The following is a 144,179-nucleotide window of genomic DNA, read 5'->3' as shown; positions in this document are numbered from 1 at the left end:
ATCTATTGATTTGTCTGGGTGAGTTTACAGTATGATGTGATCGGTCAGTGACAAAGCTCTTGTAAGAAGCACTTGTCACATTGTTTCTCTTCTGATCACTCATGGACAGAAGATCAGAGGAGAAATAGTGTCTTATATGAGGAAAATCTCCAGTGAAAGTTTCTATCTACAACAAACTTTCCTAGGGATTGCTGTCATTGTCTGGCATGAAGGTTTTGTCATCAGAACCTAAACCAATCAGGTCCCAGTGAGGTCAGGGGTCACAGCTACCATTCTGCACAGGAATTCCTGCACTTAAGTGTATTTGGAGTCGCGGTCTTTGCAAGACCGCAGACTGTAGACAAACGTCGTCGCTGAACAAAGTCCAGTAAGCAGCGACTATTATTTACCGTGAGCGATCGTGAAGGGGTTAATATATATAGGGAATATAGATTGTTAACTCCAATAGGAACAGTGCTGATGAGGTCTGTAAAGTACTATGGAAATTAATGGTGGTGTATAACTAAGTAAATAAAATAAACATAGAAATATTCTCCTCATGAAAATTACATAGTGGAATTAAGACTAATGGCTGTAACACAAAGGTATCAGGTAGAGGTCCCTTTGCCTGTTGCCTTGCTGGCAAGCGATTGGCCACAGGTTGGTTAATCAGGAGCAGCTGAGCCAAACATGAAGGCCAGTGTATCGGGAGCTGATTGAGGGCACAAATAGTCAAAAACAAAATCTTTTTGAGTGAAAAAAGAAAAATAAAGAACTAAAATCATCTTCACAGTGTTCCATGGTATATTCAATTCCATGGAAATTTTTTATATCCTGCTCCTGACTGATATATTTCAACACTGAGCTCCCTTTACGGTGTGGTAGGCCAGTTACGGATCATGGCTTATGCTGTAAAATGCAACTAAGAGAGTGTCAAGAAAACAGTACGAGAACATCTAAACTTTTTATGGGGTTTATCAGAATCACTGTAAATGATAGCAGATGTGTACTGGCTATTATTTATGTGACTAGCCAGTTATGAACATGGCTTCATCCCCAATTATAAGAAGGTGTTCATATTTATGCAACCACATTTTTTTCACATTTATTTTCTCCATAAAAATTATTTAAAATTGCTTCTTAAGGAATTCGTATAAATTATGGATAACATTAAAAGTGGATAAAGTTCTGAAATGATACTTCTTGGTATATTTTTTTTTAACATGACAAAACCTGAAAATTTTAAGAGGTGTATGCTTTTATATCCAGGGTGCTGTATATCCACCTTATAACCGCTTACTTCTAGTCATCGGGTGCAGGTTACAGTCACCAACCTCTATGCAAAGAGCATGATGTGATAACTCCCCAGGACACATTGCAGGCCAGGGTGTCGGAATATGTGTACAGGTTGTCACTTAAAGTGCAGGGAGAGATTACAGCATGCTTGCTATATAGTGAGCTGAGACTGTAACCACTCTCTGCACTCCAATGACAGGAAGTGCGTGGCTACAGGGAGGATATAAAACATTTTCTACCTGTGGCTGCTCTTTCAGTAAAGCAAGCAGGCATGATTTTAATTAAATGTATCTGCAGATTAATCCTATAACTGCAGGTAAATAGTATTTTTGGAGGTGACAGGCCCCGTTTTAAATATGCATTGAATTACATAGATAAAAAAATAATCTGCATGATAAATGGGCAAAGACAAAGCACAGTGCTTGTCATATGAATTAATGCACAGTGGTGGCCATGTTACAGTAATCTTGTACATGGAGTGAAGGTACATTTATATTTGATATGTGGATTTAATAACTTTTTCATTTAACAATCAAGCTCAGGGATTCATTCCTGAGAGAGTGACGTCTATTTCTCTCCGAGAATCAGTAGCTAGAAACTTTATAAGGTTTTCTTAACAATCCAGTTATTATATTTGTCCTGTAAGCAGTGAGAGATAAAATTACATTATCTTGCACGGTATACAGTATGTTAGTATATCAAACCTAGGGTGGATTACTGACCCTGTAGTTGAGTGGACTAAGCATCTATTCTGCGGGCTAACAGATCTGACCAGAAGGGTAACGTAAGGGATTGCACTTACAATCGACTCCAATGTGTTGCTGTACCTATACAATTATTTCACTGCATTATCCATCTACTGTATCAACTGTGTGCAATATAATCAGTGGTATAACAAGAATCCTATAGACCCCAGTGCAAAATTTGGACCTTCCCTACCATAATGTTGCTCATTTCCATGCTGATAGGGTAAATCCAAATTGATGCATGGTCGCTCCATCATACCATAACCACATACAGTGGGGCAAAAAAGTATTTAGTCAGTCAGCAATAGTGCAAGTTCCACCACTTAAAAAGATGAGAGACGTCTGTAATTTACATCATAGGTAGACCTCAACTATGGGAGACAAACTGAGAAAAAAAAATCCAGAAAATCACATTGTCTGTTTTTTTAACATTTTATTTGCATATTATGGTGGAAAATAAGTATTTGGTCAGAAACAAACAATCAAGATTTCTGGCTCTCACAGACCTGTAACTTCTTCTTTAAGAGTCTCCTCTTTCCTCCACTCATTACCTGTAGTAATGGCACCTGTTTAAACTTGTTATCAGTATAAAAAGACACCTGTGCACACCCTCAAACAGTCTGACTCCAAACTCCACTATGGTGAAGACCAAAGAGCTGTCAAAGGACACCAGAAACAAAATTGTAGCCCTGCACCAGGCTGGGAAGACTGAATCAGCAATAGCCAACCAGCTTGGAGTGAAGAAATCAACAGTGGGAGCAATAATTAGAAAATGGAAGACATTCAAGACCACTGATAATCTCCCTCGATCTGGGGCTCCATGCAAAATCCCACCCCGTGGGGTCAGAATGATCACAAGAACGGTGAGCAAAAATCCCAGAACCACGCGGTGGGACCTAGTGAATGAACTGCAGAGAGCTGGGACCAATGTAACAAGGCCTACCATAAGTAACACACTACGCCACCATGGACTCAGATCCTGCAGTGCCAGATGTGTCCCACTGCTTAAGCCAGTACATGTCCGGGCCCGTATGAAGTTTGCTAGAGAGCATTTGGATGATCCAGAGGAGTTTTGGGAGAATGTCCTATGGTCTGATGAAACCAAACTGGAACTGTTTGGTAGAAACACAACTTGTCGTGTTTGGAGGAAAAAGAATACTGAGTTGCATCCATCAAACACCATACCTACTGTAAAGCATGGTGGTGGAAACATCATGCTTTGGGGCTGTGTCTCTGCAAAGGGGCCAGGACGACTGATCCGGGTACATGAAAGAATAAATGGGGCCATGTATCGTGAGATTTTGAGTGCAAACCTCCTTCCATCAGCAAGGGCATTGAAGATGAAACGTGGCTGGGTCTTTCAACATGACAATGATCCAAAGCACACCGCCAGGGCAACGAAGGAGTGGCTTCGTAAAAAGCATTTCAAGGTCCTGGAGTGGCCTAGCCAGTCTCCAGATCTCAACCCTATAGAAAACCTTTGGAGGGAGTTGAAAGTCCGTGTTGCCAAGCGAAAAGCCAAAAACATCACTGCTCTAGAGGAGATCTGCATGGAGGAATGGGCCAACATACCAACAACAGTGTGTGGCAACCTTGTGAAGACTTACAGAAAACATTTGACCTCTGTCATTGCCAACAAAGGATATATTACAAAGTATTGAGATGAAATTTTGTTTCTGACCAAATACTTATTTTCCACCATAATATGCAAATAAAATGTTAAAAAAACAGACAATGTGATTTTCTGGATTTTTTTTTCTCAGTTTGTCTCCCATAGTTGAGGTCTACCTATGATGTAAATTACAGACGCCTCTCATCTTTTTAAGTGGTGGAACTTGCACTATTGCTGACTGACTAAATACTTTTTTGCCCCACTGTATTACCAGCATACACAGTGGAGACTGAATAATACCACTGTATAAGGGCAAAATAATGCCACCACACCATGACTGTAAGGAACATATATTTCAAAACCCACTGTAGCAAGACCAATGCACCAATAATGCAATATAGAAGGGATAAATAATTCCACACCTTTAACGTATATTACCAGCAGAGTGACTGAATAATACCACTATATTGATCCTTAAGAGTGAATACAATACTAAGGGGAAATTACATTTATATCATGATAGAGAAATATTAGAAAGCAGTTATACACACTCTGTAGACTGGAAGTGTATACAGTACAGGTAAATCCAGTAACATCTCCAACAGGTATTCATTTTCTCTATTCTTACATGACTTCTTCCAGGAAGGTATCCTTTCTAAACAATGCAACATAAAAACATTTATTTCAGGCCATTTCTAGAGCTTCCTCCCAACTTCTACACAAACTACAAAGTGCCACAGTGTCCCCTCCCCATGCGTTGTCCCACACAATAATACCCACCTTCATGGCCCCATACATTAATAATGTCCCCTTTGTGCCTCCACACGCTATTAATGTCACCTTTGTGACTCCATACATTAATAGCACTTCTCCTTTATGCCCCAAAACATCAATAATTCTCCACTTTGTGCTCCCCTACATTAAAGGGAACCTGACAGGAGATTCATGCTACTTTCGAATCTTAGCAATGATAGTGAACAAGCCATATAACCCTAACAGGCTAATTAAAGTCTGAAACTTTGGACAAAGATATCTGAGCACAAAAATTTCCGAGGGTGCCTAAACCTTTCCATCAGCCCATTTTCCTTTTTGTAAAGTCAATAAAGGGTGTTTAGCCTTATTTATCCTATTAAATAAATAATTAATTTTAAAAAACATGACGTGGAGTGCCCCTATTTTTGATAACCAGCCAAGATAATGAAGACAGCTGGGGACTTCTATTATCAGGCTGGGAAGATCCATGATTATTGAGCACTTTCAAGTCTAAAAAAATACGTGCCCGCAACCACCCCAGAATTGGAACATCCGTTAGATTCGTCAACTATGGTGCTTGGCCTGGCTCTTCCTGATTGCCCTGGTGCCTTGGCAATTGGGATAATGGTTTATGGGGTTGATGTCAGCTTTATAATGTCAGCTGGCATCAAGCCCAAGGGTTAGTAATGGAGAGACGTCTATCAGACACCTCCATTACTAACCAAGTAAATTAAAAGAAAAAAAACACAAAAACATTTTATTTCCACCCTCCAGGACACTTTTAAAAAATATACTGTATATACAGGTCCTTCTCAAAAAATTAGCATATAGTGTTAAATTTCATTATTTACCATAATGTAATGATTACAATTAAACTTTCATATATTATAGATTCATTATCCACCAACTGAAATTTGTCAGGTCTTTTATTGTTTTAATACTGATGATTTTGGCATACAACTCCTGAAAACCCAAAAAACCTGTCTCAATAAATTAGCATATTTCACCCGTCCAATCAAATAAAAGTGTTTTTTAATAACAAACAAAAAAACCATCAAATAATAATGTTCAGTTATGCACTCAATACTTGGTCGGGAATCCTTTGGCAGAAATGACTGCTTCAATGCGGCGTGGCATGGAGGCAATCAGCCTGTGACACTGCTGAGATGTTATGGAGGCCCAGGATGCTTCAATAGCGGCCTTAAGCTCATCCAGAGTGTTGGGTCTTGCGTCTCTCAACTTTCTCTTCACAATATCCCACAGATTCTCTATGGGGTTCAGGTCAGGAGAGTTGGCAGGCCAATTGAGCACAGTAATACCATGGTCAGTAAACCATTTACCAGTGGTTTTGGCACTGTGAGCAGGTGCCAGGTCGTGCTGAAAAATGAAATCTTCATCTCCATAAAGCATTTCAGCCGATGGAAGCATGAAGTGCTCCAAAATCTCCTGATAGCTAGCTGCATTGACCCTGCCCTTGATGAAACACAGTGGACCAACACCAGCAGCTGACATGGCACCCCACACCATCACTGACTGTGGGTACTTGACACTGGACTTCAGGCATTTTGGCATTTCCTTCTCCCCAGTCTTCCTCCAGACTCTGGCACCTTGATTTCCGAATGACATGCAAAATTTGCTTTCATCAGAAAAAAGTACTTGGGACCACTTAGCAACAGTCCAGTGCTGCTTCTCTGTAGCCCAGGTCAGGCGCTTCTGCCGCTGTTTATGGTTCAAAAGTGGCTTTACCTGGGGAATGCGGCACCTGTAGCCCATTTCCTGCACACGCCTGTGCACGGTGGCTCTGGATGTTTCCACACCAGACTCAGTCCACTGCTTCCTCAGGGTCCGGTCACCTCTTCTCGTTGTACAGCGTTTTCTGCCACATTGTTTCCTTCCAACAGACTTACCATTGAGGTGCCTTGATGCAGCACTCTGGGAACAGCCTATTTGTTGAGAAATTTCTTTCTGGGTCTTACCCTCTTGCTTGAGGGTGTCAATGATGGCCTTCTTGACATCTGTCAGGTCGCTAGTCTTACCCATGATGGGGGTTTTGAGTAATGAACCAGGCAGGGAGTTTTTAAAAGCCTCAGGTATCTTTTGCATGTGTTTAGAGTTAATTAGTTGATTCAGAAGATTAGGGTAATAGGTCATTAAGGGTACCGTCACACAGTGCCATTTTCATCGCTTCGACGGCACGATTCGTGACGTTGCAGCGTCGTATAAGTATCGCTCCAGCGTCGTATACTGCGGTCACACGTTGCAATACACGGCGCTGGAGCAATAATTTCATGACGTATTTGCGATGTAAAAGCCGTTGGTTACTGTGCGCACATCGTATACAACCTGTGTCACACAATGCAATCATGCCGCCACAGCGGGACACTAGACGACGAAAGAAAGTTTCAAACGATCTGCTACGACGTACGATTCTCAGCGGGGATCCGGATCGCAGTAGCGTGTCAGGCACAGCGATATCGTAAATGCATCGCTGGAACGTCACGAATCGTGCCGTCGTAGCGATCAAAATTGCACTGTGTGACGGTACCCTTAGAGAACCTTTTCTTGATATGCTAATTTATTGAGACAGGTTTTTTGGGTTTTCAGGAGTTATATGCCAAAATCATCAGTATTAAAACAATAAAAGACCTGACAAATTTCAGTTGGTGGATAATGAATCTATAATATATGAAAGTTTAATTGTAATCATTACATTATGGTAAATAATGAAATTTAACACTATATGCTAATTTTTTGAGAAGGACCTGTAGTTCAAGAATTCGGATGTAGACCATAAATGGGAACCTGAAAGACATAAAAAGAGAAAAACAAGTAATACTCCCTCATATAGAACCTTCATTTTTGTAAGTACATCTTACTGAGTAATAACACGCTTTAGATTGAATGTCTTCAGTGTTTATATATATCTTGGCTCATATAGAGTGCTGCTGTGTATTCTTATTCTATATAATGCAGCTATCGCAGCTTGCACCTGTTCACACTTAGGAGATGCTGGTCAGGTATTTTTCCTCTATATCTATCTATCCATCCATCTTTGTCTATAAGATTGCTTTATTAGTTTGAAAACTAGTTTAAAATTACATAATTTCAGTATGTAAAAGATGATGTTAATAACGCATGTCATACGGTTGTCATATGGATGCTAGTTGAGAAAAAAATGTGCATTGGCATAACATAAGTTCAACCATACGGATTCCACTCGTCCAACTTTTCAGGAGCAACGTCAGAGCTATTTTTTTATACGCTAATGTGAGTGTGCTTTAAGTGTTATTATTTTTTTTAAAAATACAAAAAAGAAAATATACAGATTGAGAAGGGGTTGGCCAAGGAGTAGATTACCCCTTTAACCTAATGTTCTAATTGCATTCTCCATTCTTCAGAAAATGTATTTGTATTTTGACAAAACAAGTTAATTAAGTGATGAGTAGGTCCTTGACATAACCAAGTCGTTGGGTTCATTGTTCCTCCCATAGATTTTGCATGCCTCCACTGCTTTATCTACTGATTGACAGGGAAAGAGGAGGCAGAGGCTTGTAAAATCTATGAGACGCACTGTACTCTGACACATGGCAATGTCAAGGGTGCACTGACCACCTAATTATCACATTTGATTAAAATAACCTTTTTTTTAACTGGGGAAGGAGGAAAGAAAACAAAATGTCCGGCTTTATAAGGGCTATATGGGCTACATTTTGTGCTGAAGGTCTTCCTTTAGCATGCTTCTAATAACGCTCTAAGCCTGCAGAAAGAAAGCAGGCGTACTTTATTATTCTGAAGCAGGATTGTATTAGTGCTCTTAATATGGGAAGCGGTATCCATACTGTGACCCACTCAGCTTAAAACGTCAGCACTGTATTATAACGAAGAAAACAACGTTGTTCTCCAGAGGATACACAATGCGAACACGAAGTCATTATTGGCCCCTTTCTGTTTGACAGGAATAAATGCAGAGAGAAAAAGTAACTTTGTTACATACTTGCCTCTGTTGGTGATGCCTTTTTAATGGGCCAAAAGATTTTTACTCTGCGAGGAACTTAACCTCCCGTGTTCAAAGGGTGCAAAATAATGAACAGGTGCCGAGAACATGCTACAATTACAGGAATGAATTTCCGAGATACCGCTGCCTCATCTGGCCTGTTATCACTTGGTATTTCTGTATTATTCATACTCACTTCTAGCTTAGGCGTGGAACAGAATACAAAGATTTTTGCAAAACTAAAAATAAAAATCCTTTTATTACTCTCTTGTACAGGTAAAAAATAACAGTTACACATCAAAATATTCACTTAGCATTTGCTATTCTTATTATGAAAAAAAGAAAAAACATATTACTGTATGTAAATATATTAAATATGTCAACCTGACCTGTCCTTCAGGATTGTATGCTATACGCTCATCTGCCTAATATAACGTAACGTTTCTGTGTTATTCAGATTCACTAAATTTAGGCAGTTTCAGTCTTCAATAAGACGTTTTAGAGAGGTCATTCTGACCAGTTTAACATGTGTAGCCCTTTCCCACTACCAACTACCTTGAATCACTTTTTTTCTCATAGCCTAATGCAAAAATACCTTGATGTAATCTAACAACAATAAATGGCATTGCCTCCTGCATTTCTGCTTCTACCTCCTAGGATACATTTCGTATATTCTTTATGCCTCTAGTTTCCCAGCTGTTAACGTTTTCCTGTACTGGTGGCCACACTGTGTATACAAGTAATAGGAAACATATGTGCTGCCACAGTTCGAGTATTTCCCATACAAACTGCATGGTGGCTCATGACAGCTGTTCAGTTACAATATTGTCACGGGGTGACGATGTAGACAGTAGAAATACATCCCAAGTGGTTCACGACGCTGCCGCACCATTGTTATATCCAGCTGTGGCCTAGTGAAGAACAGAAATGGATCTCCAGAATGACCCCAATTAGGGAAATTAAAATTTTCCAGGCAAGTAATGCTCTATCAGTCTATCCAAAAGCCACACTTTCTTTTCTTTTCTTTTTTTGTTAAGATATGTTACACATTTTTTAACATATTTTTGGAGCAGACCTGCTTCAAATTCCTCCTCCAAAAGCATTTAAAAATGTTTTGGACTCTTTCTATTTTTTGCTATGGAAAATCCACTTGGCTAATCGTATGAGGAGGTTTTTTAGCCTTTTTCTTTCTGAAGATGTTTTTTAAAAAAATGTCTGATGGAAAAAAAATGCATGCTACTTCTTTGAAGCAGAGCCTGATGGAATCCAATCTAAGCTAGGCACTGTCATTTCAAAAAGGGTGCTAAAAAATGCTCCCTGAAAATAACTCTTCCTGAAGCATTTTCTGAAGCAATTTTGAAGAGTTTTGGAAAAGAAAAATGCTCCAAAAACTCCCTAAGGCTGGAGTCACACTCAACATATAAAAAATGCTAGCACAGTCTTCCTGTATCCGTTGTTTCAGATGCTGCACATCTCGTATCTTCACAGCATAGACAATTGCCTTCAGATGCCCCCAGCATCTGAAACAATGGATACTGGAAGTCTGTGCTAGCATTTCTTTTGCGGTGTTGCTATCAGTGTGTCAACAGTGGGAGAAGAGGGTTGCATTGACAATCCAACACATTGGGCAGCACTTTGAACACATTTTATAAGTCATCATAAACTTGTAAATAACTCATGAAAGTATAAAGTTACATTAAACCCAAGCACAACACTGTATTTCTTGTGAAATTTTCAATACGTTTGATGTGTCACATGACCCTCTTCCCATTGGAAAAAATGAAGTTGGATCCAAAATGGCCGACTTCACAATGGCTGCCATGGTCACCACCCATCTTGAAAAGTGTTCCTCCTCCCATACACTAATGTGCCACAAACAGGAAGTTGATATCACCAACCATTCACATTTTATGTAGGTGTATCCAAATCCATATTAAAGATTTTTCTGTATTTTCATGACTATGAAAATTGTACATTCACACTGAAGGCATCAAAACTATGAATTAACACATGTGGAATTATATACTTAACAAAAAGTGTGAAACAACTGAAATTATGTCTTATATTCTAGGTTCTTCAAAGTGGCCACCTTTTGCTTTGATGACTGCTTTGCACACTTTTGGCATTATCTTGATGAGCTTCAAGAGGTAGTCACCGGAATGGTTTTCACTTCACAGGTGTGGCCTGTCAGGTTTAATAAGTGGGATTTCTTGCCTTATAAATGGTGTTGGTTCCATCAGTTGTGTTGTGCAGAAGACTGGTGGATACTCAACTGATAGTCCTACTGAATAGACTGTTAGAATTTGTATTATGGCAAGAAAAAAGCAGCTAAATAAAGAACAACGAGTGGCCATCATTAATTTAAGAAATGAAGGTTAGTCAGTCCGAAAAATTGGGAAAACTCTGAAAGTGTCCCCAAGTGCAGTGGCAAAAACCATCAAGCACTACAAAGAAACTGTCTCACATGAGGACCGCCCCAGGAAAGGAAGACCAAGAGTCACCTGTGCTTCCGAAGATAAGTTTATCCGAGTCACCAGCCTCAGAAATCGCAGGTTAACAGCAGCTCAGATTAGAGACCAGGTCAATGCCACACAGAGTTTGAGCAGCAGACACATCTCTACAACAACTGTTAAGAGGAGACTTTGTGCAGCAGGCCTTCATGGTAAAATAACTGCTAGGAAACCACTGCTAAGGACAGGCAACAAGCAGAAGAGACTTGTTTGGGCTAAAGAACACAGGGAATGGACATTAGACCAGTGGAAGTCTGTGCTTTGGTCTGATGAGTCCAAATTTGAGATCTTTGGTTCCCACCACCGTGTCTTTGTGCAACGCAGAAAAGGTGAACAGATGGACTCTAGATGCCTGGTTCCCACAGAGAAGCATGGAGGAGGAGGAGTGATGGTGTGGGGGTGCTTTGCTGGTGACACTGTTGAGGATTTATTCAAAATTGAAGGCATACTGAACCAGCATGGCTACCACAGCATCTTGCAGCGGCATGCTATTCCATCCGGTTTGCGTTTAGTTAGACCATCATTTATTTTTCAACAGGACAATGACCCCAAACACACCTCCAGGCTATGTAAGGGCTATTTGACCAAGAAGGAGAGTAATGGGGTGCTACGCCAGATGACCTGGCCTCCACAGTCACCAGACCTGAACCCAATCGAGATGGTTTGGGGTGAGCTGGACCGCAGAGTGAAGGCAAAAGGGCCAACAAGTTCTAACCATCTCTGGGAACTCCTTCATGATTGTTGGAAGACCATTCCCAGTGACCACCTCTTGAAGCTCATCAAGAGAATGCCAAGAGTGTGCAAAGCAGTCATCAAAGCAAAAGATGGCTACTTTGAAGAACCTAGAATATAAGACATAATTTCAGTTGTTTCACACTTTATGTTAAGTATATAATTCTACAGGTGTTAATTCATAGTTTTGATGCCTTCAGTGTGAATGTACAATTTTCATAGTCATGAAAATACAGAAAAATCTTTAAATGAGAAGGTGTGTCCAAACTTTTGGTCTGTACTGTATGTATATATATATATATATATATATATATATATATATACACACACCATGTGAAAACAAAGAATAACATTAAAAACATATAATCTAGATTTTTCTACTCAATTTTTTTTTTTTCAAAAGATTTTTTTAAACTTACGGAAATGAATGAAAATGAAGGTTCTTAGTGTATAAACTGGCCAATAAATGTATGCCCATCAACCACGGCAAGGTGACCTCCCTCTGATGGGTCCCTGCTCTACTGTACATGCCTTCTCATGGACTATCAACCTACAATTTTGTACATCCATGTCTACTCTAGGTAGATAAATAGATAGATTAAAAGTCGGCAAATGATCTGCTGTGTACAGTATAGAATAGAATAGGTTATAATAGAAAAGATAGAATAGATATATATACATAGAATAGATGTATATATATTTACACTGCTCAAAAAAATTAAGGGAACACTTAAACAACAGAATATAACTCCAAGTAAATCAATCTTCTGTGAAATAAAACTGTCCACTTAGGAAGCAACAATGTTTGACAATCAATTTCACAAACTGTTGTGCAAATGGAATAGACAACAGATGGAAATTATTGGCAATTATCAAGACACACTCAATAAAGTAGTGGTTCCGCAGGTGGGGACCACAGACCACATCTCAGTACCAATGCTTTCTGGCTGATGTTTTGGTCACTTTTGAATGTTGGATGTGCATTCACACTCGTGGTAGCATGAGACGGACTTTACAACCCACACAAGTGGCTCAGGTAGAGCAGCTCATCCAGGATGGCACATCAATGCGAGATGTGGCAAGAAGGTTTGCTATGCCTGTCAGCGTAGTGTCCAGAGGCTGGAGGCGCTACCAGGAGACAGGCCAGTACACCAGGAGACATGGAGGGGGCCTAGGAAGGCAACAACCCAGCAGCAGGAAAGCTACTCCAGCCTTTATGCAAGGAGGAACAGGATGAGCACTGCCAGAGCCCTGCAAAGTGACCTCCAGTAGGCCACAAATGTGTATGTGTCTGTACAAATGGTTACAAACCAACTCCATGAGGATGGTCTGAGTGCCCGACATCCACAGATGGGGGTTGTGCTCACAGCCCAACACCATGCAGGACACTTGGCATTTGCCACAGATCACCAGGATTGTTAAATTCGCCACTGACGCCCTGCGCTCTTCGCAGATGAAAGCAAGTTCACACTGATCACATGTGACAGACATGACAGAGCCTGGAGACGCTGTGGAGAGCGATCTGCTGCCTGCAGCATCCTTCAGCATGAACGGTTTGGCAGTGGGTCAGTAATGGTGTGGGGGTGGCATTTCTTTAGAGGGCTGCACAGCCCTCCATGTGCTCGCCAGAGGTAGCCTGACTGCCATTAGGTACCGAGATGAAATCCTCAGACGCCTTGTGAGACCATATGCTGGTACGGTTGGCCCTGGGTTCCTCCTAATGCAGGGCAATGCCAGACCTCATGTGGCTGGAGTGTGTCAGCAGTTGCTGCAAGATGAAGGCATTGAAGCTATGGACTGGCCCGCCCGTACCGCAGACCTGAATCCAATTGAACACATCTGGGATATCATGTCTCACACCATCCATCAACGTCACCTTGCACCACAGACTATCCAGGAGTTGGTAGATGTTTTAGTCCAGGTCTGGGAGGAGATCCCTCAGGAGACCATCAGCCGCCTCATCAGGAGCATGCCCAGGCGTTGTAGGGAGGTCATACAGGCACGTGGAGGCCATACAAACAACTGAGCATCATTTCCTTGTCTTGAGGCATTTCCACTGAAGTTGGATCAGCCTGTAACTTCATTTTCCACTTTGCTTTTGAGCATCATTCCAACTCCAGACTGTGGGATATTAGTTGTGATTTATGTTGATCATTTTTAGGTTTTATTGTTCTCCACACTTTCCACTATGTAATGAATAGTGTTGAGCATTCCGATACCGCAAGTATCGGGTATCGGCCGATACTTGCGGGTATCGGAATTCCGATACCGAGATCCGATACTTTTGTGGTATCGGGTATCGGTATCGAAACAACATTAATGTGTAAAAGAAAGAATTAAAATAAAAAATATTGCTATACTCACCTCTCCGACGCAGCCTGGACCTTACCGAGGGAACCGGCAGCGTTCTTTGCTTAAAATGTGCACGTTTACTGCCTTCCGTGATGTCACGGCTTGTGATTGGTCGCGTGCCACCCATGTGGCCGCGACGCGACCAATCACAGCAAACCGTGACGTAATTTTCAGGTCCTGAATGCCTAATTGTAGGCATTCAGGATTTGAAAATTACGTTACGGCTTGCTGTGATTGGTCGCGTTGCGGTCACATGGGCGGCACGCAACCAATCACAAGCCGTGACGTAATTTTAAAATGCGCGCGTTTCCTGCCTCCCGTGACGTCACGGCTTGTGATTGGTCGCGTCGCCCATGTGACCGCGACGCGACCAATCACAAGCCGTAACGTAATTTTCAACTCCTGAATGCCTAGAATTAGGCATTCAGGACCTGAAAATTACGTCACGGCTTGCTGTGATTGGTCGCGTCGCGGCCACATGGGCGGCACGCGACCAATCACAAGCCGTGACATCACGAAAGGCAGTAAACGCGCGCATTTTAAGCAAAGAACGCTGCCGGTTCCCTCGGTAAGGTCCAGGCTGCGTCGGAGAGGTGAGTATAGCAATATTTTTTATTTTAATTCTTTCTTTTACACATTAATATGGATCCCAGGGCCTGAAGGACAGTTTCCTCTCCTTCAGACCCTGGGAACCATCAGGGATACCGTCCGATACTTGAGTCCCATTGACTTGTATTGGTATCGGGTATCGGTATTGGATTAGATCCGATACTTTGCCAGTATCGGCCGATACTTTCCGATACCGATACTTTCAAGTATCGGACGGTATCGCTCAACACTAGTAATGAATAAAGTTTTATAACTGGAATATTTCATTCAGTGATATCTAGGATGTGGGATTTTAGTGCTCTCTTTATTTTTTTGAGCAGTGTATATATGTATACACAAGGATGGGGCCAGGATGAGGGACAAATCTTGCATTGATGCACGCCTGCATGACTTGAGCTATGTGCCCATGTTCAGGATTTTTAGCGTTTGGCGGCTTTCCACTGCAAAAATGCTAAAAGAAGCTTACTTTAAGCATCCCATAATTTTAATGCATTCCCAATTTTTGTGCCCATGCTGCATTTTTTTCCACAAAAAAAACGCATCGCGGAAAAAAACGCCGCATGTTCATTCATTTTGTAGAAATTCTGCAGAATTGCGGCTACATTATTGTATTGGGACGCTCCAGAAAAAAACGCAAAAAATCGGCAAAAAAAATTGTTATTATTGCTCCTACTACATATTGGTATAGGATCTTGGAGATTGGAATACCCCTTTAAGTGCAGCTGCCAAGTAGCTTTACGCTATTAAACTGACATGAAAGGTTTCTTTTAAAAATGCCTGAAAGACTCTTCTTATTCTCTTAACAACTGAATTGAACTTTGTGTTTTAAAAAAATGTTTCACTGGAAAAAAGAAAGTCTGTATGTCACTTCATTGAAGCAACTTCTGAAGGAATCAGCTCCAAACTAGGCACTGTCCAATCGATAGACTGCAAAAAATGCTTAAGTTAAAAAAAACAAACTCTTCCAAAATGCTTTAGAAAAGTCTTCAAAACTGATTCAGAAAACTTTTCAGGAAATGAAAACCCCTGAAGCTGTTTCCAATATTAGTGAAAACCATTCCCGGTGACTACCTCTTGAAGCTCATCAAGAGAATGCCAAGAGTGTGCAAAGCAGTCATCAAAGCAAAAGGTGGCTACTTTGAAGAACCTAGAATATAAGACATAATTTAAGTTGTTTCACCATTTTTTGTTAAGTATATAATTCCACATGTGTTAATTCATAGTTTTGATGCCTTCAGTGTGAATGTACAATTTTTTATAGTTATGAAAATACAGAAAAATCTTTAACCCCTTCACCCCCAAGGGTGGTTTGCACGTTAATGACCAGGCCAATTTTTACAATTCTGACCACTGTCCCTTTATGAGGTTATAACTCTGGAAAGCTTCAACGGATCTTGGCGATTCTGACATTGTTTTCTCGTGACATATTGTACTTCATGATAGTGGTAAAATTTCTTCGATATAACTTGCGTTTATTTGTGAAAAAAACGAATATTTGGCAAAAATTTTGAAAATTTCGCAATTTTCCAACTTTGAATTTTTATGCCCTTAAATCACAGACATATGTCACGCAAAATACTTAATGAGTAACATTTCCCACATGTCTACTTTACATCAGCACAATTTTGGAACCAATATTTTTTTGTTAGGGAGTTATAAGGGTTAAAATTTGACCAGAAATTTCTCATTTTTACAACACCATTTTTTTTTAGGGACCACATCTCATTTGAAGTCATTTTGAGGGGTCTATATGAAAGAAAATACCCAAGTGTGACACCATTCTAAAAACTGCACCCCTCAAGGTACTCAAAACCACTTTCAAGAAGTTTATTAACCCTTCAGGTGTTTCACAGGAATTTTTGGAATGTTTAAATAAAAATGAACATTTAACTTTTTTTCACACAAAATTTATTTCAGCTCCAATTTGTTTTATTTTACCAAGGGTAACAGGAGAAAATGGACCACAAAAGTTGTTGTACAATTTGTCCTGAGTATGCTGATACCCTATATGTGGGGTTAAACCACTGTTTGGGTGCATGGCAGAGCTCGGAAGGAAAGTAGCGCCATTTGACTTTTCAAAGCAAAATTGACTGGAATTGAGATGGGACGCCATGTTGCATTTGGAGAGCCCCTGATGTGCCTAAACATTGAAACCCCCCACAAGTGACACCATTTTGGAAAGTAGACCCCCTAAGGAACTTTTCTAGATGTGTGGTGAGCACTTTGACCCAACAAGTGCTTCACAGAAGTTTATAATGCAGAGCTGTAAAAATAAAAAATCATATTTTTTCACAAAAATAATCTTTTCGCCCCCAATTTTTTATTTTCCCAAGGGTAAGAGAAGAAATTGGACCCCAAAAATTGTTGCGCAATTTGTCCTGAGTACGCTGATACCCCATATGTGGGTGTAAACCATTGTTTGGGCGCAGGGCAGAGCTCGGAAGGGAAGGAGCGCCATTTGACTTTTCAATGCAAAATTGACTGGAATTGAGATGGGACGCCATGTTGCGTTTGGAGAGCCCATGATGTGCCTAAACATTAAAACCCCCCACAAGTGACACCATTTTGGAAAGTAGACCCCTTAAGGAACTTATCTAGATGTGTGTTGAGCACTTTGACCCAACAAGTGCTTCACAGAAGTTTATAATGCAGAGCCGTAATAATAAAAAATCATATTTTTTCACAAAAATGATTTTTTGCCCCCATTTTTTTATTTCCCCAAGGGTAAGAGAAGAAATTAGACCACAACAGTTGTTGCGCAATTTGTCCTGAGTATGATGATACCCCATATGTGGGGGTAAACCACTGTTTGGGCGCATAGCAGAGCTCGGAAGGGAAGGAGCGCTATTTTACTTTTCAATGCAAAATTGACTGGAATTAAGATGGGACGCCATGTTGCGTTTGGAGAGCCCCTGATGTGCCTAAACATTAAAAAAACCCACAAGTGACACCATTTTGGAAAATAGACCCCCTAAGGAACTTATCTAGATGTGTTTTGAGAGCTTTGAACCCCCAAGTGTTTCACTACAGTTTATAATGCAGAGCCGTGAAAATAAAAATTCTTTTTTTTTTCACAAAAATGATATTTTAGCCCCCAGTTTTGTATTTTCACAAGGGTATCAGGATAAATTGGACCCGAAAAGTTGTTGTCCAATTTGTCCTGAGTACACTGATACACTATATGTGGGGGAGAACCACTGTTTGGGAGTATGACAGAGCTCAGAAGGGAAGGAGCGCCATTTGGAATGCAGACTTAAATGGATTGGTCTGCAGGCATCACGTTGCATTTGCAGAGCCCCTGATGTACCCAAACAGTACAAACTCCCCACAAGTGACCCCATTTTGGAAACTAGACCCCCCAAGGAACTTATCTAGATGTGTTGTGAGAACTTTGAACCCCCAAGTGATTCACTACAGTTTACAACGCAGAGCCGTGAAAATAAAAAATCTATTTTTTACCACAAAACTTATATTTTAGCCCCCAGTTTTGTATTTTCCCAAGGGTAACAGGAGAAATTGGACCCCAAAAGATGTTGTCCAATTTGTCCTGAGTACGCCGATACCCCATATGTTGGGGTAAACCCCTGTTTGGACACACGGGAGAGCTCTGAAGGGAAGGAGCACTGTTTTACTTTTTCAACGCAGAATTGGCTGGAATTGAGATCGGATGCCATGTTGCGTTTGGAGAGCCCCTGATGTGCCTAAACAGTGGAAACCCCCCAATAATAACTGATACCCTAATCCAAACACACCCCTTACCCTAATCCCAACAGTAACCCTAACCACACCTCTAACCCAGACACACCCAACCCTATTCCCAACCGTAAATGTAATCCAAACCCTAACCCTAACTTTAGCCCCAACCCTAACTGTAGCCTTAACCCTAGCCCCAACCCTAGCCCTAACCCTAGCCCTAACCCTAGCCCTAACCCTAGCCCTAACCCTAGCCCCAACCCTAGCCCCAACCCTAGCCCTTACCCTAGCAATAACCCTAGCCCTAACCCTAACCCTAGCCCTAACCCTAACCCTAGCCCTAACCCTAGTCCTAACCCTAATGGGAAAATGGAAATAAATACATTTTTTAAATTTTTAAATTTTTCCCTAACTAAGGGGGTGATGAAGGGGGGTTTGATTTACTTTTATAGCGGGTTATTTAGCGGATTTTTATGATTGGCAGCCGTCACACACTGAAAGACGCTATTTATTGCAAAAAATATTTTTTGCATTACCACATTTTGAGAGCTATAATTTTTCCATATTTGAGTCCACAGAGTCATGTGAGGTCTTGTTTTTTGCGGGACGAGTTGACGTTTTTATTTGTAACATTTTCGGTTAAGTGACATTTTTTGATCGCTTTTTATTCCGATTTTTGTGAGGCAGAATGATCAAAAACCAGCTATTCATGAATTTCTTTTGGGGGAGGCCTTTATACCGTTCCGCGTTTAGTAAAATTGATAAAGCAGTTTTATTCGTCGGGTCAGTACGATTACAGCGATATCTCATTTATATCTTTTTTTATGTTTTGGCGCTTTTATACGATAAAAACTATTTTATAGAAAAAATTATTATTTTGGTATCGCTTTATTCTCAGGACTATAACTTTTTTATTTTTTCGCTGATAATGCTGTATGGCAGCTTGTTTTTTGCGGGACAAGATGACGTTTTCAGTGGTACCATGGTTATTTATATCTGTCTTTTTGATCGCGTGTCATTCCACTTTTTGTTCCGCGGTATGGTAATAAAGCGTTGTTTTTTGCCTCGTTTTTTTTTTTTTTTCTTACGGTGTTTACTGAAGGGGTTAACTAGTGGAGCAGTTTTATAGGTTGGGTCGTTACGGACGCGGCGATACTAAACATGTGTACTTTTATTGTTTTTTTATTTTATTTAGATAAAGAAATGTATTTATAGGAATAATATTTTTATTTTTTTTCTTTATTTAGGATTTTTTTTTTTTTTTTTTACACAAGTGGAACATTTTTTTTTTTACTTTTTTACTTTGTCCCAGGGGGGGACATTACAGATCAGTGATCTGACAGTGTGCACAGCACTCTGTCAAATCACCGATCTGCCTCACAGCATTGCAGGCTTACCAGCGCCTGCTCTGAGCAGGCACTCGGTAAGCCACCTCCCTCCCTGCAGGACCCGGATGCCGTGGCCATCTTGGATCTGGGACCTGCAGCGAGGAAGGAGGTAGGAGACCCTCGGAGCAACGCAATCACATCGCGTTGCTGCTGGGGTCTCAGGGAAGCACGCAGGGAGCCCCCTCCCTGCGCGATGCTTCCCTATACCGCCGGCACACCGCGATCATGTTTGATCGCGGTGTGCCGGGGGTTAATGTGCCGGGGGCGGTCCGTGACTGCTCCTGGCACATAGTGCCGGATGTCAGCTGCGATATGCAGCTGACACCCGGCCGCGATCGGCCGCGCTCCCCCCGTGAGCGCGGCCGATCGCGTATGACGTACTATCCCGTCGGTGGTCATACGGGCCCACCCCACCTCGACGGGATAGTACGTCAGATGTCAGAAAGGGGTTAAATGAGGTGTGTCCAAACTTTTGGTCTGTACTGTGTATATAGATAGATAGATAGATAGATAGATAGATAGATAGATAGATAGATAAAAAAGAACACAGCAGCAAATGTACATGAATCGGCCATGTGAAAACACAGGCAAATATACATTTCTCAAAAATATTTTTTCATAAAAAATGTTTCAAAATTTTTTTTTTCATAAAACTTACAGTTAAAGATGAAATGGAGATTCTTAGCCCATAAATTGGCCAATTCATGTGTGCCCATCAACCACGGCAAGGTGATCTCCCCCTGATGGGTCCTACTCTACCATAGATGCCACTCTTGGGCCACCAGCCTACAACTCTGGACAAAACATGTCACTCTGGGCTAAACCTTCAACTTATGGGCAGGTAGAGTTGATTACCGCCACCTGCAAGGTCAATGGGAGGAGTGCAAGATAAGTCTGGATGCTGCCACATCCATATAAATAGAGGAAAAAAAACAATCAGCACTCCCAATGTGAACACGTGCAAGCTGCAAACTGCATCACATAGATAAAAAAGAACACAGCAGCACATGTACATGAATCGGCCGTGTGAAAACACAGACAAATATACATTTCTCAAAAATATTTTTTCATAAAAATTTTTCAAATTAATTTTTTTCATAAAACTTACAGTTAAAGATGAAATTGAGATTCTTAGCCCATAAATTGGCCAATTCATGTGTGCCCATCAACCACGGCAAGGTGATCTTTCCCTGATGGGTCCTACGCTACCATAGATGCCACTCTTCGGCTACCAGCCTACAACTCTGGACAAAACATGTCACTCTGGGCTAAACCTACAACTTATGGGCAGGTAGAGTTGATTACCGCCACCTGCAAGGTCAATGGGTGGTAATCAACTCTACCTGCCCATAAGTTGTAGGTTTAGCCCAGAGTGACATGTTTTGTCCAGAGTTGTAGGCTGGTGGCCCAAGAGTGGCATGTATGGTAGAGTAGAATCCATCAGGGGGGATCACCTTGCCGTGGTTGATGGGCACACATGAATTGGCCAATTTATGCGCTAAGAATCTCCATTTCATCTTTAACTGTAAGTTTTATGAAAAAAAAATTTTTGAAAATTTTTTTATGAAAAAATATTTTTGAGAAATGTATATTTGTCTGTGTTTTCACATGGCCGATTCATGTACATGTGCTGCTGTGTTCTTTTTTATCTATGTGATGCAGTTTGCAGCTTGCACGTGTTCACATTGGGAGTGCTGATTGTTTTTTTTTCATATATATATATATATATATATATATATATATATATATATATATATATATATACACTCACCGGCCACTTTATTAGGTACACCATGCTAGTAACGGGTTGGACCCCCTTTTGCCTTCAGAACTGCCTCAATTCTTCGTGGCATAGATTCAACAAGGTGCTGGAAGCATTCCTCAGAGATTTTGGTCCATATTGACATGATGGCATCACACAGTTGCCGCAGATTTGTCGGCTGCACATCCCAAAGATGCTCCATACAAGGCAGGATGGATCCATGCTTTCATGTTGTTTACGCCAAATTCTGACCCTACCATCCGAATGTCGCAGCAGAAATCGAGACTCATCAGACCAAGCAACGTTTTTCCAATCTTCTACTACCAAATTTCGATGAGCTTGTACAAATTGTAGCCTCAGTTTCCTGTTCTTAGCTGAAAGGAGTGGTACCCGGTGTGGTCTTCTGCTGCTGTAGCCCATCTGCCTCAAAGTTCGACGCACTGTGCGTTCAGAGATGCTCTTAGGCCTACCTTGGTTGTAACGGGTGGCGATTTGAGTCACTGTTGCCTTTCTATCAGCTCGAACCAGTCTGCCCATTCTCCTCTGACCTCTGGCATCAACAAGGCATTTCCGCCCACAGAACTGCCGCTCACTGGATTTTTTTTCTTTTTCGGACCATTCTCTGTAAACCCTAGAGATGGTTGTGCGTGAAAATCCCAGTAGATCAGCAGTTTCTGAAATACTCAGACCAGCCCTTCTGGCACCAACAACCATGCCACGTTCAAAGGCACTCAAATCACCTTTCTTCCCCATACTGATGCTCGGTTTGAACTGCAGGAGATTGTCTTGACCATGTCTACATGCCTAAATGCACTGAGTTGCCGCCATGTGATTGGCTGATTAGAAATTAAGTGTTAACAAGAAGTTGGACAGGTGTACCTAATAAAGTGGCCGGTGAGTGTATATATATAATTATTATTATTATTATTATTATTCATTTTTATAGCGCCATTTATTCCATGGCACTTTACATGTGAAATACGGGGCAAATATAGACAAATACATTAAACATGAGCAAAAACAAGGCACACGGGTACATAAGGAGGGAGGACCCTGCCCGCGAGGGCTCACAGTCTGCAGGTAATATACATATATATATATATATATATATATATATATATATATATATATATATATGTATATATATATAATACACTAGCTGTTTCCAGCCAGCTAATGCTCGGCATGCTCATTGCTATCTAATTAAGGACGGTTTCACATGTCAGTGGCTCCGGTACGTGAGGTGTCAGTTTCCTCACATACCGGAGCCAATGACACACGTAGACACATTGAAATCAATGCATCTGTGAAGATGTCATTGATTTTTTGCGGACCGTGTCTCCGTGTGCCAAACACGGAGACATGTCAGTGTTCGTGGGAGCGCACGTATTACACGGACCCATTAAAGTCAATGGGTCCGTGTAAAACACGTAACGCACACGGATGTTTCCGTGTGCAGTCCGTGTGCCGTGCAGGAGTCAGCGCTCCAGTAAGCGCTGTCCCCCCCACATGATGCTGAAGCTGCGATTCATATCTTCTGTGCAGCAGTGTTTGCTGTAAAGAAGATATGAATAATCCATTTTTTTAGTGATATTTCGTGTTTAAAATAAAGCTCCATGTCCCCACCCCCTGTGCGTCCCCCCGCTGTTCTGAAAATACTCACCCGGCTCCCTCGTTGGCTGTCGCTGCTTCCTGTCCTGGCCGCACCTTCTACTGTATGCGGTCACGTGGGGCCGCCGATTACAGTCATGAATATGCGGCTCCACCTCCCATAGGGGTGGAGCCGCATATTCATTACTGTAAATGAGCGGCCCCACGTGACCGCATACAGGAGAAGCTGCGGCCAGGACAGGACACTGTGAGGGAGGCAGGTGAGTATTTTCAGAACAGCGGGGGGGGGCGCACAGGGGGTGGGGACATGGAGCTTTATTTTAAACACGAAATACCTCTAAAAAAATGGATTATTCATATCTTCTTTACAGCAAACGCTGCTGCACAGAAGATATGAATCGCGGCTTCAGCACGATGCAGGGGACAGCGCTAAACTTTAGCGCTGTCTCTCCTGCACGGTCCGTGTGGTACCCAGGCGGCACACGGCTGCCGCACGTGTGCCACACGGATGGCCTACGTGAGCTCACGGACACATGGACACGGATAACTCTGGTACCGATTTTTTCCGATACCGGAATTATCTGGACGTGTGAGACTGGCCTAACGCTGCTAGTGATTAACCTTCATGACCCAGCCTATTTTGACCTTAATGACCTAGCCATTTTTTGCAATTCTGACCAGTGTCCCTTTATGAGGTAATAACTCAGGAACGCTTCAACGGATCCTAGCGATTCTGAGATTCTTTTTCGTGACATATTGGGCTTCATGATGGTGGTAAATTTAGGTCGATAATTTTTTGCGTTTATTTGTGAAAAAAATCGGACATTTGGAGAAAATTTTGAAAATTTTACAATTTTCAAATTTTGAATTTTTATTCTGTTAAACCAGAGAGTTATGTGACACAAAATAGTGACACCATTCTAAAAACTGCACCCCTCAAGGTGCTCAAAACCACATTCAAGAAGTTTAGTAACCCTTCAGGTGTTTCACAGCAGCAGAAGCAACATGGAAGGAAAAAATGAACATTTACATTTTTAGTCACAAAAATTATCTTTTAGCAACGATTTTTTTATTTTCCCAAGGGTAAAAGGAGAAACTGGACCCTGAAAGTAGTTGTCCGATTTGTCCTGAGTACGCTTATACCACATATGTGGGGGGAACCACTGTTTGGGTGCCCGACAGGGCTCAGAAGGAAAGGAGCGCCATTTGACTTTTTGAATAAAAAATTGGCTCCAATCTTTAGCGGACACCATGTCGCGTTTGGAGAGCCCCTGTGTGCCTAAACATTGGAGCTCCCCCACAAGTGACCCCATTTTGGAAACTAGACCCCCCAAGGAACTTATACATCCAAAAAAAGCAGCAAGAAGAGCTATAGCTTAAAAAGTGTAAATACTTTATTTAAATCAACATGAGAGATAAAAACATGTATAAAAAATGCAAAAGGAAAAAAGGGAGGAATTTTATACTGTGGAGACAATGCGCACAATAAACGGACCAGCCTATAAAAGGTAAGGTGCTAAGAGAAGGGTCCTATAATTAGGATTAAATGCAGCAATGAAGCTTACAAAGGTGCATTAGTTAAGGTGCAAGTACAATTTAAGATGTAGGTAGTATAAGGGATTGAATACCCTAAATGTGAAGGACCCCCGGAAAGGATGAGTATATTTGCTCAGTAGCATGGACACATTACCTCTACAGACGTGGACCCCAAGGAACTTACCTAGTTGCATAGTGAGCACTTTAAACCCTCATGTGCTTCACAAATTGATTCGTAAAAATGAAAAAGTACTTTTTTTCACAAAAACTTTCTTTCAGCCTCAATTTTTTCATTTTCACATGGGCAACAGGATAAAATGGATCCTAAAATTTGTTGGGCAATTTCTCCTGAGTATGCTGATACCTCATATGTGGGGGTAAACCACTGTTTGGGCGCATGGCAAGGCTCGGAAGGAAAGGCACGCCATTTGACTTTTTGAATGGAAAATTAGCTCCAATCGTTAGCGGACACCATGTTGTGTTTGGAGAGCCCCTGTGTGCCTAAACATTAGAGCATACCCAAAAGTGATCCAATTTTGGAAACTAGTCCCCCCAAGAAACTAATCTAGATGTGTGGTGAGCACTTTGAACCCCCAAGTGCTTCACCGAAGTTTATAACGCAGAGCCGTGAAAATAAAAAATATTTTTTATTTTCTCAAAAAAGATTTTTAGCCCGCAATTTTTTATTTTCTCAAGGGTTACAGGAGAAATTGGACCCCAAAAGTTGTTGTCCAGTTTGTCCTGAGTACGCTGATACCCCATATGTGGGGGTAAACCACTGTTTGGGCACACGTCGCGGCTCGGAAGGGAAGTAGTGACGTTTTGAAATGCAGACTTTGGAATGCTCTGCGGGCGTCACGTTGCGTTTGCCGAGCCCCTGATGTGCCTAAACAGTAGAAACCCCCCACAAGTGACCCCATTTTGGAAACTAGACCCCCAAAGGAACTTATCTAGATGAGTGGTGAGCACTTTGAACCCCCAAGTGCTTCACAATTGTGAAGAGCGGAACAAAAATGGTTACCTCAATGAACCAAAAAGAATTTGTGATCAATATTGACGTATCCATTCAAGGACATTTTAGCTATAGTATGAAATCCTATTTCATGTTTGTGAAACTGCCACATAGGCGAAACTGTACTGTATTGTTTGTTGTGAAACTATCACATAGCCGAAACTGTTTTTTTTTTTGTCTTCTCTTTTCTCTCTTTGTTTAAACAAGCAAAACTTGTATAACCACTGAAACTACCTGTCCAACTATATAAAGAGGGGATAGCACCTTGAAGGCAGGCGTGCTTTCAAAGGCTTCCCAGTGATATACTATACGAGACGTGTCTTGTGTATTATTTCTGGTGATTCCCCACTTCCAAAGGCTGCTCCGACTGAGTGTGGTCCCGACATTTCCTGGCGCCCGAACAGGGACCCGAGGTCTGTGTACTCCTTCAAGAACACCGGCAGAATATGAACAAAAAGAGAATCTGGGATAATGGACGGCAGATGAATAAAAACCTGGCCAGGTAAGAGACACTGTTAGATCTCTTATATCTGCCCTGCACTGTCCGTAAGATTTTCTGTGTCGTGTCCTTTAGCGGGTAGTTCTAGTAGAGGAGGATACCTATAGCTCGGGTTCTTGAACTACTTAGGAATTGACCACCTCACGGAGTACGGCATTGAATGAGAGTGAATGTGAATAGAAGGTGTGTGGAAGTTGGGAATAGCCCTATAAGCCGCCCAGGGTGTTGAAACAGAAGAAGTGACTGTCCCACTGGGCAACGTGGTTGCGTCCTTTCGGGGAGACCTCCGAGCCTATGTTCAATCTCTGATCCTGTCTTTGACGAAAACCTGGTGACGGATAAGTGTATGATAGTATGAGCCCAGGACAGATAAATTAGCCTGGGACAAGATACGTTGTATTTTGATCCTCTGTCTGGTTGCATTTGTGTTGTTTGCTATAGGTGTAGGAATCAGGATTTTCTTACATCAACATGGTACGCAGAAGCCGTTAAACATCCTAGCTCCTTAGGAAGAAGGTAACGAGGTATTCTCATACCCAAACGCCACCTAGGGCAAGAAAGCTCAGGATAAGAAAATGGGGAATAAGCAAACAAAGTCGGAACCAGAAGAATTAGATATCTATACTATCATAAAGGAGAGAAGTGGTGAAGATGCCACTAAGGGGCTGAGAAAGATTTTTAGTAAGTTTGGAGTTACTAAGGCAGAAGCCTTTAGTAGAAAAAAAAATGGGAAGGAATTCAGGAGGAAAAAAAAAGGGCATAATCAGAGACAAGAAATGGATAGATCAGATCCAAGCGTTGATTGATGTCTCTAGGGTAGCAGAAATGCTGTGGTCTGCCCTATTGGAACGAGCATGTGGGCATGACAGCATGTGCATACAGAAACGGTCGGTCTTGAATAAATCAAGCAAACGACTACAAATGTTAGCTAAACTGATCTGTGTGTATGAGGAATCCCTGTGTAATGCAGATTCCCCAAATTTCCACTGCCAGTGTTGTGTGACTAATGTGCAGAGAGTGTGTGCCTTACAGACACAACTGGCAGAGAATGAACAGTATAATGTAGACAGAGAAAAGCAGATTGCTAGTCTTGAATCACAACTGCTGAAAATGAAAAATCATTGTGTTGATATGGAAGCCCAGCTGATTCAGTCTGGGGCTGAGGTCAGAGCTGTGAAGGAAATGGCAGCAGCCAGTGATGCCATTGTTAATCAGTGCAGTGTGGAGCTGGATACTAGTTCCCAACTGATTACTAGTCTGAAAAATATCATCAATGATTTTACAAATGTGGTGCCGGCCTTCTCTTTGTCTCTGAACACAAGGTCAGATCCCCGACCAATTGTGCCCTGTGCAGGGCAAAAAGGGGGGAGTGATGGAAAAGGTGATATATCAAATATTTTATCAAATTTTGATCCAATAATAAAAAGTAATGACAGATATGGGCTGTCTAAATTACAAAGAAAGTTCAAACGTGACATTGTTAAGAGTGCATCCTTAGTAATGGAAGAGTTTAAAAGTTCCAGACAGAGGGAGGTATGTTCTGTCCGGGCCCATAAATCAGGCTTGGCATGTGTTACATGTTATGCCTGTGCTGGCTCCGGCCATATTGCCAGGTACTGCAAATGGCCGGGTACGATGAAGGAGAGGAAATATTATTCTGTGAAATGTTTTAAATGTGGTCACTTTGGACATATTGCAAGGAACTGTTACTGCACAAGTAATTGTGAGGGGCCTAGCAATATTGTCAGGGAGCACAGGCATTTTCACAGACATAATGGCATTTTCTCTCAGTCTGTCCCAAGCCACAGGCAAACTCCTCAAAATGGCCAATTACAACCAGGGAGGATAGTGAGGTCTTGATGTAAACTCAGATTATAGAGTTTCTATCTGGTCTCTGGTCTTTCATTGTTTCTTTTGTTTTAGCTCCTTTTATTCTTCTTCTATTTGCTAAGTTTGCTCTTTTGTTATTGAAATGAATTGTTAAGGTACCGTCACACTAAACGATATCGCTAGCGATCCGTGACGTTGCAGCGTCCTCGCTAGCGATATCGTTTAGTTTGACACGCAGCAGCGATCAGGATCCTGCTGTGATGTCGCTGGTCGCTGAATAAAGTCCAGAACTTTATTTGGTCGTCCGATCGCTGTGTATCGTTGTGTTTGACACCAAAAGCAACGATACCAGCGATGTTTTACACTGGTAACCAGGGTAAACATCGGGTTACCAAGCGCAGGGCCACGCTTAGTAACCCGATATTTACCCTGGTTACCAGCATAAAAGTAAAAAAAACAAACAGTACATACTCACCCAGCGTCATACCTCCCCCAGCGTCTGCTTCCTGAGACTGACTGAGCGCCGGCCCTAAAGTGAAAGTGAAAGCCGCTGTGCTGTTAGGGCCGGAGCTCAGTCAGTGTCAGGAAGCAGACGCTGGCGGACGCTGGGTGAGTATGTACTGTTTGTTTTTTTTACTTTTACGCTGGTAACCAGGGTAAACATCGGGTTACTAAGCGCGGCCCTGCGCTTAGCAACCCGATGTTTACCCTGGTTACCCGGGGACCTCGGCATCGTTGGTCGCTGGAGAGCGGTCTGTATGACAGCTCTCCAGCGATCAAACAGCAACGCTGCAGCGATCGGCATCGTTGTCGCTATCGCTGCAGCGTCGCTTAATGTGACGGTACCTTTAGACCAGTGTGGTTTAGACAGGAGGCAGAAGGGCCTTATCTGAGGTGCAATGTGATTGCAATGATAATAGGATTTGTTAGTTGTTGTTTTTTTTTTTTTTTTGCTGTTTTCTATCAGACCCCCTGTGGTTTTTAACTCCAGGTTTCCATAGAATTCATAATGATAAGAGTAACACAGATCACAGGATAATAGAGTCACATCCATGGATGCTCTGATTTGTTGCTTGAACTAAGATAGGTAGGGAGGTGTGTGTTCACCTAAGCTTTGAAGTTCAGCTGTAAAACTGACTTTGTTTGTTTGTTTTCCTTTGCATCTTAGATTAGATAAAGGGTGTTGTTACGTGAGCTAAGATAGGCGAGTAAGCATGGACAGATAACGGATGTACACGATGGAGTGTCATGTTATACAGTGTGCTGACCTTGAAGTTTGGACGGACAACATGGTTTCGTTCACCTGATGCAGGATACAACTAGAGTCAGTGTACCTTAGCTAAAAGTTTAGTTTTCCTAGGGTGTTAAGTAGCCGCAATTTCACTGTTATTAGATAAAGCTTCTGAGATTGTTCTTGATCACCCACTTCTAGTTCAGACCACTCATGATGTACATGGCATTCTTAACCAGGTCCAACCTAAACATATTTCAATGGCCAGACACCTCCGTCTCCAATGTTCCCTACTACTGCCGCCCAACATTTCCTTTGCCAGGGTTCAGACTCTTAATCTCGCGTCTTTGCTCCCTTTAGAGTCTGAGGGGGGTACCATACCTGAGGAAACTGCACTCTCCAACTCCTTTGACCCATCAGAGTCAATGCATGATTGTGTACAATTAATGGAACAAGAGACTCAGGGCTTACGTAATGTACGTGACAAGCCACTCTGTAATGCTACATTTGAACTTTTCATAGATGGCAGTAGATATGCAGATATGAATGGACAATTTCATACAGGTTATGCGGTAGTAACTCAGCATGAAGTGCTGAAAGCAGAACCTCTCCCGGCTAATCAGTCTGCACAAGAAGCAGAACTTACGGCATTAGTTGAAGCTCTAAAAATAGCCAAAGATCAGACAGCAAACATATACACTGATTCTAGATATGCACATGGCATTATTTTCGATTTTGGCGTAATATGGAGAGCCAGAGGTTATATGACTGCTTCAGGCCAACCTGTTAAACATGCCTCCCTCATTAGACAGATTCTGGAGGCAGCACAAGAAACTAAAGAAATAGCGGTGATAAAGGTAGCTGCACATGTGAGACTCGACACCGAGGAAGCCAGGGGTAACGATAAAGCCGACAAAGCAGCAAAACAGGCAGCACGTAAACCCTTACATCATGCCCACACACTAGATAGCTCTGAAGATGATGAGGAGAGATTGAAGGAAGCTCAGAAACAGGTAGACGACGAAGAACGAGGGCAGTGGCAGAAAAAAGGGGCAGAAGATCAGCAAGGATTATGGAAAAAAGGAACTTTGTTGTGTTTACCCAGAGCCTGGTACCCCGCAGTGGCGAGTGACCTCCACCTACCTACGCATGTATCGGCAAACGGTATGACGCTCAAGGTAAAAGAAAGGTGGTTGGCTCCAGGCTTTGGTAATTTCGCTCGGAACATGTGTGCTGCATGCGCTATATGCCTGGCACACAATCCAGGTCAGACCATTAAAACCCCAACCAAGCATCATGTAAGACCACTGTATCCCTTTCAAAGACTCCAGGTCGACTACATCCAGCTTCCTAGGTACAATGGATACGAATATGTGCTTGTGTGTGTGGACATGTTCTCAGGGTGGCCAGAGGCTTATCCAGTTCGTAAAGCCTCAGCAAAAACTACTGCCATTAAAATAGCACATGAACTGATACCCCGTTACGGCATGCCTGAGGTGATCGAGTCAGATAGGGGTACCCATTTTACTGGAGAAATATTCCAGAATGTTATGAAAATGTTGGGAGTAGAAAATCAGTTTCACACTCCGTATCACCCACAGAGTTCAGGTAAAGTGGAAAGATTAAATGGAACAATAAAATTAAAAATCCAGAAGGCCATGGCAGAAACAGGAAAGCCTTGGACCGAGTGTCTACCACTTGCCCTGTATTCCATCCGAAACGCCCCAAGGGGGAAGGCTAAGCTGTCACCACATGAGATTCTTTTTGGTAGAGCAGCAAATTTGGGTTGTTATTTTCCACAACAACTGATGTTGAATACTGAGACTTTAACTGCTTATGTACAAGAATTACAAAAACGTTTAACTAAAGTGCATTCGCAAGTTTTTGCTTCCCTTCCAGATCCAGAAAATCTCGAAGGAGGCCACAAGTTGGAACCTGGTGATCAAATCTACGTGAAAAGACACACCAGAAAGACTCTGGAACCGAGATTTGACGGACCTTTCCAAGTCCTGTTAACAACTCCAACAGCAGTCAAGCTTGAAGGAAAGGCATCATGGATACATGCAAGCCATTGCAAAAAAGCAGTATAAGACTCATGATATTGATGTTAATAATGTTAACCTCAACGGAATGCATGTATGTGGGAATCCCGCAGCCGGGTACTGTAGCCCCTTGGGACAAAAACCCTCTTGGTGTATGCTTCAGAATGTATCTAGTTTTGTGGATTTGGCTCACAGATTGGTATTGCAGCACTAAGCTTTGTGGGATCTGCCTGAGGGTACATTTTGGATATGCGGAGAAGGAGCATATAAATGGCTTCCCGTAGGTATAAAGGGTACTTGTACATTAGGACGCCTAACCCCGGCTACTTTCATAATTTCGAACAAACAAGTGAATATGCAAGCCGTGCCCAAGCACACACTGTATAAAAGAGCTGCAGATAACTCATCACGTCCCTCGGGGAGGCCACATATAGTACAAATGGGAATTCCCAACAAAATTGCTAGTACCATTTTTATTTATCCTATGTTAACACAGATGTGGGATAAATTAGTTAGAGCCACGGATTATCTAGATGACCAGATTTGGGATATATTGGACATATTAAATACTAGTATAGCTGTACAGAATCAGCTTATAATAGTCACTAACCAACATACCCTGGTATTGGATTACCTAACTGCCTCACAAGGGGGTATGTGTCAAATCATCGGACCCACCTGCTGTCATTATATAGACCCGAATAGTACTATGAGTATGAGATTTAAATTAGAAGACGTACAACGACTCAGGGATCAGTATGACAAAGACAATGACCAAAATAAGGATAGCTGGTGGTCAGATACCTTTTCCTTTCTTAACCTGGCCAATTGGTTCAGGGGAATCGGTGGGTGGGTTACCGGGATTATGCAAAGCCTAATACATACAGTTATAGTTATTGTAATTATATATGTATTATTCAAGGTTGTACTCAAGGGTATCTCGGTATGCACAAATAAATTTTGTGTAATGGATGCGAGAATATAAAGTTTTTTTTTTGCAATATCACAAAAAGAATGACTAAAATAATCATCTATATGACAAGGTTTGAATGGAATATGTCAAAGGGGGGATTGTGAAGAGCGGAACAAAAATGGTTACCTCAATGAACCAAAAAGAATTTGTGATCAATATTGACCTATCCATTCAAGGACATTTTAGCTATAGTATGAAATCCTATTTCATGTTTGTGAAACTGCCACATAGGCGAAACTGTACTGTATTGTTTGTTGTGAAACTATCACATAGCCGAAACTGTTTTTTTTTTGTCTTCTCTTTTCTCTCTTTGTTTAAACAAGCAAAACTTGTATAACCACTGAAACTACCTGTCCAACTATATAAAGAGGGGATAGCACCTTGAAGGCAGGCGTGCTTTCAAAGGCTTCCCAGTGATATACTATACGAGACGTGTCTTGTGTATTATTTCTGGTGATTCCCCACTTCCAAAGGCTGCTCCGACTGAGTGTGGTCCCGACACAGTTTATAATGCAGAGCCGTGAAAATAAAAAATAATTTTTCTTTTTTCTCAAAAATAATTTTTCAGCCCGCAATTTTTTATTTTTTCAAGGCTTACAGGAGAAATTGGACCACAAAAGTTGTTGTCCAGTTTGTCCTGAGTATGCTGGTACCCCATATGTGGGTGTAAACCACTGTTTGGGCACACGTCGGGGCTCGGAAGGGAGAGAGCACCATTTTACTTTTTCAATGCAAGATTGGCTGGAATCAATGGTGGTGTCTTGACGCGTTTGGAGACCCCTGATGTGCCTAAACAGTGGAAACCCCTCAATTTTAACTCCAACACTAACCCCAACACCCCCCTAACCCTAATCCAAACTATAACCATGACCCTAATCACAACCCTAACCCCAACACACCCCTAACCCTAATCCCAACCCTAACCATAAACCTAAAAACAAGCCTAACCCTAATCTTAACCCTAATTCCAACCCTATTCCCAACACACCCCTAACCCTAATCCCAACCCTAACCACAACACACCCCTAACCCTAATCCCAACCCTAACCATAACCCTAACCACATGCCTAACCCTAACCCCAACACACTCCTAACCCTAATCTTAACCCTAATTCCAACCCTATCTCTAATTCCAACCCTAACCCTAAGGCTATGTGCCCACGTTGCGGATTTGTGTGCGGATTTTCCCGCACCAATTTTGAAAAATCCACAGGTAAAATGCACTGCACTTAACCTGCAGATTTACCACGGATTTCCAGTGTTTTTTGTGCGGATTTCACCTGCGGATTCCTATTATGGAGCAGGTGTAAAACGCTGTGAAATCCACACAAAGAATTGTTATGCTGCGGAAAATACAACGCAGTGTTTCCACGCGGTATTTTCCGCACCATGGGCATTGCGGATTTGGTTTTCCATAGGTTTACGTGGTACTGTAAATGTGATGGAAAACTGCTACGAATCCGCAGTGACCAATCCGCTGCGGATCCCCAGCCAAATCCGCACCGTGTGCACATAGCCTAATTCTAACCCTAACCCTAATTGTAACCCTAACCCTAATTGTGACCCTAACCCTAATTCTAACCCTAACCCTAATTGCAACCCTAACCCTAAGTGCAACCCTAACCCTAATTCTAACCCTAATTGCAACCCCAACCCTAATTGCAACCCTAACCCTAATTGCAACCCCAAACCTAATTGCAACCCTAACCCTAATTCTAACCCTAACCCTAAGTGCAACCCTAACCCTAAGTGCAACCCTAACCCTAAGTGCAACCCTAAGTGCAACCCTAACCCTAAGTGCAACCCTAAGTGCAACCCTAACCCTAAGTGCAACCCTAACCCAAAGTGCAACCCTAACCCTAAGTGCAACCCTAACCCTAAGTGCAACCCTAACCCTAAGTGCAACCCTAAGTGCAACACTAACCCTAAGTGCAACCCTAACCCTAAGTGCAACCCGAAGTGCAACCCTAACCCTAAGTGCAACCCTAGCCCCAAGTGCAACCCTAAGTGCAACCCTAAGTGCAATCCTAACCCTAAGTGCAACCCTAAGTGCAACCCTAACCCTAAGTGCAACCCTAACCCTAAGTGCAACCCTAGCCTTAACCCTAACCCTAGTGGAAAAATAAAAACAAATCTATTTTCTTTATTTTTTTATGTTCCCTACCTATGGGGGTGATAAAGGGGGGGTTTATTTGCTATTTTTTTATTTTGATCGCTGTGATCACAGCGATCAAAATGTACCTGGAAAGAATCTGCCAGCCGGCAGATTCAGCGGGTGCACTGCGCATGCGCCCGCCATTTTGGAAGATGGCGGCGCCCATGGAGAAGACAGACGGACACCGGGAGGGACATCGGAGCTCGGTAAGTATGGGGGGTGGGATCGGAGCATGGGGGGAGCGGACAGGAGGACGGAGGGGAGCAGGGGACATGACAGGACGGAGAGCAGGAGATCGGTGGCAGTGGGGGGGGGGCAGATCGGGGTCTCCAGCCATGGCAGATGCTATTGCAGCATCAGCCATGGCTGGATTGTGATATTTCACCAATTTTCATAGGTGAAATATTACAGATTGCTCTGATTGGCTGTATCACTTTCAACAGCCAATCAGAGCAATCGTAGCCACGGGGGGGTGAAGCCACCCCCCCTGGGCTGAAGCACCACTCCCCCTGTCCCTGCAGATCGGGTGAAATTTGAGTTAACCCTTTCACCCGATCTGCAGGGACGCGATCCCTCCATGACGTCACAGGTCGGATTGGCACTGACTTTCATGACGCCTACATGGCGTCAAAGGTCGGGAAGGGGTTAAACTAAAGTAAATAATGACAACATTCAATAGCACTTACGCAGGTGGTAAATTAACTTAAAATGAAGTTAATAACAATAATAATAATTAAAAATCAGAATAATACTAATACATTTTATTCACAGTGTAAAATCAAAAGCAAACTGGATTCGTGTGGTAATGTGTGGGGACAGAGCCTCGTGTGGTAAAGTGTGGGGATGGAGCCTCGTGTGGTAATGTGTGGGGACAGAGCCTCATGTGGTAATGTGTGGGGACGGAGCCTCATGTGGTAATGTGTGGGGACAGAGCCTTGTGTGGTAATGTGGGGGGGCGGGATTATGTGTGTTAATATGGTGGGGGGGCGGAATTATGTGTGGTAATGTGGGGTGGTGGGATTGTGTGGTAATGTGGTGGGGGGCGGGATTATGTGTGGTAATGTGGTGGGGGGCGGAATTATGTGTGGTAATGTGGTGAGGGGGCGGGATTATGTGTGGCAATGTGGTGAGGGGATGGGATTATGTGTGGTAAGGTGGTGGGGAGGCGGGATAATGTGTGGTAATGTGGTGGGGAGGCGGGATAATGTGTGGTTATGTGGTGGGGGGCGGGATTGTGTGGGGTGATGGGGTGGGGGCGGAGCTACTGTGCAAGGGGCGGGATTATGTGTGGTGATGTGGTGGGGGGCAGGATTATGTGTGGTAATGTGGTGGGGGCGGGATTGTGTGGTAATGTGGTGGGGGTGGGGTTATGTGTGGTAATGTGGTGGGGGGCAGGATTATGTGTGGTAATGTGGTGGGGGGCGGGATTATGTGTGGTGATGGGGTGGGGTGCGGAGCTACTGTGCAGGGGGAGGGATTATGTGTGGTAATGTGGTGGGGGGCAGGATTATGCGTGGTAATGTGGTAGGGGGCGGGATTATGTGTGGTAATGTGGTGGGGGTGGGATTATGTGTAATGATGGGGTGGGGGCAGAGCTACTGTACAGGAGGCGGGATTATATGTGGTGGGGGGCGGGATTATGTGTGGTGATGGGGTGGGGGTGGAGCTACTGTGCAGGGGGCTGGATTATGTGTGGTAATGTGGTGGGGGCGGGATTATGTGTGGTATTGTGGGGGGCAGGATTATGCGTGGTAATGTGGTAGGGGGCGGGGTTATGTGTGGTAGTGTTGTAGGGGGGCCGGATTATGTGTGGTAATGTGGTGGGGGGCGGGGTTATGTGTGGTGATGGGGTGGGGGGGTGGAGCTACTGTACAGAAAGTGGGATTATGTGTGGTGATTTGGTGGGGGGTGGGATTATGTGTGGTAATGTGGTGGGGGGGCGGGATTATGTGTGGTAATGTGGTGGGGGGCGGGATTATGTGTTGTGATGGGGTGTGGGGTGGAGCTACTGTGCAGGGGGCGGGATTATGTGTGGTGATAGGGTGGGGGGCGGAGCTACTGTGCAGGGGGCAGGATTATGTGTGGTGATGTGGTGGGGGGGCAGGATTATGTGTGGTGGTGGGGGGCCGGATTATGTGTGGTAATGTGGTGGGGGGCGGGATTATGTGTGGTAATGTTGTGGGGGATGGGATTATGTGTGGTGATGTGGTGGGGGCGGGATTATATGTGGTGATGTGGTGGGGGGGCGGGATTATGTGTGGTAATGTGGTGGGGGGCGGGATTATGTGCGGTAATTTTGTGGGGGGCGGGATTATGTGTGGCAATGTGGTGCGGCGGGATTGTGTGTGGTAATGTGGTGGGGGGTGGGATTGTGTGTGGTAATGTGGTGGGGGGGCGGGATTATGTGTGGTAATGGGGTGGGGGGGCGGGATTGTGTGTGGTAATGTGGTGGGGGCGGGATTGTGTGTGGTAATGTGGTGGGGGCGGGATTGTGTGTGGTAATGTGGTGGGGGCGGGATTGTGTGTAATAATGGGGTGAAGGGCAGGATTATGTATGGTGATGTGTGGGGGCGGAGCTAATGTGCAGGGGGTGGGATTAGCAAGTAATTGCGATGCCTCTTATATATATAGATGTGGTGGGGGGGCGGGATTATGTGTGGTGACGTGGTGGGGGGTGGGATTATGTGTGGTAATGTGGGGGCGGGACTGTGTGGTAATGTGGTGGTGGGGCGGGATTATGTGTGGTAATGTGGTGGGGGGCAGGATTATGTGTGGTAATGTGGTGGGGGGCGGGATTATGTGTGGAGATGGGGTGGGAGCGGATCTACTGTTCAGGGGGCGGGATTATGTTTGGTAATGTGGTGGGGGGCGGGATTATTTGTGGTAATGTGGGGGGCAGGATTATGTGTGGCAATGTGGTAGGGGCGAGATTATGTGTGGTAATGTGGTGGGGGGCGGGATTATGTGTGGTGATGGGGTGGGGGGTGGAGCTACTGTTCAGGGGGCAAGATTATGTGTGGTAATGTGGTGGGGGGGCGGGATTATGTGTGGTGATGTGGGGGGGCAGAGCTACTGTGCAGGGGGCAGGATTAGCGAGTACTTACGATGCCTCTTATATATATAGATATATATATATATATATGTATATATGTATATATATATTGTAGTGTGGCTAATGATCACATAGTCGATGGGAGGTATGTGTCATAGAGATGGCTTGCCTCTGTGATGTAACACCGAGTATTTTTCTGTAGTGCATGAAAGCACCAAGACTTTCGTTTGTTGCACCTGGGTCTGGCAGCTATGAGAGATGGGCGGGTCTGGCAACCCACATACCGCACCTCTGGGTGTGGTTACAGCCTATTTAATGGAGGCTGTTGTTTGTCACAGGTTTTGTGACTTGAGACATGGAGGCTTCCAGTGTGTGTTTTGTTGTGACACTGATTTGAGCAGATGGACCCACTGTGCTATATGAACTCTTTGTTTTTCTGTTAGTTTCCCTTTTGTGCCAAAGAAGGCCATCTTTTGTTTGCTTAAACTTAAGCAGGCTTATGGAGCAAACAAACCTGACGGACATTTTTATGAAAATCGCTTCCTGGGCTTACCTCAACCCGCAGCCGAGTGAGTAAAACCTTACATTATATATATAGTAGTGTTGAGCGATACCGTCCGATACTTGAAAGTATCGGTATCGGAAAGTATCGGCCGATACCGGCAAAGTATCGGATCTGATCCGATACCGATACCCGATACCAATACAAGTCAATGGGACTCAAATATCGGAAGGTATCCCTGATGGTTCCCAGGGTCTGAAGGAGAGGAAACTCTCCTTCAGGCCCTGGGATCCATATTAATGTGTAAAATAAAGAATTAAAATAAAAAATATTGATATACTCACCTCTCCGACGCAGCCTGGACCTTACCGCTGGTAACCGGCAGCCTTCTTTGCTTAAAATGAGCCTTCCATGACGTCACGGCTTCTGATTGGTCGCAGCCGCCCATGTGACCGCCACGCGACCAATCACAAGCCGTGACGTAATTCTCAGGTCCTAAATTCCTAATTCTAGGAATTTAGGACCTGAGAATTACGTCACGGCTTGTGATTGGTCGCGTGGCGGTCACATGGGCGGCCGCGACCAATCACAAGCCGTGATGTCATCTAAGGCCCTGAACGCTCTCATTCTTAGGAAGTAAGGCTGCCGGAAAGAAGCCGAGGGTGAGTATATTCCTATTAGGTATATACTCACCCTCGAACGCACCCTGCTTCTTTCTGGCAGCCTTCCTTCTAAAGAATGAGCGCGTTCAGGGCCTTAGATGACGTCACGGCTTGTGATTGGTCGCGGCCGCCCATGTGACCGCTCACGCGACCAATCACAAGCCGTGACGTCATCCCTCAGGTCCTAAATTCCTAGAAGGGAATTTAGGACCTGAGGGATGACGTCGCGGCTTGTGATTGGTCGCGTGGCAGTCACATGAGCGGCACGCGACCAATCAGAAGCCGTGACGTCATGGAAGGTGCTGAACGCACTCATTTTAAACAAAGAAGGCTGCCGGTTACCAGCGGTGATGTCCAGGAGCCTCCGGACAGGTGAGTATATCAATATTTTTTATTTTAATTCTTTATTTTACACATTCATATGGATCCCAGGGCCTGAAGGAGAGTTTCCTCTCCTTCAGACCCTGGGAACCATACACTGGAAACTTCCGATTCCGATTCCCGATACCACAAAAGTATCGGATCTCGGTATCGGAATTCCAATACCGCAAGTATCGGTCGATACCCGATACTTGCGGTATCGGAATGCTCAACTCTAATATAAAGAGAGAGTGAGAGAGATAGAGATATAGATATACATATATATATCTGTATATACATACATATATAATGTAAGGAGGCTAATGGCTGCGTAATCAGAGGGAGGCATGTGTCACAGAAATGATTGCTCTCTGTGATGTAACCCGGAGTATTTTCTTTAGTGCACATAAGCACCAAGATGTTGTTTGGTGCACCTGGGTCCAGGTTGAGGGTAGCTATGAGAGATGGGCGGGTCTGGCTACACACATACCTCACCTCTGGGTGTGGTTACAGCCTATATAATGGAGGCTGTTGTTTGGCACATGGTCTGTGTGTTGGGAGGGAGAAGGCCTTCTGTGTGTGTGGCTCCTGACCGAGCTGGAGTACTGGATATTACCCAAGCCTGTGTGCCCACAGGTCTGGCAGAGCAGAGCCCTGCTATGGACATTCATGCTGTTTTTTTTGCCTGATCTAAAGGTTGTTTACCTTTTGTTTGTGCCTCTGGGTTTATGGAGCAATACACCCACATGAACTTTTAAAGGACGTGCCTCCTGTTTTCCTCCTGTCGCACCCGAGTGAGTACAACCCCTACAGTACATATAGCTCTGGCAAAAATTAAGAGACCACTGCAAATTGTTCAGTTTGTCTGATTTTTCTCTTCATAGGTATATTTTTTGAGAAAAATGTAAATTGTTCTTTTATTCTATAAACTTCTGACGTCTCCGAATTTCCAAGCAATAAATTTTGTATTTTTTTCTGAAAAGGAGAAATGGTCAATTAAATAACCAGTGCTTTCAGACCTCAAATAATGCAAAGAAAACAAGTTCATAATCATTTATAAACAACAATACTAATGTTTTAACCCAGGAAGAGTTCAGAAATCAATATTTTGTGGAAAAACCATGGTTTCTAATCAAAGTTTTCATGCGTCTTGGCATGCTTTCCACCAGTCTTTCATACTGCTTCTAGTGCAAAAATGTAAGCAGTTCTTTGTTTGATGGCTTGTGACTATCCATCATCTTCTTGATTACATTCCAGAGGTTTTCAATGGGGTTCAGGTCTGAAGATTGGGCTGCCCATAACAGGGTTTTGATGTGGTGGTCTCTTAATTTTTGCCAGAGCTGTTTATAGGTATCTATCTATCTATATATTTATTAGACAAAATATATGTATAATAATATATGTCTATATTATGCAGTTTTCGCAGCTTGCACATGTTCACATTAGGAGGTGCTGATCATCTTTTTTTTTTGCTTATATATATTTATTAGTGATGAGCAAATAGTGAAATATTTGGATTTGGGAAAATAGGCATGAATAATTTCTAATATCCATGTATTCGTACCGAATAACGAATCCAATGCAAGTCAATGGGAAAGCCGAATATTCTTCTGCTGGCCCCAACAAACAGTCCTGGGCGCCTGAGAAAAAAGCTGAAATGAACGGGAGAGAGTTAAAACTAAATACGAACAGCATGGAGAAGAATCCTCCATGCCTTTCTGACTCACATATGGTATCTGGGAATAATGTTGTCAGACTATTGTGCCGATTTTAAGATTTATAAAAAGACCTAAAAAACCTAATTTTTTTTTAAAGGGAAAAACATTATTTCTTACATAATTACATATATAATGCAAACTAAAAATAAAAAAATAAATGAAAACTTATACCTTCCCTTTAGCATATGTTCACATGGATCATTTTGGCTTTAGATTTTCCTTTAACCCCTTAAGCCCCGAGGGTGGTTTGCACATTAATGACCGGGACAATTTTTACAATTCTGACCACTGTCCCTTTATGAGGTTATAACTCTGGAATGCTTCAATGGATCTTGGCGATTCTGACACTGTTTTCTCATGACATATTGTACTTCATGATAGTGGTAAAATGTCTTCAATACAACTTGCGTTTATTTGTGAAAAAAACGGAAATTTGGCAAAAATTTTGAAAATTTCACAATTTTCCAACTTTGAATTTTTATGCCCTTAAATCACAGAGATTTGTCACACAAAATACTTAATAGGTAACATTTCCCACATGTCTACTTTACATCAGCACAATTTTGGAATCAACATTTTTTTTGTTAGGGAGTTATAAGGGTTAAAAGTTGACCAGCAATTTCTCATTTTTACAACACCATTTTTTTTTAGGGACCACATCTCATTTGAAGTCATTTTGAGGGGTCTATATGATAGAAAATACCCAAGTGTGACACCATTCTAAAAACTGCACCCCTCAAGGTGTTCAAAACCATATTCAAGAAGTTTATTAACCCTTCAGGTGTTTCACAGGAATTTTTGGAATGTTTACATAAAAATGAACATTTAACTTTTTTTTATACATAATTTATCTCAGCTCCAATTTGTTTTATTTTGCCAAGGGTAACAGGAGAAAACGGACCTCAAAAGTTGTTGTACAATTTGTGCTGAGTACACTGATACCCCATATGTGGGGGTACACCACTGTTTGGGTGCATGGCAGAGCTCAGAAGGGAAGGAGCGCCATTTGACTTTTCAATGCAAAATTGACTGGAATTGAGATGGGACGCCATGTTGGGTTTGGAGAGCCCCTGATGTGCCTAAACATTGAAACCCCCCACAAGTGACACCATTTTGGAAAGTAGACCCCCAAAGGAACTTATCTAGATGTGTGGTGAGCACTTTGACCCACCAAGTGCTTCACAGAAGTTTATAATGCAGAGCCGTAAAAATAAAAAATCATATTTTTTCACAAAAATTATCTTTTCACCCCCAATTTTTTATTTTCCCAAGGGTAAGAGAAGAAACTAGACCCAAAAAGTTGTTGTGCAATTTGTTCTGAGTATGCCGATACCCCATATGTGGGGGTAAACCACTGTTTGGGCACATAGCAGAGCTCGGAAGGGAAGGAGCGCCATTTGACTTTTCAATGCAAAATTGACTGGAATTAAGATGGGACACCATGTTGAGTTTGGAGAGCCCCTGATGTGCCTAAACATTGAAACCCCCCACAAGTGACACCATTTTGGAAAGTAGACCCCTTAAGGAACTTATCTAGATGTGTTTTGAGAGCTTTGAACCCCCAAGTTTTTCACTACAGTTTATAACGCAGAGCCGAGAAAATAAAAATTCTTTTTTTTTTCACAAAAATTATTTTTTAGCCCCCAGTTTTGTATTTTCCCAAGGGTAACAGGAGAAATTGGACCCCAAAAGTTGTTGTCCAATTTGTCCTGAGTATGCTGATACCCAACATGTGGGGGGGAACCACTGTTTGGGCGCATGGCAGAGCTTGGAAGGGAAGGAGCACCATTTGGAATGCAGACTTAAATGGATTTGTCTGCAGGCGTCACGTTGCATTTGCAGGGCCCCTGATGTACCCAAACAGTAGAAACCCCTAAAAGTGACCCCATATTGGAAACTAGACCTCCCAAGGAACTTATCTAGATGTGTTGTGAGTAGTGTTGAGCGATACCGTCCGATACTTGAAAGTATCAGTATCGGAAAGTATCGGCCGATACCGGCAAAGTATCGGATCCAATCCGATACCGATACCCGATACCAATACAAAGTCAATGGGACTCAAGTATCGGACGGTATTCCTGATGGTTCTCAGGGTCTGAAGGAGAGGAAACTCTCCTTCAGGCCCTGGGATCCATATTAATGTGTAAAATAAAGAATTAAAATAAAAAATATTGCTATACTCACCTCTCCGACGCAGCCTGCACCTTACCGAGGGAAGCGGCAGCGTTCTTTGTTTAAAATTCGCGCTTTTCTTTCCTTACGTGAAGTCCCGGCTTGTGATTGGTCGCATGCCGCCCATGTGGCCGGGACGCAACCAATCACAGCAAGCCGTGACGTAATTTCAGGTCATTCAGTATTTTAAAATTACGCTCCGGCTTTGTGATTGGTTGCGTCGCAGTCACATGGGCCACGCAACCAATCACAGCAAGCCGTGACGTAATTTCAGGTCCTTAAGGATTTTAAAATTACGTCCCGGCTTTGTGATTGGTTGCGTCGCAGTCACATGGGCGCCGCAACCAATCACAAGCCGTGACGTCACGGGAGGCTGGACACGCGCGCATTTTAAAATGGGCGCGTGTCCAGCCTCCCGTGACGTCCCGGCTTGTGATTGGTTGCGGCGCGGTCAACCAATCACAAGCCGGGAGGCTGGACACGCGCGCATTTTAAAATGGGCGCGTGTCCAGCCTCCCGTGACGTCCCGGCTTGTGATTGGTTGCGGCGCGGTCAACCAATCACAAGCCGGGAGGCTGGACACGCGCGCATTTTAAAATGCTTTTTAAAATGCGCGCGTGTCCAGCCTCCCGGCTTGTGATTGGTTGACCGCGCCGCAACCAATCACAAGCCGGGACGTCACGGGAGGCTGGACACGCGCCCATTTTAAAATGCGCGCGTGTCCAGCCTCCTGTGAAGTCACGGCTTGTGATTGGTTGCGGCGCCCATGTGACTGCGACGCAACCAATCACAAAGCCGGGACGTAATTTTAAAATCCTTAAGGACCTGAAATTACGTCACGGCTTGCTGTGATTGGTTGCGTGGCCCATGTGACTGCGACGCAACCAATCACAAAGCCGGAGCGTAATTTTAAAATACTGAATGACCTGAAATTACGTCACGGCTTGCTGTGATTGGTTGCGTCCCGGCCACATGGGCGGCATGCGACCAATCACAAGCCGGGACTTCACGTAAGGAAAGAAAAGCGCGAATTTTAAACAAAGAACGCTGCCGCTTCCCTCGGTAAGGTGCAGGCTGCGTCGGAGAGGTGAGTATAGCAATATTTTTTATTTTAATTCTCTCTTTTACACATTTTTACATTAATGTTGTTTCGATACCGATACCCGATACCACAAAAGTATCGGATCTCGGTATCGGAATTCCGATACCCGCAAGTATCGGCCGATACCCGATACTTGCGGTATCGGAATGCTCAACACTAGTTGTGAGAACTTTGAACCCCCAAGTGTTTCACTACAGTTTACAACGCAGATGTTATGACCCCAATGGCAGAGGGTCTCAGGAATCAATACCAAGTCTGCAAACACAAAAAACCAGCTCATAGGGCAGTGGCAACTGGGCTGACCATATATCTAATCCTAGCACCACAAATAGAAGTAGCCGGGGAATGTGCCTACGTTGGTTCTAGACGTCTCGCGCCAGCCGGAGAACTAACTAACCCTAGAAGGGAAAAGAAAGACCTTTCTTGCCTCCAGAGAAAAGACCCCAAAAGTTGCATACAAGCCCCCAACAAATAATAACGGTGAGGTAAGAGGAAAAGACAAACATAAGAATGAGCTAGGTATTTAGCAAAGAGAGGCCCACTAGCTAATAGCAGAATATAGTAAGATGACTTATATGGTCAGCAAAAACCCTATTAAAATATCCACGCTGGATATTCAAGAACCCCCGAACCGTCTAACGGCCGGGGGGAGAACACCAGCCCCCTAGAGCTTCCAGCAAGGTCAGAAATCACATTTAGTACAAGCTGGACAAAAATTGTAGCAAAGCAAGTAACTCAAAAAGCAAAGAAGCAAGACTTAGCTTAATTTTGCAAGAGCCAGGACCAGCAGACAGGAGCAACAGAAGGATCTGATTACAACGATGCCAGGCACTGGACTAAGGATCCAGGAAGTTAATATAGCGACACCCCTGGACTAACGACCCAGGTGAGTGCCAAACAGAAAAAAGACAATCCCAGAGTCATACCACTAGTGACCACAAGAGGGAGCCAAAAAGTCTAATTCACAACAGCAGAGCCATGAAAATAAAAAATCCTTTTTTTTTCCCACAAAATGATTTTTAGCCCCCCAAATTTATATTTTTCCAAAGGTAACAAGAGAACTTGGACCCCAAAAGTTGTTGTCCAATTTGTCCCGAGTACGCTGATGCCCCATATGTTGGGGTAAACCCCTATTTGGGTGAACGGGAAAGCTCGGAAGGGAAGGAGCACTGTTTTACTTTTTTCAATGCAGAATTGGCTGGAATTGAGATCGGACGCCATGTCGCGTTTGGAGAGCCCCTGATGTGCCTAAACAGTGGAAACTTCCCAATTCTAACTGAAACCCTAATCCAAACCACCCCTAACCCTAATCCCAACGGTAACCCTAACCACACCCCTAACCCTGACACACCCTAACTCTAATCCCAACCGTAAATGTAATCCAAACCCTAACCCTAACTTTAGCCCCAACCCTAACCCTAACTTTAGCCCCAACCCTAACCCTAGCCCTAACCCTAACCCTAACCCTAGCCCTAGCCCTAGCCCTAGCCCTAACCCTAGCCCTAACCCTAACCCTAGCCCTAACCCTAATGGGAAAATGGAAATAAATAAAATAAATTTATTTTTATTATTTTTCCCTAACTAAAGGGGTGATGAAGGGGGGTTTGATTTACTTTTATAGCATTTTTTTATAGCGGATTTTTATGATTGGCAGCCGTCACACACTAAAAGACGCTTTTTATAGCAAAAAATTTTTTGCGTCTCCACATTTTGAGACTTATCATTTTTCCATATTTTGGTCCACAGAGTCATGTGAGATCTTGTTTTTTGCGGGACCAGTTGACGTTTTTATTGGTAACATTTCCGGGCATGAGACATTTTTTGATCGCTTTTTATTCTGATTTTTGTGAGGCAGAATGACAAAAAAACAGCTATTCATGAATTTCTTTTGAGGGGGGCGTTTATACCGTTCCAAAATTGATAAAGCAGTTTTATTCTTCGGGTCAGTACGATTACAGCGATACCTCATTTATATCATTTTTTTATGTTTTGGCACTTTTATACGATAAAAACTATTTTATAGAATAAATAATTATTTTGGCATCGCTTTATTCTGAGGACTATAACTTTTTTATTTTTTCCTTGATGATGCTGTATGGTGGCTCATATTTTTTGCTGGACAAGATGATGTTTTCAGCAGTACCATGGTTATTTATATCCATCTTTTTGATCGCGTGTTATTCCACTTTTTGTTCGGCGGTATGATAATAAAGCGTTGTTTTTTGCCTCGGTTTTTTTTTTCCTACGGTGTTCACTGAAGGGGTTAACTAGTGGGACAGTTTTATAGGTTGGGTCGTTACGGATGCGGCGATACTAAATATGTGTACTTTTTTTATTATTATTTAGATAAAGAAATGTTTTTATGGGAATAATATTTTTTCTTTATTTAGGATTTTTTTTTTTTTTTTACACATGTGGAAATTTTTTTTTTTTACTTTGTCCCAGGGGAGGATATCACAGATCGCTGATCTGACAGTTTGCACAGCACTCTGTCAGATCGGCGATCTGACTTACAGTGCTGCAGGTTTACCAAGCGCCTGTTCTGAGCACGCACTTGGTAAGCCACCTCCCTCCCTGCAGGACCCGGATGCCGCGGCCATTTTGGATCCGGGCCTGCTGCAGGGCGGAGAGGTAAGAGACCCTCGCAGCAACGCGATCGCATCGCGTTGCTCCGGGGGTCTCAGGGAAGCCCGCAGGGAGCCCCCTCCCTGTGCGATACTTCCCTATACCGCCGGCACACCGCGATCATGTTTGATCGCGGTGTGCTGGGGGTTAATGTGCCGGGGGTGGTCCGTGACCGCTCCTGGCACATAGTGCCGGATGTCAGCTGTGATAGGCAGCTGACACCCAGCCACGATCTGCCGCGCTCCCCCCGTGAGCGCGGCCGATCGCATATGACGTACTATCCCATCACTGGGAATGAAGTCCCAGGTCACCTTAACGGGATAGTACGTCATATGGGATTAAGGGGTTAAAATTTTGAGGGCTCTCACTCCTACATTTGAGAGCTCCCTCCCTCATTCCAAATTGTCAGCTAGATAGTGGAATACATATTCGCCATCACTGTACAATGCCAGCTAAAACATGCCCATTTGAATTTTGGGCTTTGCCTTCTAACACCACCACGTCCACCACCATGTCATTATGCGGCCTTCATTTCACATTTTCAGAGGACCAGCAGGTGCCGTGAAACCTGAGTTTTGTGAGCTCCACAGTTCATTTTGCCCACCAGATCCCAATGAAGCCACTGTCATAGGAGTGAAGCTACTGTATGGTGAATATAATGAACACAAAATAAGAAACAAAAAGCCAGCTCACCAGGCCGCCTCAGCAGGTGCACGGAACTTCCACGTTGATGCACGTAGTGTTGAATAAACAAATGGAAAAAAGGTTCGTTCCAGCTCCAAAAATTTTTTAAAATTCCTAAGCTTTGACAAAGATCTGTAAAGATCGAAACGCGTAGCTCGTTTCCTATTGTGCTATGGAGAGTCCCTCAGCCTATGTTTTTATCATGGATTAATAAAGATTTGGAATTTTAAAAATTTTTTGGAGCTGGAACGAACCTTTTTTCCATGGTGAATATAATACAGGAGTTGGGGGAGCTGTATGCTCAGTGTCAGTAAATTGGATTCTACCGGACACTAAAAGCATTAGAATTAAATTCTTAATACAGTGCATCCAAGAAAGGGCCTGTATTTTGGTCAGTCTGTCAGGCCTGAAACACATGGTAGGAACATGTACAAGCCTCATTTTACTTGGAAGCAACCTCCTCAAGGAAAACAGACAGGAGTGCCATTGACCAATCTGCCCAAACCTATACACTTCCTCTGGAAGCTACCCAACAAGGCAGAATTTCTCTTTTTCATGGTTTTGAGCAACAATGAAGTAATTACAGGATATGTCCCAGTGAGTGACGAGGTTTGTGGAGTGTATTACTCAGGTGACAGGCAGTGCTACAGAGCTCAGGTAAAGGCCTTAGCGTGGCAATGACCATGTTCCAATATGTGTAAGGCTGTGGCCTGTATAGGTCTGTGGAGCATATTAACCAAGTCTTTTAGATGTGCTTAAAATGTACAGACACGGCACCAACATTTTTCTTTTAACCCAAATTTAGAAAATGTAAGGGAAGCTACAGTTTAATAAAGAGACACAAGTCTCATTTAGGAGCCTGGAAAAGCCAGCAATGGTCTTTGTCCTGCAGCAGACAAAGTAAACTGCTAACGGATATGTATGCACTATAAAACTAACAATTTAGGAAGAGACATATATGCTGACAGGGGACTACTGAACGCTGGGACAATGAACTGAACATGGTTGCTGACTAGTGTTGAGCGATACCGTCCGATACTTGAAAGTATCGGTATCGGAAAGTATCGGCCGATACCGGCAAAGTATCGGATCCAATCCGATACCGATACCCGATACCAATACAAGTCAATGGGACTCAAGTATCGGACTGTATTCCTGATGGTTCCCAGGGTCTGAAGGAGAGGAAACTCTCCTTCAGGCCCTGGGAACCATATTAATGTGTAAAATAAAGAATTAAAATAAAAAATATCGCTATACTCACCTGTCCGACGCAGCCGGGACCTCAGCGAGGGAACCGGCAGCGTTGTTTGTTTAAAATTCGCGCTTTTACTTGGTTACGTGAAGTCCCGGCTTGTGATTGGTCAGGGCGGCCATGTTGCCGGGACGCGGACCAATCACAGCAAGCCGTGACGAAATTACGTCACGGCTTGCTGTGATTGGTCCGCGTCCCGGCAACATGGCCGCCATTAACCAATCACAAGCCGTGACGTCACGGGAGGCTGGACATGCGCGTATTTTGAAAAGCGCGCGTGTCCAGCCTCCAGTGACGTCCCGGCTTATGATTGGTCACGGCGCCATGTTGCCGGGACGCGGACCAATCACAGCAAGCCGTGACGAAATTACGTCACGGCTTGCTGTGATTGGTCCGCGTCCCGGCAACATGGCCGCCATTAACCAATCACAAGCCGTGACGTCACGGGAGGCTGGACACGCGCGTATTTTAAAAAGCGCGCGTGTCCAGCCTCCAGTGACGTCCCGGCTTGTGATTGGTTAATGGCGGCCATGTTGCCGGGACGTCACTGGAGGCTGGACACGCGCGCTTTTCAAAATACGCGCATGTCCAGCCTCCCGTGACGTCCCGGCTTGTGATTGGTTAATGGCGGCCATGTTGCCGGGACGTCACTGGAGGCTGGACACGCGCGCTTTTCAAAATACGCGCATGTCCAGCCTCCCGTGACGTCCCGGCTTGTGATTGGTTAATGGCGGCCATGTTGCCGGGACGTCACTGGAGGCTGGACACGCGCGCTTTTCAAAATACGCGCATGTCCAGCCTCCCGTGACGTCCCGGCTTGTGATTGGTTAATGGCGGCCATGTTGCCGGGACGTCACTGGAGGCTGGACACGCGCGCTTTTCAAAATACGCGCATGTCCAGCCTCCCGTGACGTCCCGGCTTGTGATTGGTTAATGGCGGCCATGTTGCCGGGACGTCACTGGAGGCTGGACACGCGCGCTTTTCAAAACACGCGCATGTCCAGCCTTCCGTGACGTCCCGGCTTGTGATTGGTTAATGGCGGCCATGTTGCCGGGACGTCACTGGAGGCTGGACACGCGCGCTTTTCAAAATACGCGCATGTCCAGCCTCCCGTGACGTCACGGCTTGTGATTGGTTAATGGCGGCCATGTTGCCGGGACGCGGACCAATCACAGCAAGCCGTGACGTAATTTCGTCACGGCTTGCTGTGATTGGTCCGCGTCCCGGCAACATGGCCGCCCTGACCAATCACAAGCCGGGACTTCACGTAACCAAGTAAAAGCGCGAAATTTAAACAAACAACGCTGCCGGTTCCCTCGCTGAGGTCCCGGCTGCGTCGGACAGGTGAGTATAGCGATATTTTTTATTTTAATTCTCTTTTTTACACATTATTACATTAATGTTGTTGCGATACCCGATACCCGATACCACAAAAGTATCGGATCTCGGTATCGGAAATTCCGATACAGCAAGTATCGGCCGATACCCGATACTTGCAGTATCGGAATGCTCAACACTATTGCTGACTGTTGTGTCTGTGCAACTGTAGGTTGAGGGCAAGAGGCATCAGCGTCTCCTTCCTGGACAGCAAATTGGTAAGGACGTAACACAGGGGAAGGGCCAGTGGCTTCACCCTCAGACAAGTGTTTTGTACATAGGCATTCCGCCCACCTACTGGGGTGCTGCGTATGTGAGCAGTATATGGCATTTGCCAGCAGAGGTATTATGTTGAATTTCCCTTTATAAAGAGATATGTGGGTAAGATTTTTGAACTAGCAGCATATATATAGAGCATGTTTCATTATTCATATTATTATTCTAAACCTGAAGAAGTGTGTGGAGCATATTAATGCATTGATGTTCCACAACGTCCAAGTGCAGACCCAAAAATCAACATCAGTCTCCCAGATACTCACTTAAAGGGACTGTGAGAAGGGCACCACAAAAAAAATGTATATTAATAAAATATATAGAGATTGAGAGTAGAAATTTGTCAATTGCACAATGTACAAAGGTTTCCAAAAGTTACCCAACAAGTCTGCATCATACACGCTGAAAGAGACAGTGATGGGGACCTCACAATACATTTTGCAGTTATTTGTATAGACCGAGATAGTGCAAGTTTCACCATTGCACAATGTGACACATTTTCCAAAAATTACCCAAGGGGTCTGTATCATACACGCTGAAAGAGACAGTGATGGGGACCTCACAATACATTAGAATAGGTAGAGATAGGGAGTACAAGTTTCACCATTGCACAATGTGCAAAGGTTTCCATACATTTTAAAACATTATCCACATGGGGTATGCATATACTGTATGACCACTAAGTACTTGTTACAGAAGCAGGAGGCGTAGGACATGATTTCCTAAACAAAATGGGTTTGGAAGGTAAGGCATGGACATTTAGACAACTTCCAAAAAAGAACATTTTGGCTGCATTTACGTTAGGTTGCTGTCATCCATAGAGCTTACAAAGTCAGAGGAAATCCAGCCCTTGTTCAATTTTAGAAGAGTTAGCTTGACTGCATTTTCCATTGACAGTCTTGTGCGCCTATCCTTGATGATTGCAGCTACCAAAATAAAAACCCAGTCAGACAACACACTTGTGGCAGGGCATGGCAGCGCCTCCAAGGCTTGGTTAGGCCAAGTGTGCAGCTTGGAAACCAATAGTTAAAAGGCACTGAAGAATCAAGAAGGATGCAGGTATAGTCACTTAAGTATCCCTTCACCATCTTAGTCAGCTTCACCCTCCTCGTCATAGTTACTCATAGATAGCCCTTGCTGATGTGACGGTTTCATGGAAATGGCCAAGTTGGTGGCTATTCCCCCCCCCCCCTGAGTTGCACCTGGTGTGCATATCCTTCCCCTGTTGTGGGTGAAGGGCATGCACAACATATACACATACACACACGCACACATCCCTTCTTTTTTACCCATATTTGTTCAGTCGTGGTCTTTTATTTGGAATAGCGGATCAATACAGCATAGTTCCTAGGATACTGACTTCTTTGCTATAACATGATTTGCTGACTCTATTGATGTTCTTGGACAGAGTCAACGGCCTTCAATGAGAGGAAATTATGTGAAATAGAGGGTGTTAACGGTAAGAAGAGATAGAAGACATATCATTTTTACATTGTAGAAACATCTGTTTCATATGATGTTCATGTATTTTCTTATTTTAGTTATTAAACATAATGTGCTACAGATTTGGATTATTTCATCGAGGTTAATTGTATAAAAGGGTGTTTAATCTAAATAGCTAGGTGTAGCAGTATGGAACTGAATCGGCAATGTTGATTTCAAGACTTAAACAGAGAATTTGTCCATTGAAATGGAACTAATTAAATGAACTTACAAAATGCAGAAAGTGATGAGCCAAAAAGTGCTTGGCAGACTTAATGTATATTGGCAGATGAGTGCAGATGGATTGCTGTAACATGGCTAGCTGTAATTGCTTTGATCTTGCAAACTATATTTTTAATTATGTTGTTTGTTCCTGGATGAGAAAATGTGATCCAAGATACACATGATTTTGTTCTTTGTTATCATCCTATTGGTTTTATACCAAAATTAATATTTGTTAGACTGTATATCTGATTTCTTAAAGAGGTTTTTCCATGAACAGTAGAAGTTGGTAAATGTATCAAAATGATAATTGATAATGTTTGAGCTCCATGGCAACTTTGCAAGCTACCCAGGTGACACAGCCAAGCAATGCAGTATGCCACTGCTGCATTGCATCCCGATGGGGTTGCTTTTTGACCTACGGGATACCGCGATTGCAACAAGCAAACAGCAGAAAATCATCATAACGTCTCAAGAGCCAGTATTCGACCACTGGCAAAGGAAATTGGCTCTGCCTTGGTCCAGCTGTGAACTACCAACGTGGATGCCAGACCATGGTTCTCATGAATCTTTTTTACTGTTTCTAATAACCAATGAATACAACTAAATGACAAAAAAATGAAAAATTGCATACAAGCATTCAACTCCAAGTTAGGCTGTTTAAATACAATTATTAGAAGGCAAGGTGACATTTAAGCAAACCAAAGCTGCCAGATAATTAGCAGCAAGCACAGCCAATTAATTGAACATCAGTACATCAAAAATTCCCTTTGTGACAGATAAATCTTATAACTTGTTGCTGGACCCTAGGCAAATTAACCCCTTCATGACCGAAGGTATTTTGGGTTTTGCGGTTTCGTTTTTTGCTCCCTTTCTTCCCAGAACCATCACTTTTTACATTTTCCGTCAATATGGCCACGTGAAGGCTTGTTTCTTGTGGGTAGCATTGTACTTTTAAACGACACCATTGGTATTAACATATCGTGTCCTGGAAAACAGGAAAACAATTCAAAGTATGGTGAAATTGCAAAAAAGTGCAATTACACAGTTGTTTTTTATTTTGAGTTTTTACTAGGTTGACTAAATACTATAACTGATCTGCTATTATGATTCTCCAGGTCATTACTGTATGAATTCATAGACATCAAACATATATAAGTTCTTTTTCATTTGTGGTAAAAAAAAATTCCAAACTTTGTTTAAAAATGCACCATTTTCCGATACCCGTAGCGTCTCCATTTTTTGTGATCTCGGGTAAGGTGGGGCTTATTTTTTTGAGCGCCAAGCTGATGTTTTTAATGATACAATTTTGGTACAGATATGATCTTTTGATCGCCCGTTATTACATTTTAATGCAATTTCGCGGCGATCAAAAAAACGTAATTCTGGCGTTTTGACTTTTTGTTTTGCTATGAATTTAGTGATCAGGTTAATCCTTTTTTTATTGATAAAAATGGGGCAATTCTGAAGGCAGCGATACCAAGTATGTGAATGTTTGATTTTTTATTTTTTTTTTTTTTGAATGGGGCGGAAGGGGATGACTTAAACTTTTATATATTTTTTTTATTTTTTTAAACTTTTTTTTTTTCACTTTTGACATGCTTCAATAGTCTCTGTGGGAGACTGGAAGCTGCGATAACCCGATTGGCTCTGCTACATGCAGGTGATGATCAGATCGCCTGCATGGAGCAGAAATACCTCACTTGCTATGAGCGCCGACCACCAGGTGGTCATAGCCAACCCATCGGTCACCCGCGATCACATGATGGGGATCACCAATGGGTGGATTTCCGGCGCAATTACCAACACTATTTGATGCTATGTCAAATCAGCCTTACAGACATTAAATTTGCCCCATTAAATAACATTAGTCTGCAGTCACTTATCCCAGCAGGCCAAGGGTATCATTAGAAATATTGGCCTTGTAGTAAATCTTGCTTTCTTCAATCCTGGGTAATATTAGTAATATATTAACATCTGGTGCTCGGGGGCGGGGACAGCATGGGCCTGTGTGATTTTAAATGCCAGGGCTGAATTTCAGTCCCAATCCATACCGGCCTAACAGTGAAAGATGAGTGCAGGAGGCAAAGGTTAGGAAAGAAGTGGCTCAAAAGTGGACAAAGAGGCAGAGTTCTCTGATAAAAGTATATTACAAAGTATCTTACATTTTCTTGTACTATTGATTTAAGCAGTTTATTGAAAGGACAGCTATCAGTTAAAAGCAAATAGAAAGAAACAGGAAAAAGCAGAAGTACCAATATTCAGAATCTGCTAAAAACCCACACTGTAAAAAAAATGTGAAACCAATGCCAGAATTGCTATTTTTTGTTCATCCATTTGTTCTTGCCCATAAATAGTATTAATGAAAATTTCTATTCATCTGGCAAAAAATAAGCCCTCAAACACTTCTATTAGGGATTGTGCACACAACAGATTATATTGAACGAGTGCTCTCCATGGTGTTCACAGATAGCACTCATATCCATGATATTCAATGGGGATGTGCACATATCTAATTTTTCAGTTGGATCACATTCAGCCATGCAAGTGTAGCGCCCCCACTGCCGCAGGGCCGAGGGGTACCCGGTACCAGGCCTCTGAGTCTCTGCTCTGGGGTTGTCACGGTGGCTAGACCCGGTCCGTGACCCTGCTGAGGGGCGCACAGTGAAAGGTGGTGGTATGGTGCTGATGTTATGGTGCGGTGTAGTGCTGGTCGCGGTCAATAACGAGGACACCAGGTTGCAGTCTCTTTACCTCTTTACTGAAGGCTTCTGAGTCCTCAATCCGGAATACAGTTAACAGGGCTGCACAAGTCCGGCCGGTCCGATGGCACCTCCAGAGTTCCCTTTACAGGTGGAAATCTGTGCCTACCTTCCTGCGCTTGTGTGTTGTGGTCCTCCCCTGCTGTGCTTATGGGATAGCACCCACAACTGTTGTGTCTGTTTTTTGTGTTCCCTCACAACTCGATCTGATGTTCTCCCTCTACGTCCCCCTGATCTTATGGTTAGGACGCACCCGTATGACGGGGAGGCTCGGAGCTCTTCCGGGACTCCAGCGTCGCCCCACTCCTGTTGTTACCCCCCTGTGTCTTCCTGGGTCTGGGTGAGACAGCCCGCCTGTAACTGACTGTCCTGCCGTAGGTTTGAAGTTTGGCTTGGAGCTCTATACTTCCTCGGCGTTCCGGCCACCGGTTATGCGCCTCAATAGGATGTTGCCTCGTCTTACAGCACGACTCCTACTGGTATTCTCCTTGTTGCGTTGATCTCGTTTCTCACTCAGCACAATAAACCTTGCTTCTTGTCCTTTCTTGGGGTACCGCCGCTATATCGTGCAGGCGCGGTCCCGTAACGTTCTCTCTGGTTGCTAGGCCTCTGTCAGGATCCCACCCCCGACAGGGACCCCTCTGAATCTTCCCCTACAACACCCTCTGCCACAAGGTGTTGCCTGGTTCCAACCCAGTCAGCTTTCTGTCTAACTTCCTATCTAACCCCCAGTTTTACCAGACTGTGAGGAGTGGCCTAATGAATAGTACCCTTAGCTCCCCCTGGAGGCCAGACTGTGAAATGTATTGGTGTCTGTGATACCTGGTCAGATGAACTCCTTCAGTGCCATCAGACGTACCATAGCCCCCCCTTAGCGGCGGAGCCACAGTACTGCAACGACAAGGACTCTGGGGCGCTGCACAAGTACAAAGAAAATGGAACTCCACTCAGATATCATCCTATTGAGGTCCAATTTCCATGTTCTGCCAGAATGGAGAGGGTGAAGATTTTTTTTTTTTCTCTCTACCTCTGAGAAAAACTGATGTCATCAAACTCTGATCAGAGTCTGAACAGAATACTTTAACCATTTTTCTCTAATAGAGCGAAAAAGGTCAAGTGCACCTACTTTTAAAGTAAGTGTACGCTCACATCTGCATATAAAAAGTAGCTGAGATTCTCAGCTAGAAAAGTTGGAGAATGTCAGGTGTCATGTGTTGTTTTTTTTTTTTCTCAACTAATCTCACCTAGTAACCATATGCCATGCGAATGCTATGCGAGTGTGCATTTTTTTTCTCACCTAGCATCCTTATGACATGCATATGCAATCCTTATAAAAGGGTTTTTTAACACAGGTTTTACATATGTTACTTCTGTCATTTCAGCGGTGCTCCAGGTGCGCCGAACGTCTGTGGAGAAAATCTAATCTACCCGAAGATTTCATCCATTATAAGTTCATGCTAGAAACATACAACTCTGCCCTTCACCTCTCCAAACAAACCTATTTCAACACCCTCATCACCTCACTGTCAAATAACCCTAAACGTCTCTTTGACACTTTCCAGTCCCTACTCAACCCAAGAGAGCAGGCCCCAACCACGGATCTCTGGGCTGATGATCTGGCCAATTACTTCAAAGAAAAAATTGACCACATTCGACAAGAAATCATCTCCCAATCTCTTCATACCATGCACTATCCTCCCTCCCCCACTGCATCTAGTTCACTCTCTGACTTTGAGCCAGTTACAGAAGAAGAAGTAGTCGGGCTCCTTGCATCTTCTCGCCCGACCACTTGCACCAGTGACCCCATTCCGTCACCTCTCACCTAACAAAAATATTCAACCTTTCTCTCACTTCCGGTATTTTTCCCTCCTCATTTAAGCATGCCATCATACATCCATTACTTAAAAAACCATCCCTCGACCAAAACTGTGCTGCTAATTATAGACCTGTCTCTAATTTTCCCTTCATCTCTAAACTCCTCGAATGCCTGGTCCACTCCCGTCTTACCCACTATCTCTCAGATAACTCTCTTCTCGACCCTCTTCAATCTGGCTTCCGCTCTTTACACTCTACTGAAACTGCCCTCACTAAAGTCTCTAACGACCTACTAACAGCTAAATCTAATGGTCACTACTCCATGCTAATTCTCTTGGATCTCTCCGCAGCATTCGATACTGTGGATCATCAGCTCATCCTCAATATGCTCTGCTCCATCGGCCTCAAGGACACCGTTCTCTCCTGGTTCTCCTCCTATCTCTCTGACCGATCCTTCACTGTATGTTTTGCTGGTTCCTCCTCCTCTCACCTTCCCCTTACTGTTGGGGTTCCTCAAGGATCAGTCCTAGGCCCCCTCCTCTTTTCTTTGTATACTGCCCCTATTGGACAAACAATCAGTAGATTTGGTTTCCAGTACCATCTCTATGCTGACGACACCCAATTATACACCTCTTCTCCTGTCATCACGCCGACCTTTTTAGAAAACACCAGTGATTGTCTTATCGCTGTCTCTAACATCATGTCCTCCCTCTATCTGAAACTGAACCTGTCAAAAACTGAACTCCTCGTGTTCTCTCCCTCTACTAACCTACTTTTGCCTGACATTGCCATCTCCGTGTGCAGTTCCACCATTACTCCAAAGCAACATGCCCGCTGCCTTGGGGTCATCCTTGATTCCGAGCTTTCATTCACCCCCCACATCCAATCACTGGCTCGCTCTTCTTATCTGCATCTCAAAAACATTTCTAGAATTTGCCCTTTTCTTACTTTCGACTCTGCAAAAACTCTTACGGTTTCACTTATTCATTCCCGTCTGGACTATTGTAACTCTCTACTAATTGGCCTCCCTCTTACCAAACTCTCCCCGCTCCAATCTGTCCTGAATGCTGCAGCCAGCATCATATTCCTCACCAACCATTACACAGATGCCTCTACCTTGTGCCAGTCATTACACTGGCTACCCATCCACTCCAGAATCCAGTACAAAACTACTACCCTCATCCACAAAGCACTCCATGGCTCAGCACCACCCTACATCTCCTCTCTGGTCCCAGTCTACCACCCTACCCGTGCCCTCCACTCCGCTAATGACCCCAGGTTAGCATCCCCAATAGTGTTGAGCATTCCGATACCGCAAGTATCGGGTATCGGCCGATACTTGCGGTATCGGAATTCTGATACCGGTATTCCGATACTTGCCGCGTATCGGATACCGGAATCGGAAGTTCCAAGATTCAAAATTCAGAAATTCAGCCAATGAGAATGATTCCAAGTGTGGGCACATCCTGTTTAGCATGGAGGGCATGAAACTACTGGCAAGGCTGTGATTGGCTGCTGAAATGATGTCATGATGCAGTTTAAAAGTCGCTGGCGCCATTTTCCGATCACTCTGCTGTGAATTCAGTTAGTGACAGGACGCTGTTTGCTGACTGAGGGACAGTTTAGAGATAGCGATTTGCTTCTTTGTGCTTTCCAAAGGCTAATTTAGCAACCGCTGTGTTCACCTACTATTCACCTTGCTTTTGCCTTGTAGCGCTGTTTTCACAGCGATCTGCAAGGTCTGTGTGTGTGTGTGTGTGTGAGTGCAGCCCACTCTCTAGTCTGAGTGCAGCCACATAGGCCATCCATAGCTGGTTGTATTCAGTTCAGGGAGGGTGGTTCATTGCCTCATACTGTTCTTTTTTTTTTTTTTTTTTCAAGTAGTGTAGTCTGCTGCTAATTTATTCAAAAAAATCCTATTAGTGTCTTTCCACCCGTCTCCAGCTAATTTGTGGAAAAACACTACATAGGATAAAGTAGAGGAGGGTTTTTGGGCCTTGCAGCGCCGTTTACGGCTGTCTGCACGGTCTCCGTGTGACTGCAGCTCGCCCTGTAGTCTGTGAGCAGCCGTAGCCTGGTTGTCTGCAGCTCAGGGTTGTTCACTGCGTCATACCGCCAAATCAATTTTAATTTTTTTTCAAGTAGTGTAGTCTGCTGCTAATTAATTTAAAAAAATCCTATTAGTGTCTTTCCACCCGTCTCCAGCTAATTTGTGGAAAAACACTACATAGGATAAAGTAGAGGAGGGTTTTTGGGCCTTGCAGCGCCGTTTACGGCTGTCTGCACGGTCTCCGTGTGACTGCAGCTCGCCCTGTAGTCTGTGAGCAGCCGTAGCCTGGTTGTCTGCAGCTCAGGGTTGTTCACTGCGTCATACCGCCAAATCAATTTTAATTTTTTTTCAAGTAGTGTAGTCTGCTGCTAATTAATTTAAAAAAATCCTATTAGTGTCTTTCCACCCGTCTCCAGCTAATTTGTGGAAAAACACTACATAGGATAAAGTAGAGGAGGGTTTTTGGGCCTTGCAGCGCCGTTTACGGCTGTCTGCACGGTCTCCGTGTGACTGCAGCTCGCCCTGTAGTCTGTGAGCAGCCGTAGCCTGGTTGTCTGCAGCTCAGGGTTGTTCACTGCGTCATACCGCCAAATCAATTTTAATTTTTTTTCAAGTAGTGTAGTCTGCTGCTAATTAATTTAAAAAAATCCTATTAGTGTCTTTCCACCCGTCTCCAGCTAATTTGTGGAAAAACACTACATAGGATAAAGTAGAGGAGGGTTTTTGGGCCTTGCAGCGCCGTTTACGGCTGTCTGCACGGTCTCTGTGTGACTGCAGCTCTATCTGTTGTCAGTTCAGCCCCCAAAAAAGAAATAAATAATAAAGTTCACCAAACACACCAGTTACACCACTTTACATTTGTGTAGGCCACATTAGCTCATATTAAAGTCTAGTCCACACTTTAGAAAATTAGTGTTTCTTATACCTGTTAGGAGGAGTTGCTCAGGAATAAGCACACAAAGCCGTTAGTACTTTTCTGCTTATCTTTATCAGTCAACCAAGATGAAGAAGGCAGTGAGTAAGGCACGTGGGCGTGAGCGCGGAGCAGGGAGGGGACGTGGGGATTCTGTGCCTGCTGCGGGCACCGGTGACTCATCAGCACCCACTTTCACCAGGCAACAGTCGTTCATGCGCAGCTTTGTGTCAGAGCGCCGTACACCGCTGCTGCGTGAAGACCAAATTGAAGCCGTTGTCGGATGGATGGCAGCTAATGCATCAACTTCCATTAGTGCCACATCCTCTCAGACACAGAGCACTGGAGAGCAGCCATCTGTCTCTTCACCACCTGCCAAATTGCCCAGGCAGACAGAGAGCCCAGAACAGGAGCCGTCTCTACTTCTGTTCTCTGAATCTCTTGGCTTGGAAACAGGGGGCCAGCCAAGCAGCATTGGAGAAATGGAAGAAGAGGCAGGGTGCAGTGATGCCCAACAGCTTTTTCTGTCTTCCTCTGAAGAGGCGGGTGGGCCAGTGGCTCCGGTCACCACATCGCAGGCCGCATCAGCTGATGATGACACTCAGGTGCCACTTACTGGTGCGTGCTCTGCTGCTGAGACTACCCAGGAGGAGCAGTTGGGGGCAGAGGGTAGTGTAGATGATGAGGTCCTCGACCCATCTTGGCGTGAGGGACAGGAAGGTGGTGGGAGCAGCTCTGAGGAAGAGATTCCCCGTACGGCCCAAAGAGGGAGAGGGAGGGGGAAGACTGCGGATCCTGCAGCCTCCGCTTTGGCACCCGTTAGGAGCATGTCTCTTCCAAAAGCCAAAAAGGGCGCTCCCAAGACTTGCAGTGCCTGGTCCTTTTTTGACACAGTTGCAGATGACATTTGCTATGTCAGATGCAACGTGTGTCATCAAAAAGTCAAAAGAGGTCGAAATGTCAGCAGCCTCAATACCTCCAACATGTGGAAACATGTGCGCACCAGGCACCCGGCGTTGTTAGAAAAACACACTGAAGAGGTAGGCCAACCAACAGCGGCAGCTACCACCTCTTCAGCTCGTGTTGCCTCTTCCTCTAGCTCACACGCAGCTGGTTCGGCTTCCTCCCAGGATCGCCGTGGAAGAACCTCTGGCCCTGTTGTCCAGAGACCCGCTGTAATTCCACCCACAGCACCACTTTCCCAGTCATCCACACACTCCTAGCCCAGTCTACAGCCATCGGTAGTACAGGCATGGGAGAAAAGGCGGCCTTTCTCGTCAAACCACCCACGAGCACAGGCTCTGACTGCAGGCATTGCCAAACTTCTGTCACTGGAAATGCTGTCATTCAGGCTGGTGGAGACTGACAGCTTCCGTGACTTGATGTCATTGGCAGTCCCACAGTACAATGTGCCCAGCCGCTTTTACTTCAGCAGGCAAGCCGTCCCTGCCCTGCACAAGCATGTGGAGGGACACATAAAACACGCGCTACTGAACGCCGTCAGTAGCAAGGTCCACCTCACCACCGATGCGTGGACCAGTCAACATGGACAGGGGCGATACCTTTCCCTCACTGCCCATTGGGTTAATGTCATTGAGCCGGGTACAGACCGTGCGAGTGGCGCAGGACGTGTCCTGCCCACTCCAAGGATTGCAGGAATCCATTCTGTACGCATTGACTCCTCCTCTTACACCAGTTCCTCAGAATCATCGCTGCAGGAGCCGTCACAGTCCACCTCCACATGGACCCGTGATGAACGTGTACCTGTTACGACCGACATGAGCACAGCCGTGGCCAAACGTCAACAGGCCGTGTTGAAATTAATTTTTTTGGGGAATCGTAGCCACACAGCGCAGGAGCTCTGGAATGCCATCAAGCAGGAGAGCGATGTGTGGTTTGTGCCAGCGAATCTCCAGCCAGGCATGGTAGTGTGTGATAATGGCCGAAATCTGGTGGCAGCTCTGGGCCTCGGCAACCTCACTCACATCCCATGTCTGGCACATGTGCTCAATTTGGTCGTGCAGAGCTTTTTGAGGGACTATCCGGATCTTGATGCACTGCTGCACAAGGTCCGCCTAGAGTGTGCTCACTTGCGGCGTTCCAGCACGGCAAAAGCGCGCATTGCGGCTCTGCAGCGCCGACACCGCCTGCCGGAACATCGCATCATATGTGACCTACCTACCAGGTGGAATTCCACGTTACATATGTTGGAGCGGTTGTGTGAGCAGCAGCAAGCTGCAATGGAGTACCAGCTGCTTCAGGCGCAAAGAAGTCGCACTCAGCGCCGTACAGACTTCACAACCACAGAGTGGGCCACTATGAATGACGTCTGCCAGGTTTTGCGTCCCTTTGATTATTCCACGCGGATGGCGAGTGCAGATGATGCACTAGTCAGCATGACTGTCCCCCTTATCTGCCTGCTTGAAAAATCACTGCAAGCGCTAAGGGATGATGTTGTGGAAGAGGTGGAGGATGAGGATTCACCATTTCCATCATCTTCTGGACAGTCAGCGCCACGTGGTTCCTCACAAACGCTTAGGCAGGGGACAGTTTGTGAGGAGGATGAGGAGGAGTCAATGGAGGAGGAAGACGTCCGTCCAGAGGAGGGAGTTACCGAATTGTCCAGTACTCAGTGTGTACAGCGAGGGTGGGGTGATGACGAGCGGGCAGAGATCACGCCTCCAGCAGGGGACAGCGTTTCTTGGGCAGTTGGCAGTCTGCAGCACATGGTGGATTACATGCTGCAGTGCCTGAGAAACGACCGCCGCATCGCCCACATTCTCAACATGTCTGATTATTGGGTGTTCACCCTCCTCGATCCTCGCTACCGGGACAACGTAGAAAGCCTCATCACACCGTTGAACCGTGAGCAAAAAATGCGGGAGTACCAAGACACACTGGTCAATTCCATCATCTTCTCCATTCCAACTGAGAGAAGTGCTGCTAGTGCATTCCAAAGCAGCTCAGTGCGTCCAGGCAGTGGTGGAGGCTCTGCACAAAGAGGGAGCAGAAGCAGTGCCTCTGCCCAAGGCAAGACCAGTATGGCCCAACTGTGGCACAGTTTTCTGTGCCCCCCACAAAAGTCTACACCATCACAGACGGCTCCAGTCAGCAGGAGGCAACGGTTCCGTCAGATGGTGACAGACTACATGTCTTGCCCTCTTGCTGTACTCCCAGACGGCTCTTCCCCTTTCAAGTTTTGGGTCTCAAAGCTGGATACATGGCCAGAGCTAAGCCAGTATGCATTGGAGGTGCTGTCTTGCCCTGCGGCCAGTGTATTATCGGAACGTGTCTTTAGTGCTGCAGGTGGTGTACTAACTGACCGTCGCATGCAACTATCCTCCGATAACGTTGACCGGCTTACTTTCCTGAAAATGAACAAGGCCTGGATCTCGCAGGAATTTGCCACTCCTCCTCCTGATTAAATAATTAGGTCACTGTATACGTTATCCAGGTCTCCTGTTGTGTTCATCTTTCTACCACCTGAACTTAAATTCCTGTGCTCCAACACCGCCAGTTGAGGCTCAGAAGTGCCGTCTGCACAGTCAAAACATACGACCCAGTGTTATTGGGTTTCAGTAACGTCAGCTGATCCCCAGCTGTGTAGCCGGCAATGTGTCATGCGACCGCCACGCTGACACAACAACTGAAATGTAAGGGAATCTGTCCCCCCCCCCAAGGCGTTTGTTACTGAAAGAGCCACCTTGTGCAGCAGTAATGCTGCACAAGGAAAAGGTAGCTATTTTTGTTTAGCTCCTTGCACACGCAGAACTTAACACTTATAAAATGTGTCCCCTGCAACCGTAAAACCGTCCCGGAGGTGGGACTTTCCTTCGTAATGTGACGCAGCACAGCCGTCATTCCTACCCCCTTGGTGCCGTGCACCGCCTCCTCAGCGTTGTTTTATTCCGTCCCGGAGCCTGCGCTGTTATGTTATCCCGTGGCCAGGCACACTTAGCGCTGCCCGTCTTCTGGCATCATTTGGTGTCAGGATGGCTGCGCCTGTGCGGCCGCGCTGGCAGAGAGCCCGCCTCGCAGTGTCTTCTGATTTAATCCCACTGGGGGCCTGGGATCCATGGACATGCGCAGTGCATATCTGAACCTCCACCTCTCACTCATTTCCCTATGGCTTCTTCAGACTGTTCGGTGTCAGCTGGTCCCTAATAGCATGCCACGGCCGTGACACCGCACAGTCTTAAGAAGCCGTAGGGAGGGGAGTGAGAGGCGAGGATATGCACTGCGCATGGCCATGGATCCCAGGCCCCCAGTGGGATTAAATCAGAAGACACTGCGAGGCGGGCTCTCTGCCAGCGCGGCCGCACAGGCGCAGCCAGCCTGACACCAAATGATGTCAGAAGATGGGCAGCGCTAAGTGTGCCTGGCCACGGGATAACATAACAGCGCAGGCTCCGGGACGGAATAAAACAACGCTGAGGAGCCGGTGCGCGGCGCCGGGGGGGTAGGAATGACGGCTGTGCTGCGTCACATTACGAAGGAAAGTCCCACCTCCGGGACGGTTTTACGGTTGCAGGGGACACATTTTATAAGTGTTTAGTTCTGCGTGTGCAAGGAGCATGATGAAAAGAGCCACCTTTTCCTTTTGCATCTTTTGTGCTGCACAAGCTGGCTCTTTCAGCTACAAACGCCTTGGGGGGGGGTTAAAGGTTCCCTTTCGACTTTCTCAGGCTTCGGCCTACATTGTGTTCCTCTGCTTTTCCACCTGTCCCTGGGCTCCAACACCGCCAGTTGCCGTCCAGAAGTGCTGTACGCACAGTCAACAGTCCCTCCTCTGTTATTGGGGTTCAGTAACGTCAGCTGTTCCCCTGCTGTGTGTGTGGCAATCCCTCCTACCTCCTCCAACCTCCTCCTCCTCCTCCACCTGTCCCTGGGCTCCAACACCGCCAGTTGCCGTCCAGAAGTGCTGTACGCACAGTCAACAGTCCCTCCTCTGTTATTGGGGTTCAGTAACGTCAGCTGTTCCCCTGCTGTGTGTGTGGCAATCCCTCCTACCTCCTCCAACCTCCTCCTCCTCCTCCACCTGTCCCTGGGCTCCAACACCGCCAGTTGCCGTCCAGAAGTGCTGTACGCACAGTCAACAGTCCCTCCTCTGTTATTGGGGTTCAGTAACGTCAGCTGTTCCCCTGCTGTGTGTGTGGCAATCCCTCCTACCTCCTCCAACCTCCTCCTCCTCCTCCACCTGTCCCTGGGCTCCAACACCGCCAGTTGCCGTCCAGAAGTGCTGTACGCACAGTCAACAGTCCCTCCTCTGTTATTGGGGTTCAGTAACGTCAGCTGTTCCCCTGCTGTGTGTGTGGCAATCCCTCCTACCTCCTCCAACCTCCTCCTCCTCCTCCACCTGTCCCTGGGCTCCAACACCGCCAGTTGCCGTCCAGAAGTGCTGTACGCACAGTCAACAGTCCCTCCTCTGTTATTGGGGTTCAGTAACGTCAGCTGTTCCCCTGCTGTGTGTGTGGCAATCCCTCCTACCTCCTCCAACCTCCTCCTCCTCCTCCACCTGTCCCTGGGCTCCAACACCGCCAGTTGCCGTCCAGAAGTGCTGTACGCACAGTCAACAGTCCCTCCTCTGTTATTGGGGTTCAGTAACGTCAGCTGTTCCCCTGCTGTGTGTGTGGCAATCCCTCCTACCTCCTCCAACCTCCTCCTCCTCCTCCACCTGTCCCTGGGCTCCAACGCCGCCAGTTGCCGTCCAGAAGTGCTGTACGCACAGTCAACAGTCCCTCCTCTGTTATTGGGGTTCAGTAACGTCAGCTGTTCCCCTGCTGTGTGTGTGGCAATCCCTCCTACCTCCTCCAACCTCCTCCTCCTCCTCCACCTGTCCCTGGGCTCCAACGCCGCCAGTTGCCGTCCAGAAGTGCTGTACGCACAGTCAACAGTCCCTCCTCTGTTATTGGGGTTCAGTAACGTCAGCTGTTCCCCTGCTGTGTGTGTGGCAATCCCTCCTACCTCCTCCAACCTCCTCCTCCTCCTCCACCTGTCCCTGGGCTCCAACGCCGCCAGTTGCCGTCCAGAAGTGCTGTACGCACAGTCAACAGTCCCTCCTCTGTTATTGGGGTTCAGTAACGTCAGCTGTTCCCCTGCTGTGTGTGTGGCAATCCCTCCTACCTCCTCCAACCTCCTCCTCCTCCTCCACCTGTCCCTGGGCTCCAACACCGCCAGTTGCCGTCCAGAAGTGCTGTACGCACAGTCAACAGTCCCTCCTCTGTTATTGGGGTTCAGTAACGTCAGCTGTTCCCCTGCTGTGTGTGTGGCAATCCCTCCTACCTCCTCCAACCTCCTCCTCCTCCTCCACCTGTCCCTGGGCTCCAACACCGCCAGTTGCCGTCCAGAAGTGCTGTACGCACAGTCAACAGTCCCTCCTCTGTTATTGGGGTTCAGTAACGTCAGCTGTTCCCCTGCTGTGTGTGTGGCAATCCCTCCTACCTCCTCCAACCTCCTCCTCCTCCACCTGTCCCTGGGCTCCAACACCGCCAGTTGCCGTCCAGAAGTGCTGTACGCACAGTCAACAGTCCCTCCTCTGTTATTGGGGTTCAGTAACGTCAGCTGTTCCCCTGCTGTGTGTGTGGCAATCCCTCCTACCTCCTCCTCCTCCACCTGTCCCTGGGCTCCAACACCGCCAGTTGCCGTCCAGAAGTGCTGTACGCACAGTCAACAGTCCCTCCTCTGTTATTGGGGTTCAGTAACGTCAGCTGTTCCCCTGCTGTGTGTGTGGCAATTCCTCCTACCTCCTCCAACCTCCTCCTCCTCCTCCACCTGTCCCTGGGCTCCAACACCGCCAGTTGCCGTCCAGAAGTGCTGTACGCACAGTCAACAGTCCCTCCTCTGTTATTGGGGTTCAGTAACGTCAGCTGTTCCCCTGCTGTGTGTGTGGCAATCCCTCCTACCTCCTCCAACCTCCTCCTCCTCCTCCACCTGTCCCTGGGCTCCAACACCGCCAGTTGCCGTCCAGAAGTGCTGTACGCACAGTCAACAGTCCCTCCTCTGTTATTGGGGTTCAGTAACGTCAGCTGTTCCCCTGCTGTGTGTGTGGCAATCCCTCCTACCTCCTCCAACCTCCTCCAACCTCCTCCTCCTCCACCTGTCCCTGGGCTCCAACACCGCCAGTTGCCGTCCAGAAGTGCTGTACGCACAGTCAACAGTCCCTCCTCTGTTATTGGGGTTCAGTAACGTCAGCTGTTCCCCTGCTGTGTGTGTGGCAATCCCTCCTACCTCCTCCAACCTCCTCCTCCTCCTCCACCTGTCCCTGGGCTCCAACACCGCCAGTTGCCGTCAGAAGTGCTGTACGCACAGTCAACAGTCCCTCCTCTGTTAATGGGGTTCAGTAACGTCAGCTGTTCCCCTGCTGTGTGTGTGGCAATCCCTCCTACCTCCTCCAACCTCCTCCTCCTCCTCCACCTGTCCCTGGGCTCCAACACCGCCAGTTGCCGTCCAGAAGTGCTGTACGCACAGAGCCAAACACCTCGCCAATGTGTTAGTGGGGTTCAGCACCGCCAGCTGTTCCCCTGCTGTGTATACGGCAACGTGTACTGCGACCGCCACGCAGTAACAACAAGTTTACTTTAAGGGAACCTGTCCCCCCCCCCCCCAGGCGTTTGTTACTGAAGGAGCCACCTTGTGCAGCAGTAATGATGCAAAGGGAAAAAGTGCCTCTTTTCGTGGTGCTCCTTGCACATGCGGAACCTAACAGTTATGAAATGTGTCCCCTCACAGCGTAAAACCGTCCGGTAGGTGGAACTTTCCTTTGTCGTGTGATGCAGCACAGCCATCATTTTTACCCCCTTGGCGCCGTGCGCCGCCTCCTCAGCGTTGTTTGAATCTGTCCCGGAGCCTGCGCTGTTAGGTTAGCCCTTGGCCATGCACACATGTTGCGGTGCCCGTCTTCTGACATTATTTGGTGTCAGGCTGGCTGCGCCTGTGCGGGTGCGCTGGCCGAGATCCCGCCTCGCAGTGTCGTCTAATGTAATCCCACCGCGGGCCTGTGATCCGTGCCCGTGCGCAGTGCATATCCTCGCCTCTCACTCCCCTCCCTACGGCTTCTTCAGACTGTGCGATGTCAGCTGGTCCCTAATAGCATGCCACGGCCGTGACACCGCACAGTCTGAAAAAGCCGTAGGGAGGGGAGTGAGAGGCGAGGATATGCACTGCGCACGGGCACGGATCACAGGCCCGCGGTGGGATTACATTAGACGACACTGCGAGGCGGGATCTCGGCCAGCGCACCCGCACAGGCGCAGCCAGCCTGACACCAAATGATGTCAGAAGACGGGCACCGCAACATGTGTGCATGGCCAAGGGCTAACCTAACAGCGCAGGCTCCGGGACAGATTCAAACAACGCTGAGGAGGCGGCGCACGGCGCCAAGGGGGTAAAAATGATGGCTGTGCTGCGTCACACGACAAAGGAAAGTTCCACCTACCGGACGGTTTTACGCTGTGAGGGGACACATTTCATAACTGTTAGGTTCCGCATGTGCAAGGACCATAATTAAAAGAGCTAAGTTTACCTTTTCCAGCATTAGTGCTGTACACAATGGCTCTTTCAGCTACAAACGCCTGGGGGGGGGGGGGGGGGTTAAAGGTTTCCTTTCAACTTGCTCGAGTGCAGGCTTCGGCCTACACTCCGCTCCCCCTGCTCCTCCTGCTGACCCTGGGCTCTAACACCGCCAGTTGGGGCCCGGTACTGCTAGCTGCACAGAGAAAAACACCAGCCAATGTGTCAGTGGGGTTCAGCACCGCCAGCTGTTCCCCTGCTGTGCAGCCGGCATCGTGTCCTGCAACTGCCACGCAGGCACAACAGACCCAAAAGCTGCCGCCAGTGCAGGCTTCGGCCTACACTCTGCTCCATCTCCTCCTCCTGCTGACCCCGGGCTCCAACACCGCCAGTTGGGGCCCGGTACTGCTAGCTGCACAGAGAAAAACACCAGCCAATGTGTCAGTGGGGTTCAGCACCGCCAGCTGTTCCCCTGCTGTGCAGCCGACATCGTGTCCTGCAAAAGCCACGCAGACACAAGAACTGAAATTGAAGGGAACCTGTCCCCCCTCCCCCAGGCGTTTGTACGTTTTAAAGGCCACCTTGTACAGCGGTAATGCTGCATGTGTGCAAGGTGGCTCATAAACGTATTCTCCTCGCACATGTGGAACTGAAAACACGTCTAAAATGTGTCCTCTGTGTGACCATTTAACCGTCCCGGTGGTGTGACTTTCCTTTGTAATGACACGCTGCAACCCCCTTGGTAGCGCTGCCCGTCTTCTGGCATCATGGTTTGGCTGCCTGCGCCTCTGCGGCCGCCCTGACCCACACAACGCCCCTCGTTGTCTTAGTTATTGGGACTGCGAGGGTGTGATTGATGGGCATGATCAGTGCATCAGTTCGCCTGTCCCTCATCTCCTTCCGCCTTCTGCGGACTGTGCGGCTTCATGGCCGTGGCATGCGTTAAGGGACCAGATGACGCCGCACAGTCTGAAGCGGGTGTAAGGACCCGAGTGCGAGAGGCGAACATATGTGCTGCGCCAGGCCCTGAATCCCAGCCCCGCAGTGTTTTAACAATGTTAAGACACTGCGGGGCTGGGATTCATGGTCATCGCGAAACGCACCGGCCGACATTAAATGATGTCAGAAGATGGGCAGCGCTAACAGCGCTAGGCCAGGGGATAACACGACAGCGCAGACTCCTGTACAGCAAATAACAACGCTCAGGAGGCTGCACCCAGCACCAAGGTGGGATTCTTGACATCTGTGCTGCGTCTCATTACAAAGGGAACTCGCGCCTCCAACACAGTTTGACTGTATAAAGGGCTAAATGTTATACGTGTTTCATTCAGCGTGTGCAAGGAGCGAAATTAAAAGAGCAACCTTTGACTTGTGCAGCACTACTGCTGCATAAGCTGTGGCTCTTCTACTTTCTAACCCCTGAGGGGGGGTTAAAGGTTACCTTTGAAATTGGTTCAAGTAGGCTTCGGCCTACACTCTGCTCCCCCTGCAGAGCCCGGGCTCCAACACCGCTAGTTGCTGTCCGGAAGTGCTGGCTGCACAGAGCCAAACACCTCGCCAATGTGTCAGTGGGGTCCAGCACCGCCAGCTGTTCCCCTGCTGTGTAGCCGGCAACGTGTCCTGCGACCGCCACGCAGACACAACAGACCCAAAGCTGCCGCCAGTGCAGGCTTCGGCCTACACTCCCCTCCTCCTGCTCCTGCTCCTCCTCCTCCTGCTGACCCTGGGCTCTAACAAACCGCCAGTTGGGGCCCAGATGTGCTAGCTGCACAGAGAAAAACACCAGCCAATGTGTCAGTGGGGTCCAGCACCGCCAGCTGTTCCCCTGCTGTGCAGCCGGCAACGTGTCCTGCAAAAGCCACGCAGACACAAGAACTGAAATTGAAGGGAACCTGTCCCCCCTCCCCCAGGCGTTTTTACGTTATCCAGCCACCTTGTACAGCGGTAATGCTGCATGTGTGCAAGGTGGCTCAGAAACGTATTCTCCTCGCACATGTGGAACTGAAAACACGTCTGCAATGTGTCCTCTGTGTGACCATTTAACCGTCCCGGTGGTGTGACTTTCCTTTGTAATGACACGCTGCAACCCCCTTGGTAGCGCTGCCCGTCTTCTGGCATCATTGTTTGGCTGGCTGCGCCTCTGCGGCCGCCCTGACCCACACAACGCCCCTCGGTGTCTTATTTATTGGGACTGCGAGGGTGTGATTGATGGGCAGGATCAGTGCATCAGTTCGCCTGTCCCTCCTCTCCTTCCGCCTTCTTCGGACTGTGCGGCTTCATGGCCGTGGCATGCGATAAGGGATCAGATGACGCCGCACAGTCTGAAGCGGGTGTAAGGACCCGAGTGCGAGAGGCCAACATATGTGCTGCGCCAGGCCCTGAATCCCAGCCCCGCAGTGTTTTTACAATGTTAAGACACTGCGGGGCTGGGATTCATGGTCATCGCGAACCGCACCGGCCGACATTAAATGATGTCAGAAGATGGGCAGCGCTAACAGCGCTAGGCCAGGGGATAACACGACAGCGCAGACTCCTGTACAGCAAATAACAACGCTCAGGAGGCTGCACCCAGCACCAAGGTGGGATTCTTGACATCTGTGCTGCGTCTCATTACAAAGGGAACTCGCGCCTCCAACACAGTTTGACTGTATAAAGGGCTAAATGTTATACGTGTTTCATTCAGCGTGTGCAAGGAGCGAAATTAAAAGAGCAACCTTTGACTTGTGCAGCACTACTGCTGCATAAGCTGTGGCTCTTCTACTTTCTAACCCCTGAGGGGGGGTTAAAGGTTACCTTTGAAATTGGTTCAAGTAGGCTTCGGCCTACACTCTGCTCCCCCTGCAGAGCCCGGGCTCCAACACCGCTAGTTGCTGTCCGGAAGTGCTGGCTGCACAGAGCCAAACACCTCGCCAATGTGTCAGTGGGGTCCAGCACCGCCAGCTGTTCCCCTGCTGTGTAGCCGGCAACGTGTCCTGCGACCGCCACGCAGACACAACAGACCCAAAGCTGCCGCCAGTGCAGGCTTCGGCCTACACTCCCCTCCCCCTGCTCCTGCTCCTCCTCCTCCTGCTGACCCTGGGCTCTAACAAACCGCCAGTTGGGGCCCAGATGTGCTAGCTGCACAGAGAAAAACACCAGCCAATGAGTCAGTGGGGTCCAGCACCGCCAGCTGTTCCCCTGCTGTGCAGCCGGCAACGTGTCCTGCAAAAGCCACGCAGACACAAGAACTGAAATTGAAGGGAACCTGTCCCCCCTCCCCCAGGCGTTTTTACGTTATCCAGCCACCTTGTACAGCGGTAATGCTGCATGTGTGCAAGGTGGCTCAGAAACGTATTCTCCTCGCACATGTGGAACTGAAAACACGTCTGCAATGTGTCCTCTGTGTGACCATTTAACCGTCCCGGTGGTGTGACTTTCCTTTGTAATGACACGCTGCAACCCCCTTGGTAGCGCTGCCCGTCTTCTGGCATCATTGTTTGGCTGGCTGCGCCTCTGCGGCCGCCCTGACCCACACAACGCCCCTCGGTGTCTTATTTATTGGGACTGCGAGGGTGTGATTGATGGGCAGGATCAGTGCATCAGTTCGCCTGTCCCTCCTCTCCTTCCGCCTTCTTCGGACTGTGCGGCTTCATGGCCGTGGCATGCGATAAGGGATCAGATGACGCCGCACAGTCTGAAGCGGGTGTAAGGACCCGAGTGCGAGAGGCCAACATATGTGCTGCGCCAGGCCCTGAATCCCAGCCCCGCAGTGTTTTTACAATGTTAAGACACTGCGGGGCTGGGATTCATGGTCATCGCGAACCGCACCGGCCGACATTAAATGATGTCAGAAGATGGGCAGCGCTAACAGCGCTAGGCCAGGGGATAACACGACAGCGCAGACTCCTGTACAGCAAATAACAACGCTCAGGAGGCTGCACCCAGCACCAAGGTGGGATTCTTGACATCTGTGCTGCGTCTCATTACAAAGGGAACTCGCGCCTCCAACACAGTTTGACTGTATAAAGGGCTAAATGTTATACGTGTTTCATTCAGCGTGTGCAAGGAGCGAAATTAAAAGAGCAACCTTTGACTTGTGCAGCACTACTGCTGCATAAGCTGTGGCTCTTCTACTTTCTAACCCCTGAGGGGGGGTTAAAGGTTACCTTTGAAATTGGTTCAAGTAGGCTTCGGCCTACACTCTGCTCCCCCTGCAGAGCCCGGGCTCCAACACCGCTAGTTGCTGTCCGGAAGTGCTGGCTGCACAGAGCCAAACACCTCGCCAATGTGTCAGTGGGGTCCAGCACCGCCAGCTGTTCCCCTGCTGTGTAGCCGGCAACGTGTCCTGCGACCGCCACGCAGACACAACAGACCCAAAGCTGCCGCCAGTGCAGGCTTCGGCCTACACTCCCCTCCCCCTGCTCCTGCTCCTCCTCCTCCTGCTGACCCTGGGCTCTAACAAACCGCCAGTTGGGGCCCAGATGTGCTAGCTGCACAGAGAAAAACACCAGCCAATGAGTCAGTGGGGTCCAGCACCGCCAGCTGTTCCCCTGCTGTGCAGCCGGCAACGTGTCCTGCAAAAGCCACGCAGACACAAGAACTGAAATTGAAGGGAACCTGTCCCCCCTCCCCCAGGCGTTTTTACGTTATCCAGCCACCTTGTACAGCGGTAATGCTGCATGTGTGCAAGGTGGCTCAGAAACGTATTCTCCTCGCACATGTGGAACTGAAAACACGTCTGCAATGTGTCCTCTGTGTGACCATTTAACCGTCCCGGTGGTGTGACTTTCCTTTGTAATGACACGCTGCAACCCCCTTGGTAGCGCTGCCCGTCTTCTGGCATCATTGTTTGGCTGGCTGCGCCTCTGCGGCCGCCCTGACCCACACAACGCCCCTCGGTGTCTTATTTATTGGGACTGCGAGGGTGTGATTGATGGGCAGGATCAGTGCATCAGTTCGCCTGTCCCTCCTCTCCTTCCGCCTTCTTCGGACTGTGCGGCTTCATGGCCGTGGCATGCGATAAGGGATCAGATGACGCCGCACAGTCTGAAGCGGGTGTAAGGACCCGAGTGCGAGAGGCCAACATATGTGCTGCGCCAGGCCCTGAATCCCAGCCCCGCAGTGTTTTTACAATGTTAAGACACTGCGGGGCTGGGATTCATGGTCATCGCGAACCGCACCGGCCGACATTAAATGATGTCAGAAGATGGGCAGCGCTAACAGCGCTAGGCCAGGGGATAACACGACAGCGCAGACTCCTGTACAGCAAATAACAACGCTCAGGAGGCTGCACCCAGCACCAAGGTGGGATTCTTGACATCTGTGCTGCGTCTCATTACAAAGGGAACTCGCGCCTCCAACACAGTTTGACTGTATAAAGGGCTAAATGTTATACGTGTTTCATTCAGCGTGTGCAAGGAGCGAAATTAAAAGAGCAACCTTTGACTTGTGCAGCACTACTGCTGCATAAGCTGTGGCTCTTCTACTTTCTAACCCCTGAGGGGGGGTTAAAGGTTACCTTTGAAATTGGTTCAAGTAGGCTTCGGCCTACACTCTGCTCCCCCTGCAGAGCCCGGGCTCCAACACCGCTAGTTGCTGTCCGGAAGTGCTGGCTGCACAGAGCCAAACACCTCGCCAATGTGTCAGTGGGGTCCAGCACCGCCAGCTGTTCCCCTGCTGTGTAGCCGGCAACGTGTCCTGCGACCGCCACGCAGACACAACAGACCCAAAGCTGCCGCCAGTGCAGGCTTCGGCCTACACTCCCCTCCCCCTGCTCCTGCTCCTCCTCCTCCTGCTGACCCTGGGCTCTAACAAACCGCCAGTTGGGGCCCAGATGTGCTAGCTGCACAGAGAAAAACACCAGCCAATGTGTCAGTGGGGTCCAGCACCGCCAGCTGTTCCCCTGCTGTGCAGCCGGCAACGTGTCCTGCAAAAGCCACGCAGACACAAGAACTGAAATTGAAGGGAACCTGTCCCCCCTCCCCCAGGCGTTTTTACGTTATCCAGCCACCTTGTACAGCGGTAATGCTGCATGTGTGCAAGGTGGCTCAGAAACGTATTCTCCTCGCACATGTGGAACTGAAAACACGTCTGCAATGTGTCCTCTGTGTGACCATTTAACCGTCCCGGTGGTGTGACTTTCCTTTGTAATGACACGCTGCAACCCCCTTGGTAGCGCTGCCCGTCTTCTGGCATCATTGTTTGGCTGGCTGCGCCTCTGCGGCCGCCCTGACCCACACAACGCCCCTCGGTGTCTTATTTATTGGGACTGCGAGGGTGTGATTGATGGGCAGGATCAGTGCATCAGTTCGCCTGTCCCTCCTCTCCTTCCGCCTTCTTCGGACTGTGCGGCTTCATGGCCGTGGCATGCGATAAGGGATCAGATGACGCCGCACAGTCTGAAGCGGGTGTAAGGACCCGAGTGCGAGAGGCCAACATATGTGCTGCGCCAGGCCCTGAATCCCAGCCCCGCAGTGTTTTTACAATGTTAAGACACTGCGGGGCTGGGATTCATGGTCATCGCGAACCGCACCGGCCGACATTAAATGATGTCAGAAGATGGGCAGCGCTAACAGCGCTAGGCCAGGGGATAACACGACAGCGCAGACTCCTGTACAGCAAATAACAACGCTCAGGAGGCTGCACCCAGCACCAAGGTGGGATTCTTGACATCTGTGCTGCGTCTCATTACAAAGGGAACTCGCGCCTCCAACACAGTTTGACTGTATAAAGGGCTAAATGTTATACGTGTTTCATTCAGCGTGTGCAAGGAGCGAAATTAAAAGAGCAACCTTTGACTTGTGCAGCACTACTGCTGCATAAGCTGTGGCTCTTCTACTTTCTAACCCCTGAGGGGGGGTTAAAGGTTACCTTTGAAATTGGTTCAAGTAGGCTTCGGCCTACACTCTGCTCCCCCTGCAGAGCCCGGGCTCCAACACCGCTAGTTGCTGTCCGGAAGTGCTGGCTGCACAGAGCCAAACACCTCGCCAATGTGTCAGTGGGGTCCAGCACCGCCAGCTGTTCCCCTGCTGTGTAGCCGGCAACGTGTCCTGCGACCGCCACGCAGACACAACAGACCCAAAGCTGCCGCCAGTGCAGGCTTCGGCCTACACTCCCCTCCCCCTGCTCCTGCTCCTCCTCCTCCTGCTGACCCTGGGCTCTAACAAACCGCCAGTTGGGGCCCAGATGTGCTAGCTGCACAGAGAAAAACACCAGCCAATGTGTCAGTGGGGTCCAGCACCGCCAGCTGTTCCCCTGCTGTGCAGCCGGCAACGTGTCCTGCAAAAGCCACGCAGACACAAGAACTGAAATTGAAGGGAACCTGTCCCCCCTCCCCCAGGCGTTTTTACGTTATCCAGCCACCTTGTACAGCGGTAATGCTGCATGTGTGCAAGGTGGCTCAGAAACGTATTCTCCTCGCACATGTGGAACTGAAAACACGTCTGCAATGTGTCCTCTGTGTGACCATTTAACCGTCCCGGTGGTGTGACTTTCCTTTGTAATGACACGCTGCAACCCCCTTGGTAGCGCTGCCCGTCTTCTGGCATCATTGTTTGGCTGGCTGCGCCTCTGCGGCCGCCCTGACCCACACAACGCCCCTCGGTGTCTTATTTATTGGGACTGCGAGGGTGTGATTGATGGGCAGGATCAGTGCATCAGTTCGCCTGTCCCTCCTCTCCTTCCGCCTTCTTCGGACTGTGCGGCTTCATGGCCGTGGCATGCGATAAGGGATCAGATGACGCCGCACAGTCTGAAGCGGGTGTAAGGACCCGAGTGCGAGAGGCCAACATATGTGCTGCGCCAGGCCCTGAATCCCAGCCCCGCAGTGTTTTTACAATGTTAAGACACTGCGGGGCTGGGATTCATGGTCATCGCGAACCGCACCGGCCGACATTAAATGATGTCAGAAGATGGGCAGCGCTAACAGCGCTAGGCCAGGGGATAACACGACAGCGCAGACTCCTGTACAGCAAATAACAACGCTCAGGAGGCTGCACCCAGCACCAAGGTGGGATTCTTGACATCTGTGCTGCGTCTCATTACAAAGGGAACTCGCGCCTCCAACACAGTTTGACTGTATAAAGGGCTAAATGTTATACGTGTTTCATTCAGCGTGTGCAAGGAGCGAAATTAAAAGAGCAACCTTTGACTTGTGCAGCACTACTGCTGCATAAGCTGTGGCTCTTCTACTTTCTAACCCCTGAGGGGGGGTTAAAGGTTACCTTTGAAATTGGTTCAAGTAGGCTTCGGCCTACACTCTGCTCCCCCTGCAGAGCCCGGGCTCCAACACCGCTAGTTGCTGTCCGGAAGTGCTGGCTGCACAGAGCCAAACACCTCGCCAATGTGTCAGTGGGGTCCAGCACCGCCAGCTGTTCCCCTGCTGTGTAGCCGGCAACGTGTCCTGCGACCGCCACGCAGACACAACAGACCCAAAGCTGCCGCCAGTGCAGGCTTCGGCCTACACTCCCCTCCCCCTGCTCCTGCTCCTCCTCCTCCTGCTGACCCTGGGCTCTAACAAACCGCCAGTTGGGGCCCAGATGTGCTAGCTGCACAGAGAAAAACACCAGCCAATGTGTCAGTGGGGTCCAGCACCGCCAGCTGTTCCCCTGCTGTGCAGCCGGCAACGTGTCCTGCAAAAGCCACGCAGACACAAGAACTGAAATTGAAGGGAACCTGTCCCCCCTCCCCCAGGCGTTTTTACGTTATCCAGCCACCTTGTACAGCGGTAATGCTGCATGTGTGCAAGGTGGCTCAGAAACGTATTCTCCTCGCACATGTGGAACTGAAAACACGTCTGCAATGTGTCCTCTGTGTGACCATTTAACCGTCCCGGTGGTGTGACTTTCCTTTGTAATGACACGCTGCAACCCCCTTGGTAGCGCTGCCCGTCTTCTGGCATCATTGTTTGGCTGGCTGCGCCTCTGCGGCCGCCCTGACCCACACAACGCCCCTCGGTGTCTTATTTATTGGGACTGCGAGGGTGTGATTGATGGGCAGGATCAGTGCATCAGTTCGCCTGTCCCTCCTCTCCTTCCGCCTTCTTCGGACTGTGCGGCTTCATGGCCGTGGCATGCGATAAGGGATCAGATGACGCCGCACAGTCTGAAGCGGGTGTAAGGACCCGAGTGCGAGAGGCCAACATATGTGCTGCGCCAGGCCCTGAATCCCAGCCCCGCAGTGTTTTTACAATGTTAAGACACTGCGGGGCTGGGATTCATGGTCATCGCGAACCGCACCGGCCGACATTAAATGATGTCAGAAGATGGGCAGCGCTAACAGCGCTAGGCCAGGGGATAACACGACAGCGCAGACTCCTGTACAGCAAATAACAACGCTCAGGAGGCTGCACCCAGCACCAAGGTGGGATTCTTGACATCTGTGCTGCGTCTCATTACAAAGGGAACTCGCGCCTCCAACACAGTTTGACTGTATAAAGGGCTAAATGTTATACGTGTTTCATTCAGCGTGTGCAAGGAGCGAAATTAAAAGAGCAACCTTTGACTTGTGCAGCACTACTGCTGCATAAGCTGTGGCTCTTCTACTTTCTAACCCCTGAGGGGGGGTTAAAGGTTACCTTTGAAATTGGTTCAAGTAGGCTTCGGCCTACACTCTGCTCCCCCTGCAGAGCCCGGGCTCCAACACCGCTAGTTGCTGTCCGGAAGTGCTGGCTGCACAGAGCCAAACACCTCGCCAATGTGTCAGTGGGGTCCAGCACCGCCAGCTGTTCCCCTGCTGTGTAGCCGGCAACGTGTCCTGCGACCGCCACGCAGACACAACAGACCCAAAGCTGCCGCCAGTGCAGGCTTCGGCCTACACTCCCCTCCCCCTGCTCCTGCTCCTCCTCCTCCTGCTGACCCTGGGCTCTAACAAACCGCCAGTTGGGGCCCAGATGTGCTAGCTGCACAGAGAAAAACACCAGCCAATGTGTCAGTGGGGTCCAGCACCGCCAGCTGTTCCCCTGCTGTGCAGCCGGCAACGTGTCCTGCAAAAGCCACGCAGACACTTGCTCTTGGACCTTCTGCTCCCCATCCTGGTTCCAGTACCGTCAGCTGGTTCCGGGCAGAGCCTTTGGCTTAGGTGCCTCTCTTTGGTATCCGAGTTCCACCAACGTCAGGTGGTCCTTGGTAGTGCTTTCAGGCACGGGTACCTCCTGCTTAGTAACCGGGTTCCAGTAACGTCAGCTGGTCCTCGGTAGTTCCATTGGCTCTTGGACCTTCGGCTACCCATCCGGGTTCCAGCACCGTCAGCTGGTTCTCGGCAGTGTCTTTTGCTCTTGTACCTTCTGCTCCCCATCCTGGTTCCAGTACCGTCAGCTGGTTCCGGGCAGAGCCTTTGGCTTAGGTGCCTCCCTCTGGGTATCTGAGTTCCACCAACGTCAGGTGGTCCTTGGTAGTGCTTTCAGCACAGGTACCTCCTGCTTAGTAACCGGGTTCCAGTAACGTCAGCTGGTCCTCGGTCGTTCCATTGGCTCTTGGACCTTCGGGTAGCCATCCGAGTTCCAGTTCCATCAGCTGGTTCTCGGCATTTTCTCAGCCTTCTTGTACCTTCTGCTACATTTCCAAGTTCAAGAGACTAAACACGATGACCCGGAAGACCACCCCTAAGATGACGACGACACCAGAGACGACAACCACCGTGATGACGACGACCCTGGAGAGGATGACCCTGAAGACCACCCCGATGACGACGACCCCGGAGACCACCCCGATGACGACGACCCCGGAGACGACGACCCTGGAGACGACGACGACCTGGAAGACCGAGAAGCAGAAGAACAAGAGGCTGCAGAACAAAGAGCAGAAGGACATTAAGCATAACACAAAATATCAGAGCAAAAAATATTATGTAAATTATAAGCAGAAGAAGACTAAGCAGTGTATGGGGGTGAGTCCGTTCCTCCTCGTGGTGCCCCTGGATAAAGCCTGATGCTGCAGGCCAAACTGAACGCGGACAAATGTAACTGTTTTGTGACAGGCAGAACGGAAGGTGTAATCTTCAAACTTTTATAGATAACAACTACGGGAATGCCTGTCACAAATAAGAATATGATGAAGAAGTAGAATATGATGAAGATAATAGTAAACTAAAAACAATATGAACAATGTAACCCAAAAAATAATAGGTAGAAGATGAAGAAGAAGATGAATAAGGTGAAGAAGTTGATGTCAAAGAAGCTGATGATGAGGATAATTAAGAAGAAAGCGTGGGAGAAGTAAAAAAAAAGGTGAAGGGCGTGGAAGCAGTGAAACATCAATATCTGACATTAAAAAAAAAATTAACATAGTCAAATTCTTTCTAACGCCGAACGTCATAAAAAAAAACGCAAAATCCTGCTATTCTATTACATTGGGCTAAACCTCTGTGCCTTTAATATCTCCGCCACGTCCCCCAATACATCCTACATTATTCTTAGTTGTTTTCCTTCATGTAGAATGAACCTACAAGTGTATAAAGGGTTTATTTTAATTCCGATATTTTCGTCCCATTGACTTGCATTGGGATCGGGTATCGGTATCGGATTAGATCCGATACTTTGACGGTATCGGCCGATACTTTCCGATACCGATACTTTCCGATATCGGAAGGTATCGCTCAACACTAATCCCCAATAATCAGAACCTCCCACTCCCATCTCCAAGACTTTACACGTGCTGCGCCGATTCTTTGGAATGCACTACCTAGGTTAATACGATTAATCCCCACAGTTTTAAGCGTGCCCTAAAAACTCATTTGTTCAGATTAGCCTACCGCCTCAACACATTAACCTAACAATCCCTGTGTGGCCTATCATAAAAAAAAATAAAAAAACAACAACTCATAATCAGGTTCCTCGTATCATTTGCTCATACACTTTATGCAGTTAATAGCCCTCTGTGTCTGTACTGTTACATACTTAGGCAGTTAACTGGTTCATGCAGCTTTACATGAACACCCGAGCCTTACACTATGGGTGGTCCAAATAACTAAAGCAATTGTTACCATCCACCTCTCGTGTCTCCCCTTTTCCTCATAGTTTGTAAGCTTGCGAGCAGGGCCTTCATTCCTCCTGGTATCTATTTTGAACTGTGATTTCTGTTATGCTGTAAAGTCTATTGTCTGTAAAAGTCCCCTCTATAATTTGTAAAGCGCTGCAGAATATGTTGGCGCTATATAAATAAAATTATTATTATTATTATTATTATTATTTCAAGCTAGTTTTCAAACTAATAAAACAATATTATATACAGATATAGATAGATAGAAATATGTCAGTAAGATATATAATTAGTCAGTGTGTGTATAGCTTACTGTACATGTATTTAGCTAGTAATAAAATAAATGAAATACAAAAATGGCTTAGAGTCCCCCTTAAATTTTCTTTACCAGCTGAGGGAAATCCAACAGCTAGGAGTTGATGTTTATTGTCTGGGAAGAGGTTAATAAGCATGGAGCTTCCCAGGCGATTAATATCAGCTCACAGCTGTCTACTTAGCCTTTTCTGGTTATTAACAAGAAGTGACCCTCAAAAAAGGACATGGGGTCCCCCTATTTTTAATAACCAGCAAAGACTAGGCAGAAAGGTCCTGGTTGATATTAATAACCTAGGAAGTGGCCATGGATATTGGCCCCCTACCAGACAAGGAACATCAGCCCTCAGCCGCCCCAGAACTTGCGCATCCATTGGATGCTCCAGTTCTGGCACTTAGCCTCCGCTGTTCCCACTTGCCCTGGTGGGGTAGCAAGTGGGGTAATAGTATTGACATCAAGTCCAGGGGTTAGTAATAGAGAGGCGAATATAAGATACCCCATATTAAAAAGTAAAAGTCAAATGCAAAATATAGTCCTTTAATTGAGATAAACACACAAAATTCGTTATTTGAAATATAAACTCCCCTACCCTCTTTTACCCATTTATTAGTATCCAAAGAAAAATTTTTAAAAAATCCTCACCTGCCAAAAAGCCACCCAAAAGACATCACAAAAACTATTGGAAAATCTTTCAAAAAAACTACCGGTGTACGGTGACCAAAACTGTCACAAAAGTGCTAAGGTTGGTTCGCTTAAGCTTAATCTTTTGCTGGTGGTGTTTTTCCTCAAGTGTCTTTTTTATGGTATTTGCAGAGACTTTGCCGCTGATGTAATCTTATTTTAGATTTGATGTATAAAATAGTGACGTCTTCCAAACTGAAGGCACCTGAAGAATGGTAATGTTATTTTTTTAGCCACCGTCAAGAAGAAATTCCAATTCAATGACTGTCAAATTTGTCCCACTTTGTTGAATTTTCCTAAACAAGGTAATTTGATTTGCAGTGAATTAATTTGTGCTAATCTCATTACCGGAAAGCTTGTAATTGCTTGTAAATTACACATATGGGAGAAGAGGGAGAACCCCACTCACCATAAGAGTTTACAATCTACAGGAGAGAGAGAGCGGAACCTAGTTTTTATAAGAGCTTAGACTGTACAGGAGAGCAAGGACTCTACTGACCATAAGAGCTTACAGTCTACAGGAAATAAAGGATTCAGCTCACCATAAAAGCATACACTTTACAATTGAGAGAGAGGACTCGTCAGACCACAAGAGCTTTCAGTCTACAGATTAGAGAGAGAATCCTGTTGACCATAAGAGCTTACACTCTACAGGAGAAAGATAGAGGATCCTGCTGACCATAAGAGCTTACATTTGACATAAAAGAGATAAAGGACCCCGCTAACCCTAAGAGCTGACACTGTACAGGAAAAAGAGACTTACCAAGTGCCTCTATAGCTGGAAAATGGCACTTCTGTACAAAATGTGCTCCACTGGAAACTGTTGATCTATGATGGCCCAGATGCTGAACACCCCTGTGCTGAGCGGATCCCTTTACATCAGGTATCGGATTAATCAGCACAGTGCCATTATGGCCATGCCTTTAGTTTGTGGGGCTAAATCCTGTTGATGGGTTTTCTTTAAAGGAAAGCCAGCAGCACTGGTAATTTGAAAGTGGTTGTGCACGCCCCTAAGAATTTGATACTACAGTCACTTATAGTCAACAAATATGGAGAGTGAGGCAGCATTTCCAGTGAAATTAACATTTTACTAACCCATTTATGGGTTAATAAAAGGCTCATTTCACTGAAAGTACTACTTCAATCTCCATATTTGTTGACCACCACTGTACAATGTATGATGTAAACTTTAAAATGATTAATTGCAGTCAAAATAACCTGTGACATTTTTTTTCACCTTCAAAACATTCACTTACACCTTAAAACATTTCTACAACAATGTGTCCTATTTTTACAGATTGTCCTGAACTTCTGGTACTAGTGTCTTGCTGTCCTGTTTTCTCATCTGAGGGTACTCTGTAGCTCTCACCTGCCACAATGTAAACAATTTCTCTGCAAAGTGTTCCATTCATGGCACTGTACAAAGTTTCCCTGTAGCCAGGTCACACAGGCTACCTTCAAAACAGCCCTACCTCACTAGCACTAACTAGAATCACTTCACACATCCACTGTCAGTCTTGTCCAAATCTTCTGAAAACGGCCTCTCCAATTATGGTGGCTTCTTTTGTGGGTCATAGGTGATTAGTTATTGTGATAAATTTCAAGGACTGATTAGACAGGAATGGGTTGCCATTAGGGATGAGCGAGCACTAAAATGCTTGTGTGCTCCTTGCTGTAACCGAAGAGTTACTAATACTCACATGCTTGTTTCAAATGAGTATAATGAGAGTCAATGGGAAAGCCAAGCATTTTTCTGGCAGACCCTACAAAGAGGTCTGGGGGACAGTGAAAATATTCTAATGTATGGGAAAAGTGCTGAACGGAAGGAGAACAGCATGAGGAAGTCCTCTGGAAGCATCTCTGACTCCCAGATCGCTGCTGAGAGCAATGGTATCACACGTTTACTCCACTTTAAGGAGTGACAATAAAACATATCAAACCAACAAGAAATTGTATTGTACAGGAAAAAGTAAATTTTTTTTTTCCTGTATAAAGACTTGTATATAATGCTAATTTTAAAAAGGATGTAAAAAAATATACACTTCTCAAAAAATAAAGAGAACACTAAAATACCACATCCTAGATATCACTCAATTAAATATTTCAGTTGCAAATCTTTTTTCATTACATAGTGGAATGTGTTGAAAACAATAAAACATAAAAATGATCAATGTAAATCAAAATTAACATCCCATTGAGGTCTGGATTTGGAATGATACTCAAAATCAAAGTGGAAAAGTCAAATTACAGGCTGGTCTAACTTTTGTGGAAATGCCTCAAGACAAGGAAATGATGTTCTGTTGTGTGTGTGTGGCCTCCACGTGCCTGTATGACCTCCGTGCAATGCCTGGGAATGTTCCTGATGAGGCGGTGGATGGTCTCCTGAGGGTTCTCCTCCCAGATCTGGACTAAAGCTTCCGCCAACTCCTGGACAGTCTGTGGTGCAGTGTGATGTTGGTGGATGGAGCGAAACATGATGTCCCAGATGTGTTCAATCGGATTCAGGTCTGGGGAATGGGCGGGCCAATCCATAGCTTCAATGCCTTCATCTTGCAGGAACTGCTGACACACTCCAGCCACATGAGGTCTGGCATTGTCCTGCATTAGGAGGAACCCAGGGCCAACCGCACCAGCATATGGTCTCACAAGGGGTCTGAGGATCTCATCTCGGTACCTAATGGCAGTCAGGCTACCTCTGGCGAGCACATGGAGGGCTGTGCACCCCTCAAAAAAAATGCCACCCCACACCATTACTGACCCACTGCCAAACTAGTCATGCTGAAGGATGCTGCAGGCAGCAGATCGCTCTCCATGGCGTCTCCAGACTCTGTCACGTCTGTCACATGTGCTCAGTGTGAACCTGTTTCATCTGTTAAGAGCACAGGGTGCCAATAGCAAATTTGGCAATCCTGGTGTTCAGTGGCAAATGCCAAGTGTCCTGCACAGTGTTGGGCTGTGAGCACAACCCCCATCTGTGAGCGTCAAGCACTTAGACCATCCTCATGGAGTCAGCTTCTAACCATTTGTGCAGGCACATGCATATTTGTGGCCTGCTGGAGGTCATTGTGCAGGGCTCTGGCAGTCCTCCTCTTGTTCCTCTTTGCACAAAGGCTGAGGTAGTGGTCCTGCTGCTGGGCTGTTGCCCTCCTACGGCCCCCTCCACATCTCCTGGTGTACTGGCCTGTCTCCTGGTAGTGCCTCCAGCCTCTGAACACTACGCTGACAGACACAGCAAACCTTCTTGCCAAAGGTCGCATTGATGTGCCATCCTGGATGAGCTACACTACCTGAGCCACTTGTGTGGGTTGTAGAGTCCGTCTCCTACTACCACGAGTGTGAAAGCACAACCAACATTCAAAAGTGACCAAAACATCAGCCGAAAGTATTGGTACTGATATGTGGTCTGTGGTCCCCACCTGCAGAACAACTCTTTTATTGAGTGTGTCTTGATAATTGCCAACATTTCCATTTGCACAACAGCATGTGAAATTGATTGTCAAACAGTGTTGCTTCCTAAGTGGACAGTTTGATTTCACAGAAGTTTGATTTACTTGGAGTTATATTCTGTTTTTTTGAGCAGTGTAATTTAAATAAACCAAAATTTATTTTTTATTAAAAATAGGAAATTTCAGTATCATTTTTGAAAGAAGCAAGAAGTGCCAAAAATAAGGGACTCAGATAAATGCTGAGTTAGACATAAAGGATGCCCTCATACACATTCTGTTCAAATTGCCATGTATTGGTACTCCTAGACTCATACATGCTATGCACTTTTGAGAGTTGTATAACAAGGAAATATACTGCAGACCACAAAATAGTCTATGGGTGAGCAATATAATACCGCTAAGGGTATGTTAAATTTGAGTAAATTTCTCAACCATTTCTGCATTTCTTGGCAGGAAAAAACGCAGCTGCAACAATGCGTGTTTTTAGTGCATTATTGCCTGCATATTTGCCTGCATTTTTAACTGATTTGAGTGAAGTGCATGTTGAAAAACGCAGGGCAAAAACACACAGAGAATTGACATGCTGCAGATTATTTCCTGCACCAAATCTGCATGTCAAAAATACTCCACGTGTGAAACTGTTTGTATCTAACAGGTGGAAAGGCAGCATTTCCATGGCCAACAATTTGGAGAAGGTGAAGTTCAAGCTCTTAGCTTTGGCATGTGTAGAAGGAAACAATCTTTTACATGACCACAACTGCGGGACTTAGGGCACACTGCTGTGCTGAGAGACAGTGGAGTAAGGTGAACATGACAAACTGCTGGAATATGACTGAGGTTCAGGCGGAGATGTCATGGTGGATTGAAAAAGATGTGGTGTGCTGGGTGTCTGAGATCAGTCAAAAATAGCAGGCATGTCCACTTCCATAACAGATGATGGGTTCTCACTCACTTCGACTGTAGCGGGTAAACAAGTGGAGGTTCTGCAGCCGAGATCTGTGTGAGAACAATTTCCAAGGTGACAGAGGAGGAATAAGCAGCAGATGAAGTTGATAGGGCAGTGTTGTGAATTCCGTTCTCGGGCTCCCTCCTGTGGTCGTGAGCGGTACTGTGTGAGTTTGTTCTAGGGCTCCCTCTGGTGGCCTTTAGCGATATGGCTGGTCTTGGCTGGGCTCTGCTGATTCATTTCCTGCTATGCTGGGCCTATTTAATTCACCTGGCCCTTCATTTGTTGCCTGCTGTTGGTGTATTCAGTCCTGTTTCTGAGTTCTCCTGAATATTCCTTGTGACCAGTCTCCTGCTGGAGAAGCTAAGTTTGTTTGCTCATTAATGAGTTCAGTCCAGCTTGCTTTTATGTGATTTTTTGCTGGCTGGTTAGTTCTGGGGTGCAGAGTGCGCCCCTCACATCGTGAGTCGGTGTGGGGGTTCTTGCATTCTCTGCGTGGTTTATTTTTGATAGTTTTTGTACTGACCGCACAGACTCCTATCTATTTTCTGTCTATCTAGTATTAGCAGGCCTCATTTGCTTAACCTGTTTCATTTCTACGTTTGTCTTTTCCCCTTAACTCACCGTTATTATTTGTGGGGGCTATCTATAACTTTGGGGTTATTTCTCTGAGGCAAGTGAGGTCTTTGCTTTCTCTCTAGGGGTAGTCAGTTTCTCAGGCTGTGAACGTGGCGTCTAGGATTTTAGGAACGCTCCACGGCTGCCTTTAGTGTGTGTGGATAGGATCAGGATTGCGGTCAGTATAGCTGCCACATCCCCAGAACTTGTCCTATATTCTGGTCATATGTGTCAGGTCAGTTTTGAGGTCCTGCCACCGGACCATAACAGTACAGCAGGCCACAAAGTGTTAATGCAGCAGAACAGGGAGAAGAGAAATCCTGAAGTCGTTTTTTTTTTTTTTTCTGCACTGTGTTTAGCCTCTCCCCTCCCCTTAATCTTTGGGTGGTTCTGAATTTAGTTGCAGATATGGACATTCAGAGTCTGTCTTCTAGTGTGGATCATCTCACTGCAAAGGTGCAGGGCATTCAGGATTATGTAGTCCGCAGTCCTATGTCAGAGCCTAAAATTCCAATTCCTGAACTGTTCTCCGGAGACAGATCTAGGTTTTTGAATTTTAAGAATAATTGTAAGTTATTCCTTTCTCTGAGACCTCGCTCCTCTGGTGATTCTGTTCAGCAAGTTAAAATTATTATCTCTTTGTCACGTGGTGACCCTCAAGATTGGGCATTCTCTCTGGTGCCAGGAGATCCTGCATTGCTAAATGTGGATGTATTTTTTCTGGCGCTTGGAGTACTTTATGAGGAACCAAATCTGGTAGACCAAGCAGATAAGGTTTTGCTGGCTCTCTCTCAGGGTCAAGATGAAGCAGAGGTTTACTGTCAGAAGTTTAGGAAGTGGTCTGTGCTCACTCAATGGAATGAGTGCGCCCTGGCGGCGATTTTCAGAAAGGGTCTGTCTGAAGCCCTTAAAGATGTTATGGTGGGGTTCCCCACGCCTGCGGGTCTGAATGAGTCAATGTCTTTGGCCATTCAGATTGATCGGCGTTTGCGGGAACGCAAACCTGTGCACCATCTGGCGGAATTTTCTGAGCCGAAACCTGAACCTATGCAATGCGACAGGATTCTGACCAGAGTTGAACGGCAAAACCACAGACGTCAGAATGGGTTGTGCTTTTACTGTGGTGATTCTGCTCATGTTATCTCAGAGTGTTCTAAGCGCACAAAAAGGTTCACCAAGTCTGTCACCATTGGTACTGTACAACCTAAATTCATTTTGTCTGTTACTTTGATTTGCTCTCTGTCATCCTACTCAGTTATGGCTTTTGTGGATTCAGGTGCCACCCTGAATTTGATGGATTTGTCATTTGCCAGGCGCTGTGGTTTTATCTTGGAGCCTTTACAATTTCCTATTCCACTGAAGGGAATTGATGCTACGCCATTGGCCAAGAATAAACCTCAGTACTGGACTCAAGTGACCATGTGCATGGCTCCTGCACATCAGGAGGTGATTCGCTTTCTTGTGCTACATAATTTGCATGATGTTGTCGTGTTGGGTCTGCCATGGTTGCAGGCTCATAATCCAGTCCTGGATTGGAAAGCAATGTCTGTGTCAAGTTGGGGTTGCCAGGGAATTCATGGCGATGCCCCTTTGGTGTCAATTGCTTCTTCTACTCCTTCTGAAGTCCCTGAATTTTTGTCGGACTACCAGGATGTATTTGATGAGCCCAAATCCAGTGCCCTACCTCCTCATAGGGATTGTGATTGTGCCATAAATCTGATTCCTGGTAGTAAGTTCCCTAAGGGACGACTTTTTAATTTATCTGTACCTGAACATGCCGCTATGCGGAGTTATATAAAGGAGTCCTTGGAGAAGGGGCACATTCGCCCGTCCTCGTCCCCTTTGGGTACGGGGTTCTTTTTTGTGGCCAGGAAGGATGGTTCTCTGAGACCCTGTATAGATTATCGCCTTCTAAATAACATCACGGTCAAGTTTCAATACCCCTTGCCACTGTTGTCCGATCTGTTTGCCCGGATTAGGGGGGCCAGTTGGTTCACCAAGATAGATCTTCGTGGAGCGTATAATCTTGTGCGCATAAAGCAGGGCGATGAATGGAAAACTGCATTTAATACGCCCGAAGGCCATTTTGAGTACCTGGTGATGCCTTTTGTGCTTTATAATGCCCCCTCTGTGTTTCAGTCCTTCATGCACGACATCTTCCGAAAGTATCTGGATAGATTTGATTGTGTACCTGGATGATATTTTGGTCTTTTCTGATGATTGGGAGTCTCATGTGAAGCAGGTCAGGATGGTATTTCAGGTCCTGCGTGCCAATGCCTTGTTTGTGAAGGGCTCTAAATGTCTCTTCGGAGTCCAGAAGATTTCCTTTTTAGGCTTTATTTTTTCTCCTTCTACTATTGAGATGGATCCAGTCAAGGTCCAGGCTATTCATGACTGGACTCAACCTACATCTGTGAAGAGTCTTCAGAAGTTCTTGGGTTTTGCTAATTTTTACCGTCTCTTCATCACTAATTTTTCTAGCGTGGTTAAGCCTTTGATGGATTTGACCAAGAAGGGGTCCTTTTGTGCTAAGATGGGCATTGAATTGTCTTTTTCGTCGGCCTTCCATCCTCAGACGCATGGCCAAACCGAACGAACTAATCAGACCTTGGAAACTTATTTGAGATGTTTTGTTTCTGCTGATCAGGATGATTGGGTGACTTTTTTGCCATTGGCTGAGTTTGCCCTCAATAATCGAGCTAGTTCTGCTACTTTGGTTTCTCCATTCTTTTGCAATTCTGGTTTTCATCCTCGTTTTTCCTCGGGTCAGGTTGAGCCCTCTGACTGTCCTGGGGTGGATTCTGTGGTGGATAGGTTGCAGCAGATTTGGAACCACGTAATGGACAATTTGACGTTATCACAGGAGAAGGCTCAGCACTTTGCTAACCGCCGTCGCTGTGTGGGTCCCCGACTTCGCGTGGGGGATTTCGTATGGTTGTCTTCTCGTTTTGTTCCGATGAAGGTTTCCTCTCCTAAGTTCAAGCCTCGTTTCATCGGTCCTTATAAGATTTTGGAAATCCTCAACCCTGTGTCATTTCGTTTGGACCTCCCAACATCGTTTGCCATTCATAATGTGTTCCATAGGTCATTGTTGCGGAGATACGTGGTGCCTGTGGTCCCTTCTGTTGATCCTCCTGCTCCGGTCTTGGTTGAGGGGGAGTTGGAGTACGTGGTGGAGAAGATCTTGGATTCTCGTGTTTCGAGACGGAAGCTTCAGTACTTGATTAAATGGAAGGGCTATGGTCAGGAGGATAATTCCTGGGTTGTCGCCTCCGATGTCCATGCGGCCGATTTGGTTCGTGCCTTTCATTCAGCTCGTCCTGATCGGCCTGGGAGCTCTGGTGAGTGTTCGGTGACCCCTTCTCAAGGGGGGGTACTGTTGTGAATTCCGTTCTCGGGCTCCCTCCTGTGGTCATGAGCGGTACTGTGTGAGTTTGTTCTAGGGCTCCCTCTGGTGGCCTTTAGCGATATGGCTGGTCTTGGCTGGGTTCTGCTGATTCATTTCCTGCTATGCTGGGCCTATTTAAATCACCTGGCCCTTCATTTGTTGCCTGCTGTCTGTGTATTCAGTCCTGTTTCTGAGTTCTCCTGAATATTCCTTGTGACCAGTCTCCTGCTGGAGAAGCTAAGTTTGTTTGCTCATTATTTCCTTGAAAACGTTTCTCAGTATATAATGAGTTCAGTCCAGCTTGCTTTTATGTGATTTTTTGCTGGCTGGTTAGTTCTGGGGTGCATAGTGCGCCCCTCACATCGTGAGTCGGTGTGGGGGTTCTTGCATTCTCTGCGTGGTTTATTTTTGATAGTTTTTGTACTGACCGCACAGACTCCTATCTATTTTCTGTCTATCTAGTATTAGCGGGCCTCATTTGCTTAACCTGTTTCATTTCTACGTTTGTCTTTTCCCCTTAACTCACCTTTATTATTTGTGGGGGCTATCTATAACTTTGGGGTTATTTTTCTGAGGCAAGTGAGGTCTTTGCTTTCTCTCTAGGGGTAGTCAGTTTCTCAGGCTGTGAACGTGGCATCTAGGATTTTAGGAACGCTCCACGGCTGCCTTTAGTGTGTGTGGATAGGATCAGGATTGCGGTCAGTATAGCTGCCACATCCCCAGAACTTGTCCTATATTCTGGTCATATGTGTCAGGTCAGTTTTGAGGTCCTACCACCGGACCATAACAGGCAACCAGTGGTTAGCAAGGCCCACTAGGACACATTTTAGCACAGTGAGATTCCAAGACTATTGCATGTTGTTTGCTCATATGACGGTCCATGCATGTAGTTGTCAAATTATTGCAATTTTTGCCTATACTGAATTGTTTTTTCGCAAAGTTGGCAGAAATGTGAGTTGGGTCATCCTTTGTGATCTCAAAAAAGGTACAGGCTAGGCAACCCTTGCCGCCCTGGTGAACTGCGGACCCACGACCGCTGATGGCCACAGCCAGAGTTGTGGAAGATCATACAGTGCTTGTTGTGGTTGCATCACTCCGTGTCTATGTGGAAGGCCGCAACATAACCTACTCATCTTCCTCCTCCACTTCCTCTGCTGAACTACTCAGCTGTGTACCTCTGGGTTCACACCAAGTGAGATCTACAACCTCATCATCATCTTCTTTGTGTCATGTCGGACGCTATTCACACTAGGGCATCCGACAGACAGCGGTAATTCCACATACGTCCACTATACGCTCAGTGGCGCCGGCTAGACTTTATCCAGGTTGTCCAGGGTTAATCTGGCTGGTACTCGGGTTGAAGGCTGGGTCACTCCCACGGCCTTTAAATAGTTGTGCTGGATTTTGGGCATCGCCAATTACAGCTTGTGCCTAGTGTTTCCCGTCTGGAGTGGTGGTCTGGTAGAAGGAGTATCGTATCTGGTGGTGTATTATCCTTCGTTATATTTCTCCTTCCTATATTTGTATTTGTTTTGCCCTGAGCACATTATTGTGTTTTCCAGTTCGTCAGCGGCGTGTTGCGTTTTAAGTTTTCCCTGTCTGTGCTTTCTGTGGTAGTTGGTGTGTTATCTCTTCACTGGGTGGCGGTTTCAGCATAGGGTTGGAACAGGAGTTAGGGCCAGGCCTGGTAGCCCAGACAAGCACACCATTAGTGTAAATTCTGGGAGAGGGACAGACAGTGTTTCCCCTAGTCTGAGGGTAATCGCAGGGTCCCAGGTAATCAGCCTAACTTCCCTTGGCTTTTCCGTGACATTTTGTTCTACCACTCCTTGCCTTGTAAGTCACTCTTCTCGCTTCCTGGCCAGAAAGCACACTACAGTCTGTGTACGCCTCAGGTATCTTAGTCTTATCAGGATCACCTACACCCCCGGGGGTTAACATCTGGTGACGAGGGTCTGGATTCTGCAAAACAGCATATACTCCTTTCCCACTTGCAGCATGCATGATGAGATGCCACAATCAATAAATTATATTGTAAAGAGCTCCTTGGAATGTCCTAGAGTGGTATCACTAGTCTCCTGGGACTCAATATGGTAGGAGGAAGGAGGATAGAGGTGAAGATTAAGGGATCCAGACTTTAGGCTGGTGGGACTCGAGCATGTTTGGGTCTGAAAAACCTGCTGGATGCATTATCTGCTATCCAACCAACCACTTGTTTGCACTTCTTTGGCTTCAGAAATGGAATACCATGCCTCCCTGCAAAGTGGGACAGGAACATATGTGTCATGGATGGGCGTGTTTCTTGTGCTCCAGCAACAGGCATAGTTACACCTGCCCCATGACCTTGGTATATGCATGCATCATTATCAGCACTTCCACTTGCCCGTCCCTTAACACATGCCTTACACATTTTGTAATAATAAAAGGAAAAAAATGGTCAACTGCAGCAATCAAAGCGGTTTTGGTGAGTTTACCATACAGAAACCATATGTAACTGTATGTCTGAGAAATGGAAGCCTACAGCATTTTTAAAATCTTTTTCTCTGTTTTCGAGATCACAGAAATGTACTCCACACTACAAAATAGTTTATGGTTGAGAAATGTAGAGCAGCAAAATGGGTGTGTTATATAGCACAAAAAATACACCTCCAAGCACGTATTACTTGATGGATCAAAATATTCTAAACTTTGTCACAGAGAAAACTGCAGCTACATATTTGCCATCGGAATGCACAGGCCAAATCCCTGTCTGCAAGTTAAAAAAGACAAGGCACTTCTGGAAAACAGTGGTGCACAAGTAGGATACCAAATCCATCAGTTACTGTATATTGCAAAAACACTAGGCACTCCTTTTGGTGTATTCAGGAAGAGTATTTATTAATTTTAGCAATTACAGAAAAAAATAGAGATGGTTCGGTCACTACAAGACCTTCATCAGTTGCCTGGATAGTAGGGAACTGTGTGCTGCAGCTCCAGGTGAGGGTATGCGGTATCCACCACTCGGACTGGAAACGCTTTCCAGGCAAATTCCAGGATGCTATCATTGATCCATCTCCTTGCTGCATTCCAACCTGCTTCTAATTAGAATAATTTTCACATGACTAGACTACTACTAAAAAACTAGAATAATTGGCACATGACAAAAAGGCAGACAGGCTGTATTCTACCCTTTAAAAAACACTGGGGAATCCTGCTATCCTGCTAGCACATCCTGATTTGAAAGGAATCGTCCCATCATTCCCGGGTAGTACTTTTAGAAAAGAAAGGTTGATAAAAGATAGATTGGTGCATAGCCTTTATGAAAAAGTACCCTAAAGAGGCACGTGGTTGGACAGGAAAATCTGTGTTTTTTTTCAGATCTGGACACTGCTGTATTAATTGGGCAAATCGCTGCAAGACTTCATCTGGGAAGACTTTCTATACAGTTGTGTGAAAAAGTAGGCTTGGATTCCTTTTTCCAATAATAATAAAGATCTTCTTTTAAAAACAGCATTTTGTGTTTACTTGTTTTATTTTTGTCTAATATTTAAATTTGTTTGGTGATCTGAAACATTTAAGTGTGACAAACATGCAAAAAAATAGAAAATTAGGAAGGGCTACCAAAATTTATGGATTACCGTCTATATTCGAGTATAAGCCGAGACCCCTAATTTTGCCACAAAAAAACTGGGAAAACTTAATGACTCGAGTATAAGCCTAGGGTGGGAAATGCAGCAGCTACTGGTAAATTTCAAAAATAAAAATAGATACCAGTAAAAGTAAAATTAATTGAGACATCAGTAGGTTACGTGTATTTGAATAACCATATTGAATCAGGAGCCCCATATAATGCTCCATACAGTTCATGATGGCTCCATAATAAAATATGTCCCATAAATTGCTCCATAAAGTTTATGATAGGCCCCATAAGATGCTTCATAAAAAATATGCCCAATATAATGCTGCATAGGTTGATTATGGCTCCATAAGATTCTCCATAGATAATGTGCCCCATACAATGCTGCATAGGTTGATTATGGCCCCATAAGATGCTCCATAGATAATGTGCCCCATATAATGCTGCATAGGTTACATTTGCCCCATAGCTGCGATAAAAAAAAAAACACATACTCACCTCTTGTCCTGGGCTGGCCCCCGGCACTTGCAATATTCACCTGTCCGCGTTCCACCGCTGGGCGCCGCTGTGTCTTCCGCGTCCTTCGCAGTGACTGTTCAGGCAGAGGGCAGCGCACACTAATCGCATCATCGCGCCCTCTGACCTGAATGTCACAGGCAGAGGACATAGAAGACACAGCGGTGCCCAACAGTGGAACGCGGACAGGTGAATATTGCGCAATACTCACCCTCCAGTCCCCATTATACTGAGTGGATAGACAGAAATAGAAAAACCAGCTCACCTGTTAGGCATGTGTTGTGGGGAAGCACAGATATCGTGTAGTCATCACGTGGAACAAATGTAGCAAGAAAAGGAAAATCCAGCTTCTAAAAAAATTCCAAAATTATTGTGAATAAAACATGAAGTCCAGTAGGATGAATTCACATGATAATGAGTAACAGATTACGCGTTTCAAACAATAGCTTGTTCTTTCTCAAATCACAGGATGCCATTAGGCAACAACAGCGCCGCATACCTGCCCCCATCGTGACATTACCGCCCTCCATCGGGCCTCCATCTAGTCTGTATATAAAGAGCCCCTACATAGTGAATATAGTCAGTATAGCATTGTTCTGTCCTCACTAAATGAGACAGGCCCATGTAGCTATACAGGCAGCTAAACCACTATACCGGAGTCCAATAAGGAGACTGTGGTTGAGTCTGTGCTTTTATTGAACGTAGTAGTATATTGGCGCCGTGAAACTGTAAACAATCATATACATACAATCAGTGCATGGTATAGAACAAATACATATTACACATGTTGTACATTATGCATGAACATTTACAAGGCTAGTAACTGAACTAGGAGTACAACTGACTAAGCTAGGCTAATATTAGAGCAGAAATTAGCTACAGAAAGCATAAAGATATACCAGCAATGCAATCGCAAGGGGGATGAAGTTAAAGCGTCTTTCTTTGAAAGCAGAATTAAGGAAATGGAGGGAAATGGAGGCTGAGCTACCATAATGCATTGCAAAAAGGGGGAGGAGAATCAGACATGGAAAATAGAAAAAAAAGAAAATAGGACTGTGAACATGACTCTGACCACTAGAAGGAGCCAAAAGACTGTAGACAAATAAAGATATGACTATATGAGTTCCTGTACACTCATACTACTGAGAAAACTGCAAATTATGCAAACAGATAATCAGAGGTAACAAATTAGATGGCGGATACAGAACAAGCATTTATAACTTTAACTAGAAAAGAAAAATACCTGAAGTCATGAGTGATATGTAAAGAGCAGAGAACTTCTGCAGGGCCCTGCTAAGCTGCAGTTCTACGTGCGTTTTTCCCGACGGGGCTTCGCCAGGAGGCATGGCTTAATCTAAAAAGGCGTCCCTTATATATAGTAGTGCTAATAAGAAATAGAAAACAGCTGTCAATGGATCTTGTTGATGATATAGCTAGGAAGCACCTGATATGGCTGCATAAGCAAAGGGGCGGTACTCAATATGTAGCACATTGTTTATATATACTGGTGTATGAGAGGGGGCGTCACCAAAGCAACACGCCCCCAGGGCCAATGGGAGCAGCCAGCCAACCCGAGTGAACGGAAGGAGGAAAGAGCATCATCCCCAAATCACCATGGAGACCAGATGCCCAGCCGTCCCTAGGACACGGGGCAGCGTACAGAATACGCATGAGCAGGTTCAAAAATCCCCATCTCTTTATGCTGTGATAGCAGAAATAAAGATTCCAAACCGAGACGTGTTAGACTAGATTCCATTAACCCGATCACCATAAGATAGAAAGGGAAACAGCCAATAAAGTCGCATCAGCAAAGGAAAACTACTGAATATGCAGCACATGTAGTTAGTGTATAAGGAAGAGGCGTCATCAGTCGACACACGTCATCGTGATGCTGCACCCCTGGAGCTGACAGGAGCAGCCAGCCATCCCACGTGAACGGAAGGAGGAAATTATATCATCCCCCCAATCACCAAGGAGATCGGACGCCCAGCCATATCCAGGTATGGGGCAGCGCACGAGAGACGTGCGTGCAGATGATGACATTAAAATATTCAAATATCACATTTCCACATGCAAAAACAGCAGAGCGAAAAGGTTCCAGACTGAAGCATATCAAAATAAATTCCAATAATCTCCCGGATAACCAAGGAGATTAGACATCCAGTATTTGCCAGGTGAAAAACAACATGCAAATAGCATACATACTGGCATACAAGAATGACATTAAAATATAAGATCCAAAACGGGGCATGTCAAAGTAAGTCCCATTAGCCCATATCATGTTAAAGGGATAGGGGAAGCCCACAGTACGGCCTCAGCAAGGGGGCACAAATATATTCATTATCCTAACCCAAATGCTAAAGTCTCAATTGACCAAATAATATAATAATGATGACAATTAGAAAACAGGACCATTTATTAAAATATATTATTTTACACAAATACATAATGTTCATCATATGCCAAAATCGTCATTATTGACATTTCTTTCTTCTGGTTCTTTTTAGATAAAACATAGAAATATGCACATGATCCAGTCGGGAGCGGACTACCCAAAATGAAGACACACCTGTCAGATAATATCCGAATTCTGATGAGAAGCTGAAAAAAATAAAAAATTAAATATAGAAATATTCAGACAAACATTAAAAAGCGCCATCAATCATTGCCCAATAGCATGATTTAATAAGTAATGAAAAGTATATACATTTACAAAAAAGACTTGAAGCTAACAAATTCATTCAGACCGTATAGAGAGACATTATTTAGTGTGACCATCCATTTAGTTTCTAACTTTAACAATTTTCCGTTAGGGCATTACCTCTTCTTATTCCCATATAGATACGATCTATACCACATACCCTAAAATTTTTTGGATTATTGTTGTTGCTCCAAAAAATATCTTGGTATACTCTTAAGTTTTTTCAGAATCAGGTTCTGTTTATGCATTGATGATACCCCTGACATATTCCTGAATCCGTACCTTCAAAGATCTGTTTGTCGTGTGTGTGTGTGTGTGTGTGTGTGTGTATATATATATATTTTTTTTTTTTACAGGGACATGTCAGGTGATATATCACATTTTCTGTGATACCTGATATATGATGTAGAATTTTAAACTGTCGATCTCCCTTGGCATTCGTGAATTGTGTTTTTTTTGGGAACAAATTTACATATTGAACATGTGCAACGGGGAAATGATCCCCAAGGTGGTCCTTTACTGCCAAACAAATGTTGGCTTGTTTTAGGTGGAATGTAGTTGATTTTTGTAAGAAGATCTCCTAAATTTTGCAATCTTCGCCATGAAATGGAAGGGAAAGGGGTGAGATGTCTTAGATCTTTATCTGTCAAAAGTATGGATCAATTTCTTGACAAAATATCCTTAATCTGTTTCCAATTTGAGTTAAAAGTAGAAATAAACCGTGGTTTCACATCTTTATTTCTGGCATCGGATTTGGTAGATTTATAGACCAGTAATGACTGTCTATTTGTCTTTGTCACCCTATCAAGGCCTTTCTGAATGTCTCTTTCTCTGTAGCCCCTTTCTCTAAATCTATCTGCAAGGATTTTAGCTTGTTTATGATAAAAGTAATCATCTGAGCAAATACGATGTGCTCTCAAAAATTGACTGATTGGTATAGACTGCTTTAGTTGTGGCAAGTGTGAAGAATTTGCATGCAAAAGTGCATTAGTTGCTGTACTTTTAGGAAAAATATCTGTCGCCAACATGCCATTCATTTGTTTAAAAATTAAAACATCCAAAAATATAATTTCTGTTTTACTGTATTTCCATGTATTTCTTATGTTCCTATCATTGACATTCAGACCCTCTAGGAAGATATCAAGTTGCGACGTAGAGCCCTGCCAGATGAAAAAGATGTCATCTATACAACGTGACCACAAGATGAGACTTTCATATCCAGGTGTGTCAAGGACCACTTCCCTCTCCCACAGCCCCAGGAAAAGATTAGCATATGAGGGCGCACAAGTGGCCCCCATTGCTGTTCACTAGAGCTGTAGGAAGGGGAGGTCCTTGAACACAAAAAAATTGTGGTTTCGCACAAATCAAAGATGTAATAAATTCAATCAAAGTAGGGTTGAGCGAAACGGGTCGGCCATTTTCAGAAGTCGCCGACTTTTGGCAAAGTCGGGTTTCATGAAACCCGACCCGACCCCTGTGTGGGGTCGGCCATGAGGTAGGCGATCTTCTGAATCTGGTATCGGAATTCCGATACCGAGTTCCGATATGTTTGCGATGTCACGTGACCGCTTCGTGACCAATCACAGGCCGCGACGTCATCTAAGGACTTTCAAGCACTCATTCTTATGAACGGAAGCTGGCGGTTACAACCAGGGCGCGTCCGAGGGTGAGTATATCAATATTTTTTATTTTGATTCTTTATTTTACACATTAATATGGATCCCAGGGCCTGAAGGAGAGTTTCCTCTCCTTCAGACCCTGGGAACCATAGTATCCCATTGCACTGCATTGGGTTTTGTGTTTCGGCTGACCCCGACCCCGACTTTTTTATAGGATCGGCCGATTTCACTCGACCCGACTTTTGAGAAAGTCGGGTTTCATGAAACCCGACCCGATCCTATAAAAATAAAAGTCGCTCAACCCTAAATCAAAGTACTGTCCAAATTTATAATTTCCAGAAAAAATTGTGTAGCTCTCATCCCGTAGTCGTGGCCTATAGATGTGTAGAGGGACTCCACGTCGCATGTGACCATCACCATATCATCCTCCAAATTTATCCCATCCAATTTTCTGAGGTAATTTTGTAATATCTCTAGTATATGAAGGCAATAATTCTACACATTTTTGAAGATAATAATCTATGTATTTGCAAGAAGATTCACAAGGACCCCCAATCTTTGAGACAATGTGTCTGCCCAGTGGATTTCGGTGGTCCTTGTGAATTTTGGGAAGATAGAAAGTAGGTATCCCTGGATATTCACATACCAAAGAATCTCTCATTTTTACAGATATTACACTATTATGTAGACCAGTGTTCCCCAACTCCGGTCCTCAAAAGCCACCAACAGGTCATGTTTTCAGGATTTCCTTAGTATTGCAAAGGTGATAATTGCATCACCTGGACAGGCAAGCATTCAATTACCTGTGCAATACTAAGGAAATCCTGAAAACATGACCTGTTGGTGGCTTTTGAGGACCGGAGTTGGGGAACACTGATGTAGACCCTCGTCAACAATCTTTTTCAATTCTGTATTGAAATGTTGTATAGGATTTGAATCAAGACGTTTGCAGCATCTTAGCGATTTAAACTGCCTAAAAGCTTCGGTTTCATAAAGGTTTGTGGGCCAAAGAACAATATTTCCGCCCTTGTCGCCCGTTTAATAACTACATCTTTGTACGATGTCAATTCTTTTATAGCTTTTCTTTGATCAACCGTCAAATTATCATTAGGAGTCTTGTCATCAAGGCATTGTACATTTTTAACCACCTTGACAAAGATCTCCCCTAGTGGACAGGTGGCATGGGAGGAAAAGCACATGAGGGTCATAAAAGATGTAATGAAGCAGGAGGATGCACTAGACAATTATAAGTATCTTGTTCTTGAAGTAAAGATTCCAAATCATGGATCCCCTGAATTTCAATATCCATGACTTGATCATTATTATCATCCTGTTCTTGAACTAAGGACTCTAGATCATGAATAGACTGGATTTTAGCATCAGTATTTAAAGATGTTGTGTTTTTACTGAAATGTTTCTTGAAAATTAGTTTTCTGGTGAATAATTCTAGATCTTTAATCGCTGTAAAGCTATCACATTTACCCATTGGGGAAAAAGATAAACCTTATAATTAGTGTTGAGCATTCCGATACCGCAAGTATCGGGTATCGGCCGATACTTGCGGGTATCGGAATTCCGATACCGAGATCCGATACTTTTGTGGTATCGGGTATCGGTATCGAAACAACATTAATGTAAAAATGTGTAAAAGAGAGAATTAAAATAAAAAATATTGCTATACTCACCTCTCCGACGCAGCCTGCACCTTACCGAGGGAAGCGGCAGCGTTCTTTGTTTAAAATTCGTGCTTTTCTTTCCTTTACGTGAAGTCCCGGCTTGTGATTGGTTGCGTCGCAGTCACATGGGCGACGCAACCAATCACAAGCCGTGATGTCACGGGAGGCTGGACACGCGCGCATTTTAAAATGCGCGCTTGTCCAGCCTCCCGTGACGTCCCGGCTTGTGATTGGTTGCGTCGCGGTCAACCAATCACAAGCCGGGAGGCTGGACACGCGCGCATTTTAAAATGCGCGCTTGTCCAGCCTCCCGTGACGTCCCGGCTTGTGATTGGTTGCGTCGCGGTAAACCAATCACAAGCCGGGAGGCTGGACACACGCGCATTTTAATATGCGCGCGTGTCCAGCCTCTCGGCTTGTGATTGGTTGACCGCGACGCAACCAATCACAAGCCGGGACGTCACGGGAGGCTGGACAAGCGCGCATTTTAAAATGCGCGCATGTCCAGCCTCCCGGCTTGTGATTGGTTGACCGCGACGCAACCAATCACAAGCCGGGACGTCACGGGAGGCTGGACAAGCGCGCATTTTAAAATGCGCGCGTGTCCAGCCTCCCGGCTTGTGATTGGTTGACCGCGACGCAACCAATCACAAGCCGGGACGTCACGGGAGGCTGGACAAGCGCGCATTTTAAAATGCGCGCGTGTCCAGCCTCCCGTGACGTCACGGCTTGTGATTGGTTATGTCGCCCATGTGACTGCGACGCAACCAATCACAAAGCCGGGACGTAATTTTAAAATCCTTAAGGGCCTGAAATTACGTCACGGCTTGCTGTGATTGGTTGCGTCGCCCATGTGACTGCGACGCAACCAATCACAAAGCCGGGACTTCACGTAAGGAAAGAAAAGCGCGAATTTTAAGCAAACAACGCTGCCGGTTCCCTCGGAGAGGTGAGTATAGCAATATTTTTTATTTTAATTCTTTCTTTTACACATTAATATGGTTCCCAGGGCCTGAAGGAGAGTTTCCTCTCCTTCAGACCCTGGGAACCATCAGGAATACCGTCCGATACTTGAGTCCCATTGACTTGTATTGGTATCGGGTATCGGTATCGGATTGGATCCGATACTTTGCCGGTATCGGCCGATACTTTCCGATACCGATACTTTCAAGTATCGGACGGTATCGCTCAACACTACTTATAATAAAACTTCATATTGTCTTTTAGATTAATTACCTTTAATGTTTCTTTTCTGAATACTGTCTCTTGTCTCTGAAATTGTATACTCGATTTGGTCTCTTGATTATTGGGGTTGCGGAGTGTAGAGTAGTGGTGGAGTTTTCTTGTATTTCCTCCTCTCCAGGTCTTAGACATTTGCCTGTAACATTCAGTGAAAGTGTGGGAAAATATTTATGTTGCCACAAAAATATTTTCAGAACTTTAGCAACTATAATGGTGGTGTTTTATGAGCGTTTGGCATGTGTTTGATGAGGGGAAAGGGTTTGCAGAGCTCTGAGGAGCAACGTTCTTGGAAGCACAGCAGTCATTTTTATTCCTAACTTTATGTGTGCACATTGCAGTTAGCCAGTCAGGGCACAGGAAACACCCACAATGTCCTGACACCACGGCTTGTGTCATTGGCTGCTGAAATCACATGTTCTTCTCCATATAAATATTCGACATGTGGCTTTAGTGCCATTTTGACACTGTAACAGAGCAGAGAGGCTGCTCCTGATGCTGCCACTGTTACTAGCAAGATTTCAGCTATTTAGTTAGGCAGTTTTATATCAGTCAGATAGTGTAGCTAGATAGTGTCCAGTATGGCTGTAAAATTTAACTTCTGGAATTTTTTTGGGTTTGTGGCATTACTGAGGTTTTCAGACAAAGCCAGCAGGGCACATGTCCTACAAGTGTGTTGTGCACTGCTTCTATAGTGATGCATGCATGAGTATAGCATTCTAAATGATAATATTTCAGTAGCTAAATGTGGAAAAGCCTGCTGTATCCCGCATTTTAGCTAGTAAGATAGGTGGTTGCATATCAGTCAGATAGTGTAGCTAGATAGTGTCCAGTGTGGCTGTTAAATTTACCTTCCAGCACTTTTTTTCTTTTTTGGCCATACTGAGATGCATAAACAAATCCAGCCGGGCATCTATTGTGATTGATGCACAAGTATAGTATTCTAATTCACATGTAGCTAGTGAAAAAATATTAAACAGCCTGCTGTATACCACCTTGTAATTTAGTGCTGTGATGAAATAAAATTGTCTGCAGACCTAAGGCACACTAAAAAAAAGTTATAATTTTTTCTGTTGCTAAATATGAAACAGTCTGCTGTATCCCACGTAGTCATTTTGTGGCGGTGACATGAACCTGTCTGCAGCCCTAAGGCACATTAAAAAATATATAATTTTTTCAGTTGCAAAAAGTTAGCCAACCCGCTGTATCACACTTTGTCATTTGTTTGGGTTGAAATTAAACTGTAGAAGCCTGATCCAGAGGTCACAAACAAATTCTTCTGTTATTAACGTCATACAGTAAGGAACCTGACATGAAAAAAGTTTGTAGCATCTTGTATGTTATAGAGGCCTGATACATAGGCCACAAACAAATTCTTCTGTTATTAATACAAATAGAGAACAAGACCAGCACATCCAAGCTAGTGTGAACAGGCGCCAACAAAAAAAAATATAAGTTGAAAAACGATAAAGGTTGCACCATTATTTACCAAGAGTGATTACTTTAGAACATTGAAAATGCATTACTGCCATAGAAAATAGGAAAAAAGCGCTATGTAATGTACACATGAAATATTTATCTGCATTGGGCTCACATACATTGGCCAATTTATGCGCGAAATACCTTCCTTTTTTCATAGCAATTTTTACAAATAAATCTTTCATGTGTACATTATATAGTGCTTTTTTCCTATTTTCTATGGCAGTAAAGCATTTTCAATGTTCTAGAGTAATCACTCTTGGTAAATAATGGTGCAACCTTTATCGTTTTTCAACTTCTGTTATTAATGTAATATAGTAAGGGACCTGACTTGAATAATAGTTTGTAGCATCTAGAGTGTTATAGAGGCCTGATACATAGGCCACAAACAAATTCTTCTGTTGGGAGTCAAAATCAGCACTACACCTGTAGATACATTCCCAAGGTGGTATACCGTATATACTCAAGTATAAGCCGACCCGAGTATAAGCCGACCCCCCTAATTTTGCAACAAAAAACTGGGAAAACTTATTGACTCGAGTATAGGCCTAAGGTGGAAAATGCAGCAGCTACCGGTGAATTTCAAAAATAAAAATAGATGCTCCATACCGTCCATTATGGCCCCATAGATGCTCCATATAAAGCTGTGCCACATATATAATGCTCTGCACCGTTCATTATGGCCCCATAGATGCTCCACATAAAGCTGTGCCATATATAATGCTCTGCACCGTTCATTATGGCCCCATAGATGCTCCATAGAAAGCTGTGCCATATATAATGCTCTGCACCGTTCATTATGGCCCCATAGATGCTCCACATAAAGCTGTGCCATATAGAATGCTCTGCACCCATCATTATGGTCCCATAGATGCTCCACATAAAGCTGTGCCATATATAATGCTCTGCACCGTTCATTATGGCCCCATAGATGCTCCACATAAAGCTGTGCCATATATAATGCTCTGCATCGGTCATTATGGTCCCATAGATGCTCCACATAAAGCTGTGCCATATATAATGCTCTGCACCGTTCATTATGGCCCCATAGATGCTCCATATAAATCTGTGCAATATATAATGCTCTGCACCGGTCATTATGGTCCCATAGATGCTCCACATAAAGCTGTGCCATATAGAATGCTCTGCACCGTTCATTATGACTCCATAGATACTCCACATAAAGCTGTGCCATATATAATGCTCTGCACCGTTCATTATGGCCCCATAGATGCTCCATATAAATCTGTGCAATATATAATGCTCTGCACCGTTCATTATGGCCCCATAGATGCTCCATAGAAAGCTTTTGACATATAGAATGCTCTGCACCATTCATTATGGCCCCATAGATGCTCCACAGAAAACTGTGCCATATATAATGCTCTGCACCATTCATTATGGCCCCATAGATGCTCCACATAAAGCTGTGCCATATATAATGCTCTGCACCGTTCAGTATGGCCCCATAAGATGCTTCACATAAAGCTGTGCCATATATAATGCTCTGCACCGTTCATTATGGCCCCATAGATGCTCCATATAAAGCTGTGCCATATATAATGCTCTGCACCGTTCATTATGGCCCGATAGATGCTCCACATACAGCTGTGCCATATATAATGCTCTGCACCGTTCATTATGGCCCCATAGATGCTCCACAGAAAGCTGTGCCATATATAATGCTCTGCACCGTTCATTATGGCCCCATAGATGCTCCATATAAAGCTGTGCCATATATAATGCTCTGCACCGTTCATTATGGCCCGATAGATGCTCCACATACAGCTGTGCCATATATAATGCTCTGCACCGTTCATTATGGCCCCATAGATGCTCCACAGAAAGCTGTGCCTTATAGAATGCTCTGCACCGTTCATTATGGCCCCATAGATGCTCCACAGAAAGCTGTGCCATATATAATGCTCTGCACCATTCATTATGGCCCCATAGATGCTCCACTGTCATGATTCTCAATGGCGAGAGAACATAGCCCAGCATATATGAGAACTAGCTCTTGGAAGATGGAAACTATACTGACCATGAACTAAACCTGCCGCACAACTAGAAGTGGCCGGGTAGCATGCCTACGTTTTTTTATCCCTAGATGCCCAGCGCCAGCCGGAGAACTACCTAATCCTAGCAGAGGAAAAGACAGTCCTGGCTCACCTCCAGAGAAATTTTCCCAAAAGGCAGACAGAGGCCCCCACATATATTGGCGGTGATTTTAGATGAAATGACAAACGTAGTATGAAAATAGGTTTAGCAAAATCGAGGTCCGCTTACTAGATAGCATGAAGACAGAAAGGGCACTTTCATGGTCAGCAGAAAACCCTATCAAAACACCATCCAGAAATTACTTTAAGACTCTAGCATTAACTCATAACACCAGAGTGGCAATTTCCGCTCACAAGAGCTTTCCAGACACAGTAACGAAACAGCAGCTGTGAACAGGAACAAAATGCAAAAACACACAAGGACAAAAGTCCAACTTAGCTGGGAGTTGTCTAGTAGCAGGAACATGCACAGAAAGGCTACTGATTACATTGTTGACCGGCATGAAACTGACAGAGGAGCAAGGTTATATAGCGACTCCCACATCCTGATAGGAGCAGGTGAACAGAGGGGATGATGCACACAAGTTAAATTCCACAAGTGGCCACCGGGGGAGCCCAGAATCCAATTTCACAACAGTACCCCCCCCTCAAGGAGGGGGCACCGAACCCTCACCAGAACCACCAGGGCGATCAGGATGAGCCCTATGAAAGGCACGGACAAGATCGGAGGCATGAACATCAGAGGCAGTGACCCAAGAATTATCCTCCTGACCGTATCCCTTCCATTTGACCAGATACTGGAGTTTCCCTCTGGAAACACGAGAGTCCAAGATCTTTTCCACAACGTACTCCAACTCACCCTCAACCAACACCGGAGCAGGAGGCTCAACGGAAGGCACAGCTGGTACCTCATACCTGCGCAACAATGACCGATGAAAAACATTATGAATCGAAAAGGATGCAGGGAGGTCCAAACGGAAGGACACAGGGTTAAGAATCTCCAATATCTTGTACGGGCCGATGAACCGAGGCTTAAACTTAGGAGAAGAAACCCTCATAGGGACAAAACGAGAAGACAACCACACCAAGTCCCCAACACAAAGCCGAGGACCAACACGACGACGGCGGTTGGCAAAAAGCTGAGTCTTCTCCTGGGACAACTTCAAATTGTCCACCACCTGCCCCCAAATCTGATGCAACCTCTCCACCACAGCATCCACTCCAGGACAATCCGAAGATTCCACTTGACCGGAGGAAAATCGAGGATGAAACCCCGAATTACAGAAAAACGGGGACACCAAGGTGGCAGAGCTGGCCCGATTATTGAGGGCGAACTCCGCCAAAGGCAAAAAAGCAACCCAATCATCCTGATCCGCAGACACAAAACACCTCAAATATGTCTCCAAGGTCTGATTAGTCCGCTCGGTCTGGCCATTAGTCTGAGGATGGAAAGCAGACGAGAAAGACAAATCTATGCCCATCCTAGCACAGAATGCCCGCCAAAATCTAGACACGAATTGGGTCCCTCTGTCAGAAACGATATTCTCCGGAATACCATGCAAACGAACAACATTTTGAAAAAACAGAGGAACCAACTCGGAAGAAGAAGGCAACTTAGGCAAGGGAACCAGATGGACCATCTTAGAGAAACGGTCACACACCACCCAGATGACAGACATCTTCTGAGAAACAGGCAGATCCGAAATAAAATCCATCGAGATGTGCGTCCAAGGCCTCTTCGGGATAGGCAAGGGTAACAACAATCCACTAGCCCGAGAACAACAAGGCTTGGCCCGAGCACAAACGTCACAAGACTGCACAAAGCCTCGCACATCTCGTGACAGGGAAGGCCACCAGAAGGACCTTGCCACCAAATCCCTGGTACCAAAGATTCCAGGATGACCTGCCAACGCAGAAGAATGAACCTCAGAGATGACTCTACTGGTCCAATCATCAGGAACAAACAGTCTACCAGGTGGGCAACGATCAGGTCTATCCGCCTGAAACTCCTGCAAGGCCCGCCGCAGGTCTGGAGAAACGGCAGACAATATCACTCCATCCTTAAGGATACCTGTGGGCTCAGAATTACCAGGGGAGTCAGGCTCAAAACTCCTAGAAAGGGCATCCGCCTTAACATTCTTAGAACCCGGTAGGTAAGACACCACAAAATTAAACCGAGAGAAAAACAACGACCAGCGCGCTTGTCTAGGATTCAGGCGCCTGGCAGACTCAAGGTAAATTAAATTTTTGTGGTCAGTCAATACCACCACCTGATGTCTGGCCCCCTCAAGCCAGTGACGCCACTCCTCAAAAGCCCACTTCATGGCCAAAAGCTCCCGATTCCCAATATCATAATTCCGCTCGGCGGGCGAAAATTTACGGGAAAAAAAAGCACAAGGTCTCATCACGGAGCAGTCGGAACTTCTCTGCGACAACACCGCCCCAGCTCCGATTTCAGAAGCGTCGACCTCAACCTGAAAAGGAAGAGCAACATCAGGCTGACGCAACACTGGGGCGGAAGAAAAGCGGCGCTTGAGCTCCCGAAAGGCCTCCACAGCATCAGGGGACCAATCAGCAACATCAGCACCCTTCTTAGTCAAATCAGTCAATGGTTTTACAACATCAGAAAAACCAGCAATAAATCGACGATAAAAGTTAGCAAAGCCCAAAAATTTCTGAAGACTCTTAAGAGAAGAGGGTTGCGTCCAATCACCAATAGCCTGAACCTTGACAGGATCCATCTCGATGGAAGAGGGGGAAAAAATGTATCCCAAGAAGGAAATCTTCTGAACCCCAAAAACACACTTAGAACCCTTCACACACAAGGAATTAGACCGCAAAACCTGAAAAACCCTCCTGACCTGCTGGACATGAGAGTCCCAGTCATCCGAAAAAATCAGAATATCATCCAGATACACAATCATAAATTTATCCAAATAATCGCGGAAAATGTCATGCATAAAGGACTGGAAGACTGAAGGGGCATTTGAAAGACCAAAAGGCATCACCAAATACTCAAAATGGCCCTCGGGCGTATTAAATGCGGTTTTCCACTCATCCCCCTGCTTGATTCGCACCAAATTATACGCCCCACGGAGATCAATCTTAGAGAACCACTTGGCCCCCTTTATACGAGCAAACAAATCAGTAAGCAGTGGTAACGGATATTGATATTTAACCGTGATTTTATTCAAAAGTCGATAATCAATACACGGCCTCAAAGAGCCGTCTTTCTTAGACACAAAGAAAAAACCGGCTCCTAAGGGAGATGACGAAGGACGAATATGTCCCTTTTCCAAGGACTCCTTTATATATTCTCGCATAGCAGCGTGTTCAGGCACAGACAGATTAAATAAACGACCCTTAGGGTATTTACTACCCGGGATCAAGTCTATGGCACAATCGCACTCCCGGTGCGGAGGTAGTGAACCAACCTTGGGTTCTTCAAAAACGTCACGAAAGTCAGACAAGAATTCAGGAATCTCAGAGGGAATAGATGATGAAATGGAAACCAAAGGTACGTCCCCATGAGTTCCTTTACATCCCCAGCTTAACACAGACATAGCTCTCCAGTCGAGGACTGGGTTATGAGATTGCAGCCATGGCAATCCCAGCACCAAAACATCATGTAGCTTATACAGCACCAGAAAGCGAATAACCTCCTGGTGATCCGGATTAACACGCATAGTCACTTGTGTCCAGTATTGTGGTTTATTACTAGCCAATGGGGTGGAGTCAATCCCTTTCAGAGGTATCGGAGCCTCCAATGGCTCCAAATCATACCCACAGCGTTTGGCAAAGGACCAATCCATAAGACTCAAAGCAGCGCCAGAGTCGACATAGGCGTCCGCGGTAATAGATGACAAAGAACAAATCAGGGTCACAGATAGAATAAACTTAGACTGTAAAGTGCTAATTGAAACAGACTTGTCAGGCTTCTTAGTACGCTTAAAGCATGCTGATATAACATGAGTTGAATCACCACAATAGAAGCACAACCCATTTTTTCGTCTAAAATTCTGCCGCTCGCTTCTGGACAGAATTCTATCACATTGCATATTTTCTGGCGTTTTCTCAGTAGACACCGCCAAATGGTGCACAGGTTTGCGCTCCCGCAGACGCCTATCGATCTGAATAGCCATCGTCATGGACTCATTCAGACTCGCAGGCACAGGGAACCCCACCATAACATCCTTAATGGCATCAGAGAGACCTTCTCTGAAAATCGCCGCCAGGGCGCACTCATTCCACTGAGTAAGCACAGACCATTTGCGGAATTTTTGGCAGTATATTTCAGCTTCATCTTGCCCCTGAGACAAGGACATCAAGGCCTTTTCCGCCTGAAGCTCTAAATGAGGTTCCTCATAAAGCAACCCCAAGGCCAGAAAAAACGCATCCACATTGAGCAACGCAGGATCCCCTGGTGCCAATGCAAAAGCCCAGTCTTGAGGGTCGCCCCGGAGCAAGGAAATTACAATCCTGACCTGCTGTGCAGGGTCTCCGGCAGAGCGAGACTTCAGGGACAAAAACAATTTGCAATTATTTTTAAAATTTTGAAAGTGAGATCTATTCCCCGAGAAGAATTCAGGCAAAGGAATTCTAGGCTCAGACATAGGTGCATGAACAACAAAATCTTGCAAATTTTGTACCTTTGTGGCGAGATTATTCAAACCTGTAGCTACACTCTGAAGATCCCTTTGAAACAGGTGAACACAGAGCCATTCAAGGATTAGAAGGAGAGGAAGAGAGGAAGGCTGCAGTATAGGCAGACAAGCAAGTGATTCAATTAAGAGCACACTCAGAACTAGAGGGAAAAAAAAAAAAAAATTGTAGCAGACTTCTTTTTTCTCTCCTTTCTCAGCCAGTAATTTAACCCTTCTTTGGGCCGGTCAAACTGTCATGATTCTCAATGGCGAGAGAACATAGCCCAGCATATATGAGAACTAGCTCTTGGAAGATGGAAACTATACTGACCATGAACTAAACCTGCCGCACAACTAGAAGTGGCCGGGTAGCATGCCTACGTTTTTTTATCCCTAGATGCCCAGCGCCAGCCGGAGAACTACCTAATCCTAGCAGAGGAAAAGACAGTCCTGGCTCACCTCCAGAGAAATTTTCCCAAAAGGCAGACAGAGGCCCCCACATATATTGGCGGTGATTTTAGATGAAATGACAAACATAGTATGAAAATAGGTTTAGCAAAATCGAGGTCCGCTTACTAGATAGCATGAAGACAGAAAGGGCACTTTCATGGTCAGCAGAAGACCCTATCAAAACACCATCCAGAAATTACTTTAAGACTCTAGCATTAACTCATAACACCAGAGTGGCAATTTCCGCTCACAAGAGCTTTCCAGACACAGTAACGAAACAGCAGCTGTGAACAGGAACAAAATGCAAAAACACACAAGGACAAAAGTCCAACTTAGCTGGGAGTTGTCTAGTAGCAGGAACATGCACAGAAAGGCTACTGATTACATTGTTGACCGGCATGAAACTGACAGAGGAGCAAGGTTATATAGCGACTCCCACATCCTGATAGGAGCAGGTGAACAGAGGGGATGATGCACACAAGTTAAATTCCACAAGTGGCCACCGGGGGAGCCCAGAATCCAATTTCACAACACTCCACATAAAGCTGTGCCATATATAATGCTCTGCACCGTTCAGTATGGCCCCATAAGATGCTCCACATAAAGCTGTGCCATATATAATGCTCTGCACCGTTCATTATGGCCCCATAGATGCTCCATATAAAGCTGTGCCATATATAATGCTCTGCACCGTTCATTATGGCCCGATAGATGCTCCACATAAAGCTGTGCCATATATAATGCTCTGCACCATTCATTATGGCCCCATAGATGCTCCACAGAAAGCTGTGCCATATATAATGCTCTGCACCGTTCATTATGGCCCCATAGATGCTCCACATAAAGCTGTGCCATATATAATGCTCTGCACCATTCAGTATGGCCCCATAAGATGCTCCATATAAAGCTGTGCCATATAGAATGCTCTGCACCGTTCATTATGGCCCCATAGATGCTCCACAGAAAGCTGTGCCATATATAATGCTCTGCACCATTCATTATTGCCCCATAGATGCTCCATATAAATCTGTGCAATATATAATGCTGCTGCTGCTGCAATAAAAAAAATGACATACCTCTCTTGCTGCCCGCAGCTCCTCAGCATCCCGTCTCGGCGCCTCTACGCACTGACTGTTCAGGCAGAGGGCGGCGCGCACACTAGTACGTCATCGCGCCCTCTGACCTGAACAGTCAGAGCAAGAGGACGGGAAGACGGAGCCGCGCCCGGCATGTGGAACGGGGACAGGTAACTATGACATACTTACCTGCTGCCGGCGTCTCTGGCTCCTTATCCCGGACAGCTGGTCTCTGGGTGCCGCAGCCTCTTCCTCTGTCAGCGGTCACCGTTACCGTCATTAGAGGAATGAATATGCGGCTCCACCCCTATGGGAGTGGAGTCCATATTCATAACTTTAATGAGCAGTCCCACGTGACCGCTGAACAGGGGAAGAGCTGCAGCACCGAAGACCGTGGGACGGGCAGGGGGAGCGCCAGGACTAGGTGAGTATATGACAGACCTCTCTCCCCCTCACCCGCCGACCATGACTCGAGTATAAGCCGAGAGGGGCACTTTCAGCCCAAAAATTTGGGCTGAAAATCTCGGCTTATACTCGAGTATATACGGTAATTTCCAAACTAGGATCACTTGAAGGGGGATTCTGCTGTTCTAGCAATTAGGGGCTCTATATATGGAGTCTGCAAGCTGTTCTAGGAAAATCTGCACTCCAGGAGGCAAATAGCTCTCCGTTCCTCCCGAGTCTCTCCGTATGGCTAAGTAGTACTGTACAGCCACATATGGGGTATTGCCACATTTAATAGAAATTGTAGGACAAATTATGGTGCCATTTTTACACACTTATTGTGAAAAGTGTAACATTTGGGGCTAAAACTAAATTTTCATGGTAAAAATAGTCATTTTTTCTTCACTGCTCAATGGTATAAAATTATGTGACACACCCGTGGTGTAAATATGATCACTGCACCCCTAGATGAATTCATTGAGAGGTGTAGTTTGTAAAATGGGTTCGCTTATGGGGGCTCTGCGGTTCTGGCACCTCATGTGCTCTCCCAGTGGATCATGGTACCTGCAAACCATAACAGTAAAATCCTTGCCTCTTTGACTTCTGAGCTTTGCACTGTGCCTGAAAAATATTTCCCGATTACATGTAAGGTATTAAAAAAATGGACCTCAGTTTGCTGTAAAAAAAATTCCTATTAGCCCTCAGAAAAATTTAAATCTTGGGGCTAAAACAACATTTTTGTGAGGAAAATATGATTTTATTATTTTCACAGCTCAACGTTATAAACTTCATATGAATACATTCCTTGAGGGGTCTAGTTTCCAAAATGGGGTCACTTGTTAGGGGTCACCCCTCTAAAGATTCCAGCAACTTTTTCCACCAAAAAGTCAAATGATGCTCCTTCCCTTCTGAGCCCTGCCGGGAGCCCAAACAGTATTTTTCTCCCTCATATGGGGTATCAGCGTACTCTAGAGAAATTGCACTACAAATTGTATGGTGCAATTTTTCATGTTACCCTTATGAAAATGCAAAATTTGGGGATAAAATAACATTTTTGTGAGGAAAATGTGATTTTATTATTTTCACGGCTCAACATTATAAACTTCTGTGAAGCACCTGGGGGTTCAAAGTGCTCACCATGCATCTAAATACATTCCTTGAGGGGTCTAGTTTCCAAAATTGGGTCACTTTTTGGGGGTTTCCACTGTTTAGGCACATCAGGGGCTCTCCAAATGGGACATGACGTCAGCTATGCTCAAGAAAAATTACACAACAAATTTTGTGGTCCATTTTTTCCTGTTACCCTTGTCAAAGTAAGAAAAATTGGATCTGAAGTCATTTTTTGTGAAAAAAAAGTTAAATGTTAATATTTTGTTTTTAATTCCTGTGAAGCACCCGAAGTGTTAATAAACTTCTTGAATGTGGTTTTGAGCACCTTGATGGGTGCAGTTTTTAGAATGGTGTCACTTTTGGGTATCGTCCTTCATATAAAACCCTCAAAGTGACTCCAAATGTGATGTGGTCCCTAAAAAAAGGTTTTGTAAATTTTGTTGGAAAAATGGAAAATCGCTGGTCAACTTTTAACCCTTATAACTTCCTAACAAAAAAAATTAGTTCCAAAATTGTGCTGATGAAAAGTAGAAATTTTGGAAATGTTATTTGTTAACTAGTTTGTGTGACATATCTCTGTGATTTAAGGGCATGAAAATTAAAACTTTGAAAATTGGAAAATTTTCCAAGTTTTCCCCAAATTTCCATTTTTTTCACAAATAAATGCAAGTTATATCAAAGAAATTTTACCACCATCATGAACAATAATATGTCATGACATAAAACAGTCTGAGAATCACCAGGATCCATTGAAGCGTTAAAGAGTTATAACCTCATAAAGTGACAGTGGTCAGAATTGCAAAAATTGGCCCGGTCATTAATGTGCAAGCAACTCTCAAGGGTAAATGGGTTAATAAAGACCCCACATTTGTCATGTTTGCAAACAATGAAAACTCATTTGCATTTTATCAGTGAAAACTCAATATGCTTATAGTAGATGTCAGACAGATGCTAAGCATAATTTCCTTTGCACTAAACAGTTTAACCTTGATAGCTTAACAAAAATAACTCTATAGATGAATTCTCCACCCTAAATAAAGTCAAATAATATATTGGCCAACTGGAGAGTCACAAATTCTGAACTAGTAAATAATCATAATCTTTGAGAACAGATGTATGTATTCAATAATAAAAATATAAAAAAAGCTTTAAAGACAATGCACTAAGAACAAAAAAATGATATGCATTGCACAGTTAGATGCACTTGATGGTGAGATTATATTACATTAGTCATTGTAATGTGTTTAAAACACTTCCTGTGCAATCCTTAATTCAATTATGGCATTTTCATTTTCCAATTAAGTTCAGAATAGAAGTTTACTTCACCAGTCTATTTCCCTAGATATATGACTCAAGTGGTATGGTAAAATTCAATTAAAATGAACATCAAGTCATTAAAAGCCTACCTTTCTTGTAAGATATAGTCATTGATGCTTTACTTTAACCCATTAGGATTAGTTTGTGAAGTGCTATATTTAGGTCTCTAAAAGTAGTAGTATGGAGACAGATACTGGCCAAAGCAAATACTGAGTGGTCAATGAGTATGCCGCTTGGGTACAGTCTCTGGTTTTGGTTGTTTTGCGGTTGGATTGCAGAAAGCTAGTTTAAATGTAACACTATGTTATGACAGGGCTAGCGGAACACACCTAATGAAAGTTTATATTTTATTAGGATAGATGCGTTCGCAGCCCGGGGTCCACCGTGCAGGAGAACCTGCTGCTAGTAAATAGCGGAACTAATAGCAGTGTAAGCTAACTCTGTTACTTCACAGAGCAGCCGTGAACACAAAGCGCTGCGCCCTGTTAGACTCCACAGAGGCACAGGCTAACTGTCTAACAAGAGCAGTCAGTGGTCTTGCACGCACACGAAACTCCTCACCGGAGGTGCCAGCATTCTAGGGGCTTATTTCGGCCAGGTCCCTGAACACACAAGCATACGAACTCCTCGCCGGAGGTGCCAGCATTCTAGGGGCTTATTTCAGCCGGGTCCCTGAACACACACATACAAGACCACACTGGCGCAAAGTACATAAATGAAAGCAATACTAGCGCATGGCCGTGCGGCCATGCGAGCCTTATATAGCTGCAGCAAGTAAAAGACCTTCCCAGAAGGACCAATGAGAAGCTGCCATACCTGAGCATGTGACCCTAAATCTCCACTGAGAGATCTTGCCCTGGGCATGCTCAGTGTGTGCCAAGCAGGACTTAGTCCTAGCACCTACAGGACCTTCCTGAAAGGACCAATGGACTTAGCTGCAGCATCTGACCATGTGACCCTCGATCTCCACTGAGAGATCTCACTCAGGGCATGCTCAGAACGAGAAGAGCAGGACTTAGTCCCAGAAGTGTCTGCTCGCCGCTGCCCAGCACTGACTTCAATAGCCGAAGCAGGAGAAGCAGCAGTAACTCTTTGTACAGAGTGGGACTGAGCAAGACGCTGGGACTGACGTCTCCGCTGAGCAGGCTCCACTGCGGCAGGAGAAGAATGGGAGACCGCAGCGGAGATGGCCCGAGATTCCCCCTGTGCAGAGGCGGGAGCTCGACCCCTAACACACTATGGCATAAAATAATACTTAAAGAGTAACCATCATTTTAATTTTTATTTCATAAATGAATAGGAAAATAAGCAACTTTGCAATATATGTTATCAGAAAAAATCTGCCTCTTTCTGACTTGATCGTTCATTTTAAAAATTCTCAATTTATGTGTAAAACCTATATTCAGTGAAGACAGATTTTTATAATCCTGAGACAGTAGATGACAGTTATTTTTCTCAAGATTATATGCAGAAGGGAGGGGAGATGAAGATGCAGGAACTCTGCCTTTAGCTCCTCCCTTTTCTCACCCCTTGATGAGTGTTCACGTATATATGGTAATTAGAAGGAATAGAAATTAGGCCAAAAGATTGTTTTGCTTGACCAATATTAACTTTTCAGAATGTTTAACGTATTTCCCGCAAATGGACATATGGATACATCATTTGTATTATGAAGCCACAGGAACTGTTATGAGCTTGTTTTAACTGATAGCCGAGCTTTGGCTGTAAGAGCCAGGGCCAGTAACAGCACCATCCCTGTCTGTTTAATGCTCTAAATGCCATGAAGAAGGTTGTGGGGAATTCCTCTCTCAAACCATCTGTGAAGTGATCTTCGGGAGCGGATGGTTGTTTTGCAGCTGGAGGTCAAATAATGAAAAAGCGACAACTTGAAAAAAAAACTATATGAATCTGGTATCACTGTAATCATACCGACCCAAAGAATAAAATCGTCTAATGACTTATATTGCAGGAACGGCGTAAAAATAAATAAATAAATAAATAAATAAAACAAATTCTTCACCTGCTGTTGATTTCTTCATTCTGCCTCCCAAAGATTGGAGCGAGGCTCAGCGCACATTTATCCTGTGCTCTGCCCTGAGCATTTACACCGGGGTTTCCATGCACATATCTGAAATACGTGATTCAGACGGAACCCAAAGAAGAAAATTCCCTGTAATGAGGCATATGGAGGCACTGTGGACACCATCTGGCCTATGGTCAGGTGGTGTCTGTCTGTTTAGGCGTGCATAAAAGCGAGGTCCGCCACAGTTTTGTGCACCTCTTAAAAGAAGGACACTGCTGAACAGAGGGCAGAGGGATTCCAGAGTAACTCTATTTTCTAGTACTGTTGTAAATAAAAAAAATTACACTTCTGCCATCTCTTTGCTAGAAGTGTTTAAAAAAAACATTTCCAAAAATGAGGAGAGCATCAAATAGGAGACGTTGTCGTGGCTGTGGTGCTGCTAGTGTAGCTGCTGATGGTGGTGTTGGTGTAGCTGATGCAGGGAGAGGACATGGTCATTCTGTATCTGCTATGTGCCCAAATACAATACCTTCCTCTGGTGCACATAGGCAACAGGGCGTTGTGCATCCTTTCGTAGGTCCGAATACTGCTGCACAAGTGTTGAGGCCACAAGATGTTGAAAAGGTGTCAGATTGGCTGGCTGAGAGTGGCTTCAGTTCCTTCACATTATCTTCCACCCAGTCCACTGCAGAAAGTGCACTGTTGGCACCTGACGACCATGGTCATCTAGCTTCCACCTCACCATCTTGCAAGTCAGTCAAGCAGTCTGAGCCCCAAGTCATTGAATACAGATAGATCAGAGCAAAAACTATCACAGAAAATCTAACCACGGGCCTGATAGCCACATAGACAAATATAATAGGTAAACAGAACACTCCAATTGATACTTAAAAACTGCGAGACATAGAGTCAAAAAAGTCTGTTTATAGTAAATAGAAATATCTTTATTGTTACATAGTACAACAACAATTAAAATATTTTTCTACAAGATGAATAGTAGTACAAAACAATGAGGTAGATTGTGAAAAAAGGCTCAGGCAAAGCAAGTATAAGAGTCAGCACAAGATACTAAAGTATAAGGATAGGGGGAAATCAAATTCTTGAAAATATTTTGTCCAGATTAATGATTGTGTTACTATGCCTTTAAGAGGCCAAAAGTGAAATAGCTGGTTCAGGAGCATTTCTTACCCATGTGGATCCCAGTGTGACTCAAGACTCCCACAATTTTGTCAGGAGCATGATTCCCCCTATACTATATTATCTTGTGCTGACTGTTAGACTCATTAGACCCGCTTTGCCTGAGCCTTTTCACAATCTACCTCATTGCTTTGTACTACTATTAATTTTGAAGAAAAATATTTTAATTGAGTATTGTTGTACTATGTAACAAAAAAATATATTTCTACTTACTATGGAAAGACTTTTTTGACTCTATGTCTCTTAGTTTTTGTGAGCCCCAAGTCAAGCAGCAGTCTCATCTACCTGGCCCTGTCCAAGAAGTAAAAAAGACAGAGTGCACTGATGTCCAACCACTTGTTATGTTAAAAGATGAGTACATGGGAGGGTTAGTGCACACAGTCAGTGTACCACTACTGGACACATCAGATAATGACTCAGTTGCCAACTTCTTTTGGCAAGGAGGGCGGGGTTGAAGAGTCGGTGGAAGATGACGGAAGGCATGATGAGGTCCTAGACCGCACATATAGCAACAGCTATCCTATTGATGTGTGCAGTTCAGAGGAAGAAGAAGTGGTCACACTGCCACAGCAGCACAGCAAAAGAGGGAGCAGGCTGCAAAGGCACAGCAGGTGACCCGTAGCGAGTATGTTGGCTGCTACTTAACACAGCGCTGCTGAAATAAGCACATCAAAGACAACTCAAAAGAGCTCCTTGAAATAGCATTTCTTCAGAGAATGTGCTGCCAACAAGTGACAGGTAGTTTGCATGCTTTGCCTTCAGACCTTGAAGCGAGGCATAAATGTTATGAACCTGAGCACCACCTGTATGACGAGGCATCTGAATTCCAAACACGAGGTGCAGTGGAGTACATGCCTTAAAAGCATAACAGATCTGAGCCTCCTTCTGCTCTTTCTGCTGCGGTCTCTGTCTCTTCCTCCGAAGATGAGACAGCATTACCACCACCATTGTCACCAAGCATCTCCACACTATTCTATGGAAATGTTCAGATTTCCATCCCCCAAAACCTTGAGAGAAAAAGGAGATGCTCCCTTAGCCACCCACGAGTCATGGTCCTGAATAACAACATTTCCAAATTACTGACCTTTGAAATGCTGTCATTCTGGCTGGTGGAGATGGACAGTTTTAAACAACTCATGCCTGTCCCTCAGTACATTGTTCCCACTACTTTTCCAGCTGGGCCATCCTTGCCCTGTACAAACATGTTGCGGACCAAATCAGGTGTGCACTGCGCAAAGCAATCAGTGGCAAGCTCCATATAACCACCAATACATGGACCAGTAAGTACGACCAGGGATGTTACATTTCCCTAACTGCCACTGGATAAATGTAGTGGCAGCTAGGACAGAGGCAGAAGGGGTTGTAGCCCATGTACTACCACCACCGAGGATTGTTGAACATTAATCTGTTCAAGTTGCATTCACCTCCTATTCCGCTTCGTCCACAGCCACCTCATCTGGTCAGAATAAGACCTGCACCACCAACTTCAGGACAGCCAAGGATAAACCAAAACAAGTGTTCTGAAACACATTTGTTTGGGGACAAATCCCACAATGTGCAGGAGCTGTGGACTGGGATCAAACAGCAGACAGATGAGTGGTTGGTTCCAGTGAACTTCAAACCCATCCTGTGGTGTGCAATAAAAGGCTGGTTTGATGCACATCTCTTGTCAGGCACATGTGCTGAACATAGTGGTGCAGAGCTTCCTGAAACTACCCACACATGATGGAGCTGCTGCTGAAAGTGCGGGCAATGTGTGATAACTTTTGGTGTTCTCACACTGCTGCTGTTGCTTGCCTGTCTGTGATGTAGCATCACTTCTGCCTTTCCACTCACTGGCTTATATGCAATGTACCAACAAGGTGGAACTCCACCTTGCATATGCTGTATAGACTATGTGAGCAGCAGCAGGCAATAAAGGAGTTTGAGCTACACGTTGAGTCACTCTGCAGAACAACACCACTTCAACACCAATGAGTTGACCTCCAAACGGACATGTGTGCAGTCTTGCGCCCAGTGGTGATAATGTCATCATCAGCGATAGTACACCACTTTTATGAGTGCTGGAAAAAACAATTCATTCCATGATGGATGAGGTGGTGGCACCGAAGGAAGAGGAGCAAAAGGAGCAGGGCCAATTCACATTGTTATCAGGCCTGTCATCCACACATGGCGAGGATGAGGAAGAGGAGCAAAAGGAGCAGGGTCAATTCACACCACTATCTTGTCTGTCATCCAATACATCGCATGGAGGAGGAGGAGGAAGAGGAGCAAAAGGAGCAGGGCCAATTCACACCATTATCAGGCCTGTCATCCACACATTGCAAGGAGGAGGAGCAAAAGGAGCAGGGCCAAATCACACCTTTATCAGGCCTGTCATCCACACATGGTGAGGAGGAGCAAAAGGAGCTGGGCCAAATCACACCATTATCAGGCCTGTTATCCACACATGGCAAGGAGGAGGAGCAAAAGGAGCAGGGCCAATTCACACTGTTATCAGGCCTGTCATCCACACATGGTATCGAGGAGTATGAAGAGGAGCAAAAGGAGCAGGGCCAATTCACACCGTTATCAGGCCTGTCTGTTATGATCCCAATGGCAGAGGATCTCAGAGATTACAGCAAAGTCTGCAAACATAAATACCAGCTCATAGGGAAGTGGTAACTAGGCTGACCATATACCTGATCCTAGCACAAACAACTAACAGTAGCCGGGGAACGTGCCTACGTTGATTCTAGACGTCTCGCGCCAGCCGGAGAACTAACTAACCCTATCAGGGAAAATAAGACCTCTCTTGCCTCCAGAGAAAAGACCCCAAAGTTATAATACAAGCCCCCAACAAATAATAACGGTGAGGTAAGAAGAAAAGACAAACGTAAGAATGAACTAGATTTTAGCAAAGAGAGGCCCACTGACTAATAGCAGAAGATAGTAAGATGACTTATATGGTCAGCAAAAAACCCTGCAAAATATCCACGCTGAATATCCAAGAACCCCCGAACCGACTACCGGTGAGGGGGGAGAATATCAGCCCCCTAGAGCTTCCAGCGATATCAGGAATCACATTTTGTACAAGCTGGACAAAAATATGAACAATGCAAATAAAAAAAAATAAGAAAGCAGGACTTAGCTTATCTTGCAAAGAACCAGGACCTGAAGACAGGAGCAAACAGAAATTAACTGATTACAACGATGCCAGGCACTGGACTGAGAATCCAGGAAGTTTAAATAGCAACACCCCAGGCCTAACGAACCAGGTGAGTACCAACCTGGGAAAAGACAATCCAAGTGCCAAACCACTAGTGACCACAAGAGGGAGCCAAGAAGTATAGTTCACAACAGTACCCCCCCTTTAAGGAGGGGTCACCGAACCCTCACCAAGACCACCAGGGCGATCAGGATGAGCAGCGTGGAAGGCACGAACCAAATCGGCCGCATGAACATCAGAGGCGACCACCCAGGAATTATCCTCCTGACCATAGCCCTTCCATTTGACCAAATACTGAAGCCTCCGTCTAGAGAGACGAGAATCCAAGATCTTCTCCACCACGTACTCCAACTCGCCCTCAACCAACACCGGAGCAGGAGGCTCAACAGCAGGAACCACAGGCACAACGTACCGCCGCAACAAAGACCTATGGAACACGTTGTGAATGGCAAACGACACCGGAAGATCCAAACGAAAAGAAACCGGGTTAAGAACTTCCAAAATTTTATAAGGACCAATAAAGCGAGGCTTAAACTTAGGAGAGGAAACCTTCAGAGGGACATACCGAGAAGACAACCAAACCAATTCCCCAACACGAAGTCGGGGACCCACACCGCGGCGGCGGTTGGCAAAACGCTGAGCCTTCTCCTGTGACAACTTCAAGTTGTCCACCACATGATTCCAAATCCGCTGCAACCTATCCACCACGGAATCCACCCCAGGACAGTCAAAAGACTCAACATGACCCGAGGAGAAACGAGGATGAAAACCAGAGTTGCAGAAGAATGGCGAAACCAAAGTAGCGGAACTAGCCCGATTATTAAGGGCAAACTCAGCCAATGGCAAGAAGGTCACCCAATCATCCTGGTCCGCAGAAACAAAACATCTCAAATAAGCCTCCAGTGTCTGATTAGTTCGCTCCGTTTGGCCATTAGTCTGAGGATGAAAGGCAGATGAAAACGACAAATCAATGCCCATTTTAGCACAAAAAGATCGCCAGAATCTGGACACAAACTGGGATCCTCTGTCGGACACGATATTCTCAGGAATGCCGTGTAAACGAACCACATTCTGAAAAAGCAAAGGAACCAGATCGGAAGAGGAAGGCAACTTAGGCAAGGGCACCAAATGGACCATCTTGGAAAAACGATCACACACCACCCTGATGACAGACATTCCTTGAGACACCGGAAGATCAGAAATGAAATCCATGGAAATGTGTGTCCAAGGCCTCTTCGGGACGGGCAAGGGCAAAAGCAACCCGCTAGCACGAGAACAACAAGGCTTAGCCCGAGCACAAGTCCCACAGGACTGCACAAATGACCGCACATCCCGTGACAAGGAAGGCCACCAAAAGGACCTAGCCACCAAATCTCGGGTACCAAAAATTCCCGGATGCCCTGCCAACACCGAGGAATGAAGCTCGGAAATAACTCTGCTGGTCCGCTTATCAGGAACAAACAGTCTGTCGGGTGGACAAGAGTCAGGTCTACCAGCCTGAAATCTCTGCAACACACGTCGCAAATCAGGAGATATGGCCGACACGATTACTCCCTCTTTAAGAATACCAGCTGGCTCCGAGACTCCAGGAGAGTCAGGCACAAAGCTCCTAGAAAGAGCATCAGCCTTAACATTCTTCGAACCAGGCAGGTACGAGACCACAAAGTCAAAACGAGAGAAAAACAATGACCAACGAGCCTGTCTAGGATTCAGGCGCTTAGCAGACTCGAGATACATCAGATTTTTGTGATCAGTCAAGACCACCACACGATGCTTAGCACCCTCGAGCCAATGACGCCACTCCTCAAATGCCCACTTCATGGCCAACAACTCCGGATTACCAACATCATAGTTCCGCTCAGCAGGCGAAAACTTCCTAGAGAAAAAAGCACATGGTCTCATCACAGAGCAACCAGAGCCTCTCTGCGACAAAACAGCCCCAGCACCGATCTCAGAAGCATCCACTTCAACCTGAAAGGGAAGTGCGACATCAGGCTGGCACAAAACAGGCGCCGAAGTAAACCGGCGCTTCAGCTCCTGGAAGGCCTCCACGGCTGCAGGAGCCCAATTAGCCACATCAGAACCTTTCTTGGTCATATCCGTCAAAGGTTTAACAACGCTAGAAAAGTTAGCGATAAAACTACGGTAGAAATGAGCAAACCCCAAGAACTTCTGAAGACTCTTAACAGACGTGGGTTGAGTCCAATCATGAATAGCTCGGACCTTGACTGGGTCCATCTCCACAGCAGAAGGGGAGAAAATAAAACCCAAAAAGGAAACCTTCTGCACTCCAAAGAGACACTTTGAGCCCTTCACAAACAAAGCATTATCACGCAAAACCTGAAACACCATCCTGACCTGCTTTACATGAGAATCCCAATCATCAGAAAAAAACAGAATATCATCCAGATAAACAATCATAAATTTATCTAGATACTTCCGGAAGATATCATGCATAAAGGACTGAAACACTGAAGGAGCATTAGAGAGCCCAAAGGGCATCATCAAGTACTCAAAATGACCTTCGGGCGTATTAAATGCAGTTTTCCATTCATCTCCCTGCCTAATGCGCACAAGGTTGTACGCACCACGAAGATCTATCTTGGTGAACCACTTGGCACCCTTAATCCGAGCAAACAAGTCTGACAATAGTGGCAAAGGATACTGAAACTTAACAGTGATTTTATTCAGAAGCCGATAGTCTATACAAGGTCTCAAAGACCCGTCTTTCTTGGCCACAAAAAAGAATCCCGCACCAAGAGGGGAAGAGGATGCACGAATATGCCCCTTCTCCAAAGACTCCTTGACATAAGAACGCATCGCGGCATGCTCGGGTACAGACAAATTAAATAATTGTCCCTTAGGAAATTTACTGCCAGGAATCAAATCTATAGCGCAGTCACAGTCCCTATGAGGAGGAAGAGCACTGGACCTGGACTCACTGAATACATCCTGATAGTCACACAAATACTCAGGAACTTCTGAAGGAGTAGAAGAAGCAATAGACACCGGCGGAGAATCGCAATGAATTCCCTGACAACCCCAACTCGACACAGACATAGTCTTCCAATCCAAAACTGGATTATGGGTCTGTAACCATGGCAGACCTAAAACGACCAAATCATTCATTTTATGCAGAACAAGAAAACGAATCACCTCCCGATGTTCAGGAGTCATGTACATGGTCACTTGTGTCCAATACTGCGGTTTATTTTCTGCCAGTGGCGTAGCATCAATTCCTCTGAGAGGAATAGGAACTTTTAAAGGCTCCAGGACAAATCCACAGCGCTTGGCAAACGACAAGTCCATAAGACTCAGGGCAGCACCTGAATCCACAAACGCCATAACAGGGTAGGAAGACAATGAGCAAATTAAAGTCACAGACAAAATAAATTTAGGCTGCAAATTACCAATGGTGACAGGACTGACAACCTTGGTTAGGCGTTTAGAGAATGCTGATATAACATGTGTAGAATCACCACAGTAAAAACACAGCCCATTCTGACGTCTATGATTTTGTTGTTCGGTTCTAGTCAGGATTCTATCACATTGTATTGAGACAGGTGTCCGTTCAGACAACACCGCCAGAGGATTAGCGGATTTGCGCTCCCGCAACCGCCGATCAATCTGAATAGCCAGCGCCATAGAATCATTCAGACTTGTAGGAATTGTGAAACCCACCATCACATTCTTAATGGCTTCAGAAAGGCCATTTCTGAAATTTGCGGCCAGAGCACATTCATTCCATTGAGTAAGAACGGACCATTTCCGAAATTTTTGGCAATACACTTCAGCTTCATCCTGGCCCTGAGAGATAGCCAGTAGGGCTTTTTCTGCCTGAATTTCAAGATTAGGCTCCTCATAAAGCAATCCGAGCGCCAGAAAAAACGCATCAACATCCGCCAATGCCGGATCTCCTGGCGCCAACGAGAAAGCCCAATCCTGAGGGTCGCCACGCAAGAAGGAGATAACAATTTTAACTTGCTGAGCTGAATCTCCAGACGAACGAGGTTTCAAAGATAGAAACAATTTACAATTATTCCTAAAATTCCTAAATTTAAATCGATCTCCAGAGAACAGCTCAGGAATAGGTATCTTAGGCTCTGACATAGGACTGCTAACAACAAAATCCTGAATGCCCTGCACTCGTGCAGCAAGCTGATCCACACTAGTAATCAAGGTCTGAACATTCATGTCTGCAGCAAAGCTTCAAGCCACTCAGAGAAAAAGGGGAAGGAAGAAAGAGAAGAAAAAAAAAAAAAAACTCAGAACTTCTTTTCTTTTAATCCCGCTTCTGCAATGCATTAACTATTCACTTGGGCCTGGCATACTGTTATGATCCCAATGGAAGAGGATCTCAGAGATTACAGCAAAGTCTGCAAACATAAATACCAGCTCATAGGGAAGTGGTAACTAGGCTGACCATATACCTGATCCTAGCACAAACAACTAACAGTAGCCGGGGAATGTGCCTACGTTGATTCTAGACGTCTCGCGTCAGCCGGAGAACTAACTAACCCTATCAGGGAAAATAAGACCTCTCTTGCCTCCAGAGAAAAGACCCCAAAGTTATAATACAAGCCCCCAACAAATAATAACGGTGAGGTAAGAAGAAAAGACAAACGTAAGAATGAACTAGATTTTAGCAAAGAGAGGCCCACTGACTAATAGCAGAAGATAGTAAGATGACTTATATGGTCAGCAAAAAACCCTGCAAAATATCCACGCTGAATATCCAAGAACCCCCGAACCGACTACCGGTAAGGGGGGAGAATATCAGCCCCCTAGAGCTTCCAGCGATATCAGGAATCACATTTTGTACAAGCTGGACAAAAATATGAACAATGCAAATAAACAAAAATAAGAAAGCAGGACTTAGCTTATCTTGCAAAGAACCAGGACCTGAAGACAGGAGCAAACAGAAATGAACTGATTACAACGATGCCAGGCACTGGACTGAGAATCCAGGAAGTTTAAATAGCAACACCCCAGGCCTAACGAACCAGGTGAGTACCAACCTGGGAAAAGACAACCCAAGTGCCAAACCACTAGTGACCACAAGAGGGAGCCAAGAAGTATAGTTCACAACACCTGTCATCCACACATTGCAAGGAAGAGGAGCAAAAGCAAAAGGAGCAGAGCTAATTCACACCTTTATCAGGCCTGTCATCCACACATGGTGAGGAGGAGGAGCAAAAGGAGAAGGGCCAAATCATACTGTTATCAGACCTGTTGTCCACACATGGCAAGGAGGAGGAGGAGCTAAAGTAGCAGGGCCAATTCACATCATTACCAGGCCTGTCATCCACACATGGTGAGGAGGAGGAGTAGCAAACAGAGCAGGGCCATTTCACACCATTACCAGGCCTGCCATCCACACATGGTGAGGAGAGGAGCCAATTCACATTGTTATCAGGCCAGTCGTCCACACATGGCGAGGTGGAGGAGGAGCTAAAGGAGCTGGGCCAATTCACACAGTTATCAGGCCTGTCATCCACACATGGTGAGGAGGAGGAGCAAAAGGAGCAGAGCCAATTAACACCATTATCAGGCCTGTCATCCACACATGGCAAGGAGGAGGAAGAGAAGCAAAAGAAGCAGGGCCAATTCACATCATTATCAGGCCTGTCATCCATACATGGTGAGGAGGAGGAGCAGGGCCAATTCACACCATTATCAAACCTGTCGGAGGAGGAAGAGGAGCAAAAGGAACAAGGCCAATTCACACCGTTATCAAACCTGTCGGAGGAAGAGGAGCAAAAGGAGCAGGACCAATTCACACTGTTATCAGGCCTAGAGGAGGAGGAGGATCAACCGTTTTCAGAGAAGGGTGGCACTCAAAGCAGCTCACGGACATCACTGGAGGGTGGCTTGGGGGATACATAGTACCCAGACAATTCACATCCCACCAGGACAGCTTGTCATTGCCTTTGGGCAGCCTGGCACATATGAACCAATACATGCTCAATGACCTCCGAGTTGCCTGTATTGTTACCAGTGCAGATTACTGGGGAAGGGGGGGGGTCACCCTGCTGGATCCCCACTACAATGGCTACATGACCTCGCTTTTCCTACGCATGTAGGAGCCTTACATTCTTGTACCCTGCTATTTCACAACCTTAGGCCCACAGCTGTAAGTCACCTGTCACTAAATAAATAGAGATTTATAAATAATAAATAGATCATTATCAGGCCTGTCATCCACACATGGCGAGGAGGAGGAGCAAAAGTAGCAGGGCCAATTCACACCATTCACAGGCCTGTTGTCCACACATGGCAAGGAGGAAGAGGAGGAGGAACAGGAGCAAAAAGAGCAGGACAAATTCACATTGTTATCAGGCCTGTTGTCCACACATGGCGAGGAGGAGGATCTAAAGGAGCAGGGACAATTCACACTATTATCAAGCCTGTTATCCACACATGGTGAAGAGGAGCAAAAGCAGCAGGGCCAATTCACATTGTTATCAAGCCAGTCATCCACACATGGCGAGGTGGAGGAGGAGGATGAAAAGGAGCAGGGCCAGTTCACACTATTATCAGGCCTGTCATCCACACATGGCGAAGAGGAGGAGCAAAAGGAGCAGGGCCAATTCACACAGTTATCAGGCCTGTCATCCACACATGGTGATGAAGAGAAGCAAAATAAGCAGGGCCAATTCACACTGTTATCAGGCCTGTCATCCATATATGGTGAAGAGGAGGAGCAAAAGGAGCAGGGCCAATTCACACTGCTATCAAACCATTCAGAGGAGGAAGAGGAGCAAAAGAAGCAAGGCCAATTCACACCATTATCAAACCTGTTGGAGAAGGAAGAGGAGCAAAAGGAGCAGGGACTAGTGTTGAGCGATACCGCCCGATACTTGAAAGTATCGGTATCGGATAGTATTGGCCGATACCCGAAAAGTATCGGATATCGCCGATACCGATACCCGATACCAATACAAGTCAATGGGACACCAAGTATCGGAAGGTATTCTGATGGTTCCCAGGGTCTGAAGGAGAGGAAACTCTCCTTCAGGCCCTGGGATCCATATTACTGTGTAAAATAAAGAATTAAAATAAAAAATATTGATATACTCACCTCTCCGGAGGCCCCTGGACATCACCGCTGGTAACCGGCAGCCTTCTTTGCTTAAAATGAGCGCGTTTAGGGCCTTCCATGACGTCATGGCTTCTGATTGGTCGCGTGCCGCTCATGTGACCGCCACGCGACCAATCACAAGCCACGATGTCATTCTCAGGTCCTAAATTCCTTGAATGAGGAGTTTAGGGCCTGAGAATGACGTCACGGCTTGTGATTGGTCGCGTGGCAGTCACATGAGCGGCACGTGACCAATCAGAAGCTGTGACATTATGGAAGGCCCTAAACGCGCTCATTTTAAGCAAAGAAGGCTGCCGGTTACCAGCGGTGATGTCCAGGGGCCTCCGGAGAGGTGAGTATATCAATATTTTTTATTTTAATTCTTTATTTTACACAGTAATATGGATCCGATACCGATTCCCGATACCACAAAAGTATCGGATCTCGGTATTGGAATTCCGATACCGCAAGTATCGGCCTATACCCGATACTTGCGGTATCAGAATGCTCAACACTAGCAGGGACAATTCACACCGTTATCAGGCCTAGTTGACCATTTTCAGAGGAGGGTGGCACTCAAAGCAGCTCACAGACATCACTTGAGGGTTGCTTGGGGGATACATAGTACCCAGACAATTCACCTCTTTCCAGGACAGCTTGTCATTGCCTCTGGGCAGCCTTGGACATATGAACCAATACATGCTCAATGACCTCCGAGTTGCCTGTATTGTTACCAGTGCAGATTACTGGGGAAGGGGGGTCATCCTGCTGGATCCCCACTACAATGGCCACATGACCTCGCTTTTTCCTACTTGTTGTAAGTAGCCTTACATTCTTGTACCCTGCTGTTTTGCAACCTTAGGCCCACAGCTGTCAGTCACCTGTTACTAAATAAATAGAGATGAGCGAATATTTCTGTGTTCGGTATGGATTACAATCGTCGAATTTGCAATATTCACCAATTAATTCATAGAATATTGGCGGAACATATCCAAACATCATTCAGCTCGATCGAAGGCAAAAACAATCGCATGCACAACACCTTATAACGGCCTCAAATGCTGCCAAAACACATCAAATTAGGGGCAGACACCAGGAAAGTGGCCTCAATTCACCCGCAGTACTAATTGTATTATGGCACTGCAGCAATCAGCCAGGTATGAGGTGTCGGGGTCTGGGACAGCATTTACAGCTTTCAATTGAACGACACAGTAAGACGAGGTAGGTGAGGGATCGGTGAAGGCCTCCTGTACTGAGGGCCCTGATAACACCTCTAAGTGCTTTCATGCTGAGCCACACTCAGGTGGCACAAATATCAGTTTTGTAGACTACCATTGTTAGAAAAATTTAAGAAAAACATAGGTTGTTGAGTCCAAGGAAGTGGAGGCCAGACGGTCTTGGATGCTTACTGGTACAGGCAACATGCATGAAGGAGACTCAACCAGGAGTCTACACATTTACAAAAATTAGTGTCAGTCACTGAAAAAGTGGAATCAATTGCAATAAAGTAGAATTAGTATAGCTGGGACCAAAACCTCTTCAACTGCAGCCAACCCAGCAGATGGAAACTGTAACGGGCAATGTGTTGGAATCACTGTTCCATATCTTTCTCAAAACCTGGAAGAGGCGTAACTATCCCTACTCAGGCAAGTGGCAGCAGGCAAAAACTGCGACCCAAGGAGGGCCAATAAATTGGCACCACGTGCTACTCCATTGCTATCCCATAGAATGTGGCAGCTGACCTCTACAGTGTGTAAGCTGCTATGGCCCAAAGGAGGGATGAAAAATGCAGGCAGGCACTGTAGAGACTCAGGAACCACAGGTGCAGATGGGACCGTTTGAGGAACAGAAAAGCACTGGTAGGTGCGGGCAGGACCGGGTGTTAGACAGATGGGCACTGGCATGTGCAATCCGGACCAACTGATGGACAGAAGAGAGCAGACAGGTAAGAGCAGATGGCACAGACAGGTAAGAGCAGATGAGTACAGGGTAGACAAGCAGATAGGCGGACTTGGGGAACCTGACAACTAGCAAGCATGCAAAGGAAACTAACAACATAGCTCAGACACCTCCATATTAGAGGAAAATCCTTAAGTAGAAGGTGTCGCCCAGCTATAGGTTGGGAATACCTTAGGTTGATGTGGGCAGTCCCTTTAAAAGGGAGGGAGCGTGTGCCCTCTAAGCATAGTTCCCAGTCCTACAGCTGAACATTGGTGGACACCGACACATAGGGGATGATATGAGGAGGTGGTGTGTGAGGTAGAGACATTGAATGCCCTGTCGGTTAGGTATGAGGAGATCCAACAAAGGGCCAAGTTGATTTCCCTCTTTGAGAAAGCTACGCGAAACGCACGTTAGGGGGTATCCAGGGTCCCAGGCGCCGGTCACTTGCACCATGGGTAAGGTACTTTGCACCTGATATGCACTACAATTGTTTTTGTTTCCTTCCCGTGTGGATGACACTTGTTTATATGGAAACTAGTACTACTCTTTGATGTATGGTGGTTCATTCTATATGTTAATGTAAGCCAGTTATATATGGGCGCACACCACACTATTGTGTGCTAGTATTGGTGCTTTTTCATTACTACCATGGTGACATCATGATCATACAGCTTTGTGCCTGGGATTAGGATGTTTTTTACTAGGGTCTCCTTGCTTCTTTTGTATTAATTACTAAATTATGGTTTTTAACATTTTTTATAATAAAATATATTGATATTATAACAATTTTGTATGGAACTCCAATTTTTTGTTGTCTTAAAGGGCCAAGTATGTAATGTCAAGAGATCAGAAAGTCTATAGTAAGAGGGAATAGTCCACTGTGGCAAAGAGTGATGCCAGGTCCAGGGGAAGGAGGAGGACAAACTTGTGTCACTTTCATTTGGCGGTTAGTAGGTCATTGGTGACTTTAGTCAGGGCAGTTTCAGTGGAATGGTGCAGTCTGAAGTCAGATTGTAAGCGGTCAAAGAGGAAGCAAGAGGAGAGGTGGGAGGACAGTTCAAAATAGATGTGTTGCTCCAGTAGTTTGGAGGCATAGGAGAGAAATGATATGGGGCAATAGGTAGACACAGAGGATGGGTCAAGAGTGGGCTTTTTGAGGATGGGTGTGATCGAGGTATGTTTCAATCAGGATGGAAGACACCAGTTGTTAGTGACAAGTTAAAGAGGTAAGTTATGCTTGTGATGGAGACTGTGGTAAAGTTTGGAATGAGATTGGACGTTATTGTGTCAAGTTCATAGGTGTTGAGGCAAAGTATTCAGATGAGATGAGAGGAGAGGGAGAGGGAACTGGTGAACACAGGAAAGAATTGAAAATACTGAATATCTGTTTATGGTGTGATATGAGGGATGAAAAGTCGGTATGTTTTGCTGCAGTCAGAATTTGTGCAGTATTTTTACAACTTCTGTTACTGGATGGTCAACTCCGCTCCCTTTCTTTTGCAATCGTACAATGGTACACTTTGTAGATGAGGACCAGAAAGAACATGTGCTCCCGTAAATGGCTAGTGCTGCATCAAGTGGCCTCTGCTCCACTTCCTGCACTTTAACATCACACACAGCACAGTCCTCAGTGGTGGCACCCCAAGTAACGTTTTCACCCACATCACAACTCTCCAAGTGCCCAACTGACTTCTGGGAGCCACAGATGGCTGAGTCTGCTTATCTCTCCACACATTGTATGCCATGGGCATAGGAAGTGTACTCTAAAGATTAAAGAGTCAAGAGGAGGAAATGCACCGATGGCCAAATTTTTTTTCACTTTGATCCATGGCACAACAAAGTTTTGTCCGAGTATAAACCAAACCCTCATCAACAGAAGTTAACCCCGTTGGGTGAAGGTGAGCCATTTGTGATGAGACTCAGATATTTCAGGCGCCCACAGGCTGTACTGTGCTGTCAAGGCAGGAAGAGGAAGATGGTGACTCTCAGGGCAAGGAGTGGGAGAACAGAGAGGGTGACGATGAGGTAGTAGATCACACTTGGTGTAAACCCAGAGGCATGCAGCTGAGAAGCTCAGCAGAGGAGGAGGATGATGAGGAAGATGAGGAGGTTACATAGGCATAGAGTTATGCAACCACGACAACCAAAGCATCCTGAGGCCCTATCTCTGGCAGTGGATGGCAGCGTTCAAGGTTCTGCAGTTGGCTATCTTGGGTCTTTTTTTCAGACCAGCAAAAATAAAAAAAATCATGTTATCTGTTAACTTTTTAAAAAACAACCTAGTAGAGTTAAAAAATGAAATAATTTCAGTACTACATGCATGACCTGGCACATGCGCGATCAACATGCGTTAAAATGGGAATGTCATTGTGCTAAAATGCAGACTAACGGGTCTCTCCAAACACCGTCCACCCCATCAACTGCATCTTCTGATTCATCCTCCTCCCTCACCGTGGAAAGTGTTGATATACAAGTTTCCGGCCGAAGAACCTCCACTTGCTGTTTTTGACTGATCCTACATACCAAGCACACCCCATCTTTCTCAATCCACTGTAACATCCCCACCTGCACCTCTACCACAGTCCAGCAGCATGTCATGTTCACCTTACTTCACCCTGTGTCAGCACAGCAGCAAACCCTCATTTGTACTCACGTGAAAGATTCTTTACTCCTACACATGGCAAAGTTAGCAGCTTGAATTTCATCATCTTCAATCTAATAATAATAATAATAACCTTTATTTATCTATCACAAACACATTATACATTTCATATAAAAAAGGCAAAAGTTACTAAGTTTAAGATCAATCAATTTAAGCAAAAATAATGATGACCCCGCTCTTCAGAGTTTACAATCTACAATGAGGTGAGGGCACTTCCCCTTGAGAAAGCTAAAGCACCCGCATCAGCGAAACGCGCTTCGGGGGTATCGATGGACTGAATCCTGCCCGGTACACACCGCCTCTGCACTCTCTGGGTAAGCGCCTGTCTGGTTACCGGTTTGCATTGTGGAGGGTATATTGTGTCCCCCAGGGGTAACTTTACATATATATATGCGGCTGCTTCCCTAAAGCATTTTCCATATGAGGTATATATTGAGGCGGTGGGCATATCGGTGGGGACTCACTCTGTTTCTTACCATCCTTTCTGTACTATTAGCATGTATTTATGCACTACTTTTTTGTAAAATTAATAAATTAAATTTATACTATTTCTTTGCTCTGGTGTATTCCTTTCCTTCTATGGTTCTTATGGAGTTAGTCTGTCCCAGGGACTTTGGGTTCTTTTGGCACAATTCAGTGCTTTAATTTTCCCAGTTAATATGTTGCCTAGTTCTGTTATTATTAATGAGGTGAGGGTGACACCAATTACAGGTGCTTATTTAAAATGATGGTACAACCATCTTGGGGAAATGAGAGTAGCTAAATGCTGCATGAGCCTTTTGGGTACGGTTGAGTTTGATGATGAATTATGTTCAGAGAAGTAGAGAATAAGCTATATACAGTATATATGTAAAAAGGACTTTGATTAGGGAACGTAATAGGCCGCCCTAAACAGATGTGTTTTTACGGAGCACCTAAAAATGTCTAAGTTGTGGTTATACTCCTAATTTCATGGGGGACAAAGGGTAAGAGGTGAATCATCTAGATAGTAGATTGAACTAAACCAGACAAAGTCCAGATCAGGGGTGTTATTGCCTTTGTGTGTCTCAAAGTTTTAAAGTTGTGAGAGGCCATGAGAATTGTCTAGAGATAGAAGCTGGGATGCATTTGGGGAGGTGGAGCTGTTGAAGTCTCTCAGGATAAGGAATTTCAATTCTGAGGACATGTAGTGTGGCCACAATGCATAAAAGTGGTCAAGGAACTGGGTGGGTGAGCCTGGGGGCTGGTGTATGACTGCTACTCTGAGGGAGAGAGTATGGAACACCCCAATGGTGTGAACCTCAAAAGAAGACTAGCATCCAATTGGACTGCATTTATTTATTGGGTTAAAAACAGGATTTTTGTTGGCAGCAAGGAGTGTAAGGTTATCATGGAGTTAGCAGTGATCGTACAGTGGGATATACGCATATTCCATGTGTTATAATCTGGACATGGATAAGCCATACGCTCACTATTGCTTTTCTGAGAACTTATTATTGTGAACAGCCTGAGGATGATTCGTTGCCCAATCAAGTCATTGTCTGGACGATAGGGGCCAGCTGAGAGCTATTAGCTACTAAAATCACAGCGCATGTTCCTGAATTACTTATGGCCTGTGATCTCTTTGATTATTGCATGGCCACACCAATCTGTTGGCCATGGAAATTTTGCCTTTCCGCCTTATGGATGCAGATGGTTTCCAAAAACTGATGACCATCACAGTCCCCCCAATACCAGTTGCCCAGTCACCATTACTTCTCTAAGAAAGATTTGCCTGCGCTACAGCAACAAGTCACAGACAACATCACCTGCTCCCTGAAAAATTCTATGTCTGCCAGGGTGCATTTCAACAATGACACCTGGATGAGCAAGCATGGACAGGGGAGTTACAGCTAGATGACTGGGCACTGGGTGACTCTGATAGCCATAGGGGCAGTAGAGGAAGGGTCTGCTCCACAAGTCTTTCAGTCCCCAAGGTTTGCAGGGTGCTTGGGGATGGAGAAATAAACCAATACACACCATAAGATGGAAAACTAAACTGCTAGATAACATGGGTTGAAGAACTAAACTACTACACAGCTATGATTTCAGAACTAAACAGATTAACACCAGAACATGGAGAACTAAACTAATAGACATCAGGGATTGGAGAACTAAACCACTAAACAGCTTGGGTTGGAGAACTAATCTAGTACACAGGGGATGGAGAAATAAAGCAGTAGACACCAAGGTGTCACTAGACACCAAATCTTGGAACAAACCTCTGTATGTATCAGTTCCTGCAGTGCTTCTGCCTCCTCCACCTCCTCCAGGGCCTCCATCTGTGCCCTCAACCTCTGCCTTATTTAAACACACGTTACAACACTGCAGAGAGAATCCCTCTCCTACCTCCGTACTACGCAGTCAGGGCTCACCGTAATCAGGCAGTGTTTACAATAATATGCTTTGGAGATTGCAGTCATACAGACCAACAGTTGTGGACTGCTATCCATTCCGAGTTTGAGCAAAGGCTGTCTACAATCAACCTGGAGCCAGGGAAGGCCGTGTGCGGTAACGGTGCAAACCTGGTGGTGGCTCTATGCCAGGCAAACTTTACACATTTTCCTTGCATGGTTCACATCTTCAACCTGATTGGTACATCAATTCCTCCTCCACTGTCCGAACCTGGATGCGCTGCTGCAGAAACCACTGTCGTGCTGACTTCTACCATTCAACTTTAGTTGGTATAGAGATCTTTCGAACTAATGGTTAACCAATTGATATGAGATATGACCACACCATGGAATTAAACTGTTCAAATATTGCAGCGACTGTGGCAGCAGCGCTGAGATCTGATGCAGGATGACATTTTTCATAGCCTGGCACAACAGACGTGGTGCAATTCACATTTGTGTACTGGATACAGATGAAGGACCTCTGCACCCTTCTTTATGTTTTCTTAATGGCTACTATGATGGATAGCGGGGATGATGCCATCATCAGCATCCCTATTACTGTCATCTACATGCTGGAGCACACGTTAAATAGTGTAGGTGAGCAGGTGGTGGTGGTCCTGGGGGAAGAGGAGGAAGCAGAGGAGGATACCCTTAGGGTTAACAATATCTATAAATTCAGGTCTGTAGTTTCACAGACATTTGCCATGGGAGGAACAAATGGCGAAGGACCATGAAAAGGATGAGAACAAAGAACAAGGAGGTGATGAACTCGCAACAGTTACAGTTGTGCTCAAAAGTTAACATACCCCAGCAGAATTTTTGCTTTCTTGGCCCTTTTTCAGAGAATATGAATGATAACACCAAAACGTTTTCATTCATCGTTAGTGGTTGAGTGAAGCCAATTATTGTCAAACTACTGTGTTTTCTCTTTTTAAATCATAAAGACAACCCAAAACATCCAAATGACCCTGATAAAAAGTTTAGATACCCTGGTAATTCTGGCCAAATAACATGTACAGAAGTTGACACAAATGGGTTTGAATAGCTACTAAAGGAAACATCCTCACCTGTGACCTGTGACAAATGCCAGGAAAATTGTTCAGGATGCAAAGAAAAAACCCACAAATAACATCTGCTGAAATACTGGACTCTCTGAAAACTAGCAGTGAGGCTGTTTCAAGATGCACAATAAGGAGGCACTTGAAGAAAAATGGGCTGCATGGTTGAGTCACCAGAAGAAAGCCAAATGACCCTGATCAAAAGTTCATATACCCCATTTCTTAATACCGTGTATTGCCCCCTCTAAAATCAATGACAGCTTGAAGTCTTGTGGTAGTTGTGGATGAGGTTCTTTATTTTCTCAGATGGTAAAGCTTCCCACTAGTGATGAGCAAATAGCATTGTTGCTCGGGTCTCTCCTAGCATGCTTGGGTGATCTTCGAGTATTTTGTAGTGCTCGGACATTTAGTTTTTGTCACCTCAGCTGCATGATTTACGGCTGCTGGACAGCCTGAATACATGTGGGAATTCCCTAACAAACAGACATTCCTCACATGTATTTACCCTGGCTAGCAACCGTAAATCGTGCAGCTGAGGCGACGAAAACTAAATGTCCGTGCACTACAAAATACTTGGAGTTCACCCGAGCATGCTCGGGGAGACACGAGCAACAATGCTATTCACACATCACTACCTCCCACTCTTCTTGGCAAAAAGCCTCCAGTTCATGTCAATTGCTTGGCTGTCTAGCATGAACTGCACACTTGAGATATCCCCAGACTGGCTCAATGATATTGAGGTCAATAGACTGAGATGGCCACTCCAGAACCTTCACTTTGTCCTGCTGTAGCCAATGACCGGTCAACTTGTCCTTGTGCTTTGCATCGTTGTCATGTTGGAATGTCCAAGTACATCCCCTGCACAGCTTCCGGGCTGATGATTGCAAATTTGCCTCTAGTATTTGCTGATAACGTGCTTCATTCATCTTTCCTTCAACTTTGACCAATTTTCCTGTGCCTTTGTAGCTCACACATCCCAAAGCATCAGTGATCCACCTAAGTGCTTTACAGTAGGAATGGTGTTCCTTTCATCATAGGCCTTGTTGACCTCTCTCCAAATGTGACATTTATGGTTGTGGCCAAAAAATTCAATTTTGGTCTCATCACTCCAAATTACCTTGTTCCAGAAGTTTTGAGGCTTGTCTCTGTGCTGTTTTGCATATTGTAGGTAAGATATTTTGTGGCATTTGCGCAGTAATTACTTTGTTCTAGTGACTCGGCTATACAGCCCATTTTTCTTCAAGTGCCTCCATATTGTGCATCTTGAAACAGCCACACCGCTAGTTTTCATTGAGTCCTGTATTTCAGCTGATGTTGTTTGTGGATTTTCTTTGCATCCCGAACTATTTTCCTGGCATTTGTCACAGGTCACAGGTGAGGATGTTACCTTTATTAGCAATTCAAACCCATTTGTGTCAACTTCTGTGCATGTTATCAGGCCAAAATCACCACAATATGTAAACTTTTGATCAGGGACATTTGGATGTTTTGGGTAGTCATTATGATTTAAAAACAGAAAAAACAGTAGTTTAACAATAAATGGCTTCACCCAACCATTAACCATGAGTGGAAAAAAGTTTTTGTGTTATCATTCATATTCTCTGCAAAAAGGCCAAGAAAGCAAAAATTCTGCTGGGGTTTGTAAACTTTTGAGCACAACTGTAGGAGATTAAGATGATAATGATTCCCTCTATGTTTTCCGTGGTTGTCAGGAGGGGATGGAGGAAGAAAGCTTGAGTGTTATACCACCACCACCACTCTGTGGAGTTGGACCTCATGAAAGAGACCGACCCATGAGAACCTTCTTGCAGCACTATCTGCAACATGATTGTTACCCGTATAGTTTTGATTCCAAATAATTCTGACTACTGGGTTGCCAGTGTATGCTAGCTACAATACAAAAGTACATTTTGCCTGTTGATTCCCCCTTAGAAAGGGACGCACTTATGGTGCAGTATCAAAACATGCTGGAAGATAATCTTTACAGTGATTTTCCCCAACACAGCAGTGAGGCACATGGTTTGAATCGCAATGATAGCTTTCCAACAACAGAAACATTCAGTTGTCAACACAAAAACAATCGCAGTCTTGCAGCACTGTAATTCTGTGTTCCAACCCCACCAAGGACAGCATTTGCAAAGCGTTTGTATGTTCTACCCGTGTTTACGAGGCTTTACTCCAAGTAATTATTTTTCTACCCACACTACAAAAACATACAGATAGTAAATTTAGATTGTGAGTCCCAATCATGATAGTGCCAGTAATGTCTGTAAAGCGAATGTTGAATTATTGGCGCTATATAAGCGATAACCCCCCAAAAAAATTGAAATTAATGTTCAGCTATAGGGTTGAGCGAAACGGATCGGACATTTTCAAAAATCGCTGACTTTTGGCAAAGTCGGGTTTCATGAAACCCGACCCGATCCCAGCGTGGGAGCGGCCATGCGGTCGGCGATCTTCGCTCCAAAGTCGCGTTTCGTATGACGCTTTAAGCGCCATTTCTCAGCCAATGAAGGTGGACGCAGAGTGTGGGCAGCGTGATGACATAGGTCTCGGTCCCCACCATCTTAGAGAAGGGCATGACAGTGATTGGCTTGCTTTCTGCGGCTTCACAGGGGCTATAAAGGGGCATGGACGCCGACCGCCATCTTACTTCTGCCGATCTGAGCATAGGGAGAGGTTGATGCAGCTTCGTCAGAGGCAGAGATATTGTTAGGGAGGAAATATTAACCCCCAAACCGCTTGTGCTGTAGCGATTTCCACTGTCCAACACCACCTTTTCTTTGCAGGGACAGTGGAGGCTAGATTTCTGTGCATCAGCTCTGTAGCTTATAAGGCTCCCTGATAGCTGCATTGCTGTTTGTACGCCGCTGTGCAAACCAACTGCTTTTTTAAAAGCAAAAGTCCTGTTGTTCTTTTCTGCACAGTTCCATTGTTTATTTGTCCACACTTTTGTGTGCAGCAGTCCTTTTTATTGCTGGCTGCCATACTTGTCCTGAGATCATTGTAGGGAGATTGTTATTGTAGTACAGTCCCTTTTTTTATATATATTTCGAGCCACTTTCTGCCACTTATACCGTGTAGTGTAACACAGTGGGCCTGTTTATTGCAGCAGTGTCCCACACATAAAAAGGGAGATTTATATTGCCACGAAGTGCATCTGCGTCAGTTCTGTTTGGCGTATATCTGCCAGCCACTTTCCGCCACTTATACTGTGTAGTGTAATACAGTGGGCCTGAATATTGCAGCAGTGTCCCACACATAAAAAGGGAGATTTATATTGCCACCTAGTGGATCTACGTGAGTTCTGTTTGGCGTATATCTGCCAACCACGTTCTGCATTGTACATTGTGTGGCGTAATACACAGGGCCTGTTTTTCCCTGCAGTCTCCCCCCCCCCACTAAAAAAAAGGGAGCTTTGAATTGCCACTTAGTGGATCTACGTGAGTTCTGTTTGGCGTATATCTGCCAGCCACGTTCTGCCTTGTACATTGTGTGGTGTAATACACAGGGCCTGTTTTTTCCTGCAGTCTTCCCGCCAAAAAAAGGGAGATATAAATTCTCCAAAAGTTAATATACATCTTCTACCTTGTTTCACAGTAGCATATAACGGTTTTTATATTGGTAACATTTCCGCAAAAATGAGGAAGTCTGGTGGAAGAGGCCATGGGCAGTCGTTGCCAGCTGGTACTGATGGTGGTGGTGGTAGTGGAGCATCTGGTGGTACTGGGAAAAGCAAGATAGCACCAAAGGCTCGAGGTGTTGAGGCAGCATCATCGTCTGGCTACACAAGGCCTCGAAGGCTCCCTTATCTGGGAGTTGGAAAACAGCTTTTAAAGCCGGAGCAGCAGGAACAAGTTTCCTTGCTGACTCAGCCTCTAGCTCTTTCACCTCCTCTTCAGAAGCTTCGAAATCTAAAACCAGTGAGTCGTCAGTGGCTGCTCCAGGTCCGGAAAAAGTTGCTTCCTTGTGTCCTTCACCCAATACAAAAGTGAAGGATGCGGCAGGCAACACTACACTACACTTTACTCCTTGGAGCTCTTTACACATACCGTGCCTGGGTTTGAGAGGGAAATTGTTAAAAGCCCATTACAGGATGAATCGGACATGGAGTGCACAGATACACAGCCACAGCTTGATTATTATGCTGTTTCATTGACTCGGATCACTACTTTGCCCTCGCAGTGTACTGAGCCCGAATCTGACCCTGATGAGACTATGGTGCCCAGTCCCGAATGCTATAGCACCTTACACGGTGACACAGAGGACGGTTCACATGACATTGAAGAGGAGGTGGTAGATGACCCAGTTGTTGACCCTGATTGGCAGCCATTGAGGGAAGAGGGTGCCGCTGCCTGTAGCTCAGAAGCGGAGGAGGATGATCTGCTGCATCCATCTACATCGCAAAAGCTGTCATCTGGCAGGCCCGCATCAGGCCCAAAACGTGTGTCAAAAAACACAACAGGTGTAGGACAGCATTGCAATCCGGTGACAGTATCACGGAGTGCAAAGCCTGAAAAGGTATTCCATAGTAGGACGAGTGCAGTGTGGCAATTTTTTAACCAAGATCCGAATGATCAGTCCAAAGTTATATGTAAGAAATGCTCCAAGACCTTTAGCAGAGGAAAGAATCTACAAAGTTTAAATACAATGTGCTTGCATAGACATCTAAGCAGCAGGCACTTGGAAGCATGGACTAACTACCAAACTTCCCATACCATTGATGCACCTGCTCATATTGAAGTTAGACAGCAACGCAACTTTGCTTCCCTCACTGGAAGCCCACTGGTTATGGCACCATGAGTAACAAATGTGGACGTATTGTTGCAAGGCCAAAGCAGTCAGGGAATCACAAGGTTCTTGGTTGGAAACACTGTAGGTAGGCCCACATCAAGAATACCATCACCAAGCCTCTCTCAATCTGCCATGTCCACCACCACCCCCGCTAGTTCCACCATATGCAGCTCTCCAGTCCAGCTAAGCCTACAAGAGACTCGAGATAGGAAAAGAAAGTACTCTTCCTCTCATCCGCGTACACAGGGTTTGAACGGCTACATTGCTCGACTAATCTCGTTAGAGATGATGCCCTACCGGTTGGTTGAAAGCGAAGCTTTCAAAGCCCTGATGGCCTACGCAGTACCACGCTATGACCTACCCAGTCGACACTTGCGAGAAAAGCCATCCCAGCACTCCACCAACATGTCAAAGAATGCATTGTCCATGCACTGAGGCAATCGGTCAGTAGAAACCTAACAACTGATGCATGGACCAGTAGGCATGGCCAGGGACGTTACGTGTCCATCACGGCACACTGAGTTAATGTGGTGGATGCAGGGTCCACAGGGGACAGCCATAGTGGCACAGATCTGCCTAGCCCACGGTCTAGGAAACAGTTGGCTGTAGGCGTTTGCACCTCCTCCTCCTCCTCTTCCACAAGCAAAAGCTCATCCACAGAGCTCAGTCACACGAACACTCCATCCGCAGCTGCCAGTGTTGCACCCGTGGTGTCCCATTATGGAACATCTAGTGGTAAGCGTCAGCAGGCTGTGCTGCAAATGAAGTGTTTGGGCGACAACAGAAACACCGCGGAAGTACTGGCCGAGCACTTGCAGCAAGAAACTCAGTCATGGCTGGGCAGTGTACATCTTGAGGCAGGCAAGGTAGTCAGTGATAACAGAAGGAATATTACGGCTGCCATAGCCCTTTCCGAAATGAAACACATACCTTGCCTGGCTCATACATTGAACCTTGTGGTGCAGTGCTTCCTCAAGAATTACCCTCATTTACCAGCCCTGCTCCTGAAGGTGCGCAGGCTTTGCTCGCACATCCGCCGGTCACCTGTACACTCCAGCCGTATGCTTAACCATCAGCGATCGCTGAATGTTCCCCAGCACCGCCTAATAATAGACGTTGCAACAAGGTGGAACTCTACACTGCACATGCTTCAGAGGCTGTGCAAACAGAGGTGTGCTGTAATTTATTTGTGGGAGGATACACATACACGGGCAGGCAGTTGGATGGCAGACATGGAGTTGTCAGGTGTGCAGTGGTCGAAGCTCCAAGACCTCTGTCAAGTCCTTCAGTGTTTGAGGAATGCACATGGCTGGTCAGTGCGGACGATGCCATCATAAGCATGAGCATCCCACTAATGCGTCTGCTGATGCAAAGTTTGACACACATCAAGGAGCAGGCGTCTGCGGCCGAGGAGGAGGGAATCCTTGATGACAGTCAGCCATTGTCTGGTCAGGGAAGTCTCCGGGACGAGGTGGCGGATGAAGAGGAGGAGGATGAGGAGGAGTATGATGGGGCTGAATATTTATGGGAGGAGGATGCTTCTCAGGGGGCAATAGAAACTGGTGGCAATGCAAGGTCAGGTACAGGGTTTTTGCGGGCCACAAGTGATGTAGATTTTCAAGAAAGTGCTCATCAACCCAGCACAAGCAGTGAATTGACACCTAGAACTTTGGCCCACATGGCAGAGTATGCCTTGCGTATCCTAAAACGGGACCCCCGCATTATCAAAATGATGACCAATGACGATTACTGGTTGGCCTGCCTCCTGGATCCATGATACAAAGGCAAATTACAAAATATCATGCCACATGAGAACCTTGAACAAATATTGGCTACCAAACAAGCAACTCTTGTAGACCGTTTGGTTCAGGCATTCCTAGCACACAGCGGCGCTGATGGTTCTCACATGAGCTGTAGGGGGCAACATGGCAGAGGTGCTAGAGGTGCACAAAGCCGAAGTGGCATTGGACAGAGGGGATTTCTCCCCAGGTTGTGGAATGATTTCGCAATGACCGCAGACACGACAGGTATTGCTGCATCGATTCAAAGTGACAGGAGACAGCATTTGTCCAGTATGGTTACCAATAGTGTTGAGCGATACCTTCCGATATCGGAAAGTATCGGTATCGGAAAGTATCGTCCGATACCGGCAAAATATCGGATCTCTCCGATACCGATACCGATACCAATGCAAGTCAATGGGACGAAAATATCGGAATTAAAATAAACCCTTTCTTTCCTTGTAGGTTCATTCTACATGAAGGAAAACAACTAAGAATAATGTAGGATGTATTAGGGGAGGTGGCAGAGACATTAAAGGCATAGAGGTTTAGCCCAATCAAATAGAATAGCAGGAATTTTTTTTTTTTTTTTTTTTTTTAAGATGTTCGGAGTTACAAAGATATTGACTATGTTAAGAATTTTTTTATTTTGTCAGATATGGATGTTTCACTACTTCCACGCCCTTCACCTTTTTTTTAACTTCTCCCACACTTTCTTCTTCATCATCATCTGCATCTTTGACATCAACTTCTTCTTCACCTTATTCATCTTCTTCTTCATCTTCTACCTATTATTATTTTTTGTTACATTCTTCATATTCTTTTTATTCAACTATTATTCTTCTTCATATTCTACTTCTTCATCATATTCTTATTTGTGACAGGCATTCCTGTAGTTGTTATCTATAAAAGTTTGAAGATTACACCTTCCGTTCTGCCTGTCACAAAAGAGTTACATTTGTCCGCGTTCAGTTTGGCCTGCAGCATCAGGCTTTATCCAGGGGCACCACGAGGAGGAACGGACTCACCCCCATACACTGCTTAGTCTTCTTCTGCTTATAATTTAGATAATATCTTTTGCTCTGATATTTAGTGTTATGCTTAATGTTCTTCTGCTCTTTGTTCTGCAACCTCTTGTTCTTCTGCTTCTCGGTCTTCCATGTCGTTGTCTCCAGGGTCTTCGTCTCCGGGGTCGTCGTCGTCGTCGTCGTCATCATAGGGGTGGTCTTCAAGGTCATCGTCTCCAGGGTCGTCGTCATCTCAGTGGTTGTCGTCTCTGGTGTCGTTGTCATCTTAGGGGTGGTCTTCCGGGTCGTCGTCTTTAGGGTCTTGAACTTGGAAATGTAGCAGAAGGTACAAGAAGGCTGAGAAAATGCCGAGAACCAGCTGATGGAACTGGAACTCGGATGGCTACCCGAAGGTCTAAGAGCCAATGGAACTACCGAGGACCAGCTGACGTTACTGGAACCCGGTAACTAAGCAGGAGGTACCCGTGCCAGAAAGCACTACCAAGGACCACCTGATGTTGGTGGAACTCGGATACCCAGAAGGAGGCACCTAAGCCAAAGGCTCTGCCCGGAACCAGCTGACGGTTCTGGAACCAGGATGGGGAGCAGAAGGTACAAGAGCAAAAGACACTGCCGAGAACCAACTGACAGTACTGGAACCCGGATGGGTAGCCGAATGTCCAAGAGCCAATGGAACTACCGAGGACCAGCTGACGTTACTGAAACCAGGTTACTAATCAGGAGGTACCCATGCCAGAAAGCACTACCAAGGACAACCTGACGTTGGTGGAACTCGGATACCCAGAAGGAGGCACCTAACCCAAAGGCTCTGCCCAGAAGCAGCTGACAGTACTGGAACCAGGATGGGGAGCAGAAGGTACAAGAGCAAAAGACACTGCCGAGAACCAGCTGACGGTACTGGAACCTGGATGGGTAGCCGAAGGTCCAAGAGCAAATGGAACTACCGATGACCAGCTGACGTTACTGGAATCTGGTTACTAAGCAGGAGATACCCGTGCCTGAAAGCACTACCAAGGACCACCTGACGTTGGTGGAACTCGGATACCCAGAAGGAGGCACCTAAGCCATAGGTTCTACCCGGAACCAGCTGACGGTACTGGAACCAGGATGGGGACCTATTCAAGATTGTCTTCCTAGAGCCCCAACTAGCGGTGTTGGAGCAAATGGTCAGCAGGGGGAGCAGAGTGTAGGCCGAAGCCTGCACTGAAGGCATCTTTGTGTCTGCGTGGCGTTTGCAGGACACGATGCCGGCTACACAGCAGGGGAACAGCTGGCGTTGCTGAACCCCACTGACACATTGGCGGGTGTTTTTCTCTGTGCAGCTAGCACTTCCGGGCGCCAACTGGCGGTGTTAGAGCCCAGGAGGAGCAGAGTGTAGGCCGAAGCCTAATTGAACCAATTTTAAAGGTAACCTTTAACGCCCCCCCTCAGGTGTTACAAACTAGAAGAGCCACCTTGTGCAGCAGTAATGCTGCACAAGTAAAAGGTTGCTCTTGTAATTTTGTTCCTTGCACACGCTGAATGAAACACGTATAAAATTTAGCCCCTTATACAGTAAAAACTGTCTTGGAGGCGTGAGTTCCCTTCTTAATGAGACGCAGCACAGCTGTCAAAACTACCACCTTGGTGCTTGTCGGGGCCTCCTGAGTGTCGCATTTTACTGTACAGGAGTCTGCCCTGTTGTGTTATCCCTTGGCCCTGCGCTGTTAGCGCTGCCCGTCTTCTGACATCATTTCATGTTGGCCGGTGCGGTTCGCGATGCCCATGAATCCCAGCCCCGCAGTGTCTTTTCATTAATTTAATAGAGTAGAAAAACTTGGCACTCAACTTGGTTATATAGATGGTATTGAATA

Source organism: Ranitomeya variabilis, chromosome 3 (assembly GCF_051348905.1).
Source record: "Ranitomeya variabilis isolate aRanVar5 chromosome 3, aRanVar5.hap1, whole genome shotgun sequence".
Lineage (NCBI taxonomy): Eukaryota > Metazoa > Chordata > Amphibia > Anura > Dendrobatidae > Ranitomeya > Ranitomeya variabilis.
This window is presented reverse-complemented; position numbering follows the sequence as displayed.